Raw genomic sequence first — 141,778 nt, 5'->3', positions numbered from 1 at the left:
TCAATTTTTCTTATCTGTAGAATGGAAATGATCATAAAAGGAACTGCGTCACAGGGTACTTAAAGGATCAATAAAATAAAGCAAGTGTATGGCCTAGCATAGTCTCTAGCAATAATAAATTGTGTTCAGTAAATATTAGTTATTCTTACTGTTGTGATTATTAAAAAGAGCACTCAATTGACCCAACCTTTGGGGACAGCAAACATTTTCCCACAGCTTTCAATAGCCAAAGCCAATTGCTAGAAGCTGAGAAAATCATGACAGAGGATGAGACCTAAGACTGGTTTCCTCCCTTGAGTTTCATAGTAAATACTGATAAATTTGACCTCAAACATGTAGGTTATTGAATAAGCCTGGCACCTAGTTAGATCAGAAATATATTTGTAAATGAATAAATGAATGACTTAGAAATTAGAACGCTAAAATGCTAACCATACCAAAACCTGAATTTTGTCTGTTTTTTTGTTACTACATTTTTAGCACCTAGAGCAGTGCCTGGCATAGGTGCACAATAAATATTTTGTCTTTATGAATCCACCCATAATCCACCCATATTCGACTGCAGAAAATGCTTCTTTTCGACTGCAGAAAATGCTTCTTTTCACTGCCCCCACCCCCCACCCCCATTATTCCCAATTCACAAAGCACTGTCCCAAGATCCTCCCCAGACTTCTGAGAGGTATAATTTCCAACTTAGAGTAAAGTTTAAATGGAGGATCAGAGGAGACGTGACTTGTCCAAGGTCACTCGGTCAGTGGCAGAGCTGGAATGCAAATCCAAATCCCTGGAGCCAGAATGCTTTCCTCCAGGGCCCTTCCAGTCACGTGCCCCTGCAGCAGGAAAGCAGATGGTGAAGGACCCAGGCAGGATATGGGAAGAAGTGTTCTGCATGGACACCAGGGGGCGCCAACCTACAGACTAGTTACTCTTGTCTTTGGAGGCTCTGCTCAGCTGAGGCTCCTGTCTCAAGGCTCAGAGAAGGATCAGGTAGGGCAGGAACTCAGACTTCAGAGAGGAGGTATTGGCTCCTAGGGCTGATGTCTCTGAGCTCAGGGAGGGGCTGGGACCTAGATCCTAGAAAAGGGAGTGCTGGCTGGTGCCAGAAGGAATTGAGGCTGTGAGGTGAAGAAGTTCTGCTGGGCAATGCATATAGGAACAGGAAGCTACAGGGAACAGAAATGAAGGAACCATTCCCTTCTCCCTTTTTCAGTCTCTTTCTAGCCCCACCCTGCTTAATAACTAACTGGGAGCAGGTGGCAATGCAGAAGTTTCTTTTGCAGGATCCCAGCTGCCCTCAGCACTACAGAGCTAGAGGTATCAAATATAAAATATAAAAATCCCATGTTAGTCCAACTACAAACGTACTTATAATCTGTCCCCACCCTACCTCTATGGGTATTCAATGGGTTTGCTTATTCAAGGCAGTAAAAACAATATTCTAACCATATACAGTGCATTTTGAAAATAAAAAAGGACCCCTTAACATCAAGTCTCTTTGATGAAACAAGTCACCTGTTTCATTTTATAGGCAAATACAAATTTTCAAATTTATGACTGCAACCCCCCACAATTCAATGGAGTGAGTGTCTTGCCATATCCCAAGCCCTATGACATTAGCCCTGTGCTTGCTGCTGCCAACTCTGAATGAATGAAATACCACTTTCTTAATCATTTCTCTCCTTTGCTTCTTTGAACATCTGGATTATGTCCTCGGGACAGTTTTGGTTGCAAATGAGGGAAACCCTATTCAAACCAGCTGAAGCAAAAACAAATTGGTGTTTGTGGCAGTGGAATTTATTGGCTTCCATAACTGGAAAGAATGCAAGGGTAACTCACAGAACTAGAATTTTAAACAGGCATGAAAAGGAGCCACGATTCTTCCTCTCTGTTCATCTATTGTTTGTCTCTCTTTCTACTTCTTTTTAAGCATTAGCCTCTTTTTTTCCTACTGCAGACAGGCTTTCTTCGCTAGGTAGAGAACATGGCCACATGGCCAGCTTTGCAATTACAGTAGGAAAAAGCACCCAGATGCAATCTCAGGGAAGGACTGTGATTGGCTCGGGAGTGACATGCTTACCCACTGGGCCAATCACTTGTTAGGATGATCATGAACTATAATTGGCCAATCACTTATTAGGATGATCATTAACTATAATTGACCAGGACCCTCAAGCCAAGGTAGTGGCTGGGCCTATTGTTTCTTGGAAGGCCTGCTGGGAAGACAGAAAATAACCTCCAAGTCACTACACAGTGTTTTGATTTTTCACCATGGCAACGCTCTATAAACATTCCTGCATATCGACTCTTTCTTTGTCTTAACGATTGTCTTGTGGGAAATTCCCAAGTATAAGATTACTGCCTGGTGCTTACTAGAAATCACATGACATGTTTGTACTTTTGAAGCATGTTCACATCCAGTATCTTATTTGTGCCTCACACAAAAGCTTTGAGAAATAATAGAAAAGGAACTAGGTGCACAGAGGGGTTGAGTGACAGGTCCAGGGACACCTCACAGATGAGGGCAGGGGTGAACCCAGAGGCAGGGCCTCCTGACTCTTATTCCAGGGCTCTCCCCCTTAACACCATAATGTTTAGACCAGTGATGGCAGGGTTTAAGCCCATGTCAGCTCTGGCCTGTCTAAGGGAGGGAGCTTCGCCTGCTGTCTTCCCCGCTGAGGAGCTGGGCCAGCTGTCTTGAGCAGGTAGGCGGGCGGCCCTGACCTTCAGAGCCCGCTCGAGCTCTGGTGGGAGCTGTCCCTCCATCGCACCTGGCATCGTCCCAGTGGGCACTCTCGGCACGCAGTTCCTCCAGGACACTGTGAAGATGCCTCAGCGTGAGCAGAAGTCTCTGGTCTTGCACCTGCATCTCAGACTGGAAGAGAGAAGGAGTCTGGGAGGGACTGTGCATAGTGCCACATGCTTCCCACAAGGCGCATTTGCAGCACTCGTTCATTGGATCTCCCCTTGCGAGCTGCATTACCACACAGAAATTGTGCCCGCCGAAGCTTTAGTTTCTTGATATGCAGAATGGGACACAAACACCTACCTGGCAAGGCTCTTGTGAGGACTGAACGAACTATCCCACTGGAAACCACTCTCTAAAATGTGTCATGCTGGGCTACCGAGATCTGTGATTATCCACTACATCATCATCATCAACATCATTATCATTCAATATTATTATTCTTATTTACAACCTCACCATATCTTTTAATCCTCACTGTAGCAAACGAATATTTCTATAGCTATTAAGATGATAATGGCTTCATATTAAGGCAAAGTAGAGAAAACCCTGTAGGCTGGCAGGAACCCTTTGGAACAGTGGTTCTCAACATGATATCTAGGGACCCCTTGGGTCCTGGAAACCCTTAAGGGGCTCACAAAGTCAAAATTATTTTCATAACGATACTAAGAGTTTATTTGCCTTTTTCAATTTCAGTTTCTCAGGAGTGTAAAGTGGAGTTTTCCAGAAGCTACATGGTGTGTGATAACGCAAAGATTGAATGAAGAAACAGACATGAGATCCAGCTACCTTCTATTAAGCCCAGCATTACAGAGATTTGCAATAAGTAAAACAGTGCCACTCTTCTCATTAATGTTTGTTTTGAAAAACAGTTATTTTTAATAAAATTATTTTATTAACGCATAATGAGTTTGTTGTTTACATGCATTAATAAATGAACATTAAAAACTCACTTTTGGTTTCTAATTTAGTAAATATTGATAGATATAACTCACATAAACAAAAGCTTTCTGTGTTCTCAATAATTTGTAAGAACATAAAGGGATCCTAAGACCAAAATGTTGAGAACCTTTGTGCTAGAATTCTCTACCATCATTACTTACTGTGCCCCCCACCACCACTCATTCTCTGCCCTTGGGCATTTTTTCCCCATATATTCTCTCTTTTTAGATATTAAAATGCTATTTTTCTGACTAGGTAATTCTTATACATGTCACAAAATTTAAAAGGTACAAAAGAGTATAGAGTTAAAAATGTCCTCGACTCCTTGTCCTATCCCACTGCTTCCCCAGAAGCAACCATGGTGAACAGTTCCCAGTTTTCCTATGAGGCCTATGCACACAATTAATCCATATTAGTTAGTATTAGTTAGTTAGTTAACTAGATTAGTAGAATTACTTCTTAAGTATTCGCAATCTCTCTTTTGCTCTCTGAGAGATCATTATTAACCTTCTTTCTCCATTAAAAATAATATTTTTATTTTGGGAACAAACTAATCACTTTACAAATGAGAAGATAAAGGGGTTTCTTCTACTCAAGCACTAGCAATACCACCAAGAGAGTAGGTAGCTACATGAAGGGGAAGGTTTAGACTAGGTGTGGTGGCGGAGTTCATGGGTCAATGTGGCCAAGTTATGGTGTCCAGTTGGGTGGTCAAGCAAGTGCTGCCTGCAGTCAGGTGGTGGCATCTGGGGCTGATGACATCTACAGTCAATGAGAGAGCTTCATTCAACCAGCTGAGGGCCTTAAAGGGAGAACCGATGACTTCAGCAAGCAGAAAGCAGAAGCCAGCCAGCTGAAGTAGCTGTGGCCTGCCTTTGTGGAATTCAGACTTGCAAATCTCCACAGTTGCATGAGCCAATTCATATAATCTTTTCTTTTGGAGGGGGCGGGAGGGAGGGTGCATGGTCTGGGAATTGAACCCGGGTCTCCCACGTGGAAGGAGAGCATTCTACCACTGAACCACCGGTGCACCCTGTATAATCTTTTAATATTTATGTATCAGGTTTGTTTCTCTACTGCACCCTGATTAATACACCAAGGCTTACCCCTTGGGGCTGCAGGGAACAGGCAGGGACTGCCAGGTGAGAAGTGGGTGGGTTGCACTTGCTGTTGGCCCAAGAGGGAACAACGTTCCTCGGTCTAGCCCAGGGGGATCATACAAGGAGGCAGGCCCTATGTGGTCATATCTCCCCAGTGCTCAAGAGAAGTCAGAAATCTGGATCTTTATGTGACCTCTCCAAATTTTTAAATGATGGCAAATATGGTTTAAAAAATATTATTTGAAACTGTGCAAACCCCCTCCCCCCAAAACAAGCAAACACACAAACAAACATATGTATGAGTTGGATTTGGCCTGGAGTCACAGGTTTTCATCCTTGGTTTTAGACAAAGTGCAAAGAAGGGTTTGGGGTGCAGCCTCTTCCCACAAATAACAATGGTGGGTGCAGTTTATGAAATGGGCCGGGACCCTCTATACCTCACCTGACCCTGTGGGGAAGGCCGGATAACTCCCCTTCCCTGCTGAGAAAAGTTAAAGGGGCCAAGGTCTCAGCTTAGGTGGGCATCGTTCAGGAGAGCATGGGGAGGTCTGCTGCCCAGCATCTGGATGCCTGAAGACCATGGGAAGCTGCAGCCCCTGGAGACAGGAACCCCAGGTTCCAAGAGAAGCCCAGTTGGAACAACCCCCCCTGGCTAGGATGAAGACAAAGTTGGGTCCCAGTTGGATTGTTGCTTGGCAACCCAGAAAAAGCCACCAGAGTCATGTTCACACAATCCTGTCTGTCCCTCCCGAGAATGAGGAGCTGACACATTGTTACATGAACCCTGGGTACCTTCTGAGATTCCCGGTACTGCCTCCTTCTCTCTCTTGCTGGTGTCCCAGGCACTCTGGGGCACCCTTCCACATTTGGATTTGAAGAAAACACCACAATGAAAGGCAAGAGGTGCAACTGCCACCAAGAGCCAAGAAACATAACACGTAAGTTCAGGAGAGCTGGTGTCTTGTGGGGCAGACCTTGGCCAGCGCAATGGGAGACAAGAATGGGCTTGGTAGATAAATTTCCTTTCCTTTCTTTCTTCCCCAAGGTACAGTTTCACCTTCAACCCCTGCGAAGAAATCCTTCCACCTCCTTCGGAAGTGGTAGCCAGCTCAGTAACACAACACATGACCTCCCATAGCATTGGTCTTTGCCTCAGTTCCCTACCTCTCCCATTCTCACCTCCTTGAGTTTGTACCTCCAAATGAATTCTTTGTATCTTAATTCTTATTTGAGCCTCTGTTTTCTAGAGGACCAGCCTAAGACAGCAGATACACTCCATGTCCTCCTGGATGAGGATGTAATAGCTGATGTGGATATGCTAAGCATGCTCAAAGGATCCTTACTGAATCCTTACTACGACCCTTGGAATAATGATTTTATGATAAGGAAACTAAGGCTGGAAAAGGGTAAGCTGCTTGCTGGAGGCCACACAGTAGCAGAGCTGGGCACATACTCAGGAACTCGGTGTCATTTCAAACCCAATCCGGCAGGCACTACACACAGCGCTTCTGATGCAGGCCGCGGCCTATTTATCCCAGCACCTGAAACTGCAGTTGTGCGCTGTGTGGCTGGTCCCTGAGGGGTCCCTGGGGGGGCCACAGCCCAGCCTGCAGCCTCCCAGCCTAGGAGTATACATTACATCCAGGGAACGTTGGAAAAGATGAGACGGGGCCCGTAAATGGAAGAAAAGCAATGCCTTACCAGTTCCTTTCTTAGCCACTCCAGGGTCTGCCCAAGATTTGGGGTTGTCTTTTCTGCTGTTTTCATCTCGGTATTCTTAGAAGAGACCTTGACGTTGACCTGGTCGTGGGCCTGAGGAACCCTGGATTTCTATGGTCTCCCACCTTCTTCAAGCTGGAAGTAGGGTCTGGCCAAGTCAGAGGAGAGAGCTAATGAGAACAGGAAATGGCTCGCGTTAGAAAATGTCTTTTTTTTTTTTAAAGAGCTTTCGTGCTCTGAACAGAAGGAGGAAGGGAGGGAAATCGTTAAGGGTACAGGTCCCTGTTGGCTCTAGAAGCCAAGAAGATTTGATGCCCAGGATGACAGAGCCTGTAAAGATGGCAATAACATTAATGATGATGATAATAAGTGTTATTATTGTTATGAAAACGTTATAGCCCTTTCTAAGGGCTTGTTTTGCTTTCCAGGTGTATATTATCTCATTTTGGGCAGACACCCCTGCTGGGTCGCCAGTCTTCCTCTCTGTCATCTATTATAGAGTCCAGATAACAGGAAATGCTGTCCAGGGTCCCTCACTTCCCATGTGATTCATTTCTAGCCAGTGAGATAAAAGCATAAATTTGCTGTTAAACTTTTACCTCCCTGATAAAAGGGAAATGTCACGGATACTTCTCCTTTACTCTTATTTTCCACCCTTCCTCCTGCCTTGTAAGTAGATACAACACCTGGAACTAGAATAATCATCCCACTGCATAAGACAAAGGTAAAAAAAAAATGTCAGAGACATTTGAAATCATCGAGTCACGGAATCAGCAATGGTATATTCCCACCTTCAGACTTCCTGTTATGTGAGACATAAACCCTGTTGTTAGTTGGGCACTCTGTTACTTGCAGCCAAACACAGTCCAAACTCACTAATTCTTCTTTTTTTTAAGCTAGAAAATCACGGTTAATTTTGTAAAACATATCCAAGCCGAGGACACACACGTACGTCATGAACAAAAAAATAATACATTCCAGAAAGGGGTGAGCCCATCCTGAGAGAGAAGAGACCCACAGCATCTGACATCCCCAGTGGAGCAGCAGGAAAAGGAGGAATCTACCAAAGATGGGAGGAGGGAGAAACCAACTGAACATACATCAAGCTTTTAATGGCCACATAGGGGGTGATGCTTTATTTTAGGATCCTGAGGGACCCAGGCATGGAGGAAGTCTCCACAGATGTGCTGACTCGGTTCTGCGACCCTTCAACAAATAAGTATATCAACAGCAGGGGACAGGGAAGGTTGGCTGGGAGAGACTCCATTCATCATACACACAGAGAGCCTCCTTCTCCATAGGCAAGGCAACAGCCCTCTGAAGATTGAAATAGGACACGAACTGTGAAAAACCCCTCCAAGGCACTTCTTGAGGTGGCAGAACAGAGATCTCCTCATGGTTAGGAAAGATGGTAGTTGGGCTATAAAGTATAAAGATACCTCCAGTTGCCCATTATCAACCTCACACCTCTCAATTCCAAATCCTTTCCTCAGGAGCTGCTCCTTGGACTGAACGCTGTAAGCATTTCCTCTTTGCCAGCTGGCCTGATGTCAAGCATTCTCAATAGCAGGACACTGTGGGAGGAAGGGATTCCTCCTCCTGGTTATTATGGGTCTCATTTTGCTTCTCCTGACTTCCTCCATGGCTGCCTGTGGAGTGGCGGGGGTGGGGGCAACTAGTGGTATATATGCCCATGAAGATTCATTGTCACTCCAGTGGATGGTTTTGCATTTTGAGTGGCTTCTCTGCTGACAGATTCCCAGGACTAGCAGACATTACAAAGGGTGGCTACTCAGCCCTGTCCACCTATATCTAGGGGTAGTAGTGCTTCCAGCTTATGAATCCCAGCTGTGGCTCCCTGCTGTCCAGCTTCAAGTCCAGCAGCACTCAGTGGGAGGCCTCCTGTTTCGGTTTGCTAACGCTGCCAGAAGGCCATATGCCAGAAATGGACTGGCTTTTACAACGGAGATTTATTAAGTTACATGTTTGCAGTTCTAGGGCCATAAAAATGTCCAAACTAAGGCATCCAGAGAAAGACACCTTGACTCTGAAGAAAGGCCAATGACACCCGGGTTTCCTCTGTCACATGGGAAGACATATGGCAACGTCTGTTGTCCTCTCCCAGCTTCTAGTTTCAAACTGTTCTCTCTGCTCCTGTGGGTCTTTCTGGCTTCCCCTGGGGCATTTTCTTTCTGCATCTCCAAACGTCTCTCTCTTGGTTTCATCTCTCTGCTCTCTGTGTCAGCTCTACACTATTTCATCTTCACAACACACTCTGAAGTGGGAATTCTTTAATTCTCTCTTTCAACAAACACTTACTGAGTGCCTACTGGGTGTCAAGCTTTGCTTTAGGCCCTGGAGATACAGCCCAAAATCAGACAAGGTTCTTGCTTTCCTGAGGCTGACATTGACATCCTAGTGATGGAGATAACCATAACCAGTAATCACACTAATGCTATGATAAAAATAAAATAGGGTTAATTCCTCACATCAGGTGTTTTTTTTTTAAGTTTATATATATTTTTTTAAGAAGACAAAAAAAAATGCAATTAGAGCCACCAAAAATGGATATCTTAGTTAGCTTAACCATAGGTGTTATGGTCAGATTCATGTGTCAACTTGGCCACGTGGTGGTACCTGTTTGTCTGGTTGGGCAAGTGCTGGCCTGTCTGTTGTGATGAGGACATTTCATAGAATTAGATCATGATCACGTCAGCTGCATCCACGGGTGACTGCATTTGTAATCAGCCAAGGGGAGTGTCTTCTACAATGAGTAATGCTTAATCTAATCACTGGAAGCCTATTTAGGAGGATTCAGAAGAGACAGGCTCTTCCTGCTTCGGCTGGTGAGCCTCTCCTGTGGAGTTCATCCAGACCCTCCATCGGAATCGTCAGCTTCACAGCCTGCCCTGCGGATTTTGGACTCTGCGTTCCCGCGGTCACGTGAGACACTTATATCAATTTTATATTTGCGAGTGTTTCCTGTTGATTCTGTTTCTCTAGAGAACCCTAACTAATACAATAGGTATATTTAAATATAGTATCCATATAATCATTGTAAAGCCTGTGTTTGCCCCGTGTTTCATAAGCCAATTTTAAATTAAAGCAATAAGGAAAAAAAATCTACAAGTTCAGATAGCAAAATTCTTAAATTCTAAGTATTAAATACTAACTCAGATACCGTTTGGTCAGCTGTCCAAATTGTGAATGTTCTTAAAATATCAAGCAGAAAGTCCTTACAAATGTCTGTATTGCTATAAGTAATGACCTATGTTACTAAATAGTTTCTTGATTTCAGGAAAATACTCACATACGGTTTTAATTTTTTTTTTTTAATTTATGCTATTCACACAAAGTAGGAGCTTCAGACCAGTAATTAACATAAAGAATGATCTCAGGCAAAGAGCTGAGGTGACTGGCAAAGGAAACTCTACCCATTTTAGAGGGGTTTCCCTCAATCCAGCCTACCTAAGATAACTACAGATCATGCTCCTGTGAAGTTGAACTCAATTGAAAAATGATAAAACACACAAGGAAACCATACCCCATAAGTTCGAGTCAGCACACACTTTCAACAGTAGGATTCAATTCCCCAAGAACTCCAGATAGTAAAATCAAATGGAGATAATAAAAAGGTACATTGAAAAGAATTAAAGAACTGAAATAAGGATCCAACACATTAGGGGGGAAAAAAGACTATTATAAAGGGAAGATTTGAAAAAAAAAAAAACTAAATGGAACTTAGAGCAATAAAAAATTATAGTAAATGCTTAATAAATTACAGAAAAAAGATGGAAGGCCTTTAGTGTAGCCCCAGAAACTAGAGCTAGGGCCACTGGGCACAGGAGATAGGACTCAATAGGAGGAAGGTGCTACTAAAAATTCTTCCAGGCAGTAAGCGCTTGGCCAGCAGAGTGTAGAAGCCCAGCCCAGATGATGAGGGAGGCTCGAGAAGGGACTCCACCAGCTCAGACATGGGACTGGACGCTCCTTCCAAGTGCGAGAAGACTGGGCAGGAAAGGGTGCTGTGTATGGAGCCAGGGTGCCGGTTCTAACCCCGGCTCTGCCAAACTTCCTCCATGACCGTGGGTCTCATCCTTTCTGTCTCTAGGCATAACGGGGCTCAAAATAGTTGCTAAATCGTATTGTAAGGAACAGCACATTTTGTGCATCCTGAGGTTTGCAGACTGAGATGCATTCTGACTTCCACTTGCAGACAAAATTTTGTATGTAATTTCTCCTAATTCACCTGTCACTCTTCAGTACCAAAGAGGAGCTGAGAAACTTACCTGCCATATTCCTACCTGAACACGGAGGCCGAAATGGTGCCTCTCAGGCAGGACACGAGGCTTTGCGTCATGTGACCCTGTAATCACGTGACCACTGCCTGGATGGTGGAAACAACCCTTTCCCATACTGCATTCCTTCCAGTAACAATGGTTTATGTTAGCACATGCCTTTGAGGCTGGGATGGTCTGCCTCCGACTGCAGATCAGCAGGTCTGAGTCGGCCGCTCAAGTCCCTTGGTTCCTCCTCCTAGAGTCATCTGGCTGCTGGGGCATGCTCTTCCCAGGGGCGGTGGCAAAGGGTAAGCAAGCAAGTGGAACCGCACAAGCCCTCTTAAAGACTAGGCTTGGAACCCACACATTGTCAATTTTGCCGTGTATCCTTAGGCAAAGCAAGTCAAGTGGCCAAGTCCAAAGGTAAGGGATAGGGTGTCCCCTCTGCCCACAATGGGATCTTACGTGGGTGGAGTCAGGGAGGAGTGAAGAAGTGGGATCAACAATTCTGTAGCTTCTGTAGGAAGTTAGCGCAGTAGTGGGGCCACAGAAGGAAGGCAGAAAACACAAGCCAGGAGGTGGCAGGAGCTGAAAGGAAGAAGTCTTGCTGGGTGGCAGTGGCAGGAGGCACAGAAAGAACTAGAGAACAGATGAGCTCAGAATGAGACTTGAAGGATAATGTAGGACAACCACATGTATTGATTTTCTATTCTGGACCAGACAGGGGGCTAAGCCCTTGACATCCATAACCTCGTTTCATTGTTTCATTCTCAAAACCTAATGATTACAGTTCCCAAACTGTGCGCCAAAGACACCCTGAGGCAGCAGACTCACAGGGGTGCTACAAAATATTTTTAAAATTTGAGGAAAATACAGTGACATCTGTCAGATACCCTGCACAGTACTACTATTAAGTTGAACCTAAATAAGTTGAACCTAAATAAGTTGAACATAAATAATATAAGTTGACCTAAATATTTAAAAAACAGAACTGTATTTCTTTGGGTTTGGGGCATTATGAAAAAAAAATACTGAGATACTAAGGGTTCTATAAACTGAAAATTTGGGAACCTCTGCCCTACGAGGCAGGTGCCATTGTTATCTACATTTTATAGATAATTACAGAGGGATCCTATTATTTATTAACTCCTTTTTACGGATGAGGAAATGGAGGCTCAAAGAGGTATGCAAGTAAACGGCAGAGCTGGAATTAGACCCTGTGCTCTCTGTGTGGGGAGGGTTTTGTCTGTTGCCTGGTGAAGGGCCAAGCAGGACTCAAGCCTCAGTACTTACGTGCATATGAGCTCTCGCAGTAGAGCCTGGCTCTCTCTCTTTAACCTCTGGCGCTGATGCCTAATTACATTGGAAAGCCATTTCTTGTGGTTAACTTGTTTTGATGCACTTTCATTTATTTTTAATCCCACTCTTAGGGCTCTGGCACTGAGCACATTTTATTTCACAGGCCCAGAAAAGTCTGGGCCCATGAGGATGAGGAGAGGTGGAGCCAGGAGGCCTGGGAGAGGAAAAGGACTTAAACCGTTGAGTGAGGAAGTGGGCCATCCATTCATTCACCCAGATGCCCCACCCGCTTCCCTATGCCCCGTCCCTCTCTAAACGCTGAGGGAATAGCAATGAGCAAGGAAGAAGGAAGCCTCCCCTGACCCTGCGGGGCTTATGGTCCAGCTAGGAAGAGGTTCCATCAACTGGTTCAAAACTCTCACGTCATAGCACAAGCAGGGCACAGGTTTATGTGGAATAAATAGACAAATGAATGAGTAAATTTGAAAATGGGGAGACAGGAGTTCAGATGAGGGTGTGTGCTGCCCAAGTAAGTCAGCGGTTGTAGTAAAAATCGAAGGTTATTCCTCAATATCTCTTTCCCCTTTCACGCATGGCAAAAGCCAACATTTTCCCAGATTCCCTTACAGTTAATGTGGTCATGTGACTAAATCCTGGCCAGTGGGATGTGAACAGAAGTGATGTGAGCCATTTCTGGGATGTGCCTTTAAAAGGACGGTGGGAGCCTGTCCCCTCCCCTCGTCCTCTTTCTGATGACTGGAATGTGGCCATAAGGGCTGGAGCTAAAGCAACCATCTTGGACCCCAAGATCCTCTGTGATTGGTGAACTTGCCATGGCAGCCTGAACTACTAAGGAGAATTTTACAAGAGAGAGAAATAAGTTCTCTTTTACTGAAGATACTATTATTTGAGTCTCTTTAAAACAGATGCCAGCCTGATGTCTTAACAACGTAGCAGCAGAGACAGCAGCAGAAGCCAGGTTCCCTGCCTTCCCACTCAGGTCCTTTCCGTAAACTCCCTACCCAGGTACTTAAGTGTTTTATTATCTCCAAACGTGTGCAGGTTTGAAGATGTTACATGCCCCAGAGAAGACCATGTTCTTTTTTATTATTATTATTGTGATATTGCTTTATTGCCGTGGTCTGGAACAGAACCTGGGATATCTCTGAGGTATGTCTATATGCAAGGACAGAAGAAGGGGCTCATTGAAGGTTGCTTTGGTTTTCTAAAGCTGATGAAATGCAATATATCAGAAATTGGTTGGCTTTTACGGTGGGATTTTTTTTTTAGGCCATGTTTTTTAACCCATGCTTGTGGGTGCATGGATTTCGATTAAGTTGTTTAGATTGTTTCAATTGTGATATGGCCCACCCAATTCAAGGTGGGTCTGAATCCTTTACTGGAGTCCTTTATGAGAGAATAAAAGTCAGAGGAGTTTGGAGAGCGCTCACAGAGAAACACCCGAAGAGAACTGAGAGAGGAAAGCCCCTGGAGGAGCCGAGAGAGCCATTGAAACCAGAACCCCAAGAGAAGGACCAGCAGACACCAGTTATGTGCCTCCCCATGAGACAGAGGTGTCCCACATGCCAGCAGCCTTTCTTCATGCCTCAGTTTGGACATTTTCATGGCCTTTGAACTATACATTTGTAAACTAATAAATCCCCATTGTAAAGGCTATTTCTGGTATATTGCATTCTGGTAGCTTTAGCAAGCTGAAACAAAGGGGTTCTCTTGTCCATGACTTTTTCTGCTCCTCACAACGGTTCTGTGAAGGACATAGCAGAGAGAGGGTTTCTATGATTCCCATAGGTTAGGGAGGAAAACTCAGATGCAAGACGTATAGGTAGTCTGTCCTAAGACACACAGGACCATCCAAGTTGGCCCCATCTCCTGGATGGAGCAATTAGACCGAGAGATGTTGTGGAGGTCTACCCCATGCATGGACAACATCTAGTCCACAGATCTTCCCATCCTCGGGGCTGCTCCTCTCCTAACCCAGGTAACTTACCACTCAGCCTCACTTTGTGAAATACAAATAAGGTGGAAGTCTAGCAGAGAGAAGCTTCCAACTGTGAGAACCTTCAAGCCCTCCCACTACCTCTTCCTACCTTGCATGCACGTGCCATTCTGCTAACAAGAGGGAGTATGGGGCTGGAATAGAAGTTGACCACCTCTCCCATGGCTGCATAGCCCAATCTAGCAGGTCCTCCCTTTTGCCCAAACAAGCAAGGCCAATAATTCATCTGCAGGCTGACTGTGCAGCCTCTGTACTCATGGGTCCTAACATATGTGCCCTGTACCCCTGTGCCCTGTAGTAAATGCTGCTGGGGCTCTACCCTTACCCCCTATATGTGCCTAACTCTTCCTGCTGCAAGCACCTCTGATTTTCTGCTTGAGGAACATGCTCCACCTGTGCAGAGGACAGGTGTCAGTGGATAAATACCCCAGTTCCCTTGATCTTCAGGTGGAACAACCCTGAAGGGCCCAGCAGGATTGAGCCCCATTGCCCCTAGCACTAACTTACTGCTCACTGATGCTCAATAGTGTACTGGATGCCTTTCCTTCCAGCTCACTTCCCCACTTCTCTACTGGGCTTCCTGGGACCACCTCCCCAAAATCCACTTGCACTCACATTCTTGTCTTGGGTCTACTTCGGGAGGAACAGAGCCTCTGACACGGCCTGGCCATATGTACCCTGCAAACACGGGTCCCACACGCCTCCTTTCTGCGGGCATCCGCTGGTGTCCCTGGGTGTCCTGAATGCAAGTGCTCTAGCCCTTCTGCTTTGTACATGTATGTCCTAGACACGCCTGTCTCATGCCTACGTGCCCGGCACCCTGGGTCTTTCTGTTGGGGAAGAAGAGTAGCCCTGACTCCCGTTCAGTGGTAGAGTCTGGTGATGCAAAGCTGTTGGATGACAAGTCAGAGTCAAGTCGATAGACTACAGCATTTTATATCGGGCACCAAAAGTTTTGTTGTGGCACGGAAGCTGGATTACTTGCAAAAACTGAAGCAGCTTCGAGTTTCTAGGATGACAAACGATGTTGATAGACTTTGTGTCTATCAAAGGAAGTTGGCTTGAGTTCAATTGATTAGATGGGGATTTGTCCGTCTTACAGAGGTGAGCTTAGGGCAGGCAGGCTTTACTGTGTACCGGGTCAGACGTACCTAACTAGAGGCTTGATTGGTTATCTGGGTTGGCTGTCTTGGTGGGGATTTCAAATTTCAGAATATTTTGAAAGGAAACTCAAGAGGGAGTTCAAAGAGGAGATGGGGCACGGGTGTTTGCTTTCATTTTGGTTTTGGCTCTGAGGGGCCCCCGGGGCTTCCTCTGTGATTTTATGAGGACGGTGGGAGGTACACCCTTGGCCTCAGATAGCCTTGGGTGTGACTCTGGGCCAAGTTGCTCAACTGACTCAAGTCCCAGTTCCCATCCCTGGTGAATGAGCCCCAGGGAACCGTCAGAGCAGGAGAAGGGGGCAGGAGAGACAGTCCAGAGGAGCCCTAGCACAGGGCAAGGAACACAAGGTTTCACCAAGGCTTCTCTTCTCCTTCTCCTCTCTTCTTGCACCCACCGTCTCCTTGGGAAATGGCTTTAATCCAGCTAACCTCCTCGGTGCCAGGCCCTGGGCTGGGGGGAGGAGGCACACAGGAGCCCAGCCCTCAAGGAGGTGCCAGGTGGAGGCCCTGGCTCTCCCAGGGCTAAGCCATCATGGGAATATGGGTTGTGATTTCCCTTCTTCTCCTACTCCCCTCTTTTCTCTTTCCAGGGCAGGGAGAGAATATAGCACCCAAGTTTTCCACTCTCCAAGGCTGGGAGCTTCAGACCAGAGCAGGTGGAGAGGAAGGGAACACCAGCCAGGCCGCGTGAGGGTGTGCGTGCTGGCGTGGGTGTGCCTATGGACACTCTCTCCGGGGCCTGGAGGGTGGCCACCAATTCATTTCCTCAAGTCCCTGAACCACACTCCATTACAGTGATGCTGGGGCTGCTCCGTAAAAGCATCAAAGCTCCAGCAAAACCATATGAGCCAGGCTGGTGCCAGGGGCTAAAAATGAAACAAGTAAACAACCTCGAACACCAGAATTCAGCAATGTGCTCAGAGACGGAGGAAACCTGAGTGGGGCAGAGACGAGTAGGCATGCGCTTGATTAGCCCTGGCACCGTTCATCTGTCAGAGGCCTCCCAAAACACTAGATTTTTACATACCACCTCTACTTTGATTTACTTATATTTCTCCTTAAAATGACAGTATGCCATAGGCATAGTTCTTCTGAGTGACAGATTACCCCATGTAATTGTAGCTTATGCAAGATAAAAGTTTATTTCTCTCTCCCATAAAAGTATGGGGAACCATTCCAATTTGGTCACTTCCTAATCATTCCGGAACCATATTCTTTCTATTTTATTGCTCCCCCATCCTAATGTGCTTTCTAGGTGGTCCAGGATGTCTGCTCAGCCCTCAGTTCTGCATCCTGGCAGCATGAAGGACAAAATGGGGAGAAGGATAGCGTACCCCTTTCCTTTAAGAACACTGGATGCATTTTGCCCGCACACTTCCTCTGAGATCCCAATGGCTTACTGTCCGCTTGGCCATACCTAGCTGCAAGTGAAGCGGGAAATGGAATTCTTGTTCTGGGTGCTGTGCCAGCTATCAATCAAGGATCCTTTGTCCAGTGGAAGAAAGGGAGTGTGACTATTAAGGAAACCAGCAGAACCTGTTGCACCAATTTTATGCAGACTCATATTTTTTCTTGCCCTCACTCTAAGAAATATCATCCATGATATCTCTTGTTTCATGAACTATTATATATTTTTCTAAAGCACACGAAAATAAATACCTAGCCATTAAATGAATGCATTTATACATATGTGCATGCATACAGATATAGGTAGAGACATTAGAAATACAGATATAGTATAGGTGGTGGGAGACTGCTGCTTTGGTAGCCCCCAGTGGGATTCATTCCTTATGTGGACCCCTCCCCTTGCATCTGGACTGACTGTGACCTGCAATAAACAAGAGAATCCAGGTGGGAAAACACTATGCCAGTCCCAAGCCTCAGCATCTTCTTCTTTTGTGCTCTGGGGAAGGTTGACCACCATTGTGTAACGAAGCCCAGGCCAGCCACATGGGGAGCCCAGGTGGAGGACAACAGAAAAACACAGCTGTACAGTGAAAACCAAGCCCCACCTGACCCAAGTCTGAGTTTTTCCAGCCAGCTTCTGACGGTTTGTGCCTCTCCAGCTAATACCACATAGAGTAGAGTTGAGCTGTCCCTGCCAAGTCCTGGTCCAATTGCAACACTGTGACCAAATACAAGATTTTTTTCAAGTTGCTAAATTTGGGGGTGGTTTGTTGTGCAGCAATAGATAATCAAACACTTATTTATCTATAGAACACCCTAAATCATTTTACATATCACCACCCTTTGGAAAATCCTGGATTACGTGATGTTCTAATGTTCTATAAGGGGTGTCCATTCTCTCTCTTACAGACCCACACATTTCCACTGATACATGAATACATACAGATGCAGCTAATTGTTTGAGGACATGTTGTGTGCCTAGATGACCACAGTGATCCCCCCAGATGGTCTCTGTGTTTTCTCCCCTGTCCCCTTGCACTGTAGTCAGAGGGGAATGTTCCCAAACTGTAAATCTGATCACCTCAAATCCCTTTTTTTATCACCCACTGCAATATCCACCGTGGGGGTCTTCTTAGGTCCAACTGCACATTCAGACTCAAAAGATGACCATGAACCACACTTGGCCATGGCCCACTCTGAAAGATGTAAGACAGAACCCCAGCTTGCTAGGGGGGCAGCATCAAGCAGTTCCTCTTGGTTGGAGTCCTCGCTGTGGCCCAGCAGAGAGGCACAGCTCAGGTGCAAGGTCCCATCGGGTGGCTGGAGAAACCATTCTGGTCTAAAAGCTGCACGCTCCACGGGAGCCAATATCTTTACCTGCCCAGTTACATGAGTCACCATGTTCAGGAAGCCTAAAGTGTGGCTTCTCACTTGGTTTTTATAGTTCCTTAAGGTCCAGATGCAACTTACCAATCAGAGGCCCTTTTTTAAAAAAAGAATATATTTTTGTTGAGAAATCTTCACACATATGCAGTCCATGCATGGTGTACAATCAATGGCTCACATCATCACATAGTTGTGTATTCATCACCATGATCATTTTTAGAACATTTGCATCACTCCAGAGAAAGAAATAAAAAGAAAAAACTCATACATCTCATACCCCTTACCCTTTCAGCTCATTAACCACCAGTATTTCAATTACCCAATTTTTTTACCCTTATACCCCCCTATTATTTATTTATTTTTATCCTTTTTTTTTTTTTATTCATCTGTCCATACCCTGGATAAAAGGAGCATCAACCTGTCAGCTGAGAGGTTCTGGAAACAATGATACCTCTGTAGCAACAAGCACATCTGGCCACCAGATCTTGGTTTCTAATACCATTCTCAAAAAAAAGGAGCCAGGCTCCTTGGAAAAAGAGCTAAATCTGAGACTGGGGTGGGAAATAAACTAGATAAGTCTGTAGAGCCAGAAAATAAGGAAGTACATACTAAACAACAACAATTACCACACAAAAAAATAATGATGGGGTTTCATCAAAGAGACACAGGGTTTTCACAATCACACAGTCACATTGTAAAAGCTATATCATTCAAGAAGCAAGGCTAATGGAACACAGCTCAACAGTTTCAGGTATTTCCCTCCAGTCACTCAAATACACCATAAACTAAAGAGAGCTCTCTATATAAGGCAGAAGAATAACCTCCAGGATAACCTCTTGACTCTGTTTGAAATCTCTCAGCCATTGACACTTTATTTTGTCTCATTTTTCTCTCTTCTCCCTTTTAGTCAAGAAAGCTTTCTCAGTCCCATGATGCCAGGTCCTGGTTCATCCTAGGAGTTCTGTCCCACACTGCCAGGGAGATTTATATCACAGAGAGTCATGTCCCATGTAGTGGGGAGGGCAGTGAATTTATCTGCTGAGTTGGCTTACAGAGAGAGGCCATATTGGAGCAACAAAAGAGGCTTTCTGTGGGGTGACTCTTTGGCATAATTATAAGTAGGCTTAGCCTACCCTTTGCAGAAATCAGTTTCATAGGAGTGAACCCCAAGATCGAGGGCTCAGCCTATTGATTTGGTAGTCCCCACTGCTTGCGAGAATATCAGGAATTCTCCAAATAGGGAAGTTGAATATTTCCTCCTTTCTCCCCAGTTCCCCAAGGGAACTTGGCAAATATTTTTTTATTCACTACCCAGATTATTCTGGGATGTACTGGGACATCACACTAACCTGCACAAACCAACAAGATTTCATGCCCTATTCAAGATTCCATGTACTTATGGTATTCAACTAAACTGCAGAGGTCCTTTTTTTTTCCAAAAAAATCACTTTATTTTATAGGACAGATATATTTTTAGATATATTTTAGGACATTTATTATAACTCATGAGCCAATATTGATACGTTATTAACTGACGTCCCTACTTTATTTGGATTTCCTTACTTTTAATCTAATGTCTTCTTCCAACCCAGGATACCACATTACATTTAGTTCCATGTCTCCTTGAGCTCTTCTTGGCTGTGACAGCTCCCCAGATCTCCCCTGCTTCTGGTGACCTTGATAGTTTGGGGAAGTACTGGTTAGATATTTTGTAGAATGTCCCTTTATTGGAATCTGGTATTTTTCTCATGGTTAGACTGGGGTTATTAGTTTTGGGAAGAAATAACACAGGGGTAAATTGCTATTCTTGTGACATCAGATCAAAGGTACAGACTGTCAATATGATTTACGACCATTGATGTTGGAAGGAAGTCACTGCCTGCAGCCCATTCTTACGGGGTGAGGAGTTATGTTCCATCTCCTAGGGGGTGAGGTGGTGAATAAATTATTTGGAATTCTTCTTCATGACATATTTGTCTTTTATCTCCCACTTATTTATTTATTCAATCATGTATTATACCAGTATGGACACATGGATATTTATTTCATAGTTTCGGTTATAATCTAATACTACTTTATTTTCTTGCTCATCTGGTTCCAGCTTTTCCCACTGAAAACTCTATCAGTGGGTCCCTGTGTCTCTTTGATGAAACCCCATCATTATGGTTTTTTTGTGGTAATTGTTGTTGTTTAGTACGTACTCCCTTATTTTCTGACTCTACAGACTTACCTAGTTTATTTCCCACCCCAGTCTCAGATTTAGCTCTTTTTCCAAGGAGCCTGGCTCCTTTTTTTTGAGAATGGTATTAGAAACCAAGATCTGGTGGCCAGATGTGCTTGTCGCTACAGAGGTATCATTGTTCCCGGAACCTCTCAGCTGATAAAACAAGGAAATATATGTGTGTGTACTAACTTGAGTAATAAATATTTCTGTTGTAATAATCTGTACTCTATTAGGCTAAATAAGAGTTCATAATGATATCTCCAACTTTAATCCATTACCGCATGGATCATTCTTAGCCTCCTCCTCAAGAGTCATTTTTATCATTAGCAATGTTGCCTAGTAACATAGTAGCTACTTGTTTATCTGTTTCCACGGAAACAGACTAGCCAGTTAACCAGAGGTTAAATTCTTAAGCAAAAGAGGAAAGGGCTTTGTTAGTCCTTTATCCACACTCATTTGTGTCTCCACATTGCTGTGAGGACAAAGAATAAACCCCCTTCCCTGGCCTACAAGGATCTTCAATGGCCTGGCCAGCTGACATGCTCAGGCTGACCTCCTACCATGTTTCTTATTGAGATCCACTCTAGTCTCCTTCAACCCCTGCATTCACCATCCTCCCTTCTGTTCCAGGGCCTTTGCACATGCCAACCTCTCTGTTGGCCCTTTCTCCCTGGCCCTTCACCTGGCTACGTCCAACTCATCTTTCCAATTTCAGCTCAATGTACAGTTCTGCAGGGAAGACTTCCTGTGATCCCCCCATTCCCCAGACTATATCAGCACTCCTGTTTCAGACTGGCCCAGCAGGAGGTGCTTTTGTTTTGTTGCACTGACTAGAGCTGCAACACTACATTTACTTATCCTTTTCTCTAAAATACAAGCTTATTGAGGGTAGGAATGGCGTCTACCCTAGTTAACTAGTACATAATAGATGCTCAATAAAAATTTTCTCCTTTTTTATTCAATAAATATTTATCAATGGCCTCTTATACATCAGGCCCTTTTCTAGTCTCTGGGGATATGGAAGGAAGGGAAATAGACAAAGCCCCTGCTCTCTCCCTTTTTAGTGGGGATGACAGTAAAGAAGAAATAAACCTTGTGTTGACACCTGTTAGGAGCTGATCAATGCCATGGAGAAAAACTCAGGGCAATGGAAAGAAGGGTGCTGGGGCACAGCTGTGAAGGTGTTTCTGAGAAGGTGACATTTCAGCAAAGACTTGGGAGCTGAAATGTCACCTTCAGGGAGAAAGGTGTCCCAGGCAGTGGAAGAGCAAACAGAGGCTCTGAGGCATAACCGGGCATGACTGTGTGCTGAGCACTTTTCAGGGAGTATTTCATCTAATCTCCAGTAACGGATACAATGTGCAATTCACAGAGGAAGAAACTGAGCTCCAAGAGGGAAAGAGAGGACACTGTAGGTCCTGCCCATGGCTCTGCCACACCGGCTTTGAGGGTGCAGGTGCTCAGCTCCCAGGTGCCCTCCTGGATGGCGAGGACCGCACATGTCTTTGGACTCTGATCAGGACAAAGTGGCTATATGGGTAGACAGAAACGTGAAGGGTTGAAGCAATCTGTTTTCTGCCCATCTGTCCCTCTGCTGAACTTCCCAAAGCCTGCATCTTCATGGTTCCCATTGACAGAGGTGGACACCGAGGACAAGAGGTGAGAGGATTTGCCTGAGGCCACAGGAATGGGTACGTCTTCCCAGGAGACCCCCTAACCTTCACATCAAACCTCTTGATCTGGCTTGGCTTGGGCCCAAAGCAAGTGAGTTGTAGGTTTTGCTGTTGATGCCTCCACTTAATCTCAGCCCCATAAAGGAAAGTAACCCAGTGAGAGCCACCCCTGTTCACCCACACCCACTGGGCAGGGCTTTGGGGGGTCAGTCATGGGTCCTCTCCTTCAGGAGCTGCCAGTCTGAAGGCGAGGCTGGCACTTAAAAAAAAATCACAACTCTCAGAGTTATGGGTAGTAATGCAGACACAGAGAGAGTCCAGATGGAGAGGCCCCTGCGGCGGGGGAGCGTGTATGAGTCAGGCCCAGGTAGACTTCTTAAAGGAGTAGGCACTGCAGCTGGGTTTTAGAAGGTAAGGATATGCGTGGCCACTGGTAAGGCCCCAAGGGAAACACCCCTCTTGGGCGGCGCACCCCACTATCCCACAGGGAGCGAAGAGCAGGGAGGAGGCAAGGAAGGGCGTCGGACTTCCTTTCCGCCTCCAGGTGGCGACCTCGAGCCACGGAGCTGCACGCTCCGGAGAAGACCGTCAGGACCTAAGGACCCCGGAGAACCTGAAGGCGGGGGGTGGCGTGGGGAGGGGGGACTGCACCTGGCTCTAGGAGTAGTAAGGGTTCCCCAGCGAAGGGAAGAGCCGAGCCGGGGTGAGAGAATCCCTCGGAGATGTTGGGGGGTCTTCCTCCCTTACCCACCACCCCCCGCCCCGCCCCTTGCCCGGGGACTACCCGTGCTCGAGTTCCCCGAACCCCGGCACAAACCAGACGGGTCTGTCTAAGAGGGGGGGGCGGGGCGCGGGGCGCGGGGACGGAGCGGCAGCGCCCCACCCTGACCTCGGTGCACCACTCCTCTCCCTGCCCCTCCCGGGGCTCACTCTCCGGGCGCTCTCGCCCGCCGTGGGCGAAGCTGGGTCCGCGGCGCTCGGCGATCCCGGGCCCCCGCCCCTTCCCCTGGCCCTCCCTCCCCCGGAGCCCCCCCGGCGGCCGCCGCCGCCGCCGCCGCACAGCCTGGCGCAGCGCGAGCAGGTACGTGCGTCTCAGCAGCGGCTCCGGGCCCGGCCGGGCAGGGGGCGCGAGCCGGGGAGGGCGCCGCGGAGGTGGCCGGGCCCGCGCCCTCGCGTGCTGCGCTGCGGAAGAGACCCCGGCGGGCGGGCGCGGGCTGCGGGGAGCGGGCGGGGGCCCGGGGCGGACGCCCCCTCGCCCGCCCGGCGCCTTCGCCTCCCGCGTGGGGAGGCGGGGAGGGAGGCCCGACACAGGTACGCGCGCGGAGAGGGCGGCGCGGGGGGCGGCGGGAGGCGGCGGGCCCGAGGCCGCGGCGGCGGGGCGGAGCGGAGGCGAGCTAGCCTGACCTCGCGCTCCGGCCGAAGGACACCGGGCGAGGGGACCCGGGCGCGCGCCGGCCCCCGCGGAGCCCGGCCTCCCTGGGCCGCCTGGCCCGCCCTGCTCTGGGCGCCGCCCGGCCGGACCCTGCCCGGCCTGGCCCGGCCGCCCCGCCTCGGTGGCCCAGGGCTGGAGCTAGGGGTGTGGACGGGCGACCGGCTGGCGCGCGGCGCGGGGCACAGCCGGGTGCACGGGTTTTCTGCGTGGAACTTTGGGTATCGCAGCGTGGACCTGCGTGTGCGTATGTGCGCGCCCGGAGGCTTTGTGTACAACTCGTGAGTGTGTCTGTCGACTGGATTTTGTGAAGCTTCACCTACAACTGCTGAGCGTAGGTCTCCTCGTGTGTCGGTAGGCGCGGGGTGGGGGCTGGGGGACAGTGGCGGAATGGGCCGAGCCGGTCTTTGTGGATCAGCCGTGGATCTTGCAGTCTTGGCGGGTGTGTGTGTGTGTGTGTGTGTGTGTGTGTGTGTGTGTGTGTGTGTGTAAGCGGCTCTACCTGCTCCTTGGGTGTGGGTACTAGTGAGGCCGGCGGATCTGTCTGTGGGTTCTGTGCGTGAAAACGGCCCCTGGGGCTTTGAGTGTGGCACTAGGGTGTGCCTTTCAGACCCGGTGTGGGGGTGTGATCTGCAGGCAGGAGTACCTCTGTGTTAGTTTGTTTCTATTTTTGTGTAGGTAATTGGACTTGGAACCACTGTGTACTGGTGTAAGTGGTGGGACTCTCTGAACCCAAGAGAGAGTGACTGAGCAAAAGAGAGCAAGCACTCACTCGGGTGAGAGGGAGCCTCCTTTTTTCTCTCCCCCTCACTCTGGCATCCTAAGGAAAAAGTTTTGGGTTCCTGAAGGGTGAGAGCTGTGCTCCCAGAATTTGGGTACCTCTTGATTTGGGAAAGGGGCTCCTGGGCCTCTCCGGGAGCTGAGTTCTGTGGAAGGAGCTGAGGGCCTGGCTTAAGGATCTGGGTCACATCCAGGCACCCATGTAGCATCCACTGGGCAGAAGTGGCCACCATTGCTGGGTCCTTCAGGAAAATGTGTTTGGTGCCAAGAGCAAAAAGCCAACTGAGACACCGCTCCTCTCTATCTCACTGGACAAAGGGAGCGGTTCTGGATAGTACCTGGACCCAAGTAGGCACCCACCCAGTGGGTGGGAGGGATTATCTGCCTGGGTGGGCTGAGTCATTCCTGAGGGCCCTGAGTGCCAAGCCCTGTGCAGGGGACTGGGGATCCAGACTTGCTTCAGAGACATTCCTGCCCAGCAGATGCTCACACAGGTGCTGAAAGTGTCTCTAAGTGAGGGCTACAAGAGCCAGGGAGGAAGGTGGAGGGATGCCACTGGGGCTGGAGGGTGTGGGTTTGCACGTTTGTAAGTCTATCATCATAATTCGTAGGGAACCAGCAGTCAACTCCTGTGCCCCTCACCCCCATATACATGCCATGGAATCTTGGCCACACTTTGTACAGTGGGGCGAGTGATTCCTGCTGGCAGGATGGTGAATGAAGTGCCCGGTACTGAGCACAACAGGTAGAGCAGGTACCCAGGAAACATTTATTAACATGGGAATTTGGGAAGAGGGCCAAGGGGAAACGGGTGACAGGGGAGCAGGCTTTGTTCTCTAATGAGAGGACTGATGTGTGCTAAGAGGAGAAGTGGGAGGCAAGCCCACGATGGGAGGGAGAAAGATCGAGAACATGCCTTTCTGTACTGAGACGCTGTGAGTTTCATTCGTTATATTTTCTCTCTTACACACACACACACACACACACACACACACAGGCATCACACAGTGCTGGAGAATAAAATAAACTGGGCATGGGAATGTAGACATATCAAGAACCATGTGTGTCTGTGTATGTGGATGTAGCAGGCACGTGAGCCACTCTGCCCTTGGGAGTCTCTGTACAGCACAGGGATTGAGTCTGTGGGCCCTGGGTCTTGGTAAGTTCCCCCGGACATCAGTGTGTAAATGGAAAGATGTGGTCGTGCTGTGGAATTGCGGTTACACATGCCAGGCCGGTCAGGAGGCCCAGGTGGAGGTCGTGGGGAGAGATCTAAGGAGAGATGCAATCACCGACTCCATTCGAGTGTTGGTGGAGAGAACAGGAGCCCAGGTGGCCAGATTCTCCTGTTTTGCCAGAGGAGCCAGGAATTCAAATTTTAAATGTAAAATCCCTTGCCTTTTATCTATTGGCAACCAATTCCCCAAAAACAGACCAGAAACAAAACAAAATAAAACTTTGATGAACCAGATGTGGCCCATGGGCTGCAAATTGGCATCTTTTGATGGGGATACACAGGAGCTGTCTGTCTGTGTGTGTGTGGGTGTGTGTATGTCTAGGTGCTTGGGTAGGATTTCTCCTCTTTGCAGCGCAGAATGCCCCCATTCTCACCTTCCCTCCTAGCTCAGACACCTCATCCAAGTCCTCGGCCTCAAATCCTGGACTCTCCTCCCTGGTCCCCGACTTTCTCCCAATTGGTGACAAAGGCATTTGGCTTAGACCTCATTCATGACCCTTGGGTCTGCTCCTTCTTTGCCACCATCAACGCCATGCCAGACCGTGTTGGCCTCCTGGCTGACCCCTAGTCCCCACTCTGCTCCCGCCCTTGCTGTCCTCCAGACAGCAGCCAGAGGGGACCTTTGGAAACCTGGGCGCATCTCTGTACTCCCTGCTCTAGCCCCACGGTCCCCATTGCTCCCAGAGTGACTGTCCCTGGGTTTCAGAGTCCTTTGTGATTGGCCCCAGGTGACCTTGAGGCACCCTTCTTCCCCCTCCAGAATGTCTACGTCCCCTCTCACTGCTGGTAGATTTCCAATTCATCTTGGAGATCTAGCTTAAATGCCAGTTTGTGGAAGCTTCCCTGCGTTTCTCCTCTTTTCTCCCGCAACAACTTTCATCATCTCTATCCCCCCTTCCCCCATCATCATCATCCTCATATCATCCCAATAGTGTTTGCTTATTGATCTTGTTTGGGGCCTTACCTGCATTATGTTATGAAGTCTTTAAAGCAGCCCCATGAGGGAGGTATTTTGTTTATTCCCACTTCACAGATGAGAAACTGAGTCTGGGGGGGGGGTGTGTCACATCACTTGCTCAAGGTTAAGTAGTAAAGCTGGGGTTTAAACTTGATACACCATACCTGAAGTCTTTCCATCATAATGATGGTGCATCGCTAATACTGAACACTTATTAAATTGGATTATTTCAAACCCTGTATCAGCCCGGTGAAGTAGGGGCTAGTAATGGTGGTGTTATTTTATCTATGAGGAAACTGAGGCCCAGAGAGGATAAGTGAATCGCACAAAGCTAGATGCCAGCCAGTGGTGCAGCCAGATCCTAGCCTGGGTCGCACAGCTTTGTCATTACCTTATTTCCTGTCTCCCCCTCTGTCTGGGAGGCTCTCCCAGGCAGGAAGCATGCCTGACTCACCTCCACCCTGCCTGGGACCTGCTGTGATGTCCTGTACTGGCAGGTACTTGGGGGAGGTTTGTTAAATTCAACTGACTTTCCCTTTTCTCTTGTAGCTGCCAAGGGGCCAAGGGATGAGCCGGGGTCCTCCTTCCCAATGGCATCTCCGCCTGGCCTGGAACTGAAGACACTGAGCAATGGTCCCCAGGTCCCGAGGAGACCTCTGGGCCCAGGGCCCCTGCCCAGGGAGGGCATGGAGAATGCCTGCTTTTCCTTGGAGGAGCACGAGACCCGTTTCCAGGATCCTGGGGACGCCAGGCCGGGCAGCTCCCCCAGCCCTCCAGGAGGCATCCTCTCCTGGCCCCGATCGCAGCGGGATGATCTGTCCCTGCGTTCGGAAGAGGGGCCTGGCCTGGAGCCCGTGAGCCGCCCGGTGGATTACGGCTTCATCTCCGCGCTGGTTTTCCTGGTGAGTGGGATCCTCCTCGTGGTGACAGCGTACGCCATCCCCCGGGAGGCCCGCGTCAACCCAGACTCGGTGACAGCGCGGGAGATGGAGCGACTGGAGATGTACTATGCCCGGCTGGGCTCCCACCTGGACAAGTGCATCATCGCGGGCCTGGGGCTGCTCACGGTGGGAGGCATGCTGCTGTCCGTGCTGCTTCTGGTCTCGCTGTGCAAGGGCGAGCTGTACCGCCGGCGGACCTTCGTCCCCGGCCGGGGCCCCAGGAAGACCTACGGCTCCATTAACCTGCGCATGAGACAGCTCAGTGGGGACGGGGGCCAGGCCCTGGTGGAGAATGAAATCGTCCAGGTCTCAGAGAGCAGCCATACCCTCCAGGGGTCTTAAGTGAGAGCACACCCTCTCTGGCTGCTTTGGCTCTAGGGCTGCAAAGCCTGGAAGGCCCTGGGCTTCAAACTGAGCTGCCCAGAGGGCGCAGTGGAAGGGTCTTGGGCACTGGAGGGGGAGCCCTCAGCCCCATTCCAGCGAGCAGCTCGCTGATCTGTTTTGTAGCTTGAGGTTTCGCATAAGGTTTTGTTTGGGGGATGGCTTCTGCTGCTAAAAATACAAAAGTTTGGAAACCGCTGCTCTTGGAGGATGAGGTTTCTTAGCATTTCCGAGGATTGGGAGTCCTTTGAAAGGCCCGCCCCATTTGTAGTGCCTCAGGGAATGCCGGGGAACTTGTGTCCTCATCTGTTAGGTGTGGAGGTTGGGCGAACTTGGTGCAGGGGGGACCCCTTTCAGCCCTGACCATCTAAGGTGGGAGGCAGCTTCATGACTGGGCTGCTAGCCCCTTCCCCCACACCCCCACTGACTTAACTGTGACCCGCCCCTCTCTGGGCCTCAGTTGTCCTATTTATCAAATGAGGGGGTGGCCCTGGCTGACCCTTGGGGCCCTACCTGTTCGGCCCTGGGAATGGGAGCCCAGTCTCTGCATCTGGCCACCTCTTCAGGGGAGGAGGGTTTCTGGCAGGCGCTGACCACTTTCGTGCCCTTTTCTGGCCTGGCCTTGGTGACCGTTACTGTCAGCCAGCAGCTGCCCCAGCCTCTCACTGTCATAGAATACGTCTCCTTGACACCCCTGAATCCAAAGTCCACCACAGCCTGGCTTTTGGTCTTGGGGTTGAATTTCCTGCAGTGATTAAACCTTGGCACACATTTTACAAAGTCAGGTGCACAGTTTTCACCAGCTGTCTGGACAAGAGGGGGTCTCTATACAAGAAAAGGTGAGGGCTTTGTTGGATTTCTGTGGACGTGACATGGACCTTTGTCATGTCTGCCTCCTCTGTAGTATGTCTGTTGGATCTGACCTTATTCTTGTAGCAGAAAAAGACAATTTTTAATGCTGTATTTGTAACCGGATCCCTGCCCCTGCCACTCAGCAGTAAAATGGAGCCCTAATTTGGGGAGGAGAAATCAGACACTTTAGAGTGGCCTGGACACTCCAGCCACACCAACCACCCTTTTGCTCTGTTTCTCTTGTGTGATGTGTCTAGGCTCCTTGCAGATGTATTTTAAACTCCTGACAAGGAAAGGAAGTGGGCCCTCCTGGGCAAGGAGGTGCAGGTGTTTGAGGACTGGGGGGAAGCCCTGTCCAGTCTGAACTCCCCCAGAGGGCTTCAAGAGGGCATGCCTTCTAGCCTGCTGGTGTGAAGACCTCTAGAAGGGCCATTTCAGTTGCCCCCCACTTACTCCATCTCAGTGTGCTGAGTGGGCTGTGTATCCTGACTCTTTGGGAGTGAGGGTGGGCCTGGGGTCTGTAGGCTAGAGAGGCCCTGTCCAGCAGGAAGATGAGCCTTTGTCCCAGCGGGTTGATAGCTGGTTAGTGTAATATCTCTGCTTTGACAGCATATCAAATATCTGCTCCTGCTGGCAGGTTCTGCCGTGAACACAGGGACCTACGTCTGCTCAGCTTGGCCTGTCATCCCGTCCCTGGTGTTGAAGGGATATTGTCTGAAAAGAACAAAGCCCCAAGATGGCGAAAGAGTCAACAAGTTGTTGCCTCTGGTGTGTCAGTTTCTCTCAGATTCTGAGCAGGAAGCAGCCCTGATGAGGGGGCACTTGGCTGAAAAGGGCATAAGCCATTTTGGGTATGTGACAGTAGAACTGGACATCCCAAACAGTGGGCTGAGGCTTTCAAAACTATGGTGATAAAAAGATCAATTGCTGATTGATCAGTCAATTGGTTGTCCAAGCAATCACTTACTCTGACAGTGGGGGCTCATTTGGGAACACTGCCCAATGAGTAGGTGCATCTCCAGTGAGTGGGACTAATTCATATCAGTTTAAATGCAGTGAATTGTGTTTAAAGACTAAATCTGGTAGAGGATTAAATCCCAGAAATCTCAGGTTTGCTCCGAGCCTGAGAAGGCTGTTTTGCATCCTAATGCAGAAACTTCTTTAGAAAATATGTATCATGGAACGAAGTAGTCATTACCTTGTCAGTGAATTAAGAAAACTTGAGAGATGCCAAAAACATTTTCCCGAGATTGCAGCTGAGATCTCCCAACTGGTGGATGAGAAACAGGGTGAGGAAGGTATCGGCGAGAAGCATCTTGGAGTGGGGTGGGGGAGGGGGGGGGGCGCTGAGACCTTTTTGGCAGGTTTCCCTGTAAGGGGGTATAGAGTTGATCCCAGAGGACCTTGTGACCTCTGGAATGTGCCTTGCCTCTAGGAACTGCCTCTCCCTCTCCCTCCTAGGGCTTCCAAACCTTGTTTTATCCTGGGATGTCATGACAGATAACGATTTTAGATTCAGGCAGACCTGGGCTCTGCATTTACTGGCTGTGTGACTTTGGGCAAGTTACATCACCTCTCTGTGTCTCTGTTTCTTTATCTGTGAAGGGAATCAATGAAAGCTCTGCCACAGAGTGGTGGTGCAAGTCAGAGATAAGAGGGAGAAGGGCTTGGTATGAGGTTCAGTAACAATTATCACTCTTCTTTCCCACCTCAGTTGGGGTAGCTCTATTAGGCTTAAAACCTTGGGGTCAGCCCTTCTGCCTGCCTTCCCTCACAGCTCACACCTGAAGGCCAACTTCAGCTTGTCTGATTGGAGTCTCGCTACTGTTCACTCCCTCCTGCCCCCTCCACTCAGCAATGGAAGGAAGCCTGTTCAAAGGGGGTAATCAAGCCATGTCATTCCCATCTCAAGACCCCCTGTACTCTGTCTCATTACAAGCAAAAGCCAGAGGCAGATTTACTTCAAGGAAGCTTTAGCAGCTGAGCCCTTCACTTACATAGGCCCCTTCCAAGGCCCTGAGTCAAATTTTGTATTTGGAATTTTGATTTATTCTTAAGGATGGCTCCTAAGTTACATAAGCTTCAGCACCCGCCTCCCCACCCCCACCAAACCTGGACCGGTCCCTCCTAGCAGCCTGCCTGGCCCTGTGCCATCTGGCCTCCTGTTCTTCTCTGACCACATTTCCCACCCCTTGTCCCCTTGCACTCTGCCCTCCAGCCACGCTGGCCTTCTTGCTGTTCCTCAAACTTGCCATGCACACTCCCACCTCAGGGCCTTTGCACTGGCTGCTCCTGCTGCCTGGAAGACATTTCCCTTTGATATCTGCAAGGCCCATTCCCTTACCTCCTTAGGGTCGTTATTCAAATACCACCTTTTCAGTGAGACCTTTGCTGACCACCTTATTAAAAATCACACCCCCTCTGCCACTCCCACCCCATCCCCACTACCTCTTCTTCGGTCCTGTATTCTTCTCTGGAGCACTCACTACTCACCATCCAGCAGGCTGTATCTCGTAATTATTATTTTATTTATTTAGTTTTGGATGCATTTATTTAGTTTGGAGGCCAGAAATCGAATGCAGGTTTCCTGCATGGCAGGCAAGCATTCTGCTCTCTTAATTATTAAGTGTCTGTCTCTCCCAGCACCTCTCTTGCTGGATGCAGGCTGGCATTTTGGTCTTACTGGTTTGAGTAGTATCTCTAGTGCTTAGAACAGTGCTTGATGCATCGTAGGTGCTCATAGCTGAATGAATGAATGCATGGATTTAACAAAGATTCCCTCTGCCTAGTATAGGGCAGGCAGCCCCCCCGCCCCCCAGGACCCCCTGTAGCAGTGGCAGGCAGTCGTGCAGAGCATGTGCCCAGGAGTGCTCGAGTTGCTTATTTTGTCACCGGCCCCGTGGTTGGAGCTTGGGACCCTGCTTGCCTTCCCCTCTGGGCCGTGGCACCACTTTATGGGGAAAAGGTAAAGGAGACATTTGCTGGGTGTTAAGGAGCCTGTGAGACACACCAGCCTGATTCTCCCACCAAGAGCCTTGGGCGCCCAGGCCTGAGCCTTTAAAACCTCAGTGTCCACCATTTGCTCCCTCACTTCAGGCATCCCTGGAGCTGAGATCCCACCATTGTGGCTCCCTGTCTTGGAATTAAATACTACCTTCTCCTTAAAATGCCCTCCTCCCTGCATGTATACACCCCCCCCCCCCCCGCACACACGCACATGCACACACACGTGAGCACGCGTGCACACACACAGCTCCATCTCGTCTGACCTAGCTCAGAGGACCACATACTCTTTCAAAGCAGCTCTCTACCAGGGCGGCCCCTGGATTTTGGGGAACATTTTCTCTTTCTCCAGAAGCCATAGGCCTTGCAGCTCCGACGATGCTAACTTGACAGCCACAGCCAAGCCCCCCCTCCCGAGGCTTGGCCGGCTGTCTCTGTGTCCTTCCTGCTCTCTCATGGGGAGAGACATGTTTAGGGAGTGTTTCCTCCTGAGCATCTCGGAAGGGGACTGGGCGCTCCTGGGCTGGGAACCAAGTGAACCGGGTCCTGCTGGTCACCCCTTTCCTGTGGGCCTTTGGACAAATCACTGCACTTCCCTGTCTCCCAGAGTAAGATCGGGGAAACTCCTACTCTGCCTTCTCCTGGGGTTGAGGAAATTAGGAAACATAAGCAGAAGGTTTTCCAAAATTTAGAGCATGGTTTCAAGTTTGGAGGGGCAGGAGGTTGGGGGAGGTGGGGAGACATTATGAAGAAGCCACAGAGGGTGGGGGAAACCTAAGGGTGTGTCCAGGAGGAAGGGGGGAGGGTTGTTGATGGCACTTACAAAGTTAAGGAGATGCCTGCCAGATGGGGCCATTAATTTTCCCCAGAGACAGTGGACTCCCCCTCTTGTGTTTGCAATTTGATTTATTTTTATAGATCGCCTCCTAAATTGCTTAAGCTTCAGCCCCCTCTCCCCTGCAAAGCCTTGACCTATGCCTCACAGTGGCCTAAAGTCCCTACACAGTCTGGCCCCCTGTTCCTCTCCGAGCTGAGGTGGATTTCAGCTAAGGAAGGAAATGCTTGCTGAGATCTCACCCAGGATGGAGCGGTAGTGAGCTCCTTGTTAGTAGAGGCATGTTAGCATTGACTGGTCAGGTGTTGAGTATCTTCAGGGATGGAGTATAGAGGGGCTGGGTAGGATTTGGCCAAAGGGCTCCCAAGCTTCCAAAGCCCCTTCTTTGAGAGACCTGATGCTCAACTGGCGAGAGCATGACAAGACAGTGGCAATCCTGGTGCTGCTCTGACTTCTTGTCTCTAATCCAAACCCCTTGTTCCCACTGATCCCTCCTCTCGGGAGACCGAGCACTCCTGAGCTTTCCCTCTACTCATACATCAGAGAAGCAGGGCCTCTCACAGAGGGGGTCACCTGAGGATTGTCCAGAAAATAAGAGGGTAGGGACACTGGCTGTGGAGGCTGATTGCCTGGGTGTTTAGTTCAGAGGTGCTTAATGCCTCTGAGACTCTGTTTCCTCATCTGTAAAATGGGCATCTAATAATACCACCTTCCCGGGGCTTCCCTGAGGGTCAAATGAGATGATGCCTTGAGAGCACTTAGCACCTTTGGCACGTCATAAATGTTAGCTATTGGCATGCAGTCCTTCACACCTGTTCTACATTCTGCCCAGGGGGAGGCACTTACCCTTGAGTTATCCTGGGGAGACCAGACAGAGTGATTGCAGCTGTGATTGGGGTGCATGGGGTGGTGGGTGGGTGGGTGGGGGCACAGGAATATCCTCTTGAGGCCAAGTCAGAAAAGGGCTTTCTTGGAGGGGCTGGGGCCTAACCTGAACCTGAAACAACAGGGCAGTTTCTGTTGTGGGCTGAGAGTGGGGAGAAGGAAAAGCAGTCCTGGAAGAGAGGAATGGTGTGAGCAGAGGCTCAGAGCAGCCCGGTGTGGACCGAGAAGCGGGCAGTGGGGCAGGGGGTGGGATTCCATGCTGGAGTGTCACAATGAGGCATACGGAAGTGGCAGGGGCCTCACGGTGGGGGCATGTTTCATCTCTAGACTGGGGGCTACCACTGTAAGTAAGCTCCCAGGGTCACGAGCAGGTCCTCTGAGCTCTTACAGATCTCATGCATGGTGCTGGTGCCTGGTGGGAACTTCCCTGTCAGCCACGGTCATTGCTTTAGGTGTGTGTGTCAGGAAGCATCTGATATCAGGAGCGTCATGGGGTGTGAAGCTGGCGCTGGGGAGGCCAGTACTTGGGGCTGCAGCTTCCCACAGCCCCCCACCCCCGCCCCGGGCCTCCTCTCAGGGCTCCAGCTGCAGCCGGAGGACATGACCCCTAGTCTAGGCCTCCCTCCATCACGTGGCCTGTCCCTCCTGGGCTTTGGAGCCACCAAGGTCGGGGTGCAGTGGGGGGTGGGCTGCTGTTCTCCTGGGTCCAGGGGAAGGTTATGAGTGGAAGGATCTTCTGGCAGGAAAGCTGGGCCCAGGGGAGCAGGGAGGACAGGGGGAGAAGGCGGCTGCCATGCCAACCTCTTCCCTGGCGGCATGGCGTCTGGGCCTATATGCTGACTTCAAGCCAAGAGCACTCAAAGAGGCCCCTCTCCCCCTCCCAGCTCTTCTTCCCTTCCTCCAATTTCTCCCTTTTCTCCATCCCTCCCTCTCTTTATTCCTCTCTCTGTGTCCACATCCTGCAGTGAAAGCTCTCATGGGGTTAGGCATCCACAGGTGAGATTACAATTGCTGACTCACCTGTCTCCCCTCCTGAGTATGTTCCCCCTTCTCCTGACCAAGATGAAAGCAGGGGCCCCAAAGAAAATGCCCACAGGGCTTGGCAGGTGACGCACATGAATGCAGTGGAAGTGGCAGATTAAAGGGAGCACACGTTTCACTCTGCCTGGCAGTTGCCCTGCGGTGGATTGGCCCTGGGTTGCCAGAGCTCCCGATTTTTCAAGAGCAGCTGAACATCTGGACCTTTCTAGTGGTAAAAGGATGCCGAAAGGGATAATCCTGCTGCTGAGGACTAGTGAGCTGGGCTCCTGCTGGGGTCAGACACCCCCTCCCCTCCCAGCGCTTACTAAGCCGTGGTTGGTCGAATGCCCGGTTACTATTCACCCGTGCCCTGCATCAGGAAAGGCAGGAGAGGCACGGGGCTTCTTATTGGTTGCCTTTCTCCACTTCTGGTGGTGGAGGAGGGTTCACCACAGGCCCTCATAGAGATGAGGGTGTCCTCCTGAAGGGACTGGCCTCTGCCTCCTAAGCTGGGGGCTTTTGAGCCCCAGGGCCTGCTGTCCCCTTGAGCATTGCCCTTCTACACCTCCTTCATTATTTTTTCCAGCAGGGACGTGGGCACCCGTTCTGTGCCGGGTCTCGTGCTAGGCTTTGGAGATAGAGCTGTGAGTGGATGGAAACATAAGGAGAGTATTCCACAGGGGCTTGAAGCGTGCCTTCTTTAGCGCAGGGGCATTTGTGAACATGGAGACAAGCTCTCTTTCTGACCTGGAGACTTCTGAAAGCAGGGGGTCCATGCACAAGCCTGTGCTGACATGAAGGGACAGAGGTGAAGGGGACGGGGGAGGAGAACAAAGAAAGGGCAGTCCTGCACCTCCCCGAGCTCAGAGGCCCTGGAAGGCGGGTGGAAGACCCTGGAGTTCCAGGGGCTCCAAGTGCCAATGTAGGGAGGTGAGAGGAGCCTGAGGGCTGTGGGGTGGCACAGCTGGGACCTTGGCACAGCAGGGCACAGCCTCAGGAAGAGAATGGGTCTGAGCCTCTGGTTGAAGCCCAGCCCTCTCTCAGGATCCAGGGTGAAGCTTTCAGCACCCAAGAAAATCATTCTCCTGGAGACTAGCATCAAAAAAAAAAAAAAAAAACCACACCATAGCCTACACCCATAACCACAGTCAGTTAAGAGAGACTTCACTTTTCTCCCTTCTTCCTCTCTACCAGAACACTGGGGGAGCAAAAACCCAGAAGTCAGAAGAGACTTGAAACTAGATGTGAGTTGGAAAGTTTTAAATTGGACTGTATTGAGTTTGTAAAACCATAGTGAGCAGTTAGTTATCAGTTGGGTCCTTAGATTTTGAGGGAGAAAGGGCGATTTGATGGTGCTCAGTTGGTTAAAAAGAAACCACTTCAGGTTTATACATTTCAGGGAACTAGTTACACATTAAATCACTCAATTTTTAAACAACGGAAGCATGTTTGCTCTGTTACAGGGATTCTTCTAAGTACTTTACATCTACTAGGTTATCAAAACTTCACAGCAACCCTGTGGGGAGGGTACTATCCTTACCCCCATTTTACAGGTGGGAAACTGAGGCCTAGGCAGGTGATGTGACTTGCCCAAGGTCACACAGCCGGTAATTCACAGTTATCATTCAAATAAAAAAAAATACTTCCTGCAGGCCAGTTGGGGCAAGTTTTATGGACAGATCTGATCAGAGGACTACCACTTTATGAAATTTGTATTTTAAATGTAAATTGGGTAGCTCTATAGAGAGGAGGAGGGTGAGTTGGGAATATTAAACTCAGGCTCTATGATCCACTTAAAATCATGGAGTTTCTCAACTGGGCAGGATCTGGGAGACAATCAGGTTCACCCTTATCCCCATTTTACATATGGGGACAACCAAAGGGAACAGGACTTGTCCAGGATCACCAATGGCTCAAGCCCTCTTGACTGTCCCCCTCTCCTTTTACATTTCTCACTTAAATGTACGTCTGGGGACGCAAGAAGCCTAAAGGTTGAAAGTGCCCCTGCATGGTTCCAGTCTGGAGGAGGTAGAATGAGAGGGCAGGCCTCTGCCTGTCCCCAGGAGTGCATATGCTGGATTGGGGAGCTGCAGGCAGGATTAGGTCTAATCTGGCCATTTACACTTCTGACAGCCTCATAAATGGGCGCTGACCATGGTGCTGAAACTATATGCACCTTCTCAGTGTTCAGCCTAGCTGACGGGAAGAGAGGGAGGTGGAAAGGAAGACTCTCAAACTTTTGTCACCTAGGGACCCCCGTAACTGTTTTAAGCACAGTGCTTAGTGGAAAGGTTGTGGACCTGGATCACAATTTCTGTGTGGCCTGGATATGTCACTCATCTTCTTTGGACTTTTTCATCTGTTAAGTGATGAGCATATTCCTTCTCAACTCAGAAGGCTGAGGTGAGCATCACTTGGGACCAGGTGACAGGACCCTGCACAGAGCCCAAGCCCATCAATGGGGTCACATGAAGTCTCAAAGCTCTGGATTCTTCAGCCTGGCTCTTGGGCCTGTTTTCTTCTCTGTGGAATGGGGATTGTGCAAGGTAGTTTCAGATGCTCCTTCTAATTTGTGTGCTTTGGGTGCCATGGCTCCTGGGTGAGAGTGCTAGGAAACATGAGACACACTTTGCAAACAGGACTGATTACGGAATCTCAGGCCATCCTGGGAAGCATGCAGAACTGCTCCTTTCTCACACAGGTCCTGACTTCGTTTTCCAGCTTCAGGAATGGGTTTTGCCAGGCACCCATGCTTCTCACTTGGAGAGGAGTTTTGGGGTCCAGATACAGTTCTACTAAAGAGAGAATTGGCTTTAGAACCAAGCAAACCAAGGTTCTAATTGTGAGTCCCCCATCTTGGCTAATGCTACTAACAGCATTTATCACCAGGGTTGTTAGGAGTACCATATTAGGAAGGGAAAACCTAACACACTTGTGGGTATCAGATTAATGCTTGCTTCCCACATCGTGAGGCAGCTCAGGTTCCCTTTCCTCTTGTCCTTGGGCCCCCACCCTTCTCTAACCAGACACTCTCAGTAATTACACCTGCACCTGCTAATAAGACATTTTTGAGTAGTCCCTGCAAAAATCCTGCAGATGGGGGTGATGTGCATTTTGTAGATGCAGGCCACAGATCTGCAAAGGGAGGACTGGAGTTACAGCCAGGCATGCCTGATTCCGAGACTCCTGCTTGGCCTTGAGCAAATTATTAAACCCATCCAAACCCTCTTTTTCTGATCTAGAAAATAGGAATACTACTTCGTTATGGTTGTTATGATTTGGAGATACAGGCTATTTTACAAGGGTACATGCATATTTAAGGACATACATGAAACATTGGAGTGACTCACCAGGGGGAAGGGAAGGGAGTGGAGAGGGCACAGTGGGGGGAAAATGAGAGGGTTATTGCATATATTACTCATATTGTGTTATGAATCAAAAAGGAGTGACTCAGTTCTTTGCACCTGAGATCCAGGTAAAGGAAAATGAAAGTTTGCAGAACAGAGTTTCTTTAACTTGCAGTGTGTACACAAACCACCTGGGGAACTTGGGAAGCTGCCGATTCTCATTCAGTAAGACTGGGGTGGAGCCTGAGATTCTGCATTTCTAACAAGCTCCCCAGCGATGCTGACACTGCTGGTCTCAGTAACAAGGATATAGGGTCTTCTCAGGAGTTCTCAGACTTACCTGATCATGTGAATCACTGGAGGAGCTTGTGAAAAAGAAAAATAATGATTTGCAGGCTTTTCCTTGCAGATTTGGATTGAGGGCTGGACGGGGACCCAGGATGTACTCGTGTACTTTGAGCAAGCATCCCAGGGGCTGTTAGGCTTGGCCCACTGGAGCACTCATCTACATGGCACATGAAGACACAGATTTGGCTCACAAACCTGTCCTGATTTCCTGATGTGCCTTCCTGAATAGAGAGGTAGGAAAAGGGACATTTTCCCAGGTTCCCTTGTAACTATAGTCCAGCGGTGGTGTTGTCAACAGAGATGCATTCAGTCAATTCTGGAATTTGGGACTGGATTGAGTGGGGGTCGAGGTGGTGGTATGAAGGGCATATGAAGGTGATACACTTTCTGGTGCCCATCTGGGCAATTGCTGTGTGGCTCTGGAGTTTCCTGATTCTCAGATCACGGCAACAGTGTGAACCTGCTGATCTCTGTGCCAAAACACTTCTGTTGAAAACAGCTAAAATGGTTCAACTGCTGACCTCAGCAGGGCTGACATCCCAGCAGGTCCCATTTTCTCCTCCCTCTGAACCCCTCCATCCTCCCCTAGGACACACACTGGAATTCTCACAGCACTCACCTTAGGGTACTCATTTGGAAAACAGCCTTTTGCATGCTCCTCCAGTCTTCTCCATGAGATTCTGACGTCAGCCTAATGCTCCTCCGAGCAGGGACTAGACCTTCCAATTTGTCCCTCCCACACGACTCTGCTACTAGTATGGTGTTCAAACCTCATGGCATTGCTGCCCATTGCATTCTAGAGCCTGTCCTCAGTCACTTGGGCCTCGCCACCCCAGCCTTTATGACTCACCCTCCAGGGTACTCTCAGGGCTAAGCACAGCTGGAGTGACCTGGGGTGTGTATTTTGGTATCCCAGGGGCAAACAAGGGCTGAGGACTTGGATATCTGCCTTTGGGCCTTTCCTTTGGTGCAAAAAATTGAGAGTGAGCTACAAACGTGCAAGTTATATGACAGAGAAAGCTCCTGTCTTACAGGAGCTGCACCAAAGGTGACAGAGGATGTGAACCGTGTCACTGATTCTAATTTTCCTCCCATGATGAGGAGCAGGGAGCAGTAATGGAATGCAATTAATGACAGTAGGAAGGGAGGCCAGGAAGGGAACTGGGTTCCAAAGAGTGAAAATCTATGGGGCTTGTTACTCACTTTCTAACCACTTGAGTGTCACCAGGTACTGACCATCCAGCACAGGAATAAAGAAGCAGCCTCCACTTTGAGCACAATGTATTCTTGGAGATAGTGCCATAAGAGACTCATGACTTCACCATGGAGGTTGATAGAAGCTCACAAGTGAATGGATAAATGCAAGGAGAAAGCCAGCTCTAAGAATTGGGGTGGTGACAAGGCAAGGAAGGTGGGGCTGTGGGGCTGCTGGTGAACCATGGAGATGGTATGAGTGAGTGGTCTATGGCACTTTAGTATCAAAAGACAATGATTTAGAACTGGACCTTTATTTTACTTGTAAAGTCACTTGATGAACAAAAATCGCAAAACAAAGCAAAAATGATCCCCATGAATTTCCTCATACCTGGAAAGATCATGGGAAATTTCCTAGAGTTTGGATATGTTCCATATTATATCCACTCCAGAACCTTCCCCCAAAGTCAAACTCAACTTCAGTGTAGCTCACTAGCCACAATCATCCCAAGGTGGCTATTACTAAAGCCCTGGTCTCTCCCCAGGGGTGACTGGCTCTGGTCTCTATCTTGTAGGGTCTAGGTTAAAATTATTTTTTAAAAATGAGGACAAAACCACAATGAGATACCAATTCATACCCACTAAAATGGTTATAACAAAAAAGGACAATAATAAGTGCTGGTGAGGATGAGGAAAAATTGGAACTCTTGTACATTGCTGGTGGGAAAGTAGAATGGTGTAGTCCTTTTGGAAAACTTTCCAGCAGTTCCTCAAAAAGCTAAACTTTGAGATATCATATGACCCAGCAAGACCACTCCCAGCTATATACCTAAGAGAAATGAAAACTTCCGTTCACACTAAAACTTGTACACAAATGTTCACAGAAATGTTATTGAAAATAGCCAGCTGGGAACAACCCAGATGTCTATCAGCAGATGAATGGCTAAACAAAATGTATTATCCATACAATGCAATATTATTCATCCATAAAAAGGAATGAAGTACTGACATGTTACAACATGGGTGAACTTTGAAAACATTATGCTAAATGACAGAACCCAGACACAAAAGGTACATATTGCATGATTCCATTTATGAGAAATGTTCAGAATAGGGAAATCCTTAGCGATTAAGAAGGTAGATTAGTGGTTGCCAGGGACTGGAAAAGGGGGAATGGGAGTGCTGCTAATGGGTATGAGGTTTCTTTTGGGGCTGATGAAAATGTTCAGGAATTAAATGTGGCAATGGATGCACAACACTGAATATAGTGAAAACTGAACTGTACATTTTAAATGGGTGAACTTTATGGTATGTGAATTATATCTCAATAAAGCTGTTACTGAAAAAAAAAGAACAGGTTATTAAGTGTTGATATTTATTGTTAGTTCTTCAACCTTTCAGGTTCCTCAACACATATATGAAACACTCTCTTTTACTGCTTGGTGATAATCACAGCTGGAAGGAGGGGAATGGCCCAGACCAAAACAAACATCAACAGCTCAAATGGGAAATTCCTGAAGACCTCCTTCACTTCTCCCATCATGGCATGTAAGACATCTCCTGTGTTCTCGGTGTCCTTGATGCAAGAAGAGACCCACAAAAAATGCTTCCTGGATTCAGTTCCAGGAAAATGGCCGATTCTGCAGATGAATCACTAAATTTTCTGTTTTCAGAAAACAGAATTATATATATGACAACTAAAGGGTTTTCCTTAAAACTTCTGCTACTAGAAAATCAAAGTGTTAAATTTATTGTTTAAATTTTGTCTTTTCCTCAAATCAGGATCCTAAAGGTTATTTACCTTCCCTCCTTCTATCAGATGAGTTTCTGGTCTGATGTTCCTTTAAATACTTCCTTTTATTATTAAAGAGGTTTTTTTGTTTGTTGTTTGTTTTTTAATGAACAAATTGCCCCAAGTCCTTTTGGTTGCAGGTTGGTCCAATTCCAAAACAAATCCCAACATTCCATCCACTTGCCAACCCTTCAGGGTTGACTAGGGTTGATGAATGTGTTTACAGGTTGGCCTGACTTCTAGGTATTTCTCCAGATCAGAGACGTTCTCAAGGCTTCAAGTTGGTCAGCTCCCTCTCTCTGTGGTATTTTACTAGTGCTTGAGATGGGGTCTTCCAGAAATACCCAGCTGTGCTAGCCTCCACACCTAGGCCCAGTCTCCATCTGAGGCAGACCCAGGGCATATGTGTCAGTTTAGTTTATCCCTTACTCACTTGCTTACAGAATACAAGCAGGCACCTCAGGAAAGCTAGGGTAGGCCTCTGCATACACATAAACAATATGTCCTAAGAGAGGGGAAGGAACTCAAGGTGCTGAGAAGTCAAATGACCCAGCCATGGTCGAAATGCTAGTTGGGGAGCAGAAGCCTGGTGCTCTAGGCTGCTCTTTCCACTCCAGCACATGGGACCATCACTGACCATGTCTGCCAGGCCTTGGACTGAAAAGGATCTGGAGCACACCAAAGTTCAGGGAGGCTTCCCCAGGCTCCACACCATTCTCAGATGGAGCCCAAGCTCCTGCACTCTTGTCTGAGCCCCAAGGGGGATGAGTAGGCTCCATAATAAGTGCCACAGAAAACCATACACTTTCATTCTCTTCCTTTTGCCATAATGGGTTGTCACACAGAGAAGCAGACATCAGAATGTTTTAGAGCAGAAAAAGCATCTCAAGTTTTATAGTTGGGCACACAGACCCTGAGAGGGGAAGAGGCTTGCTTAGGGTCATGCAGTAAGTTGGTAGCAAAATGCGATTAGGCTTCAGGTCTGTTAACCCCTCTGTTTACAGGCTGCTATTACCCAGAAGGCTGGCCCAGAGTGGGCAGAAGCAGAAGATTTTGCCCTCATCAGAATGGACCGTCTTTCCACAGTGTGCCCCACTCTGTGGAAATCATCCTTGGGGCTCCCGTGGCTTCTAGGCTCTCGATGGCAGCCACACGGGCAGCCTGGGACCCAGGTCGGTGAGGTCAGGAACAAGAGCAATTTATGAAAAGAAGGCACCTGAGAAGCAAGAATGGACCCTGAGTAGCAAGAGTCACTTAGCCCCACAAAGAAAAGTCCCATAAGTGGAAAGAGCTGTGCATTTAAAGTAGAGAAGAGAAGTGGGAGACCGGCAACATGATTTTTGTATTGACATTTGGTTCTTAATAATTACATCCAAAATGCGTTCTGTTCTTATAGCGCTGCAACTGGGACTGCATTGGGTTGAGGATATATGTTGCCGGAGCCTCCCCTGGAAGTGAGAAGGAGTTGGTGGTGAGAAAGACACACTGACTTCTCTTTTTGGGACCTATATGCAGCCAGGTAGAGCGCTGCAGCAGGTGCCTTGGCTCTGGTGGTGGGGAGGGAGGCAATCCCAGCTGGCCTGCGAACACATGGGCAGGGTCCCTTGCCCACAGCCTGTAAAAACACGGTTGCTGATGGGGGCGGCAGTGGCAGTTCCAGGACAGTGGAAAGAAGGCTGGGATGTTACATTCTTGAGGGCTTCACAGGTACATATCATCGTAGCCCGGTGGGGGAAGATGATCTGGGTTAGGTCTGGAATGGAAAGAGGGGCTGGTGAGTTGGATGATGGAGGAACCAGGGCACACAGGCAGACATGGCCCTGAACAGAGGGAACCTGCCCTCCAGAAACCCTTCCACCTGTTAGCTGTATGACTTTGGCTAAATTACCTAATCTCACAGGGCTTCATTTTCTGCATCTGTAAAATATGGACTATAATGTCTACCTGAGAGGGCTGATTTAGGATTCAGTGAGTTCCTGACACATACTAAACTTTCACTGCTAGCTTCTCCTCTTCTCTTCCACTGAGTGGAGCTGGGGTAAGAGAGTTTCTAGGGGGATCCAGGGTGATATCAGGCAAGGGCCTGGAGGAGTCTCCTCTCCTAGCAGTAGGGGATGGAGGGAGTGGGCCAAAGAAAAGTGGCAACTCTCCACCTGATATCAGACACCTTCATTCCTGCAACACTCAGCTAAGATTGCCATCCGATCCTACTGCTCGGTGTGCTTGAGTGAATACCTACCCAGATGGGCTGGTCCCAATGGGTCCAAAGGGGTCAAAGCGTGCTCCTGGGGGTACAGCACCTGGAGGAAGCCGGTTCGGGAGGCCCGAGGATGGGTCAATAATTGCTCTTGGGAAGCCAGATCTCAGTGGATCCACGATCATGCCACCAGTCCGACACCTGAGACAAGAAGGAAAGTTGGGTAAGCAAATGTGGCAAGGAGCTGCCCCTCAGAGACTAGGCAAGGGAGGCAAGAAAAGGAGGCAACAATGGACTAAGAACGACTGAGATCTCTAAAGGTGAATGGCTGCCTGAGTGCCAGGAGGAAGTGGGCAAGAGTGAGAACACAAAAAGCACATCGTTCCTGGCATGAAAGGACTATACTTTAGGCTCTGAATTCCCTGAGCCCACAAAGTTGAGATTCCTGCCATGTCTTAGACCCCAGGGGGTCAATTTGATTAAGAACAGGAGCCATAACTCCGCAGGGTCAATGCAGAACTGTCAGAAGGCTCTGCAGGGCAATACTTTAGTCGTAAGGACTAATAACTGCACTGACACAATTTGTGATGTGCTCTGCTTCCTTAAAGGACCTCAGGGCGATGTTTGACTGTCTGCTGGTTACTGACAGCATTTGTCCCCTGCGGAGTTCCATGGACCTGATTCCGTGCTCAAATTAAGATGAATGAGCCGATGCTCCCCAAATTTTGAGGTCACTATTCAAGCTGCACTGCATGCAGACTTAAATGACTTTCCCATCCTCTAAAAATAAGATGCTAAAGTTGAGGTCACTTTACAGCAGAGGTTAACATTGAGTCTGAATCATTCAGAGAAGAAGGCACACAGCTGAGGCTGTAATAATGTCATTGGGTGCATGGAAAAAACGACAGAGAGAGTAATGGGGCTCAGAGACTCCCCTCCTCAAGTGAGGTGGCCTCCGAATAGCCAGAAACTGGCCGAAGGTTGGTAGCCCACTATGTGCTCTTCAATAGGCACCCTGATAAAACCGTGTGGTATCCCTGCCTTTAGGTGAGGGGCACTGTGCTCCGGCAGGACAGGCCAGGCCAGGAAACCACAGGGGAGCTGCCTGCTTAGGCTTGCTCAGCACCCCCCACACCCCACCTCCACACATATACTCTCAGAGCTCCTCTGTACTGCTCTGGGTATGGCAGAGCAGAACAAGTGGCAAGGAGTTCTTGGCAGCTCAGCTCCTCCTGCCTCTTTCACCCCAAAGCAAGACTGACGGAGAGCTCTAAAATTAGAAGATGAGCTGGGGCTGAAAAGCTATGAGAGCAAGTTATGTTGCTGCCATCTCCCCAGCATTACTCACCCAAAGGGGTCCAGATCCTCTCCTCCGACAGCAAATGGGCCCAGGGGATCACGCCTGAAACAAACAAGGGACAATTACAGCAAGTCCCAGAGCAGCCAGGGCGCCTGGCTTCCCAGGGGTCTGAGCCCGATGCCTGTGGGAGGGTCACAATGCACTCCAGGCACAGGGGCAGGGGAAACCCCTGCCTGAGACCAAAGCCCAAGGGATATTTCAAAGTGGTCTGGCACAGACTAATGATGACATTACAATGGCAATTATGTGAAGAGTCGAAAACAAAGCTAAAAACACGCAGGATCTTTATGTTGAAGAAAGATGAAGATATTAACAGTGGTAATCTCCAGATAAGTTTTATTCTATTCATATCTTTCTCAAGTTCCGAAATTTTGTATAAGGATCAAGAACTTTATCAGCCAGATATTATTCTAAAACCAAAATCAACCCCCCAAAGCTGAATTAAAAATCCAAAAATGGAGTGAGATGAGTGCTCACATACTGCTAAGAACAATGCTTCTCAAACTTTCTTTCATTATACGTCCCTCCATAAAATTTTTTTTGGGTGTATGGTCCAGGAATCGAACCCAGATCTCCTGTATGGAAGGCGAGCATTCTACCACTAACCATAAAATTTTAATACCACAAATATACTATATTTTTGTACAGTAGCCCTTTGGAAGCTACAAATCATTGTAATTTCTAAAATGTTTTTCACACTATACCCCCATTCCCTGAAACCAGTTTTTACTTTCACTTAGAATGCATGAGCTAGAAGGAGCATAAATGAATGTACTTCTGGAGAGCAATTTTATATTATATACCTAATATATAAAAAAAAAAACTACAACTGTATCTATCTGTCAAACACCTTATATTTCTTTAAATTCTTTGATCTAATAATTTTATGTCTATGAAAAATTAAATTCCATCCTAAGGAAAGAAACCTTGAATTAAAATATCACCACAAAGCTATTAACCAAGAAAACTGAGAATTGGGAACATTAAGGTACATCCATAATTTAGCTATGGGAAAACAACAGAAACAATGCTCTTAGAATCTTTAAAAATGATGTGGAAAAATATTTATGCTTTCATGTTAAGTTGGGGGGCGGATTACCAATAGCCTACGAAATCAGTTGTGAAGAAATGTGTATGTGCACAAATAAAACTAGAAAGAAGCATCCTGAGAATGTAAACAGTGATCATTACTCCTGGGGGGGTTGAGTTTCTTCTTTATACTTTTCTGTTCTTCCACAAAGAATGTGTATTTTCTTAAAATAAGACAAAAAGATTTAGTATTTTTAAAAAACGTGCTTTGGAATCCGGCTTGCAGCTCAGGCAAGCAATACAAGCCTGACAGTTCTGGGACACAGGCAGATTCTGACCAGACCTCTGGAAAGCCTTGTAAACAGCTAATTTAAACTACAGGAAAGGCATTAATTAAAGAACTAGGAAAAATTCCAAAAGGAATAACAGCCACTAGAAGTCCCCTATGTTTGCTGCTCTGTAGGGAGGCATGGCGGGGGTGGGGTGGGGTGGGGAGAGGCAGCTCATGGAGACAGGTAAGATATTTGTTGGCCTCTGGCACCACCTGGTCTGTCCACTGAGGGAGAATGTTAGAGGCTACAAAGAGCCTTTGGCTTCTAGCTCTGGTGGCTATTAAAATATCTGGGAGAACAGGGCTTTGAAGGCTCCTGAAACCCCTGGACAGAGTGCAGGGAGGGGCACAGAAACAGAACAGTGAAGGCTAGAAAGGCCTGCCTCATTTACTTGTGCACTTGACACCGTCACAGTTTATCCATTAGACTCACACACAACCCAGCCGTACTGCGACACATGTACACTTCTATGACTCAATTGTGTACATGCTTAGAACCCATTTAAAAATAAATGGTATAGGGAGGTATTTCTTCCCCTCCATAGCTTCTGAAACTGGCTCAGTCCCTCATACCTCTCGGTGTGAGCACCTGGCTGGGCCAAATGTGGCACTGTAGATTAAAAAAGTAATTTTTGTACGTGGCATCTGAAATCTATCCCCTACTTTATCTGGGAATTAACGGAAGCAAAGAGTGATCTATTCTAACCCCAGGAAAATAAAATTTCCTACTTATGTGCTCCACACTCCCCTTATATAAAAATAGTATGTCTCTCTTGGCCACATAAACCCAACTGACGTCATTCTAATGGCCAAGGTGGTCTGGCCAACTGGAAAGGTATCAGGACCAGGAGTCAGAAGGTAAACTCTGGCCTCTGGGAATTATCCAGCTGGTTGGCAGTGGCCTGTCACAATAACGTGCTTCTCAATTTTTTAAAGGTGTAAAACCTAAGTAGTAACAATCACAAGGTCTATAGCACTTGTGAAATGTACTCTTGAATATGAACAGATTTGCTGACAGCAAAAGCCTAGAAGAATAGAATAAAGTAGCAGATGCCATTATTTACTGAGAAGCTTGCCATGTGTCAGGCTGTGTTAAATTTAGTTTTTAAAAGATTTAATTTTTAAAATTTAATTTTCTGAATAGATAACACAGCTTCAAAACTGATCAGTGAAAAAGGACACACACAGGTCCATAATCTTAGACTAGCTTTGGAGTTCAGAATTTTTCATATTTTCGAAGGGTTAGATGGGTGGACCTACACAATATAACACTCTCAAGCAGCACCCTGTAACCAGCACATTCCGCAAAATGAACAAATATTCACACTGAGTGGGATAAACGAAGATATAAGGAACTACATGCCATTTCAGGTCAGGTTTTGCCACCAAACAAGTTTGACACCAAACCTACGGGGGAAAAAAAACAACCAAACAAGAAACCTTGGTTTTCAAAGCTCTCCTGGTTTCAGAATTGTGGATAAGGGATTGTGGACCTGTAATAGTCAAATTTTACTCTCACCTCTGTCCCCCAGTCCTCCAAGTCTTCCTATAGATAAGTTTCTTGTACATCTTTCCACAGATATTCCATGCATATATGAGGATATATGTATCTCCCCTACTTTCTCTAATGAGAAAACCACAATCATTCAAATTGCTGCACCCCTTAAGCAATATATTTGTTGGTTTTCCCCTTTCCTGGCTGCTTTCAAGATTTTTTTCTGTGTCTTCAGTTTTCAGTAGTTAGACTATGATAAGTCTGGGCACAGATTTCTTTGAATTTATCCTGTTTGGGATTTGCTGAGCTTTTTAAATCTGTAGGTTGTTTTTGTCTTTTGCCAAATTTGGGAAAAGATTATTTCTTCTTTCTTTTAAAATTTTTATAGATAAATTTTAACACACAAACATTCCTTACATGGTGTACAATTAGTGGCTCACAATATTATCACATTGTTGTGTATTCATTTCCATGACCATTTTTTAGAACAACTGTTTCACTCCAGAAAAAGAAATAAAAAGAAAATAGCTGATACATACCATTCCCCTTTGCCCCTCCCTTTCATTGACCACTAATATTTCTATCTACCCAATTTATTTCACCCTTTGTCCCCCCATTATTTGTTTAATTTTCATCCATATTTTTTACTCACCTGCCCATGGTCTGGATAATAGGATCATCAGACACAAGGTTTTCACAATCCAACAGTCACACTGTAAAAGTTATATCTTTATACAATCGTCTTCAAGAATCAAAGCTACTACATAAGCTCAACAGTTTCAGGTACTTCTCTCCACCCACTCCAAACCACCATAAACTAAGAAGGGATATCTATATAATGCATAAGAATAACCTCCAGAAAAACTTCTCAACTGTTTATAATCTCTCAGCCACTGAAACTTTCTCTCTCTCTCTCTTCCCTCTTTTGGTCAAGGCTTTCTAAATCTCTTGATGCCAGGTCCTAGCTCATCCCAGGAGTTCTATTCCATGTTGCCAGGGAGAATTACACCCCTGGGAGTCATGTCCCACATAGTGGGGGCGGGCAGTGAGTTCACTTGCCACATTGGCTTAGAGAGAAGGGCTACATCTGAGCCACAAAAGAAGTTTTCTGGGGGTGTCTCTTAGGCATAATTATACAGAGGCTTATTTCTCCTTTGCAGGAATAAATTTCATAGGGACAAATCCCAAGATAGAGGGCTTGGCCAACTGATTTGGTTATCTTCAATGCTTGCAAGAGTATCAGAAATTCTCCAAATGGGGAAGCTGAATATTTCCTCCTTTCACCCCATTCTCCCAAGGGGACTTTGAAAATACTTCTTTATTCACTGCCCAAATTACTCTGGGATATATCAGGGCATCATACTAACCTGGACAAACCAACAGGGTCTCGTGCCCTATTCAAGATTCCATGTACTTATGATGTTCAACTAAACTGACCATACAAGTTAAATTAGGAAATGCACTAACCAAAATAAAAATTTTGCACCAAATAAACAGCTCTTCCTTTGGGCTCACACAGAAGTTGAAGTTTTAAAATCTGGGCGATATCATACTTTACTCTGTATTCTGATTTACCTTAGTCCTATCCAGATCAGCTTCACTCATATCTCTACTCAAAGTCAGATCCCCTTTTCAACTTTTTGAACAGTTTCTGTATGGGGTACTGCTGACTTTCATAGCTTCAGAGCTCTAATTCTGAGTCTCAGATGTCACATAAATACCCAAAGTTTCCGAAAATGAGCAGGTTATAAACAAACAGCTTATTATCTCGGAATTTAGAAATAACAGTTACAACTCCTGAATATATATGTGACTGCTGTTAGAGCTTAAAATCTAGGACCCTTTACAATAGGTCATTATTTCTTCAAAAAATTTTTTTTCTGCACTGTACTCTTTCTCCTCTCCTTTTAGGAATACAATAGCCCGAAATGTCTCACCCATCTGAGATTTTTTATTTAAATTTTTTTTTTGTTATTTGATAGGATAATTTTGAATGATTTATATCTTCAAGTTCACTGACTTTTCTTGTCACCTCCAATCCACTACTGATAGTGGGGTTTTTATTTCCATAAATGTGGCAAAAACTTTATCAACTTCTGACAATAACTTCAAATACTATGTTAACTTGAATTCATTCTGACTCTCACTACCCAGAGTCAGGCGTGCCTGTCCAGGACGGTCCTCTACAACATTGCTGTGGTGGAAGAGTGATGTGGAGAACATCACTTACTCCATGTGGAGAACCCTTACTCCATGTGGAAAACACACAGGAGCTCGTGTTTGAGCCTCTCCCAGACCTCACTCTGTGCTTCTCTTCTTTTGACTTCCTATCCTTTTACTGTAGTAAAACCACAATCGTTAAGTAGAACACTTTCAGGGAATTCTGTGAGTTGTTCTAGAAAATAAGCAAATCTGAAGGGGTGATGGGAACCTCCAAATTTGTAGCCAGTTCATCAATCATGGAAGCTCTGTAGAACTCAACATGTACTAAGTTTATATGGGGTTTAGTTATATAGGCATAATTAATGGCACCAAAGCCCACGTGGCTGAATTCAATCTCCAGTCCATTCTTCCCTCCCAGAGGTCAAAGAAGTCGGGCTGACATGATTTGGCTCAAAGCCCCAACTTCCTAATCACAGTTGGTTTTTCTTGTGTGACCAGCCCCCACCTAAGAATGCAGATATGGCTGGCCCCACCCTGGTATCTTGTTAGCATGTGAACTATCAGATGTGTTCCAGGCCCATCATGAATAATAAAAGACGCCCCTATCACAGGAAATTACAAAGATGTAGAGCTAACCCCATAGAACCAGGGACAATGGACTTGCCAAGTTTTTATTATGATACAATTTTGATTATTGCATTTTTCCATTCTAATATTTTCATTTGGTTCTTCTTTCTATTTTTCCATTCATCTTAAGATTGTCCTCACTTCTTGGAACATTTTTATAATAAATGCTTTAAAATCTTTGTCAGGTAATTCTAATTAAGACTTGTGTCACCTTGATATTGGAGTCCTTTTTTTTTTTAAACAGTATTTCATTGTTTATTAGAACTAAATAGACACCCCAGATTAAGAGACAGATTTCACTATGCAATACCTTTCAATCAGTACTTGACTGATACAAACTGTATTAGATACAAACACTTGCTTTTTTTCCAACTAGAAAGCATTTTCCAACGAGTTTGCAAAATCCAAGGGATTCCTGAAGGCATCCCAGAGGTTTGTGTTTTCAAAACTGTTAATGAAGTCTATTTTAATTTGCATACTTGTTAATTCATAAAGTGATTTAAAATTTTCCCTTTAAAACAGAACAATCTGAGAGTATCCAAATGTACAATGACCGATATGGTTGGCAATTAATACAGATCACTCAATCACCCTGAAAAATACAAACCTCTGTGCTGATTCTGACACTCTCATAGTTTTAAACTGTCTTTGTTCTTATTAATATTTTGGCTAATTGCAGCCAAAGTGAAGTAAGGAACACTAATGTTGAAATATAACTTCATGAAGATCATTGTACTAGTTTGAAACTGTTATGTACCCCAGAAAAGCCATTTTCTTTCAATTCTGATCTAATCCTGTAGGGCTAGATCTATTGTTTAGGAACCTTTGATTAGATTGTTTCCATGGAGACTGACCCACCCTATCACAGTGTGGCCTTTGATTAGATTACTTCCATGGAGATGTGACATGCCCAATTGTGGGTGTGACTTTCTGATTAGATGGAGATGTGCCTCCACCCATTCAAGGTGGATCTTAAATAACTTAATGGAGTTCTTTAAATGGGGAACCATTTTGGAGAAAGCTCAGAGCCCACAGAGACAGAGACATCTAGAAACGCAAAAGCCCCAGGAAACGCTAGGTGCTGAGAGAACTGGCAGAAGCGAGACAGAAACCAGAAGTAACATAGACACAGACATTTGGAGATGGCTGGAATGCCAACAGAGAGAGCAGACACCTAGATATGAATGTTTGCAGATGCAGCACCCAGAAGGTGTTGCCATGTGCCTTCTCATTAGTTGCCAACCAAGCCAGAACCCAGAGGTTTGCCTTGGAGAAGCTAACTGAAGAACTAAATGCTTAGAGAAGAAGCCAATGGAATCAGAAGCTGGAAGCAATGGAACTGGGAACAAGATCTAGCAGAGGCCAACCACAAGCCTTCCCATCTGAATCTGACAGACACTGACTTTTTTTTTGGTATACTAAGCATGGGGGTCACATTTCATTCTTTTCCATGTGAATATCCCGTTACTGCAGCACCATTTGTTGAATGTTCAGGTTTTGGAGTCTTTTGACTGTCCTATGAGTTGAGACTTTCTTCTCTGTATGTCTGGTTATTCTAGATTGTATCCTGGACATTTTAAACATTATGGTAGGAGGCTCTGAGAGTACACTATCTTTGGTTTAGCAGTTGGCCAGGTTGGGTTTAGGCTGGCCACCAGCTATGTTTTCAATATCTGTTCCATTTCCACAGGCTTTGCAGTACTATTCAGATATGTCCTGGGTCCAGCAGCCAGATTGGGACCTGAAAGGTAAGTTATTTCATATTTCATTTCTCAGTCTTTGGTGTGATATTTAGGATCAGATCCACTCATGCATAGCTTGGGGCTAAGGCCAGGAGTTCATAAACAACTTTTAAAGGTCACATTCTGAGACTCTCTGTGACCTTTTCAGTACTTTCCAGTTCCCTGGGGCTCCTCTTTTGGCTCCTCTGGTCAGAAAGCTGGGGCTTTATTTACCTGTGCCACACAATTCCTGTGGTTGTGCCACACACTTCCTGTGATTGCCATGCACTTGTAAGTGTGCCCACATCCAGAGCCGAGCAGAGGAAGAAAGAGAGGGAAGAAAAGCAATAGGCATTTGCCCCACAGTCTTGAGACCACAAGTCCTCTGATTGGGAGGGAATGTTTTCCTCTTTCAATTTTAGATGTTTTGGGTGAACCACATACTGGGATGGCAAAAGAATGGGGTGGGGGGAACTATGGGAGATTTTTCCTACTCTCTCTGAGCATTAAGAAACCCCGGCTTGTTTTTTAGGCAGAACTAGAAGGATCTCCTGGAGCACTGTCTGTCTACATCAATGTCTACTTCCTTGTTTGGAGTTTCCTTGAGATGAGGCTGGAAGATACTGGAGGGAGGAAATGCTGGTTCAGTGGTACTGGTACTTCAAATTCTGCCTGCCGCTAATTTTCAGAGTTCTCAGATAGCTACTCCATCCATTCTGTCCAGGTTTAATAACTCCATTCAGTGGAAAGTCAGGATGGAGTGTGCTTACTCTAGAATAAGAAACTTCAAAACCATGCTTCTAACCACTGCAGAACTGCAAATAGATGGCTGCCCTCAGCACAGCTGCTGGTCTTTACCCATGGGTGATTGTTATATGAAAGTACAAAGCTAACAATCTGCACACTGGGCTTCTCGAGTGCCAGCTGTAGCTTCATGGAACAACCAGCAGCAATGACCTGAGGATTTCCAGACCCTAATCCTTGGGTTGTTTCCCAGAGCAATGTTTAAGAGACTCCTCCAGGGCCACCTAGGCTAATGCTGCTCAAAACGATTATGTGCACATAAATCAGCAGGAGATCTTACTAAAATGAAGGTTCTAATTCAGAAGATCAAGGGTGGGACCTGAGATTCTATAAATAAATATATATTTTCATTTCTACAGTTTTATTCACACATCATACAATCCAACCTAAGTGGAGATCCTATATTTTTAACAAGCTCCCAGGTGATCTGATCTTGCTGGTCTGGGGCTATAAAGAATGAGGCTGTTCTCAGTGAGGGTACAAGTTCAGCCAGGGAATTCTGGTGATGGATTTATTTTCCTTGTTCTGCCAAGCAGAGATACTGGTTAATTGTAGTCAAGAGAGTGTATACATAAATAAGCATAGCACCAGTTATTGTGCCCTGATCTGAAAGGTAAGGGCCAAGCAGGGCAATAAACCTTTCCTTTTCCCCACCCTATGAATATTCTATGAATTTAAAGGTGAGATAGGGACAGAGAATGGTTGAGAAATAATGCATTTAAGATAAGTGATCAAAGATTTTAAAAAAGAAAGAAAAGATATGCCTAAATTATACTACAAATTATAAAACATTCAGAAAAAAGGTAAGTGTCACTCATACTCTAAAACATAATGATTCTCTTTGTTATTCTTTTCTAGTCTCTCATAAGCATGTTTTAATGCAATTACGATAATAGTGTGAACATAATTTAGGATCCCACTGCTTTCCTCCACTATGTTTCACATTTTCCCAAGTGGTTCATCTTTGCTACTAACATTTTTAATGGCCAAATAATATTTGCAGCAGATATTTTACATTTACTTACTCTTCTACTGTAGGGTACTGATGGTGTTTCTGTTGTGTGTGACCATAAATAATGCTGCGATTAATAATTTTCATGCACATGGCTTTCTATGTTGGAAATCGATAAATGCCTTTCTCAGCATTGTATAAGAGCACTGGGAGGAGATGCGTGTTTCCTGAGACAGTCCACAGGTGGAAAGGAGTTGTGCCCAGGAGCCTCAACTTACTTGATTTAGATGATGAGATTTAGATAAGAATTTGGACTCTGAGTTGATGCAGTAATATGATAGGACCCTTTAGAACTCTGGGGGTGTATGAATATATTTTGGATTTGAGAGGGATGTGAAACTGTGGGGACCAGAGGGTAGAAAATGGTAGGCAGAATTTCTAGGGATGATTCCCAAGATTCCACGAACCTGTGATTGTTTTATATGATACCTTAAAAAGAGAGTATTATCCAGGCAGGTTAATCATGTGAGTCCTTAAAAGCAGAGAATTTTCTCTGCTTGGTGACAGAAGAAGACAAAAGGGGAGACTCAAAGCACGAGAAGGACTTGACACACCACTGCCGGCTGTGAAGGTGGAGAGATCCACAAAAGAAGGAATGCATGTGGTCTCAAGGAGTTGAGACGGAAGTCTTCAGTTGACAGCCAGTGAAGTAGTGGGACTCAGCCCTATACCACAAAAAAACTGAATTCTGCCAATAACTTTAATAAGCTTGGGAGCGAATTCTTCCCCAGAGCCTCCAGAAAGGAATGTAGCTCTGCTGGCACTTTGACTTCAGTCTTATGAAACCTGAGCAGAATCCTAAAGAAGTCAGAAATAATAAAAAGATACGGTTTTAAGGCATCAAGTTTGTGAGAATTTGTTATGTGGCAATAGAAAATTAATACATCTATGCTGCAAATAGTCTACGTGCCTAGTCTACGTGCCCAGTCTACGTGCCTCATAATTTGGGTTCAGTTAGCTTACAAAAGTTATGGGGATGATGCTTTAAAAGTAATTTAAAAGAAAAATGAAACTCCCGACATTGGCAAGGATAGGGAAATGGCACTGAAATATAGTGGGAATGCCAACACATACAACTGTTCAGGAGGCAGTATGTACCCAAATTGTTAAAAACAGGTTTAGTCCTTAATGTAGTAATTCTACTTTCAGGAATGTAGGCTAGGAAATATTCAGAGATGTGCTCTAAGTTGTATGAAAATACTATATGTTCTCAGAAGCATTAGCTATGGTAGCTCAAAATTTTAAAAGACTTGTGCTAAGTATTACTTCAATAAGTCAGCCCATCACCAAGCCCTGTCAGGTACACCTCCAAATATACCCCAAATCTACCTATCCAGTCTAGACCACCATTATTTCTTTTTCCTTTTCATTGTGGTAACATAAATATAACATAAAATCTGCCATTTTAACCATTTTTATGTATGCATTAATTACATTCACAATAGTGCTACCATTGCCACCATCCATTACAAAAGCTTTTTTATCACCTCAAACAGAAAACATGTACACATTAAGCATTAACTCCCCATTCTCTCCTCTCCTCAGTTCCTGGAAACCTCTACTTTCTGTCTCTATGAATTTGCCTAATCTAGATAGTCCATATAAGTGGAGTCATACAACATTTGCTCTGTATCATTTCATATAGCATAGTGTTTCCAAGGTTCACCCACACATGAACCCATTCATTTTCACAGCTGAATAAATAGACATTATTAATTATACATACACACTGTATGTATATTTCACATTTTCTTTATCCATTCATATGTTGATGGATACTTGGGTTGTTCCACCTTTTGGCTACTGTAACGAATGCTCCTATGAACATTGGTGTACAAGTATGTTTAAGTCCTTGTTTTTAATTCCACTGGGTATATACCTAGAGTTGAGCATCATTATTTTTTGCCTGGGCTTTTTTGTCTGGTCTTCCAACTGCTACTTATAGCTCGGTAAGTCATTCTGTACATTGGAGCCAGAAGGTTTTGTTTTGTTTTGTTTTTTAATGTAAACCATATGAAGCCCCTCTCTTGTCACAGCCACCAGTGCCTTCCCACTGTTCCTGACCTTGGTCCCATTCACCAATCTTGTATCATCTCCCATCCCTCTACCCCACTGGTTTACTATGCTCCAACACATTAGCCTTCTTTTTGTTCTCAGAACAATTCAAGTCAAGATTGTTTCCTTTGAATTCAGCAATTGCTGAATCGAACTCTAACACTCATGAGCTGTGCTGCTTTATGTAAATTAATTAGGCTATCTTGTGTCAGTTTTCTTTCTATAAAATGGGAATAACAATAGCACCCATATCATTCTCTCATTATGAGGATCAAAAAATTAAAAATTACTGCTTGACACACAGTAAAGGCTTAATAAATACGAACTATGTTAGCCTGTTAGCTGTCAGAATCTAACTGGGATTCCTCCACAGAAAAAAGTCAGTGTTTAAATGAGTCCCAACCCAATCATTTTCTACTCAAAACATTTTGATGGCTCCTGTCACCCCAGGATCAAATCTAGCTTCAGAGAACTTGCGACCCCTTGTGAATGGACCCTTATATTCACCTTGTCTCCCTTCCTGCGCCACCTTAAGTGAACTGTTTCAGTGCCCTCAACAAGTGAGATGGTTTCATAGTCACCATGTGTACCCACTGTTCCCTCTGCTTTAGAAGTTCACTACTTCCAACATCACGGAATTTTTATGGTCCTTTAAGACTCAGCTTGGGCATCACCTCTGTAAAGTCTTTACTTCTACCCTGTCTCATTCAATCCTTCAGATTAATCACCTTTCTCTGTGTTTCTGCAGACCTTCAGACATACTCTGTCATTGTTTTCAACAAACTTATGATATGGAATGAAAAGGGCAAATCAGCCCTCATGAACTGTAACCCCTTGAAGACTGGGGCCACACCTCATCATGTATTCCCAGTGCCTAATGTAGTGCTTGACACATAATGGACACTGAAACAGACTGACCTGAATATAATAAATTATATAGAAGATAAAAGCTAGGGCTTTAGAGTTAGGCTCAAGTTCAAATTCTGGTTTCATTATTTAACAGCTGTATTACCTAGGGCAAGTCATGAAATCTCTAAGCCCTTGCTTTCTTTCCTATAAAATGCAGGATTAAGTGAGAATGTTTACAAAAGTGCAATGCCTAGTATATAATAAAGAGTTCAATGAGTGGTGTACAATACTCTATAATTATTACAACAACACAATCTTTACTTCTTGCTGGTTGTGATCAAGTAAGTTACTTACTGTACAGAAACCTCAGTTTCCTTGCTTGTAATACAATATCCCACACCAATCTCATAGGGTTATTGGGAGGATTAAATAATAGCATGTGGATAAAATGCCTATTATGTTGTCTGGTACATAGTTGGTACTCAATAAATATTAGCTTTAAAAATGTTATTGAACTAATTTTTCTCCCCACGGAAGAAAACGAAGGGATCAAGATCATTTGGGCCTAAGAAGAAAAGAATGAGGACAAATTTTAAAAGGAAATAACAGTTTCAGAAGTAATGAAACATGAAAATTAAATTATTAAGGTAGCATAGGTAGAGGCTATTCTTTCAAAATTTGGCGCTAGATCAACTTGATATCCATATGGAAAAATATGAGTCTGTCTTACACCAAACTAAAATCAATTCCAGATGGATTGTAGATCTAAATATAATAGGCAAAACATCAAAGCTTCTAGAAGAAAATATATGAGAATTTCTTCATCATCTTGAGGTAGGGCAAACATTTCCTAAAAAGATCAAAAAAAGCACCAACCATAAAGGGAATGCATTACATAAAAATTGGGAACTTTTTAATTAAAAAAACAAAACAAAACACCAATAACAGATTGAAAAGAAGGTAATCTACAGAGGAGAGGAAGGTATTTATAATACTTATTGGTAATTTCATAAGAAAAAGACAAACAACCCACCAGAAAAATGGGTGAGATATCTGAAATGATCCATCATAAAAGAGGTTAATAAATATTTTAAAAGATCCTCAAGTTCATTAGTATCATATTAAGTCCACATGATATTAATATGTACTCAGTATGAATAATAACCCAACCAGAAGGCTAATGAAAATGACATATGTAGTGCTATAAAAGTATTTGCACTTTTGGTCTATGGAAGCATTCTCAAAATGTGGTTTGTGGACACCTGGGGTCCCTGAGGGTCCATAAGGTCAAAATTATTTTATATTAGAAGTTTTTACTTTTTTTGTTGTGTCATCATTTGTACTGATGGTGCAAAAGCAGTGGTGGGTAAAATTGCTGATGCTTTAGCATAAATCAAAGCAGGAAAAACAAAATTAGTAGTCATTGTACACACACACACACCCCACCACCACCACACGACCAGCCAGTTTCCTTAAAAAATATCCTTGATGAATAGTAAAATTTATCAAGTTTTCTAAAATATCAATCTTTGCATATACATCTTTTTAGTATTCTTTATGAAGAAGTAGGAAGTATCCATAAAGCACTTCTGCTGCATACAGAAGTACAAGCTTGTCCCATAGAAAAGGACTTGTACAGCTGAAGTAGCCATTTTTTCATGGAACACCATTTTTACTTGAAAGAATGGCTGACAGATAAACTATGCTTATTCAGCCTTGGCTAAATAGTAGGCTTATTCCAAAAACTGAAGTGAGCTTGTCACTTCAAGGAAAACAACTGACAGTATTGTTGCCAATGATAAAAATTTAAGCTTTCAAGTGAAAATCTGCATTTTATAAATTTATATGTTATGATGAGATCAGTAATATTAATGAAAGCGATTTTTTTATATCGTACAATAAAATGCATCAATATTCAGTGGGCCTGTATAACTCTGAGAACCAGTATTTTCCAAATGACCAATTACGGGATCTTAAAATACTGTGTATGCATGGGTAAAAGAAATATTCAAAAGGCATGAGAGTCCAGTGGATTTTAATGTGATAGAGGACAAAGAGTTCACTGATATGGCTTCAGATTAACAATGCAATTAATCCTTAAAGAAACTACCACTTGTCAAGTTTTGGTATAATATCAAAGAAGAATATTACAATTATCTGAAAAGACTATTAAATTACTTTTCTCTTTTCCAACAACATATCTGTGTAAGGCTACATTTTTTATTTGCTTCAACAAAAACAACATATTGCCAACAGACTGAATGCAGATGCAGAAATGAGACTCCAGCTGTCTCGTTTCCAGACACTGAAGAGCTTTGCAAAAAAGCAGTCTATCTTTTCATTAAATATTTTCTGTTTTGGAAAATATAGTTATTTTCACTCACATTTATTTATGTTAACACCTAATAGATGTCTTATTACCTTAAAATGAATGAACAAATGTATTTTTTTATGAACAATAACTATTCTATTTGAAGTTGAAATGTGTCATGTTTCCATAGTCCAAGTCCCTGATGGTTCCACACCTAGGTGACTGATTGCCTTCCTCCCTGGCAAGCTCACCTGCTTATTTCACCTCTAGGTAGACCCCAGGCTGGTCTCTGGAATAGATCCAGAGATTTCATTTTTTTTTTTCTTGGACTAGTACCAAAGCTCTTCCTTATTAAGACTGCTGTTCCACTCTGGAATCTCCCATATCCTGGAAGTCTCCTCTGGCAAACATGTATTTTTTTTTAAGTTTCAGCTATACTTCTAATAATGTAAATATTGATAGGTATAATGCACACAATAATTTTTAGGGGGTTCTCCATACTTTTTAAGAGTATAAGAGGGTTCCTGAGACCAAAAAGTTTGAGATCTGCTGATATAGGAAATATAATTCAAGTAAGTAAATGGAACAAATTATATATAGATGTTCACAGCTATACTATTTATAGTGAAAAATTGCAAACTCTTGAAATACCACATAGAAGTTAGGCAAACTGCAGCATACTAGAGTAAAATAAAATATACAGAATCAAAGAGAGATATGCTTATCACTTTAGTAAATGGATTATAAAATTTTAAAAAGAAAATGCAGAATAGGAAGTATTGTGTCTATTGTGAATATCTTAAAAATTATGTAGAGGTACAGAATGATCAGGATTGAAAATGAATTTAGAATTTAGAATTCATTTTAGCTTTGTATCTAAGGATTTGTTTTAATGAAGCTGGTTAAGCACAGGAAAACTGATTTCTCAAAACGGAGGACAGGATTTAGGGCACAGAGTCTCCTAACTGTCTGAAGAAAGATGGAACGAGGGATATAGGTTAGAAGTGTAATGACAACTACAAAAATACATTAGGCTCAAATCAAAATAAACTTCCCTTACAGGTGGGTGGCTTTTAGTTCTTACTTAGAGACTTAAGGAGTAGCACAGAGCCACTTTCCACTCTTTGTTCTCCATTACAACAAATGCCTTCTGTACCTTTACTCCTAGTCTAGAAACACCAGTATATCACACCGGCAGACCCAGTGTCTTTGACAAGCTCTGGGCACATATCACTACATACTTACGGGAGCAAGTTTCTTTATGGGCTAGGTCAGACAGACATCCAGACTGTGGTTTGCATTTGAGGTTTCCAGGTGTGGGATAGGCAAGATAGGGGTGCAGAAAGAGGAGTGAGGCACAGTACTGTACCCTATGGGAAGGGGGCAGAAACTGCTATTTCCTTCTCACAGTCTTGGCCAGGCTGTTCCATCACAGCTGCTCCTTGATGGAGTAATTAACACCCTACAGCAGTCAAATGGGCCGACTTGCAGTGCTGTTCTTTCCCCTCCTTCCAGTCCTGTGGCCCCACCCCCAAACTGGCAGCGAAGGAGAAACAAAAAAGGTGCAAGTGTGAGTGCCTGGTTGCTGAGCAACATGGTGGGACTATAATAAAGGGATTGTGTCATTACAGACATCTGTGCTGACAGAGGAAGGGGGCTGGTGAGGCAGAAAGCAGGGAGTAGGGTTTGGGAGGAGGTGAGGTGACTACAGAGGGAAGACATGATAGGTTGTTAACACACTAGTGGTTGACGGAAAGCTTCCTAAGCATTCTACCTCCTCTTCCGCATTTCGCTTAGTTCACTAGCCTAGTCCTAGAAGATAGGTTTACTTGAGGAAGATCTAACGGTGAAGGTGGGAGACAGAGGATGGAATCTTCTCTGCAATCAGTCTACACTATAATGAATTTGTACACAAACTGATTATGACATGAACTAAAGCTGAAGGGTGTAGTGGAGGAAAGCACAAGCTTCTGAGTCAGACCCACAAAGCAGTAAATCCCAGTTCACACCCTCCCTGAAATTCCACTAATGCCCCCATTGTCCCCCCCCCCCACATGTATGATGGGGATACCGCTGATCTTGTAAGGCTGCTAAGAAAATAAGCAACCATAAATAAAAAAAACTTGGTCCAGTGGCCAACAATGGTAGGCAGCTACTCCTATACTTGATAAATGGTGGTCAATGTGATGATAAAAGAAATAAAGTCCATAAAGAGCTTGAGCCTAAATTCAGACATCTAACACAACCTCTGCACTGAAACTGTCAAACTGTCAAATTTGATGCATTTGGCTTGAATGCATCAAATCCTTTTTTTGAGGGAATGATCTAGGTATGTGACAAAACAAAATAAGGATCCCCCAATACGGGGATCCTCCACTCATTACCCCTTCAGTACTGTCCTCATTTCTGCCTAGAAACTGAATGGGAATCCATCAAATCTTTAAGAGCAACAGCCATTATTTATTGAACACTTACTATATTTTGAACAACGAGCTCAAAATATGACATCCATTCTCATATTTAATTCTCAGAAATCTTTGAAACAGGTATTTTTATTCCCAAAATACAGATCAGGAAACCAAGGCTCCAAGAGTCTAAATGTGCTCATTGAGAGACAGGTTTTTAAAGCAGAAAGGTCAGGATTTGAAGTCACCCGATCAATCTCCAAAGCCTGTGCTCCTAATTGTGTAATTTTCTCCCCCTAACACTGGGGGTGTGGGGAAGGGTGAGGGTGGGCAGGAGGGGAGAAGACAGGAACCAAGTTCCTCCACCAAAAGTGGTGTGAGGAGTAACAGGGCTCAGTCTTGTGCCTCATTCTCTCAACCCACCTCTTCAGCTGAAGGCACTGCTGCCCTCATCAGAATTCTTTAGTGGCGTTTCACTGACCTGGTGGAGATTCTTGTATTTCACATCAGGGAATACAGTTCTATTTTCCATAGCCATTAAATACCAGGACTTCTAGACACAAATTCTTTCTGTATCCAAACTTCAGGGACAGTTCTATATTTTCAGATCTTGACATCTCTGACCTACTGTTCCCTCAGCCTATAATAACCTTCTCACTAGAAAATATCTGTTATAAAATTCAGATACATGAAAAGGCAAAAGGAAAAAAAAACCTTAAAGAATATTTACCCTCCTTCCCATGAAGACACAGCTCAGGAAGCACCTACTCCAGGAAGCCTTTCCCAGGCTATTCCTGACGGATCTCCATTGCTAAACTTTATAGTGGCAGTTACTCTACTAACTTGCCTGCCTCCCCTGCCAGAGGGAGAGTATAACCCACGTAAGGTGGGAGGGCAGTGAGTTTAGAGAGAGAGAGAGGACACATTTCAGTAACAAAAGAGGTTCTCTGGGGTTGACTCTTAGGCATCATTATAAAGACGCTTAACTTCTTCTTTGCAGGAATACGCTTCATAAGGGCAAGCCCCAAGATTGAGGGATTGTCCTATTAAATTGGTAGTTCCCAATGCTTGTGAGAATATCAGGAATTCCTCACAATTCACTTCAGGGAAGTTTTAATATTTCCACATTTTCTCCCAGTCCCTCTAGGGTACTTTGTTATTACTTTTATTTTTCTGCTCAAATTACTCTGGTATTTATCAGAAACCAAAGCTCTTCACTGTTCTTGTATTGGGGCATCACACTAACCTGTACAAATCACAAGATCTCACTCCTTATTCAAGGTTCCACGTAATTAAGGTGTTCAAATAAACTGACCACAGAGGTTAAATTAGTTAAGAGTGCTACAGAAAATATAAATTTTGCACTAAATAAACATCTCTTCATTCCTTTGGTCTCATACAGAAGTTGAAATTTTAAAACAGTCAATAGCATCCTTTACCCTTTAGTTTGATTTACCTTAGTCCTAACTAGATCAGCTTCATTCATACCTCTAATTGCAGTCTATCTCTTTTTCAGCTTTTTTAACAGTTGCTGTACGGGGTAATCCTGACTTTCATAGTGTAGAACTCTAGCTCTGAATCTCAGGTGTCACACAGATACCCGAAGTTCCAGGGAACTACAGGCTATACACAAAGAACTCAGCATCTCAGAACTTAGAAATAGAAGTGTGTTAGGGTTCTCTAGAGAAACAGAACCAAGAAGAGAGATCTGTAAATATGAGATTTAGAAAGGTGTCTCATGCAACTGTGGGAATGGAAGAGTCCAAAATCCGTAGGGCAGGCTGTGAAGTTGGTGGCTCCGATGAAGGGTCTGGACAAACTCCACAGGAGAGGCTCGCTGGGTGAAGAAGCAGTAAAACTCTCTTCTCCCTTAAAAGCCTTCAACTGATTGTATTATCTCATTGTGGGAAATGCATCTTAGTTGACTGCAGATGTAATCAGCCACAGATGCAATCAACTGATGATTTAATACACCAGCCTTACGATTTATTAACCAGCCATGAAATATCCTTGCAGTGCTTGCATGATGAGACAACTGGGCACATTCACTTGGCCAAACTGATACCAGAACCTAACCATCACAAACAGTTACAACTCAGGAATAGATGTGACTGCTGTAAAAGCTTATAATCTAAGAACCTTTACAATAAGCCTTCCCCTGATAATCTATGCTCTCAAATTCAATTTTCCAAGTTTGTACCTTATAGTTAGACTATATGACTGAGGCATTACGATATTTGCTTTTCCTTTCTGGCTTATTTCACTCAACATACTGCCCCTCAAAGTTCATTTACTTATTTGCATGCCTCACAACCTCCATGGCTTCTGATGAGAAATCTGTTGTTAATCTTATTGGGGATCCCTTGAATGTAAGAAGTTGTTTTGCTCTAGCTGCTTTCAAAATCCTCTTTCTGTCTTTTAACTATAATGTGTCTTGGTATAGATCTCTTAGAGTCTGTCCTGCTTGGAGTTCATGGAGCTCACTGGATGTGTAAATTCATGTCTTTCATCAGACAGGGGAAGTTTTTGGCCATTATTTTTTCAAATACTTTTTCTGCCCCTTTCTCTCTTGTCCTTTTGGGACTCCAATGAAATGTATGCTGGTGCACTTGATGGTGTCCCTCAGGTCCCTCAAGCTCTGTTCATTTTCCTTCATTATTTTTTTTTTCTGCTGCTCATACCAGATAATATCAATTGTCTTATCTTCAGGTTCACTGATCCTTTCTTCTGCCTGTTCAAATTTGCTGCTGAATCAGTCTAATGAGTTTTTCTTTTCAATTACTGTACTTTGTAGCTCCAAAATTCCTTTTTGGTTTCATTTTATAATTTCCAACTCTTTATTTTGTTCAGATATCTTCCTAATTTCCTTTAATTCTTTGTATATGGATTCCTTTAGTTCACTGAACACATTTAAGATGGTTGATTTAACTCTGTGAATAACAGTTCTGAAGTATGAACTACCTCAGGAATGGTTTCTGGAAAGTTCTTTTTTTCCTGTGTCTTTGCATGTTTTATTTTATTTTTTTTTCAGTTGAGAACTGGAAATTCTGAGTTATGTTGTTCTAATCTTACAATCTAGTTCTCCCACTCCTCTGGGATTGCAAAGGTATTTTTGTAGTTGTTATTAAAGGCTAGAGCTGTCAATTTGTAACTTTTTCAAACTATTTTGCTGGCAAATAGGGAAGAGAAAGTGTCAAGAGGAGGGGGAAAAAGTACTGCACTGCTTCCTTAAGAATCTTCTGCTGCTCTTCCCTACGGGGGGTTGGAACAATGGCCACCCTCAAGATCAACCCTCAAGCGATCTGAAGTAGCTGTGCAAAAGCAGTGAACAACTATCAGACCACACTCTTCTGCATTTTAGAGTTCTAGGTCCTTATAGCCCACCCTTGCACTAGCATGCTGTAGCAGGAGCTGGGGCTGCAGTCTTGGGGGATAGGAGACAGTAGCTGCATGAATGGTGAAACTGACCAGTACTTACTGCAATTTCCCTGGATGTGGCACAATGTTTCACTAGGCTCCAGAGTCCCAAAACAGTTGATTCAGATACTTCCTGCCAGTTCAATGTTTGTTTAGATAGAAGTACTTATTCCTGGAGCTTCCTATTTCTTCTTCTTCGTAACAATTCTCTTCAAAAACAGAAATCAAAATTCCAGCTGTCTTTTCTTCCTTTCTTCTCTTCCCTTCATTTCTCTTCCCTGTCCTGCCCTGCCCTACCCTGTTTTTACCTTTTTTTCCTTCTTTCCTCCCTCCCTCCCTTCCTTCTTTTCTCCCTTTCCTTCTTTCCTTCCTTCCTTTCTTTCTTCTGTTCTGCAAAAATTGACAAGCTGATCCTAAAATTCTTATGGAAATTCAAGGGACCCAAAATAGCCAAAACAGTCTTCAAAAAAGAACAAATTGATTTCTAAACTTACTACAAAAGAATGAAGTTGGTTTCCTACCTCACGTAATGCAAAAAAAATCAATCAAGATATATCAGACAGAAGAGAATTGTTCTCTTTATTCTTTTGTACAGCAATAGCCAGTTGTTCCAACATCGTTAAAAAAGACTATTTTCCCCCTTTGAATTATTTTGATACCCTTGTTGGAAACTAATTGCCCATGAATTTATGGGTTTATTTCCGAACTCTCAACTCCATTCCATTGATCTAGGTGTCTATCTTTACACTGGTACCACACTGTCTTGATTGTAGTAAGCTTAGAAGTCAATTTGTTCTTTTTGAAGACTGTTTTGGCTATTCTGGGCCCCTTAATTTCCATATGAATTTTAGGATCAGCTTGTCAATTTTTGCAGAAAAGAAGAAAGGAAGGAAGGAAGGAAAGAAGGAAAGGAAGGTAAAGACAGGGTAGGACAGGGAAGAGAAGGGAAAGGAAGGGAAGGAAAGGAAGAAAAGACAGCTGGGATTTTGACTGGGATTGCCTTGAATCTGATTATCAATTTGCTGAGTATTACCAATATTAAATCTCCCAATCCATGAAAACAAGATGTCTTTCCATTTATGTAGATCTGAACATTTTTCAACACTATTTTGTAGTTTCCAGTATACAAACCTTATACTTCTTCTGTTAAATTTATTCCTAAGAATTTTATTCTTTTAGGGGCCTTTATAACTGGTATTTCCTTAATTTCATTTTTGGATTGCTCAATGCTAGTATATAGAAATAAAATTTATTTTTGTTTATTGGTCTTGTGTTCTGCAACTTTGCTGAACACATTAGTTCTAATGGTTTGACTCCTTAGGATTTTCTATATATAAGATCTCATGTTATCTGTAAATAAAGAAGGCTTTACTTCTGACTTTCAAATCTGCCTCCTGGCTAGAACTTCCAGTAAAATGTTGACTAGATTTGGCAAGAGTAGACATCCATGTCTTGTTCCTGATCCTAGGGGGAAGGCATTCTGTTGTTCTCCATTAAATATGATGTCATCTGTAGTTTTTGTAGATGCTCTTCACTGAGTTAAAGAAGTTCTCTTCTATTCTATTGTTGAGTGTTTTTATCATGAAAGATGTTGTATTTTGTCAAATGCCTTTCCTCTATCGAGATGATCATGTGGTTTTTGTCATTTATTCTATTAATATGATGTACTATGTTAATTTTCAGATCAATTATGGAATTAATGATTCATGGGATCAACTTCACTTGGTCATGGTATATAAATCTGCATTCAGTCTGCTGGTAATTTGTTAAGAATTTTTACATCTATATTCACAAAGGAAACTGGTTCGAAATTTAAGTGTGGTATCTTTGCTTTTGGTATCAGAGAAATACTGGCCTCTTAGAATGAGTTGGAAAATTTTCCTTCTTCCATTTTTAGAAGAGTTTGTAAAAGATTGGTATTAATAAAAAAATTCATTATCAAAGAAAATTTCTAACATATAAAAAATAGTAAGAAGAGTGGGTGGATGACGGTGGCACAGTGGCAGAGTTCTAGCCTGCTATGCCAGAGACCCGGGTCCAAGTCCTGGTGCCTGCCCATGGCAAAATAAAAATAATAATAATAATAAAAGTATAATATAACAGATACCCACATACTTTTCTGCCCAGCTTCAATAATTATCAATATTTTACCATTTTTTAATCACCTTCTCCCCTCTCCATCTTCCTACCCTTTTGGGAACTGAAATTATTTTAAGGAAAATCCCAGACACTACTTTACCCTTAAATACTCTAACATGTATTTCTAACAGGTAAAGGCATTTTCTTTTGTTTGTTTTTTTAACATAACCAGAATTTAATTATCCCACCTAACTAAATTGGTAGTAATTCCTAATATTATCTAATACTTGGCCCATGTTCAAATTTCCCCAAATGTTTCAAAAATGATAACTTTGTGTGAATCAAGTTCCAAACAAGGTTCAACCCTGTATTTAGTTGCTACAACTCTTAAGGTTCTTTTTTTTTTTTTTTTTTTTTTTTTTTTTTTTTTTTTAAAGGAAAGACAGAGAGAAGGAAGGAAGGATAGAAGGAAGGAAGGAAGGAGGAAAGGGAAACATTTTTAAACATTTTCTTGTTTTATTGTATTCTGTTTCTCCGTTTTTGTTACATGGGGTGGGGCCGGGAATCGAACCGAGGTCCTCCGGCATAGCAGGCAAGCACTTTGCCCGCTGAGCCACCGCGGCCCGCCCTTAAGGTTCTTTTAATACATAACAAACTGTCCCCTTTTTTCTCTCCATGCCATTTATTTGATAGAAAAAACAAACAAAAAGCCCAGTAAGGTTACTTTGTCCTGTAAAATTTTTCCATGTTCTAGGTTTGGCTGCTATATCTTCGTAGTCCATTTAACTTGTTCTTCTATTCCACATACTTTAAATTGGGAAGTTAGGTCTTGATTCAGGTCACACTGAACTTAATGTCTGGCTGCCCACTTTTAGTGTTAAAATTGAACAGTGGGTTCAGGTGTTACCAGCCTGATTCATCCATTATAAAATTTCCCATCAATTTAAATTTGTACATAAGCACATTATTTCAGTATGAGTTGCAGCATGGTGATTTTTTAATTCTTTCAGTTCTTTGAAAGGCTAGGATTTTTTGCCTTCACAATTCTAGACTCCAGGTCTGTGATTCCCAATTAGGGTGGCACAGTCTTCATGTGACATTCTAGAAGCCCTGGGAGTGTTTGTGGTTGTCACAGTGGTTAGGGGAGTACTCCTAGCATTTACTACTTGACAGACACCAGAGATGCTGGATGCTCTGCCAAATCACTGTCAGAGTGCCACATAATGAAGAAATTACCTGCATCTTACAGGACTTTTGAATGTGTTGCAAGATATTCATGGACATACAGAGCCTACATAAATACTGGAGACCAAGGATATTTTATATATGAACATAAAGTATTTTTATACCCTTTTAATGGAATAAAAAAATTCCAGGAATGGTGTAATTGAGGAAATACCATTCACTATTTTGTTCACAATTTTCCTAAGAATAGTTCACCACTTTGGAAAAATCATGTTAGTAATGGCAAAGCAATTACCAGTACTACACACCTATACAGCAAGCTTTTATTACTGTTAAATGTAAGATACTTTCACATACAAATGTAAACATCTGACTACATTCTCTAGTGTAATTCTGCCCAGACACTCATATATTAAAATTCATATTATATCATTATAAATTACTCTTTTTTAAATTTCTTATTTACATTATAGTTAGGACTTTATGCCAATTACTTTTTATCTTATTTTTATTTTGGTATTTTATGCCAATTACTTTTGAAGTCATATTAGGTAAGTTAGGTTATCTATAATTTCTATTTCAAGATAGTACAGGATATTTAACAGAATATTTGTTCTGAAATGGTAGTAGTGGGTCTAAGACAGCTGAAAATTATCTACTTGAGGTCTAAAAATCTCCCCAACTTGATTCCTATCCAGGACTTATTGTTAAATTTTGCCATTATGTTCTGGTTAGCTCATAGCCAGAGCACTGCGCTGAGGTTAAGGCCACAGGACCCCAGTGCCATCTCTGCCTCTTTATTTTTGGCCAGTGACCTTAGGCAGGACATATTACCCATGTTCCCTTCTGTAAAATAAGGAGGTTAGAACAGACAAGATGTTCCAATCTTTTTAAGCACTTTTTATCAATTCTCCTCTCTCTTTCTGGACTTAATATTTTTGGCGTTTTTGCCAACTAGATCTACCAATTATTACTTATAATACTTCAATTGATATCGTTATCTAATCAAAGACATGTAACTGTAAACCAGAACAAAATAACAATGGCTGTTCACATTTTAGTGTTCACTATGTGCCAGGCACTGTTTTACAGTAAATCCTTCCCCCAAATCCCACCAACTCACCATTACTACCATACTGTGGACTCCAAACTGGGAAGTGCTGTCTCAGCTAGAGACTAAGGTCTCCCTAATCCTTGTCACCTTTCTCAGAGAAGAATTATCCAGTCCTACGTGCTGCCATCCTAATCTGCAAAGAATCTGGATGTGACTCACCTATGCCCCATGCAGTTTTGGAAAAGCTCTAAAGTTGTCAGAAATGCCAGGGTGACTATACTGAAAAGAGAAAGGCAGGACAATGGGAATGTATCCCCTCTAGAGAAGTACTTCTGCATCCCTCTGTTTTCCAAAAAAAGCCTGGCCAAGGGCTCTGGACAAAGACCTCTGGAAAAGAATAACTGTGACTCACTTGGACAGCAACCCTGGAGTCCTGCACAAACCCCAGAGGCACTGACCCTAAGGCAGACTCAGGACTCTGTATGGCCTCTAAAAGAGAAGCAAAGCAGCCTTAAGATGCTAGCTGGTTAGCGTGACCTGTAGCAGTGCAAGAACTCACTGTTCCACCTATATCTCAATTTTCTACCTATACACACCAAGATTGACAACTTGGCTGGAGACACAGGGATATCAAGTGGCAGGATGGGGATGGTTGGAATCCCTCTGCAGATGCATGGGCTACCCACTGAGGGGTCTATACTCACCAGGGAGGCTGCCGGATTGTGTGGGGGTGGTGTGGAGGAATCCGGAGTGGGTCTACCTCTCTGGCGGTAGCAGGGGGGAACTCCCGGTGGGGACTGCTCACACTGGTCTTGTCCCGGTGCTCATGGATAGGTGTGATGATTCCAGACACAATACGAGACCGAAGCTCCTCACTATTCTTGTAGGTCCTGTAGGAAGTAGATGAGTTGTCAACTGTTTGCAGCTGGCTGGCAACCCTGTGCACAGTATGGCGACGGCGGCGGCAGTGGTGGCCCTGATAGCTCTTGGTGTTGCGCTTAGCCTGTTTGCAAGGGTGGGAACGGGCCGTCCGGCGGACCTGGGTTGGAGGGGCAACAGCCCAGCGCTGTCTCTGAGGTTTGGGCCTAAACTTCTTAGGCATCTGAGATCCCCCTCCTCATTTACCACCCCATTAGAAAGAGCTGAGGGTATAGGTAACAGGGCTTGGCCTTGGCTACTCCTCTGTACACACCCCACCCCACCCACCCCACCCTCAGTCTCATTGTGTGTTCATCACATGTCATGGGAAGGGTCACGGAAGTCAGAGGCTCTGTGGGTGGATGAACCAGGTTCCAGTCCTGGGAAGTGTGACTCTGGGGGCTCAAGGCTCAGTTCTTTCACTTATTCAGGGGCCCACAGAAGGCTGCCTCTACCATCTACCCCATCCTGCCTGGGCCTCTTTTCTCTGCCTTTGAGAGACAAGCAATGTGAGCTATAGCTGAGATGCTGATGCAGACTGAGATAATAGGGAGTGGGTAGGACTCTAGGGTCCCTAAACAACTGGTATTTTTTAAATGGGCCATATCTTGAGCCATAGAAACAAATAAACAAGTACCACAACCTCACAAATTTTAAAGAAATCAAATAGGATATGAGCTCTGACCTTACGGAATTTAACTGGAACTCAATAGTAGAAAAACAGTAAGAAATCTCTAAATGTGGAAATTAAACAACATACTCCTAAAATAATCCATGGAATAAAGAGGAAATCTTATGAAAATAAAAAAAATACATAGAACTGAGTGAAAATACTATATTAAAATATGTGGGATACAGCTAAAGCAGTGTCTACATTAGAAAAAAGGAGAGATCTCAAATAACTATTGAAATTCCAACCTAAAAGAACCTAGAAAAAGAAGAGCAGATCAAACCCAAGGCAAGCAGAAACAAGGAAACAATAAAAGTATAAGCAGAAGTCAGTGAAATTCAAAACAGGAAAAAAAAATTAATAAATAAAAAAATTAATATTGTTTCAAAAAGTGAATAAAATAAAAGGTCTCTAGCATGACTGACAAACATAAAAATATATATAAATCACAAGTATCAAGAATGAAAAAGGGAAAGTACAAGAGATCTCGTAGCCACTGAAAGGGTAAGGGAACGCTATGAACAACTTTATGCTCATAAAAGCAACAACTTAAGAAGAAACAGTCCAATCAATTCTTCAAAATCTACAAGCTACTACACCAAGTACCACAACTTAGCTGAAATAAAAGAGATCTATAATCTAATAGTCCTGTGAAAGTAACTAAATTCATATTTAAGTAAAAAAAGAAATTTCCAGGACTAGATGTTTCACTGGAGAATTCTAATAATTTAAAGAAAAAGATGGGAGAAAGGGAGAAAGAAAAAGGGAGAGTATTTGTTTGTAAAAATTTAAAAAAAGGGAAAACAAAAACACCCATGATTTTACACAATCACTCCCAGAAATTAGAGGAGGGAATACTTCTCAACTCATTTTACGAGAACAATTGTTTTCCCCCTGCTATCAAAACTAGAAAGACACTACAAAAAAAGAGAAAATTTCAGATTGATTTCTTTCAAGAACTTAAAAAAACAACAAAATATTAGCAAGTTTAAACCAACAATGTATAAAAATTATATACTATAATCACATGTAATTTATTGTAAGGTATATAAGGCTGGTTCAATATTCACAAATCAATCAATGCAATCCACCGTGTCAATACACTAAAAGAGAGAAATCATATGATCACATCAACTAATGCAGAAAAAGCACCTGACAAAATCCAACACCTATTCTGATTAAAAACTCTCAGCAAACTATGTATAGAGGAGAACTTCCTCTCCTTTATACATAAAAAGTAACAACAAAAATCCTACAGTTAATGACATACTTAATGATGAAAGAATGAATACTCTCTCCCTAAGACTGGAGACAAGACAAGGATACTCTTTCTCACCACTCTTATTCAACATAATACTGGAAGTTCGAGGCACTGCAAAAAGGCAAGCAAAAGAAATAAAGGGAAACACTGGAAGAAAGGAACGAAACTGTCCCTGTTTGCAGATGATATGGTTATCTACCTTGAAATTACTAAGGAATCTACAAAAAAATTCCTAGAATACCTTGAATTCAGCAAGGTGATAGACACAAAATGAATGCATAAAAATGAATTGCACTTTAATATACTAACAATGAACATGTGAAAATCAAAATTATAAACAGTATCATTTATATAACCACTCGAAAAAGAAAGAAATACTCAGATATAAACTTATGAAAACATGTACAGGACCTATATGTGAAAAATTACAAAATGATTATGGAAAAAATCAAATAAATGGAGAGGTATGATGTGCCCATGGATTAGAAGACTGAACATAGTATAAAGATGTAAATTATCTCCAAACTGATCTATAGGTTTAATGCAACTCCTATCATAATCCCAGCAAGGCTTTTTTGTAGACAAGCTTACACTAAAATTTATAGAAAAGGCACAGACCCTAGAACAGCTAAAATTATCTTAACAAAGAAGAAAGTGGGGAGGAACTGCTCTACTCAATAATACGACCTACAATGTAGCTATGATCAACAGACTGTGGTATTGGCAGAGGGATAGATACATACTTCAGTGGAACATAACAGAGAACCCAGAAATAGACCCACACAAGTATGGACAACAGATTTTTGACAAAGTTTCAATATCAATTTAGTAAAGGAAGAACAAATGGTCTAGAGTAATTGGCAAACCATTGGCAAAAAAAAAAATTTCAACCTAAATCTCACACATTAAAAAAAACCAACTCAAAATGGATTGCAGACTTAAATGTAAAACATAAGACACTTAGGGAAAAACATAGGAAAGAATCTTTGAGATTGAGGGCTTGACAAAGTTCTTAGACTTGACACCAAAATATGACCCACAAAAGCAAAAACTGGTAAACTAGATTTCATCAAAATTAAAAACTTTTGCTTTGTGAAAGAGCTGCTAGGAGAATGAAAAGATAAGCTTCAAGCTGGGAGAACATATTTGTAAAGCCCATATCCAACAAAGGACTTATACCTAAAATACATAAAGAGCTCTCAAAAACACTATAATAAAAAACATACAATCAACTAGAAAATGGGCAGAAGACATTAACATCATTAGCCCTTAGGGAAATGCAAACTAAAACCACAATGAAATACTACCACACACCTATCAGAATACCTAAAATGAAAAATCGTGACAACACCAAATGCTGGTGAGTATGTAGAGAAACTGGATAACCCATACATTGCTGGTGGGAATATAAAATGATAAGTCCCTCTGTAATTTGGCAGATTCTTATAATTTCTAAATTAATAACTTGTAATTTATAATCTTAAATTTGGCAATTATTTACAAAACTAACCACGCAATTACCATTGGGCATTTATCACAGAGAAACAATAATTATAACCACACAAAAACCTTTACATGAATATTCATAGCTTTACTGTATTATCCAACAAGTGGAAACATGAGAAAGTCAAGAGGATGGGACACTGGGACTCTATTTCCCCCCCAGCCCTTTCCACCAAGGCAACTCCATTTTACCAGTTTAACATGTAGCTTGAAGAAAACGTTCCTGGTTCAAAAACATAACTTCTGCAAGATCTGGAGGATCTAAGGTCCTGTTGCTCATTCATCCCTATAAAGATCAGGTTCCTACTCAGAACACGGAATTTGGGGGATCCTGCTGCTTCCTAGATAAGTGGGATGGAGGAGATAAGTTTAACTCCTTTTTCCTTCCCGTGAGATGAGCTGTATGAAACAGGGTTGGCAGGCCTCTGATCTTCCAGGGCAGGTATTTACCTGTTGAAATCCTGGCCTGATCCAAAAACTGCTAAATCTTGAAGGAGAGGTTCTCAAACAATTTCTAAGCCTTGGCAGAACAACTGCCATTTTAATAGTAGCAAAAAGAAAGCCTGTCATTTTGCCTAAAACAGAAAGAAGGGGCATGACAGAAAGGAAAAATAAAAAACAGTTTTATACCCCACTCCTTAGCAGATTCGTTTGTCCACTTGCCATCTACTAAAGGGGCCAGATGGGGAAGGTGACTAGGACCAGGCAGCACAGCGCTGCAGGCTCTAAGGCAAAGGAGAGAGGGGGGCCTTATAATCAGGGGGCAGAACCATATCCTAGCTCTGAGTCTCAGTTTCCACGGAGATGATTCCTGGGGATCGGAATATGTGTATATGTGTGTGTATGCATGTGTGCTAAGAGATGGGCCCAGTGCTAAGCAGCACTCTGTGTGCTGACATCTCATGTCATTCTCAGAACACTCTGAGGTTGTACTATTGTGTCTCTCATTTCACTGTAATTAAAAAAACAAGAAAACAAACCACCAATTCCCCTCTCCTTCCCTCAAAAAACCCCAACAACAAATGTTTTTGAAAAAGCAAATGGAGACAAAGATACTATCCCCATTTCTCTCAGACTTGCTGAGGGGAATAAATGCTCTTATAAGCAGGAACAGCCTAATACACTGCGGGGGTGCTTCCACAGGTTTGTCAATTTCTCTCCTAGTGGAATCCCAGAATAAAAAAGTCAAGAGACAGCCCACACCCCAAATGTTCTTCCCTTCCCCCTTTCAAGGACATCCTGCTGCTCTCTGTTGCAACACCTAGAAAAGTAGCTATCTGCCAAAATCAGGCCTGGTCTCCCTTCACTCTTCATTCTTTTGTTGACACTTGCAAAACAGACCCAGGCTGTGCTTTCAAATGGAGGCATAAAATACCTACTGAGCTTAAAAGGATGTTTTGACATCAAGTACAGGAAGTCAAAGGTGGCTTCTGGACATTTAAATACCACTTAAATTGGGAAGCAAAGAACTAAGGAACTGGAGTTGACTGTGTGAGAAGGTCAGGCAGAGGAAAGAGCCCTGGAGAGGGGAGGAGAAGAACAGCATTATGGCTGAGGCACAAGGACTGAGGATAGTGGTACAGGATGAGGAAAGGTAGGCACTACAAGGCCTACTTTAAGAACAATAAACATTCACTGAAGGGTTTTAAGCATAGGCTTTAACCATGATCTGATCTACGTTTTAAAAAGACTAATTGCTGTGTAGGAAATCAACTGGAAGGTGGTAAATGGAAGTGGAAGCAGAGAGAACAGTTAGGAGGCTGGTGCTTGTATTGGGGTGGAGGTGAAGGGGAATGTCAAACCTGAGAGACATTTAGGAGGTAGAAGCAATAGGACTTGACAGTGAAATAATATGGAGGTGAGGATGAGCACAACATCAGAGATGATCCAGGTTTCTAATCTGAGCAGCCAGGGGACAGTGGTATCATTTTCTAAGACAGGAATATGGGAAGAAAGGCAGGTTTAAGGGCAAGATCAAGGCCTGAATTTTGGATATCAAGTCTGACATGGATTTGAGACCTCCAAGTGCTGATGCCAAGCAGGGAGTTAGCTCTAGGGCCTAGAATCAGATAAGAAGTCTGGGCTAGAGACATTTTCCAAGTTATTCTAAGAGTTATTCTAAGAGAAGCCACAGGAGTGGGCAAAACAGCCAGGGATAATTGATAAGCAAGACAAAGGCAAATGGCACAGCCCTGCAGTTACTTAGCAAACTAAATATCGAGTTGCCCCATGACCCAGCAATAGTACCACGTGGTGTATACCCAAAAGAGCTGAAAGCAACAACACAGACATCTGCACACTGATGTTCATAACAGCATTATTCACAATCTCCAAAAGATGGAAACAAACCAAAAGCCCATCAACAAACAAGTGGATCAACAAAATGTGGTATATACACATGATGGAATATTATGCAGCAGTAAGACAAAATGATGTCCTGACAAGATGGGTGAGCCTTTAGGATATAATGCTGAGTGAAATTAGCCAGACACAAAAGGATAGATGCTGTATGATTTCACTTTTATGACCAGCATAAAGGTATAATCAGAGGCTTTTAATACAAAATATAGGGGACTCAGAGATATATAAAAGCTAGAGATAGGTGAACTGTTAGCTAATAAGGTTGAATTCCAATGTAAGGGAACAGATAGGAGTGAAGGTGGTTCTCTAGTGGATCTACAAATAATATTATCATATTGAAGATGAACAAGATTGAGAGGGATTGTATAGACCTACATGTACCACTGACTAATGCTAGAAATAGGAATTAGTGCTTATAAAAATTACTTCAAAGATAGGATTCTTGTACAAAGAGTGTTTAAGTCCAGGGTACAAGGGGAAAACTGCTACTGCATGCTATGAGCTTTGTTCAAAAGGAAACCATCAGCACTACCACAGCAACAGCAGAGGTAAATAATGGGAGTAGGGATGAGAATTAAGAGGTTTAGATTTTCTTTTTGGTGAGGGTGTGTTTATTGGTTTGCTTTTTCTCGGGAACAATGAAATTATCTAAAATTGAGAATGTTAATGGACTATGGACTTTGGGCCCTCTACATGATGCCGGATGAATGCAGGTGGCTGAAGGATGCATTGATGAAGAAAAAGATTGGCGAATGACGGTGTATACTTATATAAAGGTTGTGCTGCTACAAAAAGAAACAAAGTTGTGAGGCATGCAACAATGTGAATGAAAAAGTGGGACATGTAGTGAGACAAAATAAGCCAGAAGCAAAAGAACAAGAATGGTATGGTCACCTTTAGAAAATGCTCATAAGAAAACAGGGACCTAGATTGTAAGCTTTTAGAACAGATACATTAAGTCTGGAGTGTGATTATTATTTTTGGATTTTGAGAGGCTGTTTTATATATATAACCTGATATTTAGAGATAAGAATGAAGCCAAACAGGTTGGGGTAAAAGTAATTCAGAACACAGGGGTAATGAAGACAGCATCTATATTTTAGAACCACATGCACTCTTTGAGACCAATGGAAGAAAGGTTTATTTGGTCTGGAACTGAAATTTTCTGTAGTGCATAATCTAATTCAACCTATCTGCTTAGCTGTTTTGAACAACTGAAACACAGGGCACACAGAATAAGAAAGAGGTCCTTTAATCCTATATAGATTATTGTAATGCCTGGATACATCCTAGAGTATATTAAGCAGGCAATCAAAGAGTATTGGCAAAGTCCCCTGAGGGATGGGAGAAAGAATATGGAACTATTAAACCTTACCATCAGGGAATACCCTGATTCTGTATCAAACTTAAGGGCCACTCAAATCAATAGGCCCTGAGGCTTACTCTTGTGAAGCTTATGTAGGTAGCAGAGAAGCTTAGCCTACCTAAGCCTAGCATGCCTAAGAGTTACTTCTGGAGGACCTCTTTTGCTTCTCAGATGTGGCCTCACTTTCTTTAAGCCCAACTCTGCAAGTGATATCATTGCCCTATCCCCTACGTGGGACATGAAATCCAGGGGTGAAAGTCTCCCTGGTAACGTGGGAGATGACTTCCAGGGATGAATCCAGACATGGCACTGTGGGATCAACAATTCCATGCTGACCAAAAGGAGAAAAGTAAGTGAAATATATAAAGTATCAGTGGCAGAGAGAGTTCAAATGGAGTCGGGAGGCTACTCTGGAGGTTGTTCTTACACAAGCTTCAGGTAGACCTTGCTACCTATCATAACCTGCCAACCCCCAAACAGGACCATTCCAGCCAATCCTAAAGAACACCCAGGGCAATATATAAGATTCCACAAGGGTTCCATGCACTAGAGTGACTTTTCAGAAACTTTCCCTGGTTCAGATAAGTCCTGAAATCTAGCCCAGCCTCTCCAGAACATCAGATAGTTCCATCTCCCTACCCCATATTAGTGACAGACCCTTCCTATACGAAAAATTTAGAATGGCCATAACCCTAACACCCCCATAGAGAAGGATGGAAAGATCAAAATGATGGTGGATTTAACAAATGAGTTGATTTCTGAATCATTATACTGATATTTCTTTTAGTCTCCAGTATCTTAGAGCAGCTAGAAAACCTAAAATTGTGGAATTGTAACCCACGTCAAACTCTGAAATATGTTCTACAACTAATTGTGGTGCTGTGCTTTGAAATTTATAGCTTTGTTGTTTATATGTTATTCTTCACAAAAAAAGAAGGAAAAAAAGTTGATTGTGACAATAAAAAAATATTTAAGCCCTCTAGCTTCCTATATTCCGGAGCAGCTAGAAGGAAAAATATGAGAGGATCGTAGGGTAGCCTATGACAAACTCTGGGATATGTTCTATAACTACTTGTTGAAGGGTACTTTGAAAACTATTACTTTTTTATTTCTTTGCTTTGTATACATGTTATACTATAAAATTTAAAAAGTTAAAAAAAAAAAAAAAAGGCAGAGCCCTAATGAGGAATTCCTCATGTAACGGCAGCACAGAAGAGGAGCTTCCAGAATGATGGAGGCAGGTGGTCTGGAGAAGTCTGAAATGGGTGGGGTGAGTTCAAAATGGCTACTGCTGAGACTGGAAATCAAGCTGACTAGAGAAATGCAACTGGGTTTCTGGGCAGTTCTGAGGTTCAGGTAAGATTGGTGACTGTGAATTTATAGTGATGCAGGCTTCCCTGAAAACCTAAGGAGGTCAATGAGGATGGAGGAAAGTCCCTAGAACATAATTAAGCAGAAATAAATGGACCTCGCTATATGTCAACTACATCAGTTAACTGCATTGATAGAAAAAACAAGCATTAATCTAAGTGCCTTGTGAACATAATACTCTGACTATACATCCTCAATGGGACATAATCAAAGGACAAAACTTCTAGAAAAAATGCCATCTGGAACTTCACTTAATAGATCTGTTCTTGGTAGGTACTGAAGTAGCAATTCAAAACTATTTGCATGAGCAATACTAGGGGTAAATAACTGGGTGGGGGAGGGACAAGAGTTAAGGGGAATTTTGGATTTTCTCTTTGGTGAGGGTATGTTTATCTGTTATTTTTCTCTTTGGAGTAATGAAAATTCTCTAAAATTGAGAGTGATGATTATTATACAACTATGTGAAGATACTGTGAGACATGGATTGCTTATTTTGGACATTATGCATGATGCCCAATGGATAGAGGTGGCTGAGGGGTACAATGACTGAGAAACAGAAAGGCGAACTGTGGTGTATACATATGATAGAATATTGTGTGGCTACAGGAAGGAATGAAGTCATGAGGCATGCAAGGAGGTGAGTGAAACTTGAGGACTTTATGTTGTGCAAAATTAGCTAGAAATGAAAGGACATATATTGTATGATCTCTTTTAGAAAATATTTATATGAAAATTCTGGCCTAGGTTGTAAGTTCTTATAGTAGACATTTTATTCCTGAGCTTTAACTGCTATTTCTAGATTCTGAGATGCTATGCCATATATGGCATATTTCCCTGGAACTCTGGGGTACCTGTGTGACACCTAAGACTCAGAGTTGGAGTTCCACAGCTCTGAAAGTCAGCATTGCTACATGCAACAACTGTTAAAGAAACCAAAAAAGAGATCAGGCTTCAATTAGAGATAAGAATGAAGCCAATCTGGTTAGGACTAAGGTAAATCAGAATACAGGGTAAACGATGATAGTGACTGTATTTTAGAACTTCACCTACTGTATGACACCAAAGGAACAGAGCTTTATTTTGTCCAAAACGTAAAGTTTCTGTAGCACACAATCTAATTCAACCTGTCTGCATTGCTCATTTAAACAGCCCAACTACATGGAGCCCAGAATGGGAAGGAGCGCTTGTAATTCTGTATAGATTAATGTAATACCCAGATACATCCCAGAGTATGCTCGGTATATAGTTAAAAAGTATTGGCAGGGGGCAGTGCAAAGATAGCTCCAGGGGGGCAGTGCAAAGATAGCTCCATGGTAAAATTCTTGCCTGTCATGTGGGAAACCCGGGTTCAATTCCCAGAGCCTACATGTTTAAAAAAAAAAACAAAAACAAAAAACAGCAGGGGTGCAAGAGTGGTTCAGTAGTACAGTTTTTGCCTGCCATGCACGCAGGTTCGATTCCTGACCCATGCAATTCTGCACCGCACCCCCCACCCCCCATCCCCCCAAAATTCAACAAATGGTGCTGTAACAATGGGATACTCACATGGAAAAATACTGAAATGTGACCGCCCCCCCCCCCCATACAGCGTACAATAATATTGGCAAAGTCCCTTGAGGACATGGAGAAAGAATATGGAACTATTATACTGTACTTCCTGGGAAACCCTGGATACTCTCTCAAACATTAGGGACTCCCAAGTCAATAGGCTAAGACCTGGATCTTGAGGATTGCTCTGTTTTTTTGGGTGTATGGTCCAGGAATCGAACATGGGTCTCCCACATGGAAGGCAAATATTCTACTACTGAACCACCCGTGCACCCTTTTGAGGCTTGCTCTTATGAAACTTATTTCTGTAGCAGAGAAGCCAAGCCTACCTATAATCATACCTAAAAGTTACGGAGAACCCTTTTTGTTGCTCAGATGTGGTCTCTCTCTCTCTAAACCCAACCCTGCAAGTAAAATCATTACCCTCCCCTCTAAGTGGGTCATGATGTCTAGTGGTATGAGTCTCCCTGGCAACATGGGACTAGATTTCCAGGGATGAGCCTGGTTCTGGCACAGTGGGATTGACAATGCCTTCCTGACCAAAAATAGAAAAAGAAATATAACTAAATAAGGTATCATCGGCTAAGAGAGTTCAAACAGAGTTGAGAGGCTATTCTGGAGGGTACTCTTATACAAGCTTCAGCTAGATATTGCTAATTGCCAAGGTCTGCCAAACTCCAAACAACATCATTCCTGTAACCCTATAGGACACCCAGGGCTCTATGTAAGCTGCTACAAAAGTTGCATGCACTAAGTTTACTTTTCAGAAACCTAAAATCTTCAGATGGTTCCTAGGTCAGATAAGTCCTGGAAACCCAGAGGTGCCAGCCTCTCCAAGTCATTAACCATTTCCATCCCCCTAGCCCATATTGTCAACACCCTGTAAAAGGGAATTTTATAAAGCTTAACAAGTAGCTAATTTTTCCTGCTTAATTTCGCTATTTACATATATTTTAGCTTCTGAAATATCCAGCAAAAGCATTTGTGTCATTTTATATTCATGGCTATGCATTTGGTGTGAGTTAAAAATTATAAAGAAAAGAATTATGGGCCCCATCAGGTTGAAAGTAAACAATCCGAGACTTTCCTAGGGCGGTTATCTGTTTCTCGCCCTTTCCCCCCCCCATGACTCCTTGCGCCTAAATCACTTGTTGTAAAACTGCGGCTATCTGCAACAGCCACTCCCACGACTCATGCTCAAGAAATGCTCGCTGTGAAACTGTTAAAAGTGCTTGTTGTAAAACTGCTCTTATCTGCTTTTTGCAAAACAGCACCTGTGACCCATGCTCGACCCCCACCCCCCCCTCATCTTACCCCTTTTAAAAAGCTTTTGCAAACTTAGGTTCGGGGCTCTCTGTTCCTGCATACTCAGCGAGCCCCACACATATGTGGAAAATAAACCCCTTGCGTGTTGCATGAGAGAACGTCTCTTGGAGTCCTCCTTTGCATGGCAAAATTCTCAAATTCTTACAACCCCTTTTTAACATGAAAAAAGTTAGAATGGGCATAACTCAAATATCCTTAAAGATTGAGAGAAGGATCAGAACAGAAGGAGGAGCTATAACAGAGAAGTTGGGATTTAAGAAATGAGAATGACTACTGAATCATTATATTGATACTTCTTTTTAGTTTCCAGTGTCTTCGAACAGCTAGAAGAAAAACCTGAAATTAGAACTGTAACCCATACCAAACTGTTACATGTACTTTGAAATTTATTGCTTTTTTGCATATGTTATAGTTCACAATAAAAAATTTTAAAAAAATTTGTGTGTATTTTAGGATCAAGCAAATGAGTAAATATATTGATGCTGTTGGAAATCAAGGGTCTCACTACAGGAAAAGGAAGATAGAAGAAGAATTCAGTGGTGTTAGATGAGAATTAGGGACATCAGCAGGAACTCATGATTTAAGAAAAAACACTTCCCAGCTCTATCGAAAGCACCTAGATGCAATGAATGCCTGAGCGTTAATGACCACACCCAGAGCCCAGACAGCAGTTTCTAAATACATTCCCCACTAACAGAAATCACGGCTCCGTAGAGAAATGGCTGATCCAGCGCTGGAGTAAAGAAAGTACAAGATGATCCTAGAATATATTTTGTTGTGCCAGATAGTAAGATAATGCTCAAACAATGACAGGGACATGTTAAAAGGGCACGGGAGCCAGCTTGAAGGGGCTCCTACAAGCTAACTCTGGGACAGTTTGAGCATTCAAAGACTGACAGGAATGGATTATAACATTAAATAAAAAAGAATCTACAAAAAGTCCATAATGATACATTTTTAAAGTAATAAAGGTGACAATAAAAACTTTTTTTACCAAATGTAACTAATAAATGTAAATAGAATGATTAAATAGGAAATTACTATTTTATACCATTACAATAATAACTGATTCCAGCAAGAATTGTAAAACCACTGGGCGAAAGACTTGTAGGAAACAAATATTCACATAGTCTCCAAATATAATCCCACAGATTACTTATCAAAACACAAAAAATAGGTGTTTTTACTACTGAGAAATCTGAGAGTCATTTTCTCAAGTAGGTGATTAAATTTAACAACATCACTCCTAAGACAGACAGACACCACGTGCCTGATGTGGGGCACTCAGAAGGACACAGTGTCAGCTATGTATTGATTTTGTCAAAAATGTTCAACCTGAATCAAATTATGAGGAAACAATCTGAACATTCTGCAACACAGAATGGAGTTCTGGAGTCTCCAAAATATTAATACCATGAAAACAACAAAACAAAACAAAAGGCTAGGGAACTGTTCTAGATTAAAGGGAACTGAAGAGACTTGAATATAAATATAATATGTGATCTTTGGATGGATAAGGAAAAAAAAATCCTAAAACCAAAAACCAAACAACCAGCTACAAAGGACATTGCTGGGACACTGCAGAACTTTATATTTGATTCTATATTAAATGATATTATCATATTAATGCCAAACTTCCTGAGTGTGATCATTCTATCAGGGTTATGTAGGAGGATGCTCTAATAAGAACAGAGATACAGGCTGAAATATTTAAGGGTATAGGTTCATAAAGTCTGCAACTAATTCTCAAATGGTTCAAGAACAAAAAAGCACATAAAAAGATTAAGTAAATGTGGCAAAAATGCTAAAAACTGGTAACGTAGGTGTTCACTGTGCTATTCCTGCAATTCATCTTTTCTGTGGGACTGCAACTTTCAAAATAAAAAGTTGGGGGTGGGGTGGGGATCTGATTAGGCAAGCTTCCTCCCAGGAGTGTACCCTGCCTGGACCTGCTCACCTGGCCCATCTCTACTCTGAATCCACAGCAGTGCTTTGTGGACTCTTGTTTGCATAATTTTATTTCATGTGCCCTTTCCTTTGTGAGTCTTCTCTTCAAATAAATTAAAAACTGAAAAATAAAAAAAAACTGAGAAAAGGCTGTGCCCAGCAATGAAAGAGGCTTCTGTCAGCCTTTCTCAACTCACTGGACACCTCCCCCGAATTCCTTGTATCCTACCATTGGTTCTCTCTTCTTTTTCCCTGGGAAAAGTCATAATTTGGAAGTACCTGTGGTAGTCATGCAGATTTTCTGCATCAACATAATCCTCCAAGTTCAGGGTCAAGTCTGTCACTAGCTGTGAGCCACATTCCTAGAAAAATGAAAACAAATAAGAGAGTGGGGACATTTCTGGGCTAACAGGTAGAAGTGAGGAAGTAGAGGGGAGAGCAATAATTAAACATTTAACCTAAAGAAATACTCACATATGTGCAGACACAATACAGACACAAACAAGGACTGTTTGTAATATAGGAAATGGCCTTCCAATGCTTGGGGACTTCGCTCTAAGACAAGGTCCAGAAAACATACTTCCCAGGCTCTTGGGCAGCCTGGGAATAGGCATATAATTGTGGTACAAAGAGCTTTTCTGCCCTAGGGTTTTCACCTCAGGATAAAGTGCCAGAAGTGGGATCACTGGGTAAAGTCTCCGTGAACATTTGATGCTCTTGATCCATACTGTTAAATGTCTTTCAAAGGCATCCCCCCAATGTCCACCCCCATCGGCGGACCCCTGCATTTCCAGAGACTCACCAGCACATTGATGATCATGCTGTTCTCTACAGTGATGGCCTTCACAAGGAGCCTCTTTGACTCATCCTTCGACTCATACCGGAGGATGTAGAGGTCCTTATCGTTGTTCCACCCGGCTGGCAGCAGTTCTGATTTCTTATCATTGGGATGAGGCTGAGAAGACATCCAGGGTGAAAGAGGAAGTTCATGACTTCAGAACAGAGTTTAAAAGGACCTTAGAGATAATCTAATCCCAAAACTCCCTCATTTCACAGATGGAGGTCAAGAGATTAACTTGTCCCAGGTCACACAGCAAATTAGACGTCTGGGATCTGGGTCTCTGGACACCTGGTCTAGTCTTTCTCCTTCATATCTGACCTAGCACTGGAAACTTTCAAGAATCTGCAGCCTTGATTTTATAATCAATCATCTCCTTTCTGTTCCCTGTCAAGAACAAGGCAAATCATCTTAAGGGACACTGAAATTCTAGGGCTGTATTTTTCAAAGTCTGGACACTGGGCCATCTACAATAGGATCACTTGAGTGTTTATTAAAAATACAGAATCTGATGTTCTAGTTTGCTACCTGCCAGAATGCAATATGCCAGGAACAGAATGGCTTTTAAAAAGGGGAATTTAATAAGTTGCTAGTTTACAGTTCTAAGGTCGAGAAAATGTTCCAATTATAACAAGTCTATAGAAATGTCCAATCTAAGGCATCCAGGGAAAGATGCCCTGGTTCAAGAAGGCTTATAAAGTTCAGGATTTCTCTCTCAAGTGAGAAGGCACATGGTGAACATAGTCAGTGTTTCTCTCTCATCTGGAAGGGCACATGGCGAACACGACATCATCTGCTAGCTTCTTCTCCTGGCTTCCTGTTTCATGAAGCTCCCCGGGAGGCATTTTCCTTCTTCATCTCCAAAGATTGTTGACTTGTGGACTCTGCTTCTTGTGGCTACATCGTTCTGCTCTGCTCTCTCTGAATCACTCATTTTCCAAAATGTTTCCTCTTTTATTGGACTTCAGAAACTAATCAAGACCCGCCCAAATGGGTGGAGACATATTGTTACCTAATCCAGCCTAACAACCACTCTTGATTAAATCACATCTCCAGGGAGATGATCTAATTACAGTTTCAAGCATTCAAGTATTGAATAGGGATTATTCTGCCTTTATGAAATGGGATTTTGATTAAAACATGGCTTTTCTAGGGGATATTTACCCTTTCAAACCAGCATAGACATCTACCCAACTGACTGCAGTTTAATAAAAATTAAAAACAATTACCATACAGATACAAACTATAGCATAAGCACAAGATAAAAATAATTATAAAATGGACAGCTGTGTATCTACTAACAGCTTAAGAAACAGAACATCACCAATTCTGCGAGAGCCCAGTATAGCATGCCTCAGTGAATCTCCTTCCATCCCCCTCAGGGGTAACCATTATTCTGTATTTTTAAAAATTTCCTTACTTTTCCTTACAGTTGTACATATGCAACCTTAAAAATATATTGTTTCTGTTGTTTTTGAATTGGACATAAATGGTTGCCTTTTTTCATTTGAAGTTTTTGAGATTCATCTATGTCAATTCATTTAACTATAATTCATTCACATTCACAGCTCTTTACAGTTTCTTTGCATGAATATACTGAAAAGTATATATTCACTTGTTGATGGATATTTAGGGAGTTTTTCTATTTTTCTATTAAAAACACTGCTGCCAAGAGCATCCTTTATATGCATCTCCTTATACAAGTATATTACTTTCTCTAGGGCATGCTTGAGAAAAGAGCTGTTAATAAAGATAAAGTTCAATTCTTTTACAAAGAGGTACTAATTTACATACTTCCCAGCAATGTACAAGAGTTCTTACTGCTATATACCCTCAGCTCTATTGCTATTGTTCAAATATTCCATTTTTGCCATCCTAGTGGGTATAAAATGCATCTTACTCTGAGCTGTGTTTCTTTCTTTCTGTTCTTATTAAATAATCATTGGGTTTTTCCTTTACACACTAAAGTTTGAGCAACAGTTCTAGGGTGAAAAAAACAAATGTGAAAACTAATATAGTGATTTCCAGGTGGGGAAAGATTTCTTCAACAAGACCCACAAAAGAAATATATGATGCCTTTGACAATGTTCACAATTTAAAGCTTCTGACCAAAAACAGACACGATAGACCAAGTTAGTAGGTGAGCCAAAGGCTAGGAAGAAATATTTGTCATGGTTGCAAATGAAAAGAATTAATATCCAGTATATAAAGACAATACCTAGAAAATGAACAATAAAAAATTGTGAACCAACTTGAAAAACTGACAAAAGATGAGTGACTAAACTATTGTATAACAGAATGTACAACTTTACTGGCAATCAGAGAAGTGTACATAAAAATGAGATACCAGCTTATCCCCTTCAGAGTCTATTTTTTTCAGTCTCTATTTTTTTGCCAGGTGCTTGCATGGGTATAGGGACAACAGGAACCACCAGGCACTGGAGGTCCTTGGAGAGCAATGTGGCAGTATTTAGTGCAATTAATGAGCCAACCCCCATGACCCAACAATCCTCACTCCTGAAGAAACCCTTGCACAGGGGACACACAGCAAGGGATTTCATCACGTTGTTAGGGACTGATGAAGTAGAAGTAAAATGCAAACTAGGCTTACAGCGGAATACAAGATAGCAGTCTGAAAGAACAAGCTAGATCTGTAGCATTATAGATAAAAGATATAATTTAAAGAAAAATCTAGAAAAAGTGAGGTTTAAAGCCCTGCCCACTTATGTAAAAAATTTTTACAACCCACGGAAAATACCTTTCTTTTTCATGGACACACATTTATAGAGTTACACGTGGAGTAGGCAGACAGGGAGGACCTGCATCTACGAGTGGGTGCTCACAGCAGAAGGGAAATGGGACCTGAGATAAGGTTAAAGATCCAGCAAAGAAAGAGACTACCTAGACCAAGGATAATGGGAGACCTCAAACTGAGAACTGTCAGCTTTTCCTCTGCGGGCACCCCTGGTGCTCAGGAGTCCACTTGAGGGAAGCGGTTCCAAACAAACTTCAGGATGGCGAAACTGGCATAATTAAAAATCTGGCTAAATGACAAGGAAACTCACAGGCCTGAAATGGAGAAATAAGGAGAGTGACCTGCCTGAAGTGGAGAAACAAAAGTGAAACTTAAAAATCACTGAACTGAGAAAGAGAAAATACTGCTCCCTGGCCTCCTTTCCCAACACAGAGTACATTTCCTGAAACATGGTTTGAGATTTACATGGTTTGACATTTACAAATCTCATGATTTGAGATTTACATCAGAATCCAGGATTTTGGTAACATGCTTTGTCTTTGTTCTTTTCAATAAAAAGGTGAAGGTCTTTTAATTTCTATTATATCTTCCCATGTTCAGCATTCGATTCACCAGAATTCTCTCTTGGAAAGTAGAAATTTGGTCTGCTTACCATTCCATTACCTCCAGGGTCAGAGGGAATCCTGAGGCCGGGCAAGGCTAATGCCTCTTACTGTAGTGGGACTAAGGTTCCCTGGCCCAAGGGCCCTGACACAGGGAAAACAGAGGCGGGACTAAGAGGAACTGCCCCTGGTGATAACAGGCCAAACATGACACTCAGCTACTTCTATGCCCTGATATCAAATCTCAGGCCTTCCAGAATGCGACAGTTGGACAGTAGCCAAAGTGCACGGTCTTGTCTTTAACTCCCTCACAAGCAAAAATCTACGGCCTGAGAGAGAGGGGCTGAGAACTGCGCAAGGTCACAGCAAGTCAGGGCCAGAGCTGGGTTTGGAATTCAGAGCTCCTGGCTGCCCAAGTTATGACAGGAGAACAATTAATCCCAGCCAGGTCCACCAGACTGGCCCAAAGAGAGTAAGGTAGTTGTTCCCTTATGCAAAATTCTGGGGATAGAAGACTGGCAAGGAGGAAGGAAGCTGAGAGCTAAGGGGAAGCTCCAAGAACAGGACTTAAGTCTTCTTTCCCCAATCCCACTGCCCCATGCACTGAGTATATATATGTCCAGGATAAAGTTAAAATGAAATGACTGGGGCAAGCTAAAGATTAGAAAGATGGAGCGGAGCTAGTGAGGAGACACAAGATTTCTGTTGGGGGACTATGCACAGGGAGGGGGAGCTTGGCATTTGTGAGAGAGAGCCCGGTCTCTATCTGGTCCCAAGGTCTGAAATGTTGAAAGGCAGGTTAGGTGGATCAAAGTTCAGAGCGAACAGAAAGAAAGGGATGGATGCACTTGGGGGGTGGATGTGGTTCCTGCTTCTGGGTGTATATGTGCTGGTCCTTCTTTTCCTGCCTCATCTCCAGTTCCAGAACCCATGTGAGGGATATGAAATATGTCTGTGTGAGCCTGGAGGTGGGGGGCGGGGGATGCTGAGTATATATCTGGGGTCCTGGTGAGATAGTTGAGGTCTGAAAGGAACATAGCTAGAAATCCATGTCAGTTCTTGTGTTCGAATTCCTGCCAATGGGGGACAAAGTGTGACAGGGATGTGGTCTTGATCCCAGGTTGTAGGTGACAGAGGAATGGGGACAGTGGGGACAGGGCTGACGCTAAGTGCTCAGGATGTGTAAAATGTGTTTGTGTGTGGAGGGCATCCCTAAAGCTCTGTGTCCAGAGAGGAAAATTAAGACTCGGGATGTGTATCTGAGAAGCTAAAAAAGGGATAGGGGTTTGAGAAACGAAGCAGTTAGAAATAAGAAAGTTAAAGCCTCACTGCAAGGCACAGGGGAGGGGATGGTCTACTCCCCAGAACTAATCTTGCTTCTGAGAGTGGGAGGTGGGTAAGAGTGAGGGGCAGCACTCGAGTGTGGCTCGAGTATGTTTTCTCAATTGAGTATGTTTTCTCAATTGAGTATGTTTTCTCAATTGAAATAGATGGAAAAAGAAGGGACAGTGCGGGAGCCAGGCCCAATTATTCCAGAAAGCTATTGTGTGGGACGGTGTGGAAAGTTATGGTCACATGGAAAGGACAGAGAGGATGGGAGAAAGACAGATCAAAGAATTAGTGAGGCAGACTGTTAGGGGATAGCAACAAAGGCCCCCAGCTGTGAAGGGCAGGGCCTGGGGATAGGAAAGGGGATGGCCCTGTAGGGAAAAGTGTGGTGGAGGAAAACTTACCCAGACCCCTCACACCCAGGGTGTATGTGTTTATGGGGGTGAGGGTGAGCGTGGGGGAAGGGATGTTGCTTCCCAGAGCCAGAGTTGGGGATGAAGGTTGTGAGTGGGCTGCGCCAGGCCCTCCAGTGAAGGGTGAAGGGTGTGTGAGCTCCCTGAGCTGGAGGTGAGTGGATAAAACTCCTCCCCATACCCGTGCCTGGACTGAGATGTCTGTTGGAAACTCAAGTCCAGTATGAGGGCTTCTGTGTACAGGGCTCGCCCTCCCCACCCGTCCAGGATATGTAGTAAGGAGTTGAGAGGGGTTCAGGTAGAAGAGACGTGCTCATGGGAACTACACCCGAAGTCTCGGTGCCAGGGCCACGGAATCTTGGAGTGAGGGGTTGAAAGACCGAACTGAAGGGAGCTTCTGCCCTTGAGTTAACAAATAATACTGTGCCAGCTGTGTTGTAAATGTCACTGGGCTGGGACAGTTGAACATGTCCCGCCTGCAGGCTATTTCAAAAGTGTCACGAGCCCCAGGCCCCGGACTTGGAGAGGGAGGTGTCAGGCGCTCTGATTCCGGCCTCCGGTCCTCCGGGTTTGGGCAGAAGAGGGCCTCCCCTCCGCCCTGGCCCCGGGGCGCCTCCGCGGCCTACCTGGTCGCCGACCCCCAGGCCGTAGTAGCCGTGCGTCACCACCTCCCAGTGCAGGAAGCAGATGATCGCGTCCTGCGCGCAGGTGATGGCCGGCGCCACCGACGCGAACAGCACCTCCAATCCCGCCATGGGCGACGGCGGCTTCTGCGGGCGGGAGAAGGAAGAGCAAGAACGCTGTAAGCCACCGCGGCCCTCTGAGAAGTGACAGCGCAGCTTGGCCCCTCGGCTCGTCCCGGCCCCGCCTCCCCGGCGCAGCCCCCGGAAGTAGCTGCGAGTGCCGGCGCAACAGTGTGCGCGCCCGGCTGGGAACTGGAGCGCGACGATTAAGGTTCCGCCCGAGAGCAACCGGCCGGCGCGGACCTGGGTGGCTGGAGGCGCGGCCATTCCAAGCTGGAATCCCCTTCTCCAGGCCTCAGGATCCTTGCACTGAGCCACAGACTTCCTGTCCTCAAGATGGGGTAGGCATATGCTAGGTAGGGGAAGAGGTTAGGAGATATGGCTTAAATATATTCATAATAATAATTGACACTTGGGCAGTGCCCAATTGCTTGCCACGCGCCACAATTATTCTAAATGTCCTACTTGTATTCATTTATTTAATCTTTACAACTAATGATAGCCCCATTTTATAGATGAGAAAATTGGGGCACAGAGAGGTAATCTGGTCAAAGTGACACAGCCAGTCATTGAGGGGCAGCGATGGTACTAGAACCCAGTAGGTGCTTATTGTATGCTAGATCCTGTGCCAAAAATCTTTACTTCATCCTCTTAACAAATGTACGAGTTTTGTTCCATATTGTCCCCATTTTGCAGACGACAAAAACAGCTCAGAGTTGAAGCTACATGCCCAAGGGGACACAGCTGCTCTCCTCAGAGCTGGAGCCTCCAAACTTCAAATCATTTATTTTGTGGTATTTAACAGTTCAAATTTTCTTAACAATTTTCTTAAAATCCACTCACTGTTTTTACTTAAATAAATTTAGTTTCTCTGTCCCAATCAGTCTTCTGCTGTAAAATGCCAGCATCTCTCACTTGGATGACTTAGATTATCAGCATCTGCTCTGGCCCGTTCCCTCCCTGTTCCCTCATGTCTGTTCTCTACTTTGCAGCCAAAGAGAGTGTTAGAAGATAAGTCAGGCCACAGGCCTCCTCTGCTCAAGACCAGGGCTCCCATCACACTCAAAGGAAAGATCAAGTCCTCCCATGGTCTGCAGGGACCTGCCATGGTCTTCTCTCAGCCCTGTATTTCTCAGACCTCATCTCTTCCCACTGTCCCCTCATCCTCTGTACTCCTGGCTGCAATTAACTTGGCTCTCTTCCTTCTGTCACACTCACATCTGATCCAACAGCAAAGCTGGTCGGCTCTAGCCTCAAAGTATGGTCTAAATCTGACCACTGCCTCCTCCCGGTCTGATCTGCCAGCATCACAGGATTGGCCAATCGCCTGGCTTCCTACCAGCTTCCCTCTTCTTCATGTTCTGTTCTCCAAGCCTTTGCATATGAGCTCTTCTCTCTGTAGAATGCTCTTTCCCCAAACATCAGCATGGTTTGCTGCCTCATATCGAGCAGCTCCTTCCCTCACCTCCTACCAGCCTCAGAAAAGGTCTTTTCTGCCTACCACATAGAAAATAACCCCCTTTTGCCTGCGCATGGGTAGGTTCCCACCAACTCCTCCAGCACCCAGCCCCTTGGTATGCCAGTACTTCGCACACAAGTAGTCATATAGAGTGCACCTCCCAGGACTCGGTTCTCTGTTATACACCAGCCTCCTTGTCTCATCTGGGTTCTCCCAGAAGCTGATGCTGAGACAGGGGTGTGAGTACATGTGGTTTATTTAGGAGCCGATTCCAGGAAATACCAATGGGGGAGCAGGGAAGCCTGGCAGGGGAGGGAAGGCAGCCAAGAGAGGGTGTGTGCCTAAACCCCTTGCCTCCATGGGCATGGGTACAGCACACAGCTCAGAGTTTTCTCACCTAAGGGCGAGGGAACTGGGGTCTTTTTTTCACTCATCCCCTGTCTGCTACAGGTGCAGGGCTGTCCCTGGGGACATGTGGAGCTGCACAGTTCGCGGGAAGCAACTGCTGGTTCTTGGGGTGACTGCTGAGGGGTGAGTGGGGCGCGGCAGCATCTGTTGTGCCTGCTCTCAGGGTGAGCCATGCCCTCGTCAGGTGTGTGACCCGTGGCCAGCACAGAGCAGGCACGGGCATCTGTGTCCTGAGAGAACAAGGTGAGTTTTGCTCCCACACTGGGCTGTGAGTCCACCTGAGCACCGGGCCCCTGTTCAGCCCTCCCTGGGCCCTGCGGTCTTCAATGGGTGGGAGGATTCTTCAGGGACAAAGGTTGGGACCTGCCCCTGGCCCATCCAGCCCTTTCTGTGCACTTACCTACATCAGCAACAGTCTCAGTCTGCCCGGGGAGGCCTGGAGTGGCTGGGAATGGGAGCAGGTGGAAGGCACCTGCCCTGCTGGGCCCCCCTATTTGGGCAGCGCAGAGGCCATGTCTGAGACGGGAGCCCAGATGATGGAAGGAACTTGGGGGGTGGGGCGACAGCCACCAGTTCCAGGTTGCCGAGTAACAGCAATGTGGGGATTCCAACCTGTCTCCCTGGAAACAGTAAAGAGGAGAGCTGGGGAGCAGGGCCCAGAATGTGCTGAGGTGGGCCTCCTTCCTCTCCTATCAGCCTGACCCCCTCACCTCTTCCAGGGAGCCCTCGGGACTGATCCTGTTCTTTGCTAATCACCAAATGGCTAAACTGGTACTGTCAAGACACGTATTTGACACTTGGAGCAGATAACTTTTTAACACTCCCTCCTCTAGATGACGATTATTTCAATAAAAATCACATGATAATCAGGAAAAATTGTTATTCTCCTGATTCATTATTTTTCTTCTCTATTTTTAAAATTACAGCTATAAATTATATACGTAAAGCCTTCCCTCTTTAATGCATAGCTCTCTTGAGTTTTAACAAATGCAAAAATTCATGTAACCACCATGCCCTCTAGATAGTTCCAGAAGGAAGAGATTTTTTTTTTAATAATCTTTACTGAAGTATAATTTATAAACAATACTATGCCCCCATTTTAACTGTACAATTTGGTGAGTTTTGACAAATGATAAACCTGGGACCTCATCATGACAATCAAAATAAAGAACATTTCCATCGCTCTGAAAGTGTCCTCAGGTCCCTTTGCAGTCGATCTCTCTGACATGTGGCCCAGGCCACCACTGATCTGCTTTCTGTCTCTATCAGTTAATTTTGCCCCTCTTAGGATTTCATACAGATGAGATGTGTATGTCAGTTGGGGGCCTCGTGAAGCAGAGGCCCAGATGAAGTTAGCAGTGCTACACTGATCGGGTCTTAGGCTTGTGAATGTAAAAGGGGAGACAGAGCAGGAGCAGACAGGGAGAAGCTTCACTGCAGCGTGCAGGCTGACACCTCTGAAAGCAGAGCTGGGGGGGGGGGGGCGGTGGTTCTTAGTTTGCCAGGGTTACTGTAACAAAGTGACACATACTGGTTGACTTCAGTAACAAGAATTTCTTGTTTCCTAGTTTTGGAGGCTAAAAGTCCAAAGTCAAGGCATTGGCAGTCATGTTTTTTTTCTCTAGAGTCATCAGCATTCTGGCGGTGACTTGCCGGCAATCACAGTGCAGTCTCTGCCTCTGTCACATGGCCGTCTCTCTCCTCCTCCTCCTTCCTGTGTCCACACGTCCTCTGCTTTTGAGGACTCCAGTCATACCGGATTAAGGCCCACGCAGATTCTGTTTGGCCTCACCTTAACCAACAGCATCATCAAAGATCGTGTTTACAAATGAGCTCACATCCACGGGACCAGAGCTGGGACCTGAACGTATCTGTGGGGGGACATGATTCAATCTGCAACAAGGGGGAAGGAACCTCAGACTTTGGTGCATTTCTGAGAGTCTCAGCCTGCCCAGGGAGTAGAAAACTCCAGTGCAAAGATTTCCCACAGAGTTCCAAGATTTCCCCTTTTATCGCAAAGCTGCTGCAACCTAAGGCTGTTAGCTAGCTGCGCTTCTCAAACCTGATGGGCAATTTCTTTAATGAAGGGAGTCGCAAGGCACCCCTCCATGATTGACACGTGTTCTTTTGTAGCTGGCTCTTTTCATCAGTGTGCCTGAGAGTCATCGGCTGTTGTGTGCATCAGAATCTTCCTTTTTATTTCTGAGTAATATTTCATTGTGCACATGCACCACAGTTTATCTGTCCCCTACTGATGGACATTTAGATTGTTTCTAATTTGGGGTTATTATGAATAAAGCTGCTATAAACAGGCATGCACCGGTCTTGGTGTGGTCACATACTTTCATTAGTCCTGGGTAAACCCCTAGGAGTGGAACTGCTGGGACATATGGTAGTAGTGTATGCTTAAAAGAAACTGCCGATCTTTACCAAAGCACTTGTACCATTTTAGGTCTACCTGTCATGAGTCCTAGTAGCTCCACATTCACCAGGAAGGGATTAGGGAGGCTGCTACCATGTGTCTGTGCCGGTGTACTCGGAGGAGGCGAGAGAGCCAAAACTTAGGACAGTTTTTCAGACCTCGGCTGGTGGTGGGAAAGGTGTAGGCAAAAGGGTCCAAGCTGGCACAGAGAAAGATCTAGGCATGGGAAGACTCTCCATCTGCAGGGACACAGGGAGGGCCCATGCAGAGCAAAGGCAGGCCACAAGAGGGCGCCTGGGCCCACCCAAATGCCCACAGAGAGCAGCCCAGCTGGGCGAGGTGCCCAATAAACATTTTCTCCTTCTACCCGGACTCACTCCATCAGGTAGTGCAGAGGCGGCCCAGACTGGAAGCTCTCCAGCAGTTCTCTGTCCGCAATGAGTCAGAATCTTCAAGCCTCCTTTTAGCTCTAGGCATCATTGACCCCTGGGAGATGCAGCCCTAGAGAACCAGAGTCCTAGGGAACACAGAAGGTTTGCTCTGCTGGTTTCTGAAGCCACTCTCCTTCCCAGGGCCCCCACTTCCCTCGGCAGGCATCTTTGTATCCATCCTTTCACAGACTTGGTCCTCTGTCCTGCCCTCCCTGCCCCCACGTCTAGCTCCAGCCCTGATGCCCCATTGGGCGGGTGCCCAATAAACATTTGTTGCATGAATGAATAAATTAATGACTGCAGAGTGGAAAAGTGTCTAGATAATGGAGTCAGGCAACCTGGTTTACATCTCAGCCTCATCATTTACTCACTGTGCAGCTTCAGGCAAACAAATTATTTTTCTCTGTCAAATAGGGATTGCAACAGTATCTCCCAAGGGTTGCTGGGCGGCTTCCTGGAGATGATGTCAGTGAAGTGCTGTCCACCTTGCCTGGCATATGGCAGGAGCCCATATAAAGGTGGTTCCTTATTTGAGATAATGAGGCGTTGGGTAGCAGCTCCTATGTACTGAGGACTTACCATGTGTCTGCCACTTGGCTCCCATTATCAAATTCAATTTTCTTAATGACTCTCATGAGAGATTAAGTAGCTCAGAGAGGTTAAGTAACTTGCCCAGACTCACACAGCTGAGAAAACTCAGACATTGAGGGCTTCAGCATGCAAGGTCTCAAGTCAGACTTTTTGGGATTCAAGTCTTGGCTCCATCACTTAGAATGAATATGACCTTGGGCAAGTTTCTCACATGAAAAATATAGAAAGGTTCAAAAGTGGGCTGCCATGTAGGCCTGGACTGTTTTTTAGGATTTGGTTGGCCAAAGACCCCACCAACTGGAATGCAGCAGCCTGGGTACCTCAAGATTGAGTGACCCAGCATGGGTTCTGAAACATGTTCATTTTTTTTTTTTTTACACAGGTAGACACCATGATTTGAACCCGGGTCTCTGGCATGGCAAGCAAGAACTCTGCTGAGCCACTGTTGCCTGCCCCAAAACCTGCTCTTTTAACCACAGCATCATCTGACTCCCCCATCAAGCACCAAATCATTTCCAAATGTATTCTTCAGGCTCCAGTCAGAGCTGGATTTATAATCTGGCCCAGAAGGTAAGACACATACACATACACACACACATACACGGAGTGGGGAGAGGGAGAGAGAGGGAGAGTTAGAAGAGTTAGCTTTGCTGTGTAACTTTGGTCAAATTGCTTTGCCTCTCTGTGCCTTAATTTCCTTATTTGTAAACTGAGGGGTGATACTTAATCTGTGTGAGAATCATCTAGGAAATACACATGGCAGGACTGAGTCCTGAGCACTGAAGGAGAACAAGGGCTAGAGGAGGAGGCTTTCCAGGACTATTGCCACAAGCATCAGGCATTCCTCTCTAAGATTCTTTAAATGATGCTTTTCTGAAAAAGATAGAAATCATGACTCTTACGCTAATCTAAAAACAAACATGTCTGATATTTGATTTTATTTGTTAAACAATGAGGAAACCAGTCCAGTTCCAAGGAAAGATAAAAATGTAAGAAAAGCCCAAATTTATAGGAGTAAAGAAGTTGAATGATAGATGGAGACAAAAATAGTTTTTCCACAATGAGAAAAGAAGCCCATTCAACCCAACAAGATTCTGCATATCTACCAGCTACCTACAATTTAGGAGGTGCAAAATAGCCCAAAGGCAAGGAGAAGGCTAGACTCAGACAGCTGGGATGTGTGCTACAGGTTTCCACTGTTATACCCAGTTTTTTTCTATAGTTTCTTTCAGCCCTGAGATTCCAGACTTCTTTGTCCATCAGTCTGGAGATGGGCCTCGAAGCCAGACTTTGACTGGGACCATTTCTAACCAGATGTCTTCAGAAGGAAGTTTCTCAACTTTTCTGGGTTTCAGTTTCCTCATCTGTAAATACGGCTGTCACCTCCCAGAGTTATGGTGAAGACGAAATGAGCCAGCACAGGTAGGTGCTTAGAATGGGACTGTGCATATAAAAAGCTGTTATTCTCTCTTTTTTCTCACTGGGAGTAGCCACGGGCTGAGGGATGGTGCTGATTAGGCACCTTCTTTGTTTGTGTGTGTTGCTCCTTCATCCTCCTAGCAGCCGGATATTGGAGAGATATTACAACCTTTGATTAGGGAGGTTCACAAAGGTGGCAGGACTGGCCCGAGGCCACTCTGAAAATAAGTGCAAACTGAATGAAAACCCAGGTCTGTCTGCTCCCTCCAACACCTGTGATTCATTTCAAGGCTTGAGTAGATCTCTAACTCTCACTGGACCTCGGTCAGGCCCTCTCTCTCTAGGAGGCCTGGCCCAGCTGACCTCCTGGATGATACCTTCTCGATTCCCTCCAGTCTGTGGGGAGCTCCGCGGCTGCCGGGCTGGCCAGGCTGAAGCAGCTCTGGAAAAGTCCTAGTGGGCAGGTAGCATGGGAGTGGCGGGTCCAGGCAACTGGATGCCAGGGACACAGCCGGGATGAGGTCTAGCCCTCTGGCACGCAAACCCCAGCCCCGCCCAGAACCCCATAGTTTCCACCTTGCTCACAGAGCCGGGTGGAGAGGGCCAGCGCCAGCTGGACTTTAACAAGAGAAAAGGAAAACATGTTTCCCAATCATTGGGTCAAACCCTGAGTTGGCAAGAATTGGCTGGATGGGGCAGAGGCCAGCTTCATCTGATTCAGCATTTTCCCTCCACCTATTCATGGGCCAGCTGTCACCCTGCAGGCAGCTGTCATCTTAGAGTATCCCTGTGTCGACTGCAGCAGCAAGGCAAATTGTCCTGCCCTCAACAGGGCTACAGTGCACCCTGCTCCATGCCAAGCCCTTTGGTGGAACCAAAAGTAGAACCCTTGTCTTCAGAGAGTTCAGATGCCAAATCCTCACTGAGGTGTAATGGTTAGGAATGCTTGGTCTGCAAAGGAAGGGAAATTCAACTCTAACTGGTTTGGGCAAAAAAAGGTGATTTATTGGCTTATATAACTAAGTAGTCCACTGTGGTCAGGGCTAAGGAAGAAAGTGAAGTTAGGAGGAGATAAAGATGGCAAGAGTGAGGCAGGTGCATTTTTATGAAAGAGACTAGTGCAGGCCTCATTGATAAGAGGTATTTGAGCAAAGACTTGTAGGAGGTGAGGGAGGGAGCCAGGTGGATGTCGCAGGCAGATGGAACAGCAGGTGCAAAGGTCCTGAGGTGGAACTGTGCCTAGCACATGTATCCAGAGTCTGGGAAGGGATAGGTGGGAGTGGAAAATGAGCTCAGAAAGATAACTGGGAAGCCAAATTATTAGGGCTAAAGAAAATAGATTAAAGAAAAGACTTGAAAAACAATTTTTTTTAAAGAAAGAAAACCTTTACCCTGTGGCCTGTCAGCAGAGTCAGGTTCCTGCAGACCTTGGAGAAGGGAACTGAGATAGGGAGGAGGAATAGGGGAGAAGGAGATGAAGTAAAGGTAGTGCCTTCTCAGCCTGGCCGCCCTTGGCCCCGGGAACCCTGACCAGCAGCTAGGAGGGGAATCAGTAGTCTGGGCTCCACAGCGCAGCTGGAAAGGGACCCCAACTTCAGTGACAGCTCCAGCAGGCAGAAGCCTCCTCCAGAGTCACCTAAAGCTCCTGGGCAGCTACCCTGAGCACCAGTGGAAGGCTGCTGCGGCCCACATAGAAAGAGCCCGAGAGGACTGGGAAATTTTCATGGCAGTAGCATCCAGGCTGGTCCCTGCACAGGGGCCATTACTTTGTGGGAGGGAATGTGCTGGGTGCTCCAGGCTCCAGAGAAAGCCAGAATTCTGGGAGAAAATAGGAAAGCCCCTAATACCAGTAGGCCACTTCATTTTCCGTATGGGGAAATTGAGGCAGAAAGAGGAATCGGAACACTCAAGGTCACATCGTGGGACAGCAGCCAAGCTGGGCTATCCAGACTCCAAAGCCAGTGCTTCCTCCTCAGTGTTAGGATGACAGAAGAAGCCAGTGAGGGCACCACCCCTAGAGTTAAACTCTGCATTTGAAGCCTGGCTCTACCGTTTACTGGCTGTGTGACCTTGGGCAAGTCACTTCAAGTCTCTCTGCCTCAGATTCCTCATCTGTAAAATAGAAATAACAAAAATGATAATATCTACCTCATAGGATTATGGTAAAGATGAAATGAGGTGATTTCTGTGAAAGGTTTAAAACAGAGGGGACATCAGAGAAAATAGCAGAATAAGAAATTTCTGAAAATTCTTTCATCCATTATATGCTTATCTCACATTTTACTTATCCAGTCATCAGTTGATGGCCATTTAGGTTGTTTCTGGTTTTTGGCTACTATGAAAAATGCGGCTGTGAATATTCTTATACAAAAACAAGTACATGACTGTGGGTATGAATGATGTCATCTTGTTATGGCTCTGATTTGAATTTCTCTAGTGCCTAATGATGGTGAGTATCTTTTCATGTATTTATTGGTAAACTTCAACTCTTCTTTGCATCAATGTCTATTCAAGTCCTTTACCCATTTTAAAAATGGGTTATTTATCTTTTTACTGTGGAGTTGTAAGAGTTCTTTATATATATGTCTCTCAATCTGGTTTAAAATATAACTGCATAAAGTAATAATTTTATATCAGTGTTGGTGGGCAAACAACAAATGAAGATGTAATTTGTAGGGTGCGTGGGTGGCTCAGTGCATGGGATGCTCGTCTTCCATGCAGGAGACCAGGATTTGATTCCTAGACCATGCACACACACACACACACACACACACACACACACACACAAAGGTAATAGTCAAACGGATGGAGGAGGAAACAGAGCTAGAACAAATCTATTGAAATTAAGTTGGTATTACTCTGAACTAGATTGTTACAAGTTAAGAGGTAATCTTCAACCCCTTGGGAAACCACTAAGAAAATAACTAAAAAAATACATAGTGAAAGAAATGACTGGGGAATTGCGATGGTACACTAGAAAATGTCTAACCTAAAAGAAGGTGTAATGGATAAATAGAGAAACAAAAAGAAACATAAAATACATAGAAAACAGGTAGCAAATTGGCAGATGTAAATCCTACTTTATTAGTAATGATGCTAAATGGAAATGGATTAAATACTCTAATTAAAAGGCAGAACTTGGCAGAACAGATTGAAAAAAAAAAACATGATCCAAATATCTGCTATCTATAAGAGACACACTTTAGGTTAAACAACATAATAGGTTGAAGTAAAAGGATGGGAAAATATATACCAAAAGTGAGTTGAAGTAGCTATACTGATAACAGAAAAAATAGACTTTAAGACAAAAATTGTTACTAGAGACAAAGAATAATATTTTATAATGATAGGAGGCTCACTCCATTAAGAAGATATAGTAATTATAAAAATATATGCATCTAACAACAGAGCATCAAAATACATGAAGTAAAATCTATCAGAACTCAAGGAAGAAATGGACAATTCAACAATAACACAGTTGGCAATTTCAGTACTCCACATTCAGTAGTGGATAGAACAAACAGACAGAAGATCAAAAGGAAACAGAAGGCTTGAACAACATTGTAAACCAATTAAATTTAACAGAATCTATAGAACACTCCACCCCAAACCAGAAGAATACATATTTTTTTCTCAAGTGCATGTGGGAAATTATCCAGGATAGATCATATGCTATGTTTTCAGCAAGTCTTAATATATTTAAAAGAATCAAAATCATACAAAGTAAAAAAAAAATCATACAAAGTATTTCTCTGACCACATGGAATAAAATTCCATAAATTTATTTTATGGAATAAATAAATTGCACTTCATCAAAATTTAAAACATTGGAAGGAAGGAAGTTTGGGAAATTTACAAATATGTGGAAGTTACATAACACACTGTTAACTGACAATCAAAGTAGAGATCATAAGAGAAATTAGAAAATACTTTGAGGTGAATGAAAACAAAACCACAACTTGTGGGACCTTGGCAAAGGAATTCTTGAACATCTACATTCAAAAAAGGAGAAAGATATCAGTTCAATAACCCAACCACCTTACGAAGCCTTACGAAACTGGAAAAAGAAAAGAAAATTGAACTTAAAGCAAGCCAAAGGAATGAAATAAAATGGAGAGAGATAGAGAAGACTCAAATGGCAAAATCAGGAATGGAAGAGGAGATATTATTATTACCTACCTTACAGAAATAAAAAGGATTATAAGAGAATACTATAAGCAATGATATGCCAACAAATTAAATTACCTACATGAAGTAGCTGAATTCCTAGAAAAACTGAAGAATTAGAATCCATGAATAGCCTATAACAAGAAAAGAGATTGAATTAGCAATCAAAAAATTTTCCAAAGAGGCCCAGATGGCTTCACTGGTGAATTCTACTAAGTATTTAAAGGAGCCAATACTAATCCTTCACAAACTCTTCCAAAAATTAAAAGAGAAAGAAGCACTTCCAAACTGATTTTATGAGGCCAATTTTATACCCGTACCAAAATCCAGACAAAGACATCACAAGAAAAGAAACTACAGACCAACACCACTAATGAATTTAGATGCAAAAATCCTGAATAGAAAAATCAGCCAACTGAAAAAAAAATTATATAAAAAAGATTATGCACCCTCACCAAATGAGATTTATCCCAGGAATGCAAGGATAGTTCAATATACAAAAATAAATCGGGTACATTGGTGATTCAGTGGTAGAATGATTGCTTTTCATGCAGGAGACCCGGGTTCGAGTCCCAGATCATGCACCCCCCCCCCAAAAAAAAAGGGCAGGCCATGGTGGCTCAGCAGGCAAAGTTCTTGCCTGCCATGCCAGAGATCCAGGTTTGATTCCTGGCCTGCTCATGCAAAAAAAATAATAAAGAAAAGAAAGAAATGTAGGGTTCAGTTCCCGGTGCTTGTCCATGCAAAAAAAAAAAATCAATGTAATACACCATTTTGATAGGAAAAAAGTCACAATGAAAAACCTCACATCTCAATAGGCAGAGAAAAAGCATTTGACAAAATCCAACACTCTTTTGTAATAAAAATGCTCAGCAACCTAGGAATTGAAGGGAACTTGCTCAACCTGATAAAGGGCATCTATGAAAACCCCATAGCTCACAGCTTTCAATGGTGAAAGACTGAAATCTTTCCTCCTAAGAGCAGGAGCAAGACAAGGATGTTCACTCTTGCATTTCTATTAAAAAATGTACTAGAGGTTCTAGCCAGGCAATTAGGCAAGAAAAAGAAATATAGGTAAACTGATTAGAAAGGAGGAAATAGAACTATCTTGATTAACAGATGACTTGCTCTTGCATATAGAAACCCCTAAGGATTACACACAAAAAAACTACTTGAGCTAATAAACAAGTTCAGCAAGATTGCAAGATAGATCAATATTCAAAAATTAATTGTATTTCCATATACTAGCAACAAACAATACAAAAGTAAAATAATGAAAACAACCCCATTTCCAAAAGCATCAAAAAGACTAAAATTCTTAGGAATAAGTTTAACAAAAGAAGTGCAAGATTTGTATACTGAAAACTATTAAACATTGACAGAACTTAAAGAAGATCTAAATAAATGGAAGAATATCTTGCGTTCATGGATTGAAAGACAATATTGGCAATATCCCCCAAATTGATCTACAGATTCAATGCAATTTCCATCAAAATCCAGGCTGGCATTTTTTCAGAAATTGACAGGTAGTTCCTAAAATTCATAAGGAAATGCAAACAACCCAGAAGAGTCAAAACAATCTTAATAAGGACGACACTGGATGTTTCATGCTTTCCTATTTCAAAACTTAATGCTACAGCGAAGACTTGAATGTACAAATAAAACTATAACTCTTAGAAGAAAACTTAAAGAGTAGCTCTTCATGACTTTGGATTAAGCAGTGATTTCTTAGGTGTGAAACCTAAAGCACAGCAAGTAAAGAAAAAATAGATAAATTGCACTTCATCAAAATTAAAAACGGTATTTCCAAAGACACTGCCAATAGAGTGAAAATAGAGCCCACAGAATGGGAGAAAACATTTACTAATCACACCTGACAAGGGTCTAGTATCCAGAATTTATAAAGATCACTTACAATTCAACAATAAAAAGACAAATAATTTTAAAATGCACATAAATCTCTTCTTTCTCCAAGGAAGAGATATAGATGGCCAATGAACACATGAAAAGATGATCACCATCATTAGTCATTAGGAAATTGCAAATTAACCCTCAATGAGATAGCTCTTCAAACCCACTAGAATGATTATAAAAAAAACAAAACAAAACAAAAAAAGCAGGGAGCAATTCAAAACTCTCTCAACAGTGCAGGTCACGGTGGCTCAGCAGGCAGAGTTTTCACCTGCCATGCCAGAGACCTGGGTTCGATTTCCGGTGCCTGCCCATGCAAAAAAAAAAAAAAAAAAAAGTCTGTCAACAGTGGAATGAATGAATACATTGTAGTATCTTCATTCAATAGAATAGTAAAGAGCAACAAAAAGGAATGCGCTTCTGCTCCGTGCAACAACCAGATGAATCTCCCAGTTTATCATTTTGAGCAAAAGAAGCTGGACACCATAGACCATGCTGCATGATTCCATGTATATGAAGTTCAAAATCAGGCAAAATTAATCCATAGTGTTAGAATCGTGATCAGGGTTGTCCTTGGGGGCCAGGAAATTGGGGGGTTGGGTGGAGTGTTGGGATGAAACACAAGCAGTGGTGGTTGTATGTTGTGTTCATTTTGTGATAATAAGCTGTACACTTAAGATTTGTGAACTTTTCTGCATATAAGTTATACTTGAATAGAATGGTTTATTTTCAAAAACCAGTATAATAATACCTACTGTTGTGGGGATTAAATGATACAACAACAAGAACAAAATAGTTGAGATCATTGAGCATTAAGTATTCGGCCCTGAGTAAGTGATTCACAAAAGTGTAACAGGATTCTACTTCTGAAATATTTCAATGTGCTTATCTTTCATCTCTTTCTTCCTGCCCAAACCTGCCTCAGGCAGCCAGGGATGTCCATTTACCTTCAGGGCGTGGTGGGGGATCAGAGCTTTACAGCAGGAGCTCAAGAATTGATCTTTAGCCTTGGACTTTTAAAGTAGGGATTCTGAATTCCTTGCAAGGAAATGATCTCAAAAGCCAGGGTTATTTGGAGAGAAACACATTTTCTCAGTTCCTGGGGGTCCCATCAACACCTCAAGAGCCTAGCTTGGAGGACAGGACCACAGACCTTGACTATAAGCTGCAGTAGAAAAAATCTGGGAGAAGCTATTAGGGATGCCCCATCTGCCTCTAAAGGATGTAGGGTATTTTTTCTTGGTGAAGAGAAATCGGGGAGGGGGAATAAAAAGAGGTAGAGAGAGGAAGTAAGATCCTGGATGGCTTCTTTTACGCACGCACACGCACACAAACACACTCACAGACACACACGGCTGCACTGCAGGGAGGGGTGGGGTGGGGGGCTGCTACCAAAATGTCCAGAGGGGCATTGGAGACAGTAACAGTGATCAGTTAAGAGAAAGTATAAAAATTCTGCTTGGTGCACATCTCAGTGTCACGGTAAATTCTCACCCTGTACACACGTGCTTTCTTTATCCTCTTAGCAATCCTGCGAGCTAGGTGCTGTGTTTAGTCCCATTTTTCACTTGTGGAAACAGGTTTAGAGCGTGAAGTGCTCTACTCAAAGTCACAGCCTGACTCCAGCAGTCGCTTTTGTCCACGGTGCTGGGCCGTTCGTAAAGCACTTACTGAAGTGCCTGGTATGTTGGCAGATATTGTTATTGTCTTCCCAAATAAATTGTAGAGGCTGCTGGAATTGGGAATGAGCAACTTGAGTTCTAGGAAGATGTAATTCTGCTATCAATTAACTGGCAGCCCTCGAGCAAGTGTTACAGCAGCTAACTGCTTCCCCGAGTTCCTTAACCGGTCACAGGGCTCTCTCGCAGATGGGAGGTGGGGGTGGGTGGGGGTGGGTGGGGGTAGTCAGTACCACCCTGTCTAAGCAGATTCGAAAACCAAGGGACTGAGCTGCTGGCCATAGGCTACTTAGCTGTCAGGAAGAAGGTTTGAGATAGGGCTGGTCCCTGTGCCTCCCTGGGCCTCAGTGTCCCCATCTGTAAAATGGAAAGAAGGACACTTAGACTGGAACATTTCTAAACTCTCCCATCTGGTTTTCAGTTTCTCGAGTGCAAAAGTAAAAAGAGAAAGAGAAGGGGGCCGGGGGAAGCAAGGGAGAGGGAGAAGGGCAGAAGAGAAGCAGAGTGCTAAAGGGGTGGTTTGGGTTTCAGCTTTTTTTTTTTTTTTTTTGGGTCATAATGAGAAAAGATTCAAACCAGATGTTGTCCCAGTGACTTGCAGTAGCAGAGAGTGGAGCTGTGTTGATAATACCCCATTAGCGTGAAGCAATATATCTATCAACAGGTCCGGAGCAGAGTGGTTGGCATTTGCAGGAACTGTGAGTTCAGCGTTTGAAAGGATCTCAGACCCCGACTGGGTTTCCAAACTCTTCCAGGAAGGGCTGGTTCATCAGGGCGTGTCCAGCCCTCGTTCCCACTCGCACCTCTCGGGGAGGCCCGGACCCCTGGCCCTCACTGGCGACACACTCGGGGAGGGCGGGGGGTGGGGGCAGCGGCGGCCCAGCAGAGCCGGCGCAGTGGGCAGGTGGCGCGTGGCCCAAACAGCCCACGGGATCCCAGCCGCATTGTTATTACTTTTTAATTAAAATGGCGTCTTTTCCCCTTATTACAAAAGCCATGTCTGTTTATTTTAGCAAAATTAGACTGGACAGACTAGAAAAAAGAAAAAAATTTAAAAAGACCCACGGCCCAGAGAGCGTCATTGTTAACACTCGGGGGTATCCAGGGGTCACGAGGCCCAAGGCCCTTGGGGGCCAGGCGAGTCCATGTGGGCGGGAACGGTGTGTGTGTGTGTGTGTGTGTGTGTGTGTGTATTAAAACTAATATAAATGTGGGAGCACGGTGAATTAAGGTATAGCACAATTCCTATAAATATGTAGATTGTGCTATTATAAAATACTAGGAACGTCTGAACCAGTGGAATAATAGAGAGCACACAGCCAGTGTAAAGGCATTCAGAACTCAAAGAGATTTTTAATATTGATTTAGGCTCTAGGGGGCTACCAGTTTGAAATTCCTGCTAGGTATCATCTAGAGCTACCCTTCTCTAGCTAGTATCTCTCTCTCTATCAGTATATGCACAGATGTACATATTTATGTACATATAAACCGACACACATACACACATATATACATATACATGAAATGGAATTTTATGTGACTATCCAGTATAATATTCAGATAAAAGTGGAAGTACTTGGGTTGAAGGGAAGATTGGGGACTGGTGCTTCCCTAACCTTCTTACGTAATGGCAGCCCTTAAATCTCTGGGGCAACACTGGAATCTAGTTTGAAAACCAATAATTTATTTCCATAGTTCCCAGTCATCAGCCTTTCATGGACTACTAAATTAGTAAATTCTACTCCCCCAAAGTTAGAGTTGTCTGGGCTAGAGTTGCCTACTTTCTTTCCGTCAAGTGTTAGGCATGGTTAGTTGCCCTTTCTACAGCTCTAGCACCTTCTTTTGTGGTTTTGCTTGAGGCGCTTTGTATGGAGCCTAGGCAATTAATCCTGCTTAGTGAAGCAAACAAGGGAAGCTTGTTCCCTTCTGCTAACTTCTTATTTCCTGGACTCCCTTGCAGCTAAGAGTGGTCCTGTCACCTAATTTAGCCAATGAGACATAAAAGGATGTCTGCTGGCCATGTCTGGGAAAGCTTTTGCTTTCCTCTAAAAGGGAAAACATCACTGGCACCATCTTATTCCTCCCCCTTCCTACCTGGGGCATGAAAATGATGCCAAGACCATGAGCGAAAGGGCAAGAGACTCACAGGGACCTTTACCCGCTTTGTGTTAGTGAGCACTGACACCCACCCAGGGGTCCCTGCCTCCAGATGTCTTTTTATGTAAAAAAAAATAATAAGCCCCTATTTGCTTAAGCTCCTATAATTGGACTTTTTTGTTATTTTCAGCTTGGGGAAAGGAAAAATGTTAACATTCATTATCATCATCAAGCCAAAAAAGTAGAGCAGATAGAATGTAACAGGGGGTAAAAAAAAAAAAAAACAGTTTTATAAAAATCTTGCTATTGTCTTTATTTTCTGATTCTGTCACAGGCTAGTAAAAACTTTTTCACAGACCAGCCTTGGCCCACAGACAAATGTCTGGCAATTGTTGATATTTATGAGGGCAGACTGAATGACTAAAGAGTAGCTCTTGGGAGGACTTCCAGTTGTTAGATGACCAGTCTGCCATTGTGGGACACTCAGATTGTTCCCCATTATTTTCCTTGTAAACAGTGCTGAAATGAACATCCCTGATGTCCTCAGTTTTATTGATTTTCTTAGGCTAAATTCCTAGAAATGGAATTTCTAGGTTGAAGAAGATAGCGTTTTAGGCGTTAGTTCGTCTTGCCCCATTGTCTTCCAGAAAGCGTACCCCAAATTCTCCATCACCTCCCGACAGGCTGCTTGTTCCATACATCTTGGATCAGTTACATGAGCCAAACAGGATCTTCGCCAAACTGCCTCTTAGGCCAAAATGGTTTGAGTTGGCTTCTGTCCCCTACAACCAGGAGTCCTGATTTACACACCTGTGCCATCCTCCAGCCCTCTCAAGACCCAGGCTACTTGCATATCTACAAGGGTCACTCCCCACCTGAAAGTCCTCCCGTGCCCTGTCCCCTTCCCCCAGAGCCAGGAAGTCAAGGCTGTGCTCAGCTCAGGCTCCGGCGGTCATCCCCAGCCTTGTCGCCTTCTTCTTGCCGGCACAGCCAGCCATAAGGAGCCATTTATTTTCTACGACCACATCATGACCTTTTGTGCTTCCGAGATTTTGTACATGGTGTTCCCATCACCAGGAAGGCCTTTCCCCTCTTTCTAGCTAACTCCTAGTCATCTTTCAAAATTCAGCTAAAATGTCAGTGCCACGGGGAAGGTCTTTGATCTCCATACCCTGGGCAAGGCCCTGTGCTCAGCCCCGTCCACCTACATACTGCTTCCTTCTGTAAGGCTCCAGTCACACTCAGGAACAACCGCCCTGTTTGCCTACTTTATTCACACATAAGACTCTTAGGTCCCCCAGGGAAGGTAGAATTCCCCTCAGTCAAACTTTGCCCACTCTTCAAAAGCGCCCTCAAAGAGCTCCCCTCTGCACCCATCCTGCCCCCAGGAAATCCCTGGGGGCCTCAGGGACCCCCTTGAGGCCTGGCTCCTTTGGCCTTGCTCCTGAGGTGGCAGTCACCAGAGTGTGGCAGTTGGTGCCTGGAGGCACGCCATAGAGCCTGGCTCTGCCATTGATGAGCTGTGTGACCCCAGGTACATGCTTCCACTCTCTGGGCCTGGTCTCCCCTTTTATACAAGAAAAAGATCAGAAAAGAAAATTTCCATCAGTCATTTCCAGCTCTCACAGTGGGTGCCCAATAATCATTTACAGCCTCAAATGGCTGAGCCAGATGGGAAGCTGCTTAACAAATGGTTCCCCCAGAAGGTCTAGCAGGGAGTGGGGGCCCAATGACTCTAAAGGGGGACATTTGCGGTTTTTGACTCCACCCTGCCAGCATCCATCCCTCTTTCTTCTGACAAAGTCCTGATTTTGGGGCGGGGGTGAGGGGGGTGGGGGCGGGGGTGGGATGGGGAATTCAGCCCTCCCCTTCAGCGGGTCCAGGAAGGGTGGAGCACTGGACCTTAGCCAATCAGGCTTCGTAATTCCCTGGGTCTCAGCGATTGGTTCAGGCCTTTGGGACTGTGAGCTGAGAGCCAATCAAGGCGACTCCCCAAAGTGCTGCTGAGATTGCTAGAAGCTTGTCCCTGGACTGGAATCCAGAAAGCTGTGGCCACCCGGGTGGGTGGAGAGTAGGACCCAGGCAGGTGCAGTGGACCGAGAAAGAGATAACATTGTTAGAAACCCTGTGTCCTGCCCCTTCTGGACTATTTCTCTCTTCCTTCCCCCTTCCTCCTTATCCTCCTCCCCTCTTTGTTTATCCTTCCTCTGTCTTTCTTTCCTATCTCTCTATTTCTCCATCCCCCCACCTCTTACCCCCTTCTGAGCATCTTACTCCCTCCACTGCTTTACCCACCACATATGCATTTGACCCAGCTGTTCCTGTGACCCCTGCGGGGATGGGTGGGGCAGAGTAGGGCCAGCTGGTCCGCAGGGGAGCTGTGAGGAACAGACTGCAGAGGGCACGTGGAAGGGACAATGTGGCCGGGAGACAGACAGTGTTCCTGGAACCCTCCATGGGGAGTTTCTTTATTCTGGACTCATTACTTAGTTGGCATTGGTAGCCTTGTTACCAGCTCAGAAGGAGCTTGCCACTGTCAGCTCTCTGTGTTCCTCCAAGCACTGTGTGGGAAAGGCTTTTTACTCATTACCGTGGCTGTTCAAGGTCAGCACTGAACTGTACAGGGAGAAATAAAGGGACTGGTCTTCATTCTGGCTTGAACGTTCTCCTTGGGATGTCGGTTGGCAGGGTGCTGGCATCAGGGCACACACATCTCCTTGCCCAAGCCCCGGCCCATCGTCACGCTCACCCCGCCATCAGCTTTTCATGTGGTCTCAGAATCGCTGACAGCATGCTTTGTCTGAGCATGATTTACTCAGGCTACTTCACAAATTCTGGGAGTTGGGTTCTGTGCTGGTTTGAAAGGATGTATGTCCCCTAGAAGAGCCATGTTTTAATCTAAATCCCATTTCATAAAGGCAGAATAATCCCTATTCAATACTGTATGTTTGAAACTGTAATTAGATCATCTCCCTGGAGATGTGATTTAATCAAGAGTGGTTGTTAAACTGGATTAGGTGACAACATGTCTCCACCCATTTGGGTGGGTCTTGATAAGTTTCTGGAGTCCTATAAAAGAGGAAACATTTTGGAGAATGAAAGAGATTCAGAGAGAGCAGAGCAGAATGACGTAGCCACAAAAGCAGAGTCCACCAGCCAGCGACCTTTGGAAATGAAGAAGGAAAACGCCTTCCGGGGAGCTTCATGAAACGGGAAGCCAGGAGAGGAAGCTAGCAGATGATGCTGTGTTTGCCATGTGCCCTTCCAGATGAGAGAGGAACCCTGACTGTGTTTGCCATGTGCCTTCTCACTTGAGAGAGAAACCCTGAACTTCATCAGCCTTCTTGAACCAAGGTATCTTTCCCTGGATGCCTTAGATTGGACATTTTTATAGACTTGTTTTAATTGGGACATTTTCTTGGCCTTAGAACTGTAAACTAGCAACTGATTAAATTCCCCTTTTTAAAAGCCATTCTGTTTCTGGTATATTGCATTCCAGCTGCTAGCAAACTAGAACAGGTTCATTTCCTATTCCTGTGCAACAGATCACAAAACATAGTGGCTTAAAATGAAGTTTGGCAATCCACAGCCTGTAGGCCTAATCAGGTCTGCCTCCTGCTTTTGTAAATAAAGTTTTATTGGAACACAATCAAACCCATTCATTTATGTAAAGTCTAAGGTTCTCAGGGGTGAGTGGTTGTGACAGAGAACATCTGGCCCACAAAGGCTAATGTATTTACTATCTACCCCTTTACAGAAAAAAATTGCCTACCTGTGGCTTACAACAACAACAATCATTCAATACCTCTTGTGACTAAGAAAAAAAGATGATGAACACAAAAAGAAAAGAAAAAGAATTTTTAAAAAGAAAGAAAAAAATACCTCTCATGTTTCTATGGGTCAGAAATTCAGGAGCAGCTTGCTGGGTGGTCTGGCTTAGGGGCTTTCCTGAGGTTGTAGTTAGTTGTTGGCCCGGTCTGTAGTCATTGGAAGGCTTGACTGGGGCCGAAGAATCCACATCCAAGGAGACTGGCTCACACAGTCAGCACGTGGATGCTGGCTCTAGGCTGGGGGCCTCGGCTCCTCTTTTATAGGCCTCTCCACAGGACAGCTTCAGTGTCCGCAGGGCATGGTGGCTGATATCCCCAGAGGGAGTGATTAAGAAAAACAAGGTGGAAGCTCAGTGCCTCTGTGAGATAGATTCAGAGGTCACACACTGCCACTTCTGTCATAATCTGTTTGTCACACAGGCCAGCCAAGATTCACTGTATGGAAGGATGACACAAGGGCACACATATCAGGATGTAGGACCAATGCGGGGCTTTGTAGAGGAGAACTGCCATATGGAGGATGCAAGACCGTTTTGGTACACAAATGTATCCTCTCAGGCTTGTCCCATGCATAAGTCAACATTTTAAAATGGGGAAAGTTCATAAAATTTCCCAATTATCCCCCATTTCCATATAAGACAACAAAATGAAGGGGAACAACAGCTGCCCTCTTTCATGGGGCATGATTCTTTCTGGTTTGCCACAGTCCTTACCATTCCCTATTGCATCTCTAGCATGGAAACTGAGTTTTAGTAGCCATTAATAATTATCCTTGGGCTGTTTCCTCAGTGTAGAAGACTTACTTCTCTGCAACCTCATCTCTATCAAAAGAGAGCCAAGAAAAGATACATTAAGAGGGCCTCCCGTTTCAAGAAGTATTAAGGAGATCTCATTTCTTATTTGGAGGGAAGGATATTCCAGTGTACTTAATAGGCTCATAAAGCGTGTATTTTAAACAACTGCAACCACAGCTTTTAAATGTTACTGCCTGGTGTGTGGAGGCCAACCTCCTTCACCTGGCATTGGAGACCTTTGGTAACGTGGCAATGTCTATCTTAAAGACAACACAACCTAGAAATTAAGAATTGAGATACTTGGGTCAACCACAAGGATTCAAATACCAGGTCTGCCCTTTATCAGCTGTGTCCTCAATTTCCTTTATCAAAATGGAGGTAATCAGAATCTACCTCGTAAGGGTTTGTGACTCTCCTTCCAGATCTATTTCCAGTTCAGCACTCTAGCTGTCTGAACACTCCAGCCTATTTCAGGCCTCTGTGCCTTTGCATATTTCTCCCTCTGTCTGCAATTCACATGTTCTCCATCTCTGCTGCAAATTTCAGTCCACCATTACCCACTAAGGTTATCCTTAACACCATTCACCGAGCATGTCTCGTTCCCCCAGGTATACGGGTGAAACTTCTTGGTCTCCTTGTGTTATGGTTGGTCCCAGGTGATGAGATCTGGCTAATGAGTTGTGAATGCAAGTAAGATGTGTCTCTTCAGGTTGGAGTATTGTTAACAGCCGGTTTGAGATCCCCCAGAATTCTCTCTCTCCTCTACCATGGAAGCTGGGTCCTGGAGTGAGGATGATAATGTGGCAGAGCCACAGACAACCCATGTCAGGTGCACTGATTGAAAAATACACCTTTGTAGTTTAAGACTTCAGGTTTGTTATTACAACAGCGTTTCCTAGCCTATACTGACTCCTATGTCCATCCACTCTTTGTATCTTTCCTTAATTCTCCCAAACAGAGCTAGTTGAACTGCCCCATGGGTTGCTATGGCAACCAATGCTGACTCAATCAATATATAATCCCTTACTGGCTTGTATGACATGACTGACCACTATTTATTATGGTCTCCAGTGGTACCACGATCACTTATCTTTTCATCTCCGGCTCTTGGCACTAGGCTTGCTGGCTGAGCATGCTGGTGAGGAGCATGGGCTTTGGAGCTGGACGGTCTTTGGCTTACAGATATGGCTCTGCTGCTTACTAGCTTTGCAACCTTGGGTAAGTTGATTCACCTCTCTGGGCTTCAGTTTCCTCATCTGTGAAATGAGGAGTAAAAATAACACCCACCTCACTGGGTAATTGTGGGCTTTAAATGAAATTAAGGGGGTAAAGTGCTTATATGCGACTTTTCAAATAGAAAGTTTTCAGCAAATGTTTATTAATATCATCAGAAACATAAATATTTTTTCATTTTAAGGTATTTGGTACATGGTCGTCGAATCAAAATATACCAACATACCACAGCACAGGCCAGGTTTGTGGACTCACACACACACACATTCACACATCTCAAAATGTTTTCTGCTCAGGGAACTACTGAACTACATGCCATCTGAATTATGATGGGGCTTTCAAGGATAAGAACAGTGCCCCAGAGGGGTAGAACCTTAGGGCTCAGCTTTACTGTTCCCTCCTCAGAGAGGCCTTCCCACTACTCATTGTAAAGGCAATTTCCCCAGCCTTCTTTGGATGAGCACTGAATCTATTCAATTCTTGGTACTTTGTCAGCAGCAATTATTTATGAAACAATAAGTATATAGCCCAGGGCCCTAACTCAGTGTCTGACTCAGAGATTTTAATAAATGAACAATTGAATGACTCAATGCAAAGTATACATACAGTATCTAGCATGGTGCCTGGTTCATGATGCGCAATCCTGGATGAATGAATGGATGGATGGATAGACCCTGATACAACTCAACAACTCAACCCTTCATCACGTTTCCACGCATCTTCTCTCAGGCCACAGCTCGACTTGAGAGAAAGAGCAGAAGTTTCACTGTAAGGGATTCTTTCTGCTGTCTTTTGTCTTTCCCTCTTTCTGCAAAATCTCCTGTGACCATTTAAAGCCAGGAAGCAAAATCAAAGGGCCCCGGATTCAAAGGACACTAATTACCTTTCAAAGAGCTCGCCTTGGCTTTAGTCACACAATTCCCGTTAGAAGCTGGGGGAGTTTGTGGTTCCTGTGCTGGGCTTTGAAACTGGGAGGAATTAATGGGACTTGATTAAACCACAAATGTCAGGAAGTGCAGAGGGCAGCTCGGAATACTGGCCATCTCCATCCTGGAGGGAAGAAGGGAACAGTTGCTGCAACCGCTGCACCCCCAAACTCCGCTTGATTTTCTGATAAATGGGCTGAGAGGGAGGGCTTCTTTCCCCCTTCTCTTAAGGATACCACTTTCATGGTCATGATGACACTCATTTACATGGAAATGATTGCTGCACTAATGAGAATTTAGTTTTGCCTTTCATTAAAACAGCTCTACAGGAGGTATAATAAGGAACCCACCTGGTAATTCTGTGTGGCCTGATGGCTGAATAGGAGTCTCCTCATGTCACATAGGTTTGCACTAATATGATGATAACAATAATTGATACTTAACACCAGGAACTGATTTGTTGCTTGATGCCCCTGATCTTATTTCATTCTCACACTTTCTGAGGGGGAGACAGAGAGCCCCACTTCACAGATGAGAAAACTGAGCCTCAGAGAAGGGGAACCACTTGCTCAAAGTCACACAGCAAGGAAGTGACAGACCGGAAGTTAGCCATGATTCTCTCCCATTTCAGAACCCAAACTGCTCTATCCTATTCACTCTTTTGACTAATTCTGAGGAGCTACCCCCCTCATTTGCCAGGAAGAATGATCCTGTGAGAAACAAAAAGACAAGAAGATAAGAAAAGTGGAAAGATACATTGGAGAACCCCATGCCACATGTCATAGAGCCTCAATTAATTTACAAGTCAACTCTGGGCCTGACTCTTACATTTTTTTTTTTGTTTCGTTTTAATTAGAGAAGTTGTGGCTTTCAGAACAGGATTCCCATATGTTCTGAATCCTGTGATGCTTTGAAGCTGCATGTCGCCCCAGAAAAGCGTGTTCTTAAAGCTAATCCATTCCTATGGCAGTGGGTCTTTTGGTGAGTAGGATCTTAACTTGAGATGTGACCCACCTCATTCAGGGTTGGTTTTAATCCTCTTACTGGAGCCCTTTATAAAAAGATAAAAGATAGAGAGAAGACACAGAGAAAAGCCACAGAGAAGGTCAGCGAAGAAGTCACTCAAACCAGAATCTAGACGTAACAAAACCCTAGGAGAGAAGGAAGAGACTAGCAGACGTCACCATGTCAATAGCCGTGTAGCAGAGAAGTTGAGGATTGCCTGTAGCTGGTCTTTGAGAAGGTATCATCCTGTTCATCTTTGATTTTGGGCATTTTCAAGCCTCAGAACTGTAAACTTGTAAGCTAATAAATCCCAACCCATTTCTGGTATATTGCATTTTATCTGCTTTGCAAACTAAAACACTACTCTTTATTAACAGACAATTGCACTGTTACAAATGATGAAGGCACGTTATTATAATGGTGCTATTAACTATAGTTCATGGCTTAACTTAGGGTTCACTGTGTTGTGCAGTTCCATGGATTTTTATTTTTTTATTTTTATTCTAGTATTAAATATACAACATAAAATGGCCCCTTTTAACTACATTCAAATATATAATTCAGTGCTATTAATTATGTTCACAGTTATGCCTGCACCGTTTTTTTAAAATATATATTGCATATAAATATATATAAATATATATTTCTGATAAATCAAATTAAGGAACATTTTTAAAGAATCATACAGTTTTTACCTTTATAAGATAAAATACAGCATCTTTTATTCATCTTACTACAGGAGGCTAATTGCTGTTTAAATGTTGGCTAATTTAAGATTAGGTAAGCTTTATGCCTTATTTAACTTTTTTTTAAATAATACAGGAGCATCAGTGAAAAGTTGATAACAGTTTTTTTTTTAGCTTTTTTTATTGTATAATATAACATATATACAAAGCAAAGAAGGAAAAAAAAGCAATAGTTTTCAAAGCACTCTTCAAGAAAGTAGTTACAGGACAGATCCCAGAGTTTGTCATGGGCTACCATACCATCTCAGATTTTTCCTTCTAGCTGCTTCAGAATATAGGAGGCTAGAAGAAAAAATAACATGTACACACAAAAAAACAAATTTCAAAGCACAGTACAACAATTACTTGTAGAACAGATTTCAGAGTTTGATGTGGGTTATAATTCCACAATTTTAGGTTTTTACTTCTAGCTGCTCTAAGATACTGGAGACTAAAAGAAATATCAATTTAATGATTCAGCAATCATATGTGTTTGTTAAACCCTATCTTCTCTGGATAACTCCACCATCACCTTTGATCTTTCTATCCCACTCTTTAGGGGTGTTTGGGTTATGGCCATTCTAACTTTTTCATGTTGGAAGGGGCTGTCACCAATATGGGGTAGGAGGATGGAATGAGCTGATGTTCACCTGCACCATTTTTTTAAATGTCCCCAACTACTAAGGAAGAATTGGTAACACTTCCTGTCAGGAAGCTTTTCAGCAGTGAGTAGCTAGAATTCAACTCAGTGAAGAGATACTGTGAATTTGCTTATTCCATAAAGCCCCTACACTTCTCCTTTGCCTGCCTCCATTATACAGGTTGGAAAAGCTAAATACTCACTTTCTCGCTTCCCTTGCTGCTAGGGAGCCCACGTGACCCATTCTAGCCAATGAGACGAGAGTGGAGGCCGCCCAGGGGCATCTGGGAAGCCTCTCCCGTCCTGATAAGGCGGCCACCACCTCCCTGCCTTCTGCCAGAAGTGCGATGCGATGCTGGAGCTGCGGCAGCCGTCTGGTGTCTACAGGGAAAGGCTCAGAGAATCACAGACGTTGCCGAGCCACCGGTACTAGTCACTGCTTCCCTCTAATTATTTTGAAAGTGAGAATAAAGCTCCTATTTAAGTCCCCATCAGCTGAGTTTTTTTATTGCTTGAGACTGAATGCATCTTAACCGGCACAGCCTTTCTCCTAGGTATCTTATTAAGAGTAAGGAAATTTCCCAGAAGCCCCCTTCCTTACAGACTCCCCTCACATCTCTGTGCAGAATTTGTCCAATGTATCTTCCTAAGGTAACTGCAGGGGAAGGGCACCAACACGGTTGGCTTATACCAGTGCTTTGCAAGCTTGAAGTACATCAGTCTTTTCTCTGAGGGCTTATTAAAACCCAGATTGTTGAGTCCTGTCTCCAGAGGTGGGTTTTGTTTTTTTTTTTTAATATTTTTATTTTTTTTTGAAAAAAATGATTGTTTTTTGTTATTGTTAAATGTAACACATATACAAAACAATAAATTTCAAAGCACACTGCAACGGTGAGTTATAAACAGAGTTCAGAGTTTGGTATGGGTTATAGTTCCACAATATTAGGTTTTTCCTTCTAGCTGCTTCAAAATACTGGAGACTAAAATATCAATATAATGATTCAGCAGTCATACCCATTTGTTAAATCATATCTTCTCTGTTATAACTCCATCTTCTCCTTTGATCTTTCTCCCAATCTTTAGGGATATTTGTGTTATGCCCATTCCAACGTGAAGAAGTTGGAAAGGAGTGTTAATAATATGGGATGGGGGGTGGAACTAGTTGGTGTTCTGGAGAGGCTATTGACTCTGGTTTCAGGACTTATCTGGCCTAGGAACCCATCTGGAGGTTGTAGGTTTCTAGAAAGTAATCATAGTGTATGGAAGGAACCCTTGTAGAATCTCAAGTAGAGCCTTAGGTGTTCTTTAGGGTTGGCAGGGATGGTTATGGTTGGGGGTTGGCAAACCATGGTAAATAGTGATATCTATCTGAAACTAGGAAAAGAGTAGCCTCCAGAATAGCTTCTTGACTCTCTTTGAACCCTCTCAGTCACTGATACCTTATTTTGTTACAATTTTCCCCCTCTTTTAGTCAGGAAAGCATTGTTGATCCCATGGTGCCAGGACCAGGCTCATCCCCGGAAGTCATGTCCCACATTGCCAGGGAGTCTTTCACCCCTGGATGTCACGTCCCATGCAGTGGGGGAGGGTAATGATTTTACTTGCAGAGTTGGGCTTGGGGGTGGGGGGCACATCTGAGCAAAGAAAGAGATCCTTTGGAAGCAGAGTTTTTGATTCAGTCAGTCTGAGGTAGAATTTGAGAATCTGCATTTGTAACAAATTCCCAACTGCTGGTCTGGAGACCAACCTTTGAGAACCACTGGTTTAGACCAAAAAGGAGCCACTGTTATTGGTTCTATCAAGAAGAAATGGACAAGTCTGTCATGGTGGGTGGGTGGGGGGCCAGCTTTATACATGCTTTGGAGTTGAAGATTCTTAATTCTAAATAGACCCTGACAGGTAGACTGGAACATATTGAAAATTTCCACCCATTCTTCTTTTACCACTAGAGACTTGCTAGGTATCTTATTTTGTTCTTTCTTTTGGTCTAGCTCCATGGATATCAAACTCCAGTGCATAAAGTTGTCTGTATAGGCTGACTCCCCAGAAAGTCATCAAAACATCCTGTGATAAGACAAAGCTGAGTTTATGGCTGTACTGGTTAATTTCATTAGCACTACAACTAAATACAGTAGTTTACAGATTAAGGGCGACCACTACCTCCACAGAGTCTTACTAGCATTTCACAGGGGGAAGGGAACGTTTGGATATTTGTTAGACTTTGAAGTGTGGTTAAAGTTGAGTTTTTCAGTGTAGGGCCTTGATAGCAAGATTGGGAAAGGAGCATATTATAATAGTTTAGTATTGATGGACACAGCAAGGCAAGAATTTTGGGGTGAAGGACTCAAAGAGTCCTGGAGTGTACTGGTATGCATTGTATCGAGTTGATGAGTCTTTTAGAAAGTTTCTGAAATGAACAATAAAGTTATTTTCAACTTCTATCTTCCCGAGCAAGAACTTCCTGGGATAATAAGTTTATGTTGATGAAGACACAGAATAGAGAAGTCATGCTAATGTAAACAATAAGCTACGTAGATGGTTTCAATTCTCAGTATATTCAAAATCATATATACTCTACTTTCTGAGCAATTTAAAGGACTTATAAAACAGTTTTTACTTTAAGAGCTGGCTATAGGGCTATCATGGTTAGGTTCATGTGTCAACTTGGCCAAGTGGTGGTACATGTTTGCCTGGTTGGGCAAGTGCTGGCCTGTCTGTTGCGATGAGAACATTTCATAGAATTAAATCATCATCACGTCAGCTGCATCCACAGCTGATTCCATTTGTAATCAGCCAAGGGAAGTGTCTTCTGCAATGAGTGATGCTTAATCTAATCACTGGGAGCCTTTTAAGGAGGATTCAGAAGAGACAGGCTCTTCCTGTTTCGGCTGGTGAGCCTCTCCTGTGGAGTTCGTCCAGACCTTCCATCGGAATCGTTGGCTTCACAACCTGCCCTGCGGATTTTAGACTCTGCGTTCCCGCAGTCACGTGAGACACTTTAATAAATTTTATATTTGCGAGTGCTCCCTGTTGATTCTGTTTCTCTAGAGAACCCTAACTAATACAAGGGCTTACCCTCATCTCCATATGGCTCGATCCCCAGGGAATTATTCTCCATCAGAGAAAGTTTGCTATGGGAGAGAAGTAGTTAAGAAAGTCTTCTTGGAGAAGGGGTCATGAGCTAAGCCTTAAAAGAAGGCTTAAGGATGGGAGAAAAGGTGTAAGGATGGTAGCGAGCAGGAAGGCACTGAGAAAGAGAGGAAGGAGGTATGTGGGGCCTAAAGGGGTGTGGTCAGGAGTTAGTGGAGAGGATTGGATTGGGCAAGTACTGTGACATCAACTGATAAAGGACCTTCAACATTAGTTCCAGAGGCCAGCAGTTGTTTTTAGATGCAAGAGTAAGGTAGATAGGTTAAGAGCTCAGTCTTTGTTGTTGCCAGAAAGACTTGGGTTCAAGATGTTTTTTGACTGTAGTTTCTCTGAGCAAGCCAATTTATCTCTCCAAACCTTCATTTTCTCAGCTGCAAAACGGGAATAATCAAACCTGTCTCACAGGGTTGTTATAAGATTTAAATGGCATAATGCATGTAAAGTGCCTAGTGTTCAATACTTGATAGCAAAGAGAAAAAAAGCATTTTGAGAAAAACCTGTGTTCCAGACTCTCATGGTATGTTAAGAGGCAGGCTGAGAGTCCCATCACCAAATGAGTTTTCTTTACTGCAGGATTTTGCAGAGTCCTTAATATGTCAATATGAGGGGTGGATCTCCAAGAAGCAAACAGTGGCAAGTGGCAGGCAGCATTTCCCCAACTTGTTTTGCTTGCAAAATGCCTTTTTAGCTTTTTTAAAAAATATAAATCCTTGGAATATTTTGGGAAATGCTCATGTTTAGCAGAACAATGAGAACTCAATGTGATGCATCAATGCACTGATTATAAAAACAAACAACTGTCATTTATACCCTAAAGAAGAACATCCACTGGCAGCAGTTTATCTATTTGTTAGGTTGTATTTCTGTACTCATCAGCTTCCCTAAATTATGCTGACTGCCAAATCTCACTGGTTTGCATCAACAAACATTTATATCCCGCCCATGTTACACTCAGGGTTGGCTACAGCTCTGTCCGTTGTCATCTTTATTCTGGGGTCCACATGAAGGAACCACCCTACCTAGGATTTGTTGCATCTGGTGGAAGGGAGAACAAACCCATAGTGGAAATGTGATGACTCTTAGAGCTTCTGCTTTTCGGTAGCATTACGTCACAAGCACTCACATATCATTGGTCAAAGTCACTCACATGGCCAGCCCTGAGGTCCCTGGGGCGGGAAGTATAATCTATTTACAGGGAGAGGGAGCCCACTCACATCACTTTGAAAGTAGCCAACTTATTTTAAAATACTCCCTAATTTGCATTGCTCACTAATCCAGAAAAGCATTCTTTAGGGTAAGGGATAACAATTTTGTCCATATTTGGTATTTTATGGTTGAATTACTGTAGGCTTAGATTGAGTGGATCCTGAGTTCTTAAAGGAGAAATCCTCCTTTTTTAAGCTTGGTATTTCTGGTCCTTTATTCTTCAACATAAATTGGAGGATCAATGGTCAGTTCAATGAGAAACACTGTGGGGATTTTGATTGAAATTGCATTATATTTATAGATTTAAATTGGGGAAATAATTACCTTCTTTATAATATTGAGCCCTCCCTCCACGAACTTGGTATGTCTCTCCATCTACTTAGTCCCTCTTTTATATCCCTCAATACAGATTTAAATTGTTGCCATTGAGACTTTGCAGATCTCTGTTAGATTTATTTTGGGGACTTTTATAGACTTTGTGGCTAGAAGTAAATGGAGTCTCTTTTAAAAATATATATTTTCTAATTTTTCATTGCTGGCATATAGAAACACTACTGATTGTTGAATATTGATCCTCTAGCAACTTTGTTGAACACTGGTAAGTGTTCTAATGGTCTGTTTGTAGTTTAAAATTTCTATAAAGTTAATTTTATCACTTTCAAATGTAAATAATTTATATTCCTCTCTATTCCTTATACCTTTCTTTCTCTTTTTTTTTTTTTGTTACTAACAGTTTCTGAAGTATCTTTAATTCTATAAGTTTGGTACTGTGATTATTGCCATTCAACAGATGAAGAAATTGAGGCTAGGAGAAAACCTAAGTCTGTTTTATTCCTAAATCTGTGTCTTGGAGCTGCTTCAGACACAAGTGACAGAAAACCAAATCAAAGTGGTTCTTAAAACTGGGAAGCCCAGGCCTGGCCGAATCTGGGGGTCTCGCTGGTATCACTGGCAGTGTCTCTCCCTCCATTTCTGAGCCCAGCTGTCTCCTTTGTTGGCCTCCTTCTTGAGCAGGTGTTCCCCACATGACAGCAGAGAAGGCTGACGGAAGCTTGAGGCTTACATGGTTCTGACTGTTGGCAATCCTGGAGAAAACACCGAGCCTGCCTCTCCCCCAGCATCCACGCTAATCCCGAAGTACTCTGATTGGTCAATGTGGCCTTGTGTCGTATGGGATCACATGATTGGCAGCCCCACCAGAATCACCTGGAGTCAGGGATGGGAGAGAGAGTTCCCAAAAAGAAAAGAGAAGAGAAGAGGGGAGTGATGGTAGGTGGCCAGAACGGTGGAAGTTCACTGCAGAGTGCAGTCCCCACTGCCCCTTATTGACTGGAGTGTGGAGTCAGGAAGGCTCCGTTCCGGTCTGACTTTGCCACTAGCACCTTTGCCTAATTGTGACTTGCGGGACTGTTCCCTTGCTCCTGTAGTAAATGGGCAGTCTAACTGCACAGGTGAACGTTGAATGAGAAAATGCATGGAAAAGCATATCTTCAAAACAAAACACTCTATAAAGAATTGTTTACCTCACAGCTGGCCTTGATGAGTAGAGTCACGCTTCCAGGTCAGAAAAACAATGCCTGGAATCCTTTACAAGAGGAAGCATTTTTGGAAAAGGTTTGAGATTCTGAGAGAGCAGGGAATGACAACAGGATGACATAGCTACAAGAAGCAGAGTTCCTTTTGAGAACGAGGAGAAACACCACAGAACCTCAAAGCAGAGTCCACCAGCCAGCAACTTTTGGAGATGAAGAAGGGAAACAGCTCCCAGGGAGCTTCATGAAACAAGAAGCCAGTAGAGAAAGCTAGCAGACTTCACCATGTGCCCTTCCCGCCGAGAGAGAAACCTTGAACTTCATCAGCCTTCTTGAACCAAGGTATCTTTCCCCGGATGCCTTAGATTGGACATTTCTGTAGTTTTGTTTTAATTGGGACATTTTCTTGGCCTTAGAACTGTAAATTAGCAACTTATTAAATTCCGCTTTTTAAAAGCCAAAAGAAAAAAGAAAAAATGATACCTGGGTGCATGGGTGGTTCAATGGTGGAATGCTCACATTCTGTGCCAGAGACCTGGGTTTGATTCCTGGACCAAGCACCTAAACAACAATGATACCTGAGTCCCCCTGTCGGACTCACCAAGTTCATGACTTTTGGGGGCAGGGTTTACAAGGCCTCCTCCCCCCATCCCACCTCCTCCTTTCCAAGCAGCTGAGGCTCCTTGCTGCCCTGCCAACCTCTGCTTCACTCAATCCCAAGGTTCCATCCCTTCCAGCTGGGGTGACTTTCTAGGAAGCTCAGTTTGCTCATTTCTTAAATGGGAATAATCATTTCACAGGGTCATTGTAAGTGTTACATGAAAGCACATGGGAGCTCATTCCTCCCTGCACATGCTCCACACTGGTTTTCCCTCCAGTCCCTTTCCTAGGCAGGCCCTAGGGCTTGCCTTTGAGAGTGTGCTCAGCAAGGAAGCGGTTTCCCCTACAGGAGTATTTGTGCCCATCAGAGGCACTTAGGTTAGAATCTTCTAAAAAAAAAAGTATGGGATCAACCTTTTATGTCCAAGGACTCCTGGAATGGAAGAGGAAGGAAAAACGGTTGGAAGAAGATGAGGAACTAGTTGTGTCAGCCATCTTGTGGACCAGGCTGGGGCTTGGGATGAGCTCAAGTCTGTGGACAGGGAAAGAAAAATCTGCTGTTAGCAAGCAGGGTACTTGTGCCTGGACTGGGTTCTGTCCCAGAGCTCCCTCATGGCTGAGCACTCCAGGGGAAGCCCCCCCCAGGCAGGGACCCTTCTGCTCTTGGCTCTGCACTCATAGAATATGGTGGACATGACACAACGCATGGCCAGAGGCTGGGCCATAAAAGGCCTTGTGGCATTGACCTTGTGACGCTCACTCTCTGAATTTGTCTTTCATGACACTCTGGCTGGGAACCATGAGAAGCCCAGGGCACACAGAGAAGCCATATGTAGGTTCTGCAGTGGACGATCTAGCTGAGCCCAGCCTTTGAGTCATCTCAACCAGTCATCAGCTATGTGAGTGAAGAAGCTTCCAGATGATTCTAGCCTCAGCCATTTGAGTTTTCCCAGCTGAAGTCCCAGACATCACAGAGCTGAGTCAGGCCATTCTCACTGTGCCCTGTCCAAATTTCTGACACAGAGAATCCATGAACTTAATAAAATGATGGTTTTACGTCACTAAATTTGGGGTGGTTTGCTATGCAGAAATATTAACTGGAAAGCAATACCTCTAAAAATCTTGACTTGCCAACATTTAAAATTGGAAGGTTTCACATGCAAATTTGGATTTCTGGTCTTTTATGAGAGATCAGAAAATCTGGCCACACTCGGCCCAGTTCCCATTTGGCAATAATTTGGTGGAGCTTCCCCATTGAGAGGGTATCTGAATGTCTTGTCTGCCTTGACCTTCATCTGACCTTCTTTGCTTATTTAGGTCACCATCCTAGTCCCTGAGGGCATGTGGATGTACCAGCCCTGAGCCAGAAGCCTCTGGGGCACCCAAGTTCTCACAACCTTTTTCTCTCCTTGATGGTTTGGACCTCCCTGACCTCCATGCTGAGCTCTTTTGTCCTCAGAGCTGCATAAAGCTACCAAACCAGGCAAGGTTCTCCCCTTCTCTCTGTTCCAGAAAACTGCTTATGCAAAATATAAACCAGGCAGGGGCTGGGGGTGGAGATGGTGTCTGGGGCTTGCTTGTCCTGTAAACAATTTGCTGGTGATAATCTTTCCAATTATCCTCCCAAGCTCGAACTGCTGTGTGAAATCAAGCTGGGTGTCCTTGGCTTTTCCTGTACATCCTGGAGTCTTTAAGATCTGCTTTATATTTCAGGGTAAGCTGTCCGGAGCCACTGAGGCCAGGATTTCTAGCATCTTTGAAACAGACACAGAGAATCACAGTATTGAGTGTAGAAACTTAGAAACAAAGATGGGGCAGGTTATAGAGTCTTATAGACAGCACTCTTAAAAATCCATCAGTCTTAGTACCAAATACTCATGATGAACCAGGTATAAATTCCAGCAAATGTAACTTTCTTTATTTTCCCTTACATGAATTTAATTTCTTTATAAGCTCCCATTCACACAGGTGGAAGAGACTTAGTTAACTAATTCAAAAAACGTTTACCAAGGGCTTCTAAGAACCAGGCATTTTTTTTTTTTTTAGGGGATCGGAATATAACCAGAGAAATGACAGCTGAAGTCCCTGCCACTATAGAGTATAATTTGCATGCAATGTCAGAGACAGATGAAAAACAAATAAATATATCAGTAGGTTGTCGTAAGTGGTGATAAATGCTCCAGTGATGGAAAAGAGGTGCTGTTTATATAGGACGGTCAGGAAAAGTGTCCCCTGAAAGTGACCTTCCTGCAAAGACCTGGTAGATGTGAGGGAGTGGGGTGTAGGAAGGCGAGGGGAAGAAGGGTGCATGCAGAAGAGGGAACGGAAAGTGCAAAGTCCCTGAGGCTGGAGTGCGCTTGGCCTGTTGTAGGAGAAGCAGCAGGAAGATACAGCCTTGAGGCTGCACAGAAGTGGAACAGCGGGGGAGGAGGAGAGATTGAGATTGAAATCTCAGTGAGTTTAAGATTCTTCTTCCTCACAGGTTTATGTCCAAGTCCTGAGAATTTCACATAATCCCAGGGTGGGATGGAGCATCTAGTCCCGTGTATTATCCATCCATATTGGCAGCTCCTGCTGGGTCCACCTTCTCATGAACGCTGCCAGCCAGGAGGGTTGGTTTTATTTATTTATTTACTTAATTTATTCAGTATGCTTTAGGGTGGGGGGTCACATTTCATTTCATTCTTTTTCCATGTGACTATCCCATTATTGCAGCACCATTTGTTGATTTTTTTTGGGGGGGGGGGGTGGAGGGGGTGCATGGACCGGGAATTGAACCCAGGTCTCCTGCACAGCAGGTGAGAATTCTACCACTGAACTACCCTTGCACCCCTGAGTGTTGGCTTTTGATGCCTCACTTGTGCCACCCTTAGGTGCGTGACTCACCGCAATTCTCTGACCTGCGGGAGTCTGGGAGAGGCTGCTCAGAACTGGGTGCCACGGTACCTCCTGTGGAATTTCTTTGGCTCCCACACTAGGTCAGGAAGGAGGTATCTGAGATTCTTCTTGCGTTTCTTTTCACCTTGAAATTTTCTCAGGCAGATGGCAGGGTGAAGGTGAAGGGTGTAAGCCGGCTGGGGTCTAGTTTATGTGGGGCCTAAAGCTGGTACCATTTTGGGCAGCCCTCTTTCAGAAAAAGAAAAGGAAATTCTGAATATGCATTTAGGTATGAAAGTGAGTATTTAATTAGAATGAGAAAATGAGATAAAAATAAATCACAAATTTTCAAAAGTTGATGAATATCTCAAACAACACAAAATCCAAAAAAAAAAATACATGATTTTTATCATTTTTTTTATACACTCCCCATCATCCTTTTCTCCTACATTTTTTGCTGCAGATTTCTCATTAGAAACCACGGAAGTCAGAATGAAGTAGAACAACATATTTCAAGTATTGAAAGAAAAGAACCGTCAACCCAGAATTCAACATCTGGCAAAAAATATCCTTGTTTGAATGTTGTTTGACAAGCAAAAGCAAAAAGATGTTGATCATTGCCTGATGGACATTGCAATATATGTAGTCATGGTATATAAGAAACTGTAATATAACGATATATGGTGATAAGGTTTCTAAATTTCATTAGAAGTGGTAAAATATTGGTTCTGGGAAGAAGTAACAAATTAAGTATGTATACTATAATCAATAGAGCAACCATCAAAAATAACTACACAACAAAATAGAATAAAAAACATAAATTAAAATAGAATACAAAAACATGTTCAAATGGCCCCCAAAAATCAGGAAAGGAGAAACAGAGGAATGAAAAATAGAGGAAACAAGCAGAAAACAAGTAAGAAAATGGTAGACCTAAAGCCAAATATATCAGCAATTTCATGAAGTGTAAATAGTCTGAACATATCAATCAAAAGACAGAGATGATCAGATGGATGAAAAAAAAGTGTGACTCAACTGTATGCTATCCACCAGAAACTCACTTCAGATTTGATGATACAAGTAGGTTAAAAGTGAAAGGATAAAAAAATAATATAGCAGGCAAACAGTAATCAAAAGAAGGCTGGAGTGACTACCTTAATTTCAAAGTGAATTCAGAGGAAAGAAAATTAGTAGAGAGAGAGGAACATTAAATAACGATAAAAGGGGCTATTCGACAAGAAGACAAAACAATCCTAAAGTGTGTATGTGCCTAACAGAAGGTCTTCAAAATACAGGAAACAGAAAATGATAAAACTGAAAGGAAAACGAGTCAAATCCATAATTATTGCTGAAAACTTCAATACGCCTTTCCTAATAATCGATAGAACAAGTAGACATAAAATCGACGTGGATATAGAAGAGCTGAAATGGCAACAAACAACAACGACAATATGCAACAGCAGCCACGGCCTGTTTCTGATGTTTAACTTATCAACTTGTGTTAAAGACCCAGCCAGGTCAGAATTTGATCCAATTTAAATTAAAATTTCTTGAGGATTTCTGGGATGATGGCAGCAAGGGTGGAAGCATAGCTTTTGTCTCTTCCTAACCTTCCCCACAAATGGAACAGACAGCAAAATAAAACCCATGGACAACATTCACAGCAGAACTAAATGGCAAGTTACCTCCTTTAACTCCAAATACAGATGCACAAATAAAGTGAGTAAAACTTGCCACAAAATTTGTGTGATATCAAGTCTGCGCTGGAACGGACAGAGGTAAACCTGTGCCTGCCAGACATGACAGTAGGATAATCTCCGAATAACTAACAGGTATGCAAAATTGAACAAGAGAGAGATAATAGAGATGAAGGAGAAAGAAGGTCCTGACTAAAATGAGGGAGGGTAAAAGCAAGACCATCTTGAAAAGCAATCTACTAGATTTTTGAACTTCAAAAACAAAAAAAACAACAAAAGAGAAGGAGCTCCAAGAATTGAGAAAAACTCCCCTGACTCATGGGTTAATTCTAAATGGCCTCTTTCTAAATGTCCATGTAAATTAATTTCACACACACACAAAGAGCCTCACAAAAGTATCCAGGTCAAATCCCAAACAAAGATATTAAAAGAAATATAAAGAATGAGGAGAATAACATCCCTTCATATAATGAAAGCACTCCAGAGAGACACGTCCATAAAATAGATAAGGACTGCAACATACTATTTCAAAACAAGCTAAATGACATTAAGGAATACTCAGACACGAAGTGAAAACTTTCAAGAAAAAATTAAAAATTAGATTTATAAGTAAAAGAAGAACTGTTTAAGAAATAAAGGATAAACTAGTAGGAACAGAGTGAATAAATACAACAGACCATACCTTAAGAGAAATAGAAGGTGAAACGAAGGAAGTTTTTAAAATAACCAAACAGAAAAGGAAAATACATAAAAGGTTTAAGAGACAGTGACAAGTCTTGGTAGGCAAAGAAGAACCATTATAGACAGTGGGAGTCTCTGAAACAGAAAATCAAAGCAAAGGAACTGAAGAAAAAGTCACAATTATAATTCAGGAAAACGTTCCAGAAACAAGCAACAGATTTAAAATGACATATTGAAAGAGCAAAGTGCATACTTGACAATATTGACTGTGATGGACTAACACCAAGACATATTTCAGTAAAATGACTAGACTTGAAAGAAAACTTTTTAAGCTTTGAGCATCTGGACAAAGGGAGTACGTAACTTACAGAGAAGGAGCCTTAGAGGGTCATCAGATTTGTAAAGCCTTTTTTTGTGTTATAACCCAGCTCTCTTACCCCTTGGGGATAGCAGTGAGGCAACTCTGGGGATTGTTCTCCTCTTGACCAGTGCTTCTCAGACTTTAATATAGTTTCCTTGGAGATCTGGTTCAAAGGCACATTGTGATTCAGTAGGTGTAGGGTGGAGTCCGAGATTCTGCATCCCTAACGGGCCCCCAGGGTAGCTGATGCTGCTGGCACATGGACCACATTTTGAGTGACAAGAGTCAGTCCTTGCCCATAGGTCCCCCAGGAGGACTGAGCCCTGGTTGCCAGCAGAAGGAAGCTTCCCGTTAACCTGGGGTCTGCTTCCCTTCTGTATGTCAGTGTCTCTACTCCCTCACTGGTGCTCCCCGGATCCGATGATTGTTTTGGCAGAAATACATTAGGCCAGAAGAAAATGGAGTAACATTTAAGGTGTTCAAGGAAAGAAAATTTACCAAGGATTTTATACCCAGCCAATTTGAATTTCAAACGATTATCAGCATGCAGCAATTCAAGAAGTGTTGTCCCTATGAACCTTACCTGAAGAATCTACCAGAAATGGAGCTTCAGACAAGAATGACTAGAGAGATGTCAATATAAAGATTTGTAGTGAGCATCAGTATAAACTTACTTGTAGAACTAAGGTGAGGTCATGGTGGAAAGGGAGAGAGCATTGTACTGAAAATTTTATGGTCTGAAAATGTAAATTTTTTAGTACGGGAGGGCTAGGAGGATAGCATAGGCAAAGATATTTTAACTGTTCTTGGTAAATCATGATTGGTTTAGGTATATACTAATTATTAACTATATTAATTAATACTAATAAATAGTATACTATTCTGAGACTGTTGTGTGTATAACATGGAATAAAGCAAATAAATCATTGTGACTATTGCTATTCTAATTCTGTCATCCCCTGCGAATTTAAGATCTAGAATTCTCAGCACGGAAGAAACGTGATACAGATATATTGTAGATGAAGTTAAGTAAAAAAACCATAGTTCTAAATTAGAATTGGAAGTCTCAGTATGAGCTCATGAGTCATTTTATGTCTCCGTATCCTAGCTCTGTTCACTGAAATGGTCTAGAGATAATGACCAACCTAGTCACAAGGAGCATTTCCAGCATTCTAATCCTGGTCTTGAGAAAATACCATTTCCCAAGAGAACCAGGAATTCTTGAAAAAATGGCTGGTTCTGTGTCCAGGGCAGGAAATGAGGGCAAGAAAAGCCGGAAATAATGTGTCATCTAGATGCAAAGAAGCTATCAATGAGTACTGGAAATATGTCAGAAGGACCCAGGAGCCACCATGAAGAAGTTCCTACTGACCAAAGATGGGACAACTTGAGTGCCAAATCGGTCTAAAAATGCAATAGAATGAAAACCATCAAATATGCTTAAATTCATGATTTAATAATAACATAAGAATCTAAGTGGTGACCTTTTGAAGATGACAGGAACAAATTTATTATCCTAAAAGCTGACAAATAAAAAGAAAGAATCTTCTCTTTCCTGTATGTACTATGCCACTGGTTAACCAAGTGGTCAGTAAGGAAAATGTCTCTTAATAAAGTTATTCTAGTTAAAAATGAAAATGAAATGATAGAATTAGAACATCCCATTTCACAGTCTCTGATGACTTCCTAGATGTGGGCATGGAGCATCACTGCCTTCTGAAGAGGAGACAGCCAGCATCACGTGCCACCTGATGTAAGAACACAGCATCTGAGTCAGATCAGGCCTTCGGGTCTGCTGCCCATTTGCAGGAACCACAGTGGATGGGGAACACGTGAAACTGCATTGTGTGTGTGTGTGTGAGCAAAATCCAGACTGTGGAGCACTGTAGAGGTCAAATGACCTGGTTTCTTCAACAGATGAATTTTGAGGAGTCAAAAGGAAAGGGATGGAAGGGATTAAAAGAGACTAAAAAGACTTAAAAATTTTTCAAAATGGAGAAGGCTAAGCTGAAGTGTCTGGAGATGCACACTTGGGTAAAAAAAATATATAAAGTGATTACTATAAAAGGCAGGGGAGTGGCTGCTTTTGGAGGAAGGGGGATGCTGGAATTGGGTCAGGACGTGTGGAGGGGCTTCTGGAGTGTCTGGAGAAGTTATATTTCTTGCCCTGATTAGTGGATAAAATAATTTAACTTAGAATAATTTACCAAGTTACACATTTGTTTTTGTCTGATTTTTCTATAGCTTTACTTTATTTTACAATTAAGAGATTAAATTATTACGAATATCTCTTCAACAAAAGATAGGTAGACAAAGATAATAGGGAGATGTCAGATCAAAAGAAGATATTTGCAGTTTCTAAAACTGACAGAGGAAATATCACCAGAAAATCCAAAGAAGTTTTGAAAATCAGCAACAAAAATACATGATCCATAATAGGAAACTGGCGAGGAAAACGAATACCTACTTTAGAAGAAGAACCAAACCAACAAGTGAATGAGAGATGCTCAAAATTAGTATCTGGTAAATAAAAATCAGCCAGCTGTCACTTACGCCTGACAAAAATTAGAATGATGATAATGCCAAGTGATGGCGGGGATGTGGGCACAGGAGTCTGTAAGTACTGCTGGAAAGAATATAAACTCGAGCAGCTATTCGAAGAATTTGGCTGAACTTTGTCAAATTAAATATATACATATGCTATGACCCAGCAACTACGAAACTTCAGAAATCCTGAGTGCATTGGAAGGGAAGTTGGGAGTCCTTTAAGAGAACTTCTCAACTTCCTGGAGAAGCATACAGAATAACAATTCCATTCTTGTTGAAGGGAAGGGCATTTGCAAAAACTTGGGCTTCTCTTTGGGGTCTACCACATATCATCCATGTGATATTAGGTGAGGTCTCTGAGTCTGTGTTTCCTGGATTAATAATATTAGTTCACTTAACTAAGATAATAAAATGTTTATTCATTGCAGTGTTGCTTGTAGTGACAGGAAATAGGAGCCAACCTGGCTGTGCAGAGGGAACCTCGAGCTTACAAAAGAGCTTCTTGGTAGAATCATTTGGGATACAACAGTGTATAGACAGTATTCAAATTCATGAGACTGGACAGAAGCATCTAGAGTGAGTATAAAGAAGGAAGATAAGAGATAGGACTTGGCTCCGGAGGTTTCGAAAATTCAGAGGTGAGGGACCTGAAGAAGAACTGGCATGAAAACTGTCTCAGATGCCTCTGAGAGACCAAGTAGAGTGAGAATGGTGCACTGACCCCTGGATTTGGGTCATCTTTGGTGGAGTGGAGAAAAGAAACCTCGTTGGTGAAAGGAGAGGCAATGAAGACAGTATATACAATTTTTGAGGAATTTTACTGCAAAGGGGAGAGAGAAATGTGGATGTAGCTAGTCAGGCATATTGTGCTAAAGGTGGGTATATTTTTCAAAAGATGAGAGAATAATGATAGATTTATCGGCTATAGGAATGATTCAACAGAAAAGGAAAATCAATGATGCATTGCCAGGGGGCATGACGGCAGGAGGAAAGTCCTTGCATAGGTGAGAGGTGCTGGGATCCAGGACATACATGAAGATGCATGAAGAAAAGACAATATGAGAAAGGGAGAGGAAGAGAGAGATGGTGGAATTTTATTATTATTACTATTTCCGTTGCTTTTATTTGCTCAGTTGAACAGGAGCAAGTTCATTAGCTAGGAGTGAGGAGGAGAACGAGGCATCAAAGATTTGAGGAAATAAGAAGTGTGAAATAGTTGTCCATGAGAGTGGAAGACTAAATTGTCTAGAGAAATACAGTAGTCTTGTCAGGCCACCTGAGGACCAACTTGAAATGAGCAGTCATGAATTTAAGCCCAGATAGCATGCTGCGTACTTTCTCTCAGTCATATTCTTCTGCCTGAGGCAGGTGGGGAGAAAGTAAAGAGTTGGATTTGGCCAGAATTGTTTTTTTGTCCCCAGGTGAGAATGAGAAAGAGAGAGAGGCAAATGAGTCCAGAATGTGTAATGATGATGGTGGACCACAGGCATCTAAGCTGCGTGTATTAGTTTGTTAATCTGCTAAAATGCAATATACCAGAAATGGAATGGCTTTCACAAAGGGCATTTAATAAAGTACAAGTTTACAGTTCTAAGGCTATAAATATGTCCTAACTAAGGCATCCAGAGAAAGGTACCTTGGCTCAAGGAAGGATGATCTGGGAAGGTACCTGGCTGGCGCCTGCTGGTCCTTATTCCCAGTTCTGTTGCTTCCTGCTTCTGATGCCAGTGGTTTCCTCTCTGAGCCTCGGTGGGCCTTCATTTAGCTGCTTCGGGACACAACTCTGAGTTTCATCTCTTAGCTTAGATTCTGCTGGGGCTGGAGATTTCTTCTTTACAGGTTCTGGCTATTTCTGAGAGTCCTTACTTAGCAACCTGGGCTATTTTTGTTTTGATCTCCAAACATCTACATCGACTCTGCTCTGTCAGTTCTATAGCAACTATTTCCCAAGCATCTCTGTCAGCTCTCTGCTCTTTCACCAAAATGTTTCCTCTTTTAAAGGACTCCGGTAAATTGGTCAAGACCCACATGGAATGGGTGGAGTCACATCTCCATCTAATCAAAAGGTCACACCCACAATTGGGTGAGTCACATCTCTAAGGAAGTAATCTAATCAATAGTTTCTGCAGGACAATATTGAATCAGGATCAAAAGAAATGGCTCTCTCCACAAAATTGGATCAGGATTAAAACATGGCTTTTCTGGGGTACATAAAAGCTTCAAACTGGCACATTGGGTAAGGGAGAAAGAAAAGGTATGCTAGAGAGAGGCTGTAAAAGGTGGTGGGACCAATGGACCATGGGCCCTGGTGAAACTGGAATTTTATAGTGACCTGGAAAAATTATTTGAAATTGAAATGATGGAAGAGTTGGCTTCTTGCTAATAATAAGGTCTGAGTGTGACTATGGGATTGAATGGTTCAGTGGGGTGGAGGATGAGATGATGGGTGAGATGGAGACAGGGAACTGAGCAGCCAGGGGCAAACAATCCCTGTGGACATTCAAATCACAAATATTATGATATTAAAGCATCCACTTTGCTGGGATGTTCTGGGGACACCAGGCATTCCACATTCTCTTCCCAGGGTTTAGAGAATGTCTGACATGTACTAAAGATGCTCAGTAAATATTTATTGAATAGCTGACTGATCCTCCTGCGTGGAAGGAACTCAGCCACTGTTCTTTTTTTTTTTGGAGAAAATAGGTCCTAGTGCCTTGGAGGAAATTCTGAAGGAGAGAAACCTGAAGGAATTGACCTGGTGGCATGCAGCAACTATTTATCCATGTCTTAGATAAACTATAGCTAAGCTTGGGGTGCATACACCAGAACGTCCCTGGGCATCCATCTGTGAGTTACTAAAACATCTCTGGAATAAACTAAAAAATATAGTTACAGCTAACTCAACTGTCTACACAGAAGTCTCTTAATCATCCATCACCACCATCACCATTATGAGCACTGCTGACTTTATTAAATGCTTATTACTATTTGCCAGGTACTATTCTAAGCACTTTATACATACTTATTTATCCCATCACAGAAATGCTATAAGGCAGTGATATTATCACTTCCATTTTAAAAATGAGGTGCAGAAAGGTGACATGCAAATTCGTCCAGTTCATTCCAAAATAGACGTCTTGAATGGAAAAAAACTCTCCTCATGAAGCCAACCTCTTTCAGCTGAGAACCTTTTTACAACACCCCATGCACTAGGGAATCATAATTAAACAAAACAAAGTTCTTGTCCTCATGGAGCTTATGTTCTAGTCGTGGAGAAAGATGATAAACAAACAAATATATAAGATCAGGTGGAATTTTTGCCGCTGGGTGGTATGGAAGTTGCTAGCAGCACAGCTTTTTTTTTTTTTTTAAACCAATTTTTTTAGTTGTAAAATATAACATGTATACAAAGAAAAGAAAGAAAGAAAGAAAAAAGCAATACTTTTCAAAACACATTTCAACAAGCTCTTTTTAAGGATAATAGAAAAGCCAATGAAATGCAGAATTACTGTCTTGAAGGCACCATAGAGCTGTAGAGACTGAGAACTAGAGGAGCCCAGTCTCCAGAGGTGCCAGAATTCTGAAGAGGGAGAACAGCAGAAGAGTGGGCTGAATTATTAGCTACTTTTACCCTAGGTCGTTTACCAAATGTGAGAGCACAGGCTGAAAATCCAGGCTTTGTACAAGAGAGGGCCACTGTGGAAGGGCAGAGAAGACAGTGGCGCCTTTGACAGACTTGGGGACTTCAGCATGCAGCCAGTAGTCCCTCAGGACATTTGCAAGATTCTGGGGATACATAGGGCAGGAGGCTAAAAGCATAGGCTTAAGGCTTGGAGAAGGAGGATGCAGTTTATGATGAACAGAACCAGCAGGAGACTGGGCCTTACCAGGGTTACAAACAGTTGAGATTCAGTAGTCCTTCCTGGCTGGATTATGGGGATCAGCTTCACTCACTGCCTAGCAGAGGGAAAGGTGAGTCTTCTTTGGAGTAATATATTAATGGTGTCTCTACACTTTTTTATATTTAATATGTGACATTCAATTAAAATTGTTCACCACGTCAAAAACCTGGATCAGAAACCTAAAAAACAAGATAACAAAATTGCAATAAAAACAGATACATAGAAAATCCACAGATGATAATGTCTTTAAAATAACTATGGTTAATATGCCCAGAAAATATGCACGAAATAGGTGAAAAGATGGAGAATTTCACCACTTGGAATTTGTAAAAAAAAAAAAAAAAAAAAAGAAGAATCAAATGGTAGTTGTAAAAGGTAAATATACAATATATATGAAATTAGCAACTGGTAGATTCAACACAGCAGAGACAGGATTAGTAAATCTAAAAAAAAAACAAAAAAGAAACCAAAAGGTACCCAAACTGCAGTATATAAAGAAAAATAGATGAGGTCTAGGAAATTTTCAAAAGCTGATGAAAGATATCAGCCCACAGATTCCAGAAGCCCTTCAAATCCCAAGTAGGAAAAATACTAAAAAAAAAAATTATACGTAGGAACATCATAGTACAACTGCCAAAAACAGAGAAAAATCTTAAAAGTAGCTACATTATCTACAAAAGAGGAATGGTCTGACTGACAGTAGACTTTTCAGAATGGAATTTTCAGAAATGATGGAAGTCGGAAGACAATGAAACAGCATTTACATAAAGTGCTAAAATAAAATAAATTCTTAGAATTCTACATCAGTGAAAATATCCTTCAAAATTGAAAGCAAATCAGGTTGTTTTCATACAAAAACAAACAAAAACTAAAAGATTTCATCACCAGATGACTTGCACCAAAAGAAATACTCAATAAAAAGGAGTTTCATAGACCAAAAGAAAATGATCTCAAAGCACAGAACTTCAGGGAGGAATTAAGAGTAGCAGGAAGGGAAATCTGAGTTCATCACACTCCTCAGATCATGACTGTTCTAGTTTGCTAGCTGCCAGAATGCAATATGCCAGAAATGGAATGGCTTTTAAAAAGGAGAATTTAATAAGTTGCTAGTTTACAGTTCTAAGGCCAAGAAAAATGTCCCAATTAAAACAAATCCATAGAAATATCCAAACTAAGGCATCCAGGGAAAGATACTTTGGTTCAAGAAGGCCGATGAAGTTCAGGGTTTCTCTCTCAAGTGAAAAGGCATATGGCGAACACAGTCAGCCTCATCTGGAAAGGCACATGGCAAACATGGTGTCATCTCTTAGCTTTCTCTCCTGGCTTCCTGTTTCATGAAGCTCCCCAGGAGGTGTTTTCCTTCTTCATCTCCAAAGGTTGCTGGCTGGTGGACTCTCTGCTTCTCATGACTGTCATTCTCTGCTCTCTCAGGATCTCTCACATTCTCCAAAATGTTTCCTCTTTTATAGGATTCCAGTAAACTAATGAAGACCCACCCAAATGGGTGGAGACACATCTCCACCTAATCCGGTTTAACAACCACTCTTGATTGAGTCACATCTCCAGGGAGATGATCTAATTACAGTTTCAAACATGCAGTACTGAATAGGGATTAGAAGAAACGGCTGCCTTTAAAAAATGGGATTAGGATTAAAAGGTGGCTTTTCTAGGGCACATACATCCTTTCAAACTGACACATTGACGTTCAACTGTCACCAAGATATATAAATGTTCCTACTTGTTTTCTTTTCTTTTTTTCTCCTCTTTTCTGAATCAACATTGTTATCCTCCTACCCCACTCCCCAATCCATTTTAATGTGTGTGTTGTCTCTTTTGATATGTACGCCTCTTTGAAAATCATGAACTGTTTGTGTATATATATGTTTTAAATTTATATGAGTAATACTGTGTTGTTGATCTCAAAATCCACATGTATACATACATCTTACAGATCTGCTGTATACTACATAGATGCTATGGTGATAAACTCTATGAAAAAAAAATGAAGCAGAATACAAATTTGAGTCACCAGGAGAGGCATCTTCGAGGAGGTGCCATGTGAGCAGAGATCTGAATGGAGTGAGGGAGAGAGAAGAAGGGGAACCATTAAGTGCAAAGACCCTGTGGCAGGAGCGTAGTTATTGTGTTTCAAAAGCTTCTCATCAGTTTCCTAGAACCATCCAGCAGGCTCCCTGGATATTGCATTTCCAGCCCCAGTCACTCATTTGGTTCCAATTTTGATGATTTGTAGCACCTGGTGCTGGGGCAGGGCTGCCTCTGAAGTTATTAACACCTTGTAAATCTGTCCCTTTTAAGCAGCACCACGTGCGTCTGCTTTGGCACAACTATAATTGAGGTTTTGGTTTTAATCAAAGGAAGCCCCCTGGGGTACCAGCCGTGAGCTAGCAAAGGCAGTTAGGCATCCTGCCTTAGAGTCCTCGGCATGGAGGATACGCTCCAGCCACGGGGGCAGGCTGGACCTGGGTGACCTGGGCAGTTCAGGGCAGCAGGGGGGCAGGGGCAGCTGAGAGACCCCCTCAAGTCCCTTCCTCCAAGGGGTCTTCCTTACGTTGGCATCGGCTCTGTGGAAGGAGAGATCAGACCTGCCTGTCCCATTTCATGGGAAAACTAAGGCAGGACTTCCTTCCTTAGAGTTTCTTCAGGCAAATGCCATTCCCATCAGTCATGAAACATTTATTAAAAACCCACTTGGTGCCAGGATCTGTGCAAACATCAGGGATAAAAGAGTGAACAAGCCATTGTCACTGCACTCAAAGAACTCAAAGGCATTTTCACATTTGGGTTCTGCTGCCTGTGTATTCTGTCCCAGGTGGAAGCAGTTCTGAGCTGTGAAGCTGGAGACCTGAGGTCTAACCCCTAATCTGAACCACCACCTGGGGGGAAGGACGAAGTCCGTGGTGGGGAGTTCCTGGGCTCTGAGTATGGCCAGACCTCTCTTTCTTCTCCCTCTTTCCCTTCCCTCTGTCCCTCTACCCCTCTATCCCTGCATCCCTCTGTCCCTTCCCCCCTTCCCAAGTATTTTCTGAGCACCCACAATGTCCCAGGCACTCTCGAGGGCACTGAGTCTCCAATTATGAACGAGGCAGGCATGGTTCCTGCCCTCACAGAGGGCACAGTCTAGAGGGAAAGACAGGCAATGAACAAGTAACTTTACAAATCAAGTATCAGACTGGAATAGGTGCTAAGAAAGAGATAGTGTTATGATAAAGAAGAGCAGGTATGTCAGGGACATTCTTTCTGGGGAGGTGATGTTTAAACAGAGACATGAGAGGGGAGAAGTAGCCAAGCAGAGTCCCAGGGATCAGACATCTGGGTGGATGGAGCAGTTGCCACAGTAATAAAGAGTGTGTTTTAGGGGCCGAGGGAGGCTAGTATGAAAGGAGCACGAAAGCCAGGGACAGAGTGGAATGAAACAAGGTAGGGCGGGGGACAGGGCCTCACTGGCCATGAACATGCCCAGATCAAGATGCTTGCACAGAAAGGATCAGGGTGGCCCTCCAGGCTGGCCTGGAGCTACTGAATGAACAAGGCCTGAAGGAGGACATTCACACAAGTCAATCTACAAAGACAGGGAAATGTTTCCTGATAAAGGAAACAGGCATGAGAGGAGAGTTCACAGATGCCACCCCACCCCATCCCATCCCACCTTCTTCCAGCTTTGAACATCAATGCTAATGCTTAGAGCTGAGCTACAGCAGTCATCTTGTGATCATGAGGCTTGAGGACAAAAGGAAAATAAATAGTTGATAGATGGCTGAGTGGAGAGATAATAGGAAGGAGAAAGAGAGAGGGGCACATCTGGGTCCTTGATCACATCACTAAACTTCAGAGTTGCCTACTTCTAGACTTCTTATGTGTGAGACACTATCATTCAAGTGGCTACGAAGCAGGGGTTGTAATACAGGAAGATTCTAACTTACTTTCGGCATCTGAGAAAACAGAGGACAAGAAAGGGGGCAGGAGGCAGGGCAAGATCAGATGTGGATTCATGGGCTCACCCAACCGTGCTTGTCTGTGGGATCACTCTCCCCCCACAGGCAAGGACTATGTCCTTGCACATCTCCTTGCACAGGTCCACGGATGGGACCTTCCTCCATGAGGACCTTCTTAACTCCTTCATACTGACAAGGCGGGCCCATCCCTCTACTACCGCCCCCTGCCATGCCCCCGCAGCATCCATTGTTCCCCCCCCCCCGTCATGCCCCCGCAGCATCCATTGTTCCCCCCCCCCCTCCATGCCCCCGCAGCATCCATTGCCTCCTGCTCCCCTGGGAGTTATGCCATAGGTTGCTCACCCTCTCTCTACAGCATCTCTCTCCTCTTCCTCTCCACAGGGCTGCCCAGACATTAAATGAGTTCAGGCCTCTCTCATCGCGTTTGTTTTTAAGTTTTCATTTTGAAATAATTTCAAACTTATGGAAAGATTGCAAAAATAGTACAAAGAACTATTACCCTTTACCAAGATTCCCTAACTATAAACATTTTGCCACACTTTCCCTTCTCTCTCTTTTCCTCCCTCAGTCCTTCCTTCTTTCTATTATTTTTCCAACTATTTGAAACCAAGTTGCAGACAGTATGCCCTTTTACCCCTAAGTACTTCAGTGTGTGTTTCCTGAGAGTGAGAATATTCTTACATAACCGCAGTGCATTTGTCTAATGCAGGAAATGTAACATTGATATAATATCATCTCATCACCAATACAATGATTATTTAACCAATAGCCTGTATTAAAATTTTGCTCATTGTCCCAATAATATCTTTTAGAAGCCTGTTTTGATATGGAAAAACATGTATGTAGGGAGACACACACACACACACACACATACAAAGCTTGTTTTTTCCTGATTCGGGTCCCATCCAGGATCACATGTTACATTCGTCATGTCTCTTTAGACTCCTTTAATCTGAAGCAGCTCCTTAGTCTGTCTTTCAAAGGAAAAAGTATAGTTGTTATTTATTTTTTGAAAAGTAAAACCCACTTATTTTATGGAATGGTCCTTAATTTGGGTTTTTATGTTTCTTCTCGATTCAATTCAGGCTATGCACTTTGGGGGGCAGGAATATTGGAGAAGTGATGCTGTGGCCTCTCTCTCATCCTTTAGTCATGATGGCAGGGGGGGTAGGAGAGAAGCAGAGTATCTCAGGTTTCAGACAGGATGTATTCAACCGCAGGACCCAGAAAACTTGTGAATTCTGGCTTAACATTTAATTATCAAGGGACATTTAATTATGAAGGGAGGAAATTTAATTCCAAGGAGGGGACCAGCAAACTGACTTAGGTATAACAGGTTCCCTCTGGCCACTGAATGCAGTTAATGACAGATGATGGAATGCACAGAGAAAGAAGCAGAGAGAGGACTGGGGGGGAGACTGGTGAGTGGGGTTGGGGAGGGGGACCTATTTCTCTAGGGAAAGTTGAGGAAAGCCTCTCTGAAGGGAAGACATGTCGGATGAGATTGGCATGAAGTGGGGAATGAGCATTTCAGGCAGTAGGAAGGGTGTGTTCCTAAGACAGCGAGGCCAGAACGGGCTGGAGCAGGGAGGGGAACTGACCTGGAGCATGCTGGGCCAGCCAGGGAGGAACATGGGGTGATGGTGAAGGACTTGGCATTTACCAAAAGACATTTGAGATTATTCCTACTTCTTCACCTTTCCCTGTGTCCATGCCCTTTGCCATGTGGCCTGTCAGTTTCTTCTGCTAGAGGTGAAGTGTTGAGCCCACGGATATTGAGCATGTGGCTTCCCTTGGCCCTGAGAATGAGAGAGGGAGCTTATGGGGCCTTGCGTGTCCCCTCTCGCCCCTCTTGTGCTCTGCCACTGCCAGGAGAACACACTACAGGTAGCTCTGAGGTTCAAGGGCAATGGGAAACATGCGGCGCAGACCTGCTTTTAAGCACGGAGCCAAGCCCAGACTAAATCAGCCCAATCCAGCAGACCTATGAATTCATGAGTAAGAATAAATTATTGTTGTCTTCAGCCACTGAGCGTTGGGGTGGTTTATTAGATAGCATTATCGTGGTAAGAGCTAACCAAGACAAATGCAAACCCATTATAGTGAGGGAAGGTGAGTGGCATGATTAAATAGCCTCATAGAGTAGGTAGACGTTCAAACATTGACATGTGATTAAAATTCAGAGTGACTGATAAGTAAAATGAGAGAGGGCGGCACATGGTAGGGTGGAAAGATGGAGAAGGAACCTGGCCCTCTGGAGAGGGGCAGCCAGAGAAGGCTTCCTGGAGGATGTGGCACTGAGCTTAGTCTTTATGCTAAATTCAGCATTAACCAGATGGATAGAATGGGGTGGGGTGAGGAAGGGGGTGGTGGTGTCTGAAGGTAGAGCCTGCGCCAAGTGTGCAAAGGCATAGAGGTGTGAGAGTGCATAGTGCCTCTGGGAAACATGGTGTCAGGCATAGCCAGGGGTTGCTCTTTTGCAGTGACCACCCCCGTGTCCTTCTCTGCCCAGGAAAAACACATGCTATCTACCTTGTGCATTGCTCTTAGCAAACATCTCATGGAAATGTAAGAGGTAAAACCTACTCTACTGACTTGGGTAGTTTCTTTTATTTTGCCAATTAATTGCTTGAATTTCTCCATACTGTATTATCAAGAAGTCTGGTCTCTCTCAGCTGAGCCTCCCAGCTCATCTGCCCAGATTGTCTGGGAACTATGACAAATATCAAGTGGAAGGAGAGCTAGTATAGTGCAGTGTGTGGTCGCCATTGCTTCTTGCTGCCACATGGTGTTGTATGTTGCTCCTACACAGGTGGGTGGATGGACAGCTGAGGGGTGCCCTGGCTGGTCCAGAGCCTTTCTTGGGCTCACTGTTGCTCACTGGTGTTCACCTCTTTCCAGTCCATATGCTCATCCTCAGTTGTTTAGGAAAAAGGAAAAATGGTTAATGTAGACAAAAAATTTGGAACACTGCCTGGCATGTATTAGGTGCTCATAACTGCTCATTGTTTTAATTAGTGTCTATAGCACCACCTCTGTAGAAATGTGAGTTGGTACAGGAGAGCTGGTAGCTCAGCCCCATGACGGGACCATCCCAAACCCTTTCCTAGAACCCTTAGCCCTTATCGTGAGTCTGAGGGTGGGGTGGAGTAGACAGTGGATACTTCCCCTTTCTGGAGGGAATTTTAGTTCGGGGGCTTCTTTCCACTGGATCTTAATTAGATCAGACATTTTGACTCCTTGGGATGTTCTGATAGGCAGTTCTTGCTCCAGAGTTCCTTACCTGGTTGGCCAAGGTCTATTGCACTTGCACTGCAGGTCAAGTTCTCCTCCTACTCAGTCTTGTGTCTTCTCCCTGCCTTCCATGGGTGTTGATCACTAATAAATGTCTTCCACCCCAAACTCTTAGTATCTGCCTGCATAGAACCAAACCTGCAACACTATTTCTGATTCCTAGAGGTTAGATATTAGTTCCTTTGTCCCTTATTCCCATAAGATCCAGGTCTCCTTATAT

At 43.7% G+C, this 141,778-nt stretch overlaps 3 protein-coding genes and 2 long non-coding RNA genes across 7 annotated transcripts; 2 read left to right on the top strand and 3 right to left on the bottom strand.

Annotated features, from left to right (window-relative positions):
* Nucleotides 1–2,638: 2,638 nt before the first annotated feature.
* C1H20orf202 (chromosome 1 C20orf202 homolog) lies at nucleotides 2,639–6,650 on the bottom strand. The gene is made up of 2 exons (XM_077160172.1): nucleotides 6,487–6,650; nucleotides 2,639–2,872 (listed from the first exon to the last, which is right to left on the bottom strand). Exons 1-2 carry the CDS (start codon nucleotides 6,550–6,552, stop codon nucleotides 2,639–2,641), a joined length of 300 nt encoding a protein of 99 aa, XP_077016287.1. The 5' UTR covers nucleotides 6,553–6,650.
* Nucleotides 6,651–23,249: 16,599 nt separating this feature from the next.
* On the top strand, nucleotides 23,250–28,749 carry TMEM74B (transmembrane protein 74B). The gene is made up of 2 exons (XM_077160125.1): nucleotides 23,250–23,264; nucleotides 26,907–28,749. Exon 2 carries the CDS (start codon nucleotides 26,948–26,950, stop codon nucleotides 27,638–27,640), a length of 693 nt encoding a protein of 230 aa, XP_077016240.1. The 5' UTR covers nucleotides 23,250–23,264; nucleotides 26,907–26,947; the 3' UTR covers nucleotides 27,641–28,749.
* Nucleotides 28,750–42,278: 13,529 nt separating this feature from the next.
* PSMF1 (proteasome inhibitor subunit 1) lies at nucleotides 42,279–92,451 on the bottom strand. Of its 3 annotated transcripts, none has more exons than XM_077112135.1 (9): nucleotides 92,268–92,451; nucleotides 90,244–90,352; nucleotides 89,884–90,027; nucleotides 84,123–84,275; nucleotides 83,600–83,682; nucleotides 69,754–69,939; nucleotides 44,501–44,554; nucleotides 43,256–43,353; nucleotides 42,279–42,708 (listed from the first exon to the last, which is right to left on the bottom strand). In XM_077112135.1, the coding sequence occupies exons 2-9, from the start codon at nucleotides 90,265–90,267 to the stop codon at nucleotides 42,461–42,463; spliced, it is 990 nt and encodes a 329-aa protein (XP_076968250.1). In that variant the 5' UTR covers nucleotides 90,268–90,352; nucleotides 92,268–92,451; the 3' UTR covers nucleotides 42,279–42,460. The 3 variants fall into 3 exon arrangements, with proteins under 3 accessions (XP_076968250.1, XP_076968255.1, XP_076968261.1); XM_077112146.1 differs by having other exon boundaries at nucleotides 42,545–42,708; nucleotides 43,195–43,353; nucleotides 92,268–92,448; XM_077112140.1 differs by lacking the exon at nucleotides 90,244–90,352 and having other exon boundaries at nucleotides 92,268–92,450.
* Nucleotides 92,452–95,697: 3,246 nt separating this feature from the next.
* On the top strand, nucleotides 95,698–116,221 carry LOC143643544 (uncharacterized). The gene is made up of 4 exons (XR_013156302.1): nucleotides 95,698–95,881; nucleotides 96,534–96,733; nucleotides 112,326–112,426; nucleotides 115,964–116,221. It is a non-coding gene; the product is annotated as an uncharacterized LOC143643544 (long non-coding RNA).
* Nucleotides 107,452–109,155, bottom strand: LOC143643536 (uncharacterized). Its single transcript, XR_013156301.1, has 3 exons — nucleotides 109,097–109,155; nucleotides 108,487–108,630; nucleotides 107,452–108,151 (listed from the first exon to the last, which is right to left on the bottom strand). It is a non-coding gene; the product is annotated as an uncharacterized LOC143643536 (long non-coding RNA).
* Nucleotides 116,222–141,778: the final 25,557 nt, after the last annotated feature.

Source organism: Tamandua tetradactyla, chromosome 1 (assembly GCF_023851605.1).
Source record: "Tamandua tetradactyla isolate mTamTet1 chromosome 1, mTamTet1.pri, whole genome shotgun sequence".
In the NCBI taxonomy this organism is placed as follows: domain Eukaryota; kingdom Metazoa; phylum Chordata; class Mammalia; order Pilosa; family Myrmecophagidae; genus Tamandua; species Tamandua tetradactyla.
The sequence above is the reverse complement of the archived record's forward strand: the minus strand, read 5'-3'. Positions and strand labels throughout refer to the sequence as shown.

Coding starts and splice junctions, on each gene's coding strand:
- C1H20orf202 (XM_077160172.1), bottom strand. CDS start 6,552: ATGAAAACAGCAGAAAAGACAACCCCAAATCTTGGGCAGACCCTGGAG. Junction 2,873..6,486: donor AGTGGCTAAGAAAGGAACTG/GTAAGGCATTGC, acceptor TCTCTCTTCCAG/TCTGAGATGCAGGTGCAAGA.
- TMEM74B (XM_077160125.1), top strand. CDS start 26,948: ATGGCATCTCCGCCTGGCCTGGAACTGAAGACACTGAGCAATGGTCCC.
- PSMF1 (XM_077112135.1), bottom strand. CDS start 90,267: ATGGCCGCGCCTCCAGCCACCCAG. Junction 84,276..89,883: donor GCCTGGGGGTCGGCGACCAG/GTAGGCCGCGGA, acceptor ATGTCTTCTCAG/CCTCATCCCAATGATAAGAA. Junction 83,683..84,122: donor GCATGATCATCAATGTGCTG/GTGAGTCTCTGG, acceptor TCATTTTTCTAG/GAATGTGGCTCACAGCTAGT.